Source organism: Pinus tabuliformis, chromosome X (genome assembly GCF_031772625.1).
Source record: "Pinus tabuliformis cultivar Carrire ecotype Pingquan chromosome X, CPIR1, whole genome shotgun sequence".
Taxonomy (NCBI): Eukaryota; Viridiplantae; Streptophyta; class Pinopsida; order Pinales; family Pinaceae; genus Pinus; species Pinus tabuliformis.
In genome coordinates this window covers 1,385,320,331-1,385,464,509 of record NC_142308.1, presented here as the reverse complement: position 1 = coordinate 1,385,464,509, position 144,179 = coordinate 1,385,320,331, and positions in this window count along the sequence as shown.

Genomic DNA, 144,179 nt, shown 5'->3' with positions numbered 1-144,179 from the left:
AACCTTTGCCTAAAAACCTAAAAACAGAAGGGGAAAAAGAAAAGCTAGATAAATTAACAACTCTATTATTCCGGGGGAGGGGGAAGAATATTATGACTTAAATTCATAACTTCACTATTACGGTTAATATTGTTAATATTAATGTTCTTGTTAATAGATTCCATGTCATTGTTTTGATTATTAATAATACTAGTACAATTGTGCCTATTGATATTATCGTATAGATTATTAATACTATCCAAATTACATGCATTATTACTATCGATATTATTATTATTATAAAAATTATCATTAATATTAATATCATCACTAATATTATTAAAATAACGTAAATTTTTATTAATATTATTATTTTTATAATAAGTATAAGTATTATTAATATTATTAGAATTACATTTATAATTATTATAATTAATATTACATATCTCATTATAATTATAATAATTATTAATATTAATATTATTATTAACATTACAAATATTATTATTATTAATATTAATAATATTATTACCGTTACATATATTATTATCAATAACATTTATATTGAAATCATTATTATTGTTAATACATACCGACTATTTAATACCGGATACCATAATGTCAAGTTCACACGATGAGAACTGCAGAAAACCGCGACCATGCAACGGAGAGACTGCGCCATCGCTCAGGTCAGCAACACCATCGCTGCCGGTAAAGGAACGAATCGCGCCACAGCTACGAGAAGCAGAGGGAGACGATATCTCCGGCGTAGCATCGATACTCGGGTCAGCAGCAGGTTGTGCAACCGACGGAGAAGCCACGCGAGAGCAGCTTAGGTCATCTGTTGCACTCACCGATGAGCAGACAGGTCGACACCTGAGACACGCAGGATAGCAACCCGTTATGTTTAGAGCCATCTGCCTGGAAAGATTCACGCCACAGCTACAAGAAGCGGAGGGAACTGATAACTCCAGAGCAGCGTAGATACTCCTCTTAGCAGCCATCGAGATAGGATCAGACGCAGGCAGTGCAATTAACAGAGAAGCCACGCGAGAGCAGCTTAGATCATCTGCTGCACTCACCGATGAGCAAGCAGGTCGACACCTGATAAACGCAGGAGAGCAACCCGCTACGTTTAGAGCCGTCTGCCTAGAAGGGAGGGGGGCAGGATCCGAGGAGCGCTGTGCAGAGATCCTTTGCACAGCACACGGGGGCGAAGGAATGGAAGAAATCCAGGAACGGAGGGCTGATTTTTTGGAAGTAGAAATGTAGCTTAGGGATACATCATCCACCGAATCAAACCTCGCAGATTTTCGAGCTAACAACTGAAACTTCGCAGCCTGCTTTTGTCTCCTAATCTCCTCCACACGCAAGGATTTTAATGTAGAGCAAGCATCAATATCCCGGTTGTTTCTTAAGTCCAATGATATGGTATTCTTGAGCTTATTTAATTCTATTTCTTATGGTTTTGTTAGGTAAGAAATTACATTAGAAATTTAAGTCCAATGCATAAGGGTAGAACTGTTATCAACCATCGTGACCAAAAAAATTATTTATGAATTCCCTTATGACAACCCGTGGATGGAGTTGTTATCCATATGGCATTACAAAAACACTCATTCTTATTCTATTCCTTATGGGAAATGTGGGGATATTCACTCCCATATCACACTAGTCTTGAGGACATAAGTAGTCATCGTTGGAGAAAAATCACTTCCAAACGAGGAACCCTTCAAATGTTGCCCCCTTGTGAAAAAATTAACTAAATCTATGAAGTCCAATGACTACCACTCCCATTACCACATCATTAATTTTACTTTTATGCTAAATATCCTCCAATCATTGTGTTCTAAAAAAAAATTATTCCATTCACATATTTTTTCAAATACATTGTTATGAGTGCATATCCCAATTACTCAGGAGTTTTCTTGATAATTGAGTTTAATAACTTTTAATTTCCAAATGAAAACCATGCATGCTAGCACCACTACAATAAACACACTACCAATATTTAATACCACTAGATATTTTCTTCTATTTCCCTTGATGGACCACTTTCACTTAGTGGATGCTACAGAGATACAATCACCATAAAAATTGTCTTGTAAATTAGATCAATTAGTAGTCAATCATGATGGTTCATTATTTAGTTCCCTATGGACATTGGTTCAATTTATTGTATATAATTTTGAGCGAAATGCTACACTAATTCATAGGAATTTCACTTTTACAAGAAGAAATAGAATAAACTACATAATTGGTATGTGTGTATAGCCAACCGTGACTGGACTTAGTTTTTTTTCCATAAGCCTGGTCAAAATATGTACAATCCTCTTGTTAAAATTGCTTAAATCAACAGATTTAGTGGTATTGCAAGCTCCATTGAAGTTCTCAAAATAACTTAAGTTTGAATCAATAAAGACTTAATTGGTACATCCTAGAAAATAACATACCCTTATGAATGCTTCCAAAAGTACCATTACATGATTGCGTCAGTCTATCTCTGGATTATGGGATGCATGGACAAGAAATAGAGGCATTCAGGTCCTCTCTGCACTAAACAATACCATAGATTTTATCCCCTTTCTCTTGATGGAAATGAAAAATGTAACCTTTCTATCCAACTTCTTTAACCAACAAATTTAGATGAATCGTTAGCTTCCTTTTGATAGCACTTCCACTCATGGAATTGCTATGACTACGGTTTAGATGGGGAGATGGGATTTTATGTAAAAGTAATTGAATTTAGTATGATTAAAATGTGAAAGAATATTCAATTCTCGTATCCATGTTCTCATCCCTTTAGTCAAATTCTTACTATCTCCATGAAACAAACTAGAATTTATGGAAGAATGTTGGGCTACAAAAGGCGTAGAAGCAACTGTCATTTTTTCAAATAGTTCATAGAAGTACTCTACTAATGCCACTTCTATGATATGTTTTTATCCCACTCAATCTTTTTTTTTTTAACATGAGATATGATACCACTAATAATATCCCCCACCTACCCCACTCGTGTGATGTCACTCACAAGACTACTAATGCATTAATAAGACAAAACATATATAAAATAACTTGAAAACATAACTACATGAATGATAATTGTTAAAAGAATGAATAGGTTATAATACTCATCTAATAAAACACATGAAATTGCTATAGGACTAGGCATACCACCCAACTGTAAACCATATTTTTCCAACAATCTCAACAGTTGGTCACCTCTGAGCAGGGGCTGTAACTCCACTTTGGTAATGTATTTTCAATGTAGGTACATATATATTATCAAACACAACATAGCCAAGGTATCAAACCCCAAAAACCTCCAACCAACAAGATCACATCTCCCATCAACCCCAACACCCAAGTAGTGAACCCCCTTATTTGCAGTCCCTTTGACCATGACAATACCTCCTGGATTTCTAACATGAGCCAAGAAGAGATGTATCCTAGACTTGTGGCTTCCAAGATATCCTTCTACCCTTAAGGGTCTCTAGGTACCCTCCAGGACCTCATAAAGGAACACATTTCCCTTATTGATTCCCCCCATACACTGTTCATACATTGATCGACAGTTTCAGTGTTATTATATTAAACACAATATATGTACACATCACCAGCACTAGCCTCCCTAGTCATTTACCATACAAAATCTCTAGCCTCATCAAATGGGAACTCTAATGTTAAAAGTCATAAGTACTTTGGCTCACCATCCTAAGAAACATATACAAATATAGACACAAAGGACTTAATAGAATCTAGTTCACCAATTTATTTCATATGCAATGTCTCACTAGCCTAACTATCATCTGTGCATATGATTTGAAACTCTAGGACTATCCCAAAGGTATTACAAGGCATAAGCCCTCCCATACAAGTGTTTGCAGGAACGAAAGACTAGGTGTTTTTTTTCATCCATTTTTGCTATCTTTCCACACATTTTTTTCTAAAAGTGAATTTTTGGCGCATGGTGTTATTTCTATGGTTTTGTACTTTTGATTAATGAAATATGGTTGTATTGTAATATGAGAAGAGTATCTTTGAGGATTTAAATATTATGTATGTGTATAGCATTATAGGTGACTATTATTGTTTGAAGAATCATACATACATAATATAGGCAAATATTAAATAGGAAACATGTAATTTACTATTAAAAATGGTAACTTTAAATGAATATTACCAATGCAATCATATATATATATATATATATATATATATATATATATATATATATATATCTGTGTGTGTGTGTGAAAATAGGAAGTTTTTTAACCAAATGGGAAAATAATTTTTAAAACCATTGAAGAAATAAACAAATTGTGAAAGTTCGCTCATAAAATATTTCATGAATATAAATAAATTAGTATTTCATAGATGTCGTAGGATATATATCATATTTTATTGCTGTATACATATATATATATATATATATATATATATATATATATATTGGAAAATATTTCTGATTTTCCCTTTTTTGGGTTTCCAAGATAAAATATGTGTTAATGTGTGTGTTTAACACTAAAACTTTTCTCTTTTAATTAAAAATATGTTTGCATTAATTAATTGTACAAGGTTAAGACCTACATTTGGTATCAAACATGTTTTGGCATTAAGGGGACACTTCTGTGGCTAAAGTTATTGGCTCAGGCATATGGTAGACCCTGTTATAATGGGATATCTATTGAAGTGATATTTTTTGAAAGGAAATGGTGATTAGTTCAAAGGTAGAGACCAAGAAATTCCACACCCATAGTTTTCAGTTGTGGAAGCTCGAAATAGAATATTTGTTTGTGGATAGAGATCAATGGATCATAATGGATCCAGATACTACATCAAGAAGGATCTAAACAGAATATTGGACTAATTTGGATTGAAAATAAAATAACACAATATGATTATGTCTTTTAGATTCAATATTACCAAATGTTTGATGGGAAGCTACAACAAAAGTTTCGAGGAACAAGCTAGGGGATTTGTATCAACCTCAAACCTTGGTGAACAAATTATTTCCATAGAATAAGTTGTATAAACTAACGATGAAGGATGTAAAGTTAATGATAGAGCATCATAATGCCTTCAATACAGTGCTAATTCAACTATTATATGTTGTTATTACAATTTTAGATGAATATAAATCAATCAGTTTTTTTTTATTATTTTTTATGTTCTATACTAGACTCGTTTAATATCTTAGTTGTTTCTCAAGTAGTGATGCAATCCATTCTTGAAAGCCAACTATACATTTGGTATCCTATCAACCAATCTCCCCTAAATCAAATTCAAATTATTACCGCTTTTAATCTAACATCATAAGCCCTCTTCCCCCTCCTATTTTTTCTACCGTTTCTTTCTTTCATTGTCATTCGTCCTCTTCACTTATATGTTTCATTTCTATTTAATAAATTTTGGTTAACCAAATTTCTTATATTCTTTCTATTTCATTCTTTATATCTTACTCAATCTTCCAATGGGGATTTGTATTGATGGTAAATGGTACACTGTTAAGACACTCCTTGTGATAGGTCACTCGTCCAAATCTCTCATGGGTGCTTACCTAAAAAAAAAACAAATTATTCTAGACAATTATTTGACATATTAAAAATTATTTTCAATTAAATATTAAAATTTTTTATCCAACCAATTTAATTATTACTCAAAACTTGTGCCCCTTATTATAATTATGTTTTCCTATTCTTAGTACTTATTTAATTAATTAACCTACTAAAAATGAAAGCAAATTCATTTTTTACTTGGTTTTAAATATTTATATAATTTTAAATTTATCTTTTTTATTTATTTGACCTCGAATTACTAATCTAATTAATTTTCCCTTTTAAGTAATTCCAAATCAAATCTATCTCTTTTATTTTATAATTCAATTCCCTTAATTCCTTAATTATTCAGTAATCATTTACTTTAATAACATCAATTGTCACATCTTACCCCTTATGCTAATGGCTAAATTCCAACTCTTTCCTCTATTTATATTCGCCTAACACTCTTCACACCATTAGTTGTTTTAAGTCTCTGAATATGGGTGAAGTGTTCACCTGAAAAGTTATGAACATTAGCAAATAATACACATACTTCACTAGAAGATTACATCAACATCAAGTAATGCAACTAATTTAAAGTTCAATAAAATAGTGTCATCCTTATTACTAGTGGATATAAGATAGAAGAACATAGAAATACAAAATGGAGATTCCTTGTATGTAAGAGGATGCTGCCAGAATAGAACTAAAATTAAGTTGTAAAGTGGGAGTATAAATCTAGAGGAAGATATAAATTTCCATGAAAACTTTTGAATTTATGTTGGAGATGTGGTAAAGAAGGACACTACAGGAAATATTATAAATAAAATTCTTGAGAAAGTGAAGGGTTAGAAGATTCTCCTTCTACAAAATAAGAAAACTCTTAGATGAAGCAGGGGATATGTACAAGGCTTATTTAAGTACACATGTACATCATGAGGCATGGCTAGTTGACTCAGGTGCATCAATTCATATGACTCCTTACAAGGAAATGGTTCTATGATTATGAAAAATTCGATGCTCATGATTTTCTTAATAGATGAATTTATATCCATACTTATAGGATGGGGAAAAGTGAAGTTGAATCTCATGGGGGGAAGGATTAGAACATTCCCTAATGTTCTACACATTATAGAATTAGTCAATGAGTGACGTATGTGTAAAAACAAAAATTGAGAACGTTACTTGCAGGTTGGTTAGAGGATACATCTCTAACTAATAGTGGAAATAATAAAATAATATTAGATTATCTCAGCATGTTTTAGAAGGAAAAAGTAAAAAAGTACTTTTTCAACTCATATTTTCAACTATCTCCTAATGATTTTACTTAAATTTTGAGTGCAAGAACTCGTTGGATGTAGAATTTATTTTTTCATACAAGGAGTACCCATGTTGTATACTTTCGATGGATCCTACTACATAAAAAATGTGAAATAAATGAAATACATGAAAATATATGATCACAATGACATTTTTCATGTATTTAACATTTTTTATGTAGTAGGGTTCATCAAAAGTATTCAACATGGGTACTCCTTGGATGAAAAGTTAAATTATGCATCACACTAGTGCTCACGCTCAAAATTTGATTAAATTTGTAGGAAAATAAGTTGAAAATACAAGTTGAAAAAGTAGTTTTATTTTTTTATCTTTTTACCATTTTACTCCAATAATGGAGAATCATCCCCCATCGTTGGCACCATCATATTGAATCCTATTGGTTCTTATAAAGTTTATTTTTTTCATACATTTTTAGGCCCAATTTAGACCTCAAAATTTCTTGAATGACGGTGTTACCCCTTCCGAGATTGGGCAAAGGTCACTCCAAAGAGTTATTGGCCCTTTGACATTCCCTATATTCGAATAGGGAATTTCCTATCATTAAGGTGTAGGCGCTTCTGCAGTATCTCTCTGTTGAGGACCTGTAGTGATCTCCTATAGGACTCCACCTCTCATACCACATGCCTAGAGCTCTAGACTCCAATGCATGCCTTTAAGTAGCTCCACGGTGCTATGGAGGGGCTTCCTAGGCCTAACCAGCTACGCCATGAGGCTACTGGGATACATCCAAGATGATAATAATGAGAGGATGACTAAGCCTTCACACATGGTTTCTAGTTATCCCTGTCCTTAAAAGAGAAAATAACTCTTTTAGGACTTGTACAAGGCCACCTCAGTGGGTTAATGGGTTTGTCACTAAGTGCATAAATCTATATAAATCTAAATATGTATACTCAAACCCTGCTAAATAGGCACTCTCTTATGTAGTCATTCTAGACTAATAAAACGTATCTTTATTCCCAAATGTTTCTAGTTTTTAATCAAGATCCTTATAGATCCTTCCACTGCTTGTAGCATTTCATAATGTCCTTGTATTATTTCGGCATGAAAACTTAACAACACAAATAAGCAGTGCATACAGATTCTACTTTGAGTAGAAATATACATCTCTAGTTAGCTATCATGTAAGTATTATTCAGATTATTGCTTACACTATGTTTTGAACCCACCAACAAGCATCTAACAAAACATTCCATTCCAATTCAGAAGCATACACTTGCTCTACTTTGTTTATGAGCATCATTATATTTGAAGATGCAACATATATTTATATATTTGGTTATTCAGTCATAACTATGGGTTTGATTTCCACACAAAGGTGTATACACGTACTCATTACATTAATAACACTATTATTTTTGAGAAAATCGGGGCCATCTGAACCAGAATCACATCATATGTTCATTAACAATTGAACAAGTACATAAGGATAGTTATATTAAATTGTAGGGAAACTGAGTTTGGGACAAAGACTCTCTACTAAACGTTAGACAGTTGTAGCCAAGCTCACTTGCAGCTGTCACCCCCGATCCAAGTTCTTCAGGCTAAGGTGGGGGGCTTTCTTAGAGGACTATAACATGAATCTACCAACTAAAATAGGGACAACAAAGGATTTCTCTCCTCAATCCCACCAACTTCCTACCGCAATAAACAATGCACAGGGAATCCATAGGTTCACCACCTCCACCCTCAATAATAATGACAGGGATTCACCTCCCTTCTAGGAATTCCAAATCCACTATAGATGTAAACTCAATATTAGTCCCTTCTGATGTTGTACAATGCTCTAACGATTACTATATAAACCCACATCCTCCACGGGACCCAAGCTATTACAAGGATCCAAGGATACCTATCTTAGCCCATATCTTCTAGGGACCCCAAGGTGTTACAGGTTTATAGAGACTAGTATCCCAATCCATAGCCTCGAGGGAATGAAAAGACCAATCCCTTCAATTCTTGTCTCTTAAGCCAATCGTTACTTTGTTTTATACTACTTGCTAATTACTACTCCTAATCGTTCCTCTGCATGCATCCATGAATCCCCCCTCCTCTTAGTTCGATTCACTATTTTTTCTCTATTATTTATTTTCCTTATTCTTCAGGGATTTTCCATCCTCATACTTTCTGCTTTGCCCAGTCTTGTCCTCCCTAAATTTTCTTGTCCTCTTTCCTTCTTAAGGTTCCCTAGCACATAGGCTTGCGTACATTATTTTGTAGCTCATTTAATTTAAGAAACAACCCATTAAAATAATGCACCAACCAAACTTTAATGATTTTTTAATTAATTCAAATTTTTGCAAAAGAAAACCTTAATATCCCAAGCAATAAATCCTCCTCCTCAACTCTAAAAATAGTGCCCCTTTGACTCTATCACCTTTTTTATAAATTCTTATATATGTAAAAGTATATTTACAATGCATTTTATAAGAGAACCAGAGGTGGGGTTGTCACATGTTTCTTGGGTCTGATTTGTTATAAACTTAGATAATTTCATTAGAGTGATTATTAAGAGTGTTTGAAGTTGTTATTTTGACTTTGAAAAGGAAAAGACTCGCATCCCTCTTGTAGCTAGTTTTCGTAGAATTGAAAAGCAATTTTTTGCTTGTCATATAGTTTCATTAGGGTTTTACTTAAAAGAGTCCATTCACACCATATGATTTCCATGCCATTACCCTCTTGATTAGACAACAAACCTCAAAATTAATGCTTAGTAAAACATATTGGAGACTTTTTCTTTTTCACTGGTAACACACCAACATTAGCTTAGGCTAGGGTCTTAGAATAGGAGTGTGAGGTTAACTGCTTTAAGACCACAAATAAAAACTAAGGATATTGAGGTAGGAGGGAAAATCTGCTTGCTATTGCACATTTCCTGGAAAGCCCTTCTAAGGGTCAAGCACGAGGTCAAGTTTAAGGCCAACAAAGTAACGTGTCCTACTTCAATGGTCTTGGTGGCATGGTTTTCATGTTTAACAAATGATTGTATTAGATTTTTTTTGTAGCAGTTGAGGACCAATTGGGAGGAGTACAACTTGATTTGAGGGATATCTCAAGGGGCTTTTGGGCTTTTCTTCCCTGCCCTTGCATATGAATATGACTTACAACTTTCCCCCTGGGGCCTATTCTATAGGCGGTAGCCTTAGTGGCCTTTCCTAGGGAGCTAACATAGGGTGACAGTGAGGGATTCATCCTCACTGTACCTGGAGTAGATTTCATCCAAACTAGCTTAGTCCTCCCAAAGTGTGCCCCACAAAAATAAAATTACTTGAAATAGGTATAAAGGGATCGTCAAGTAGGTCGTTGTTATTATTTTCCCAAGAATATACTCACTATTGACATATGCCTTAATCAAGAAGCCATTGGTGGTGGGAATATACTTTCTTTATCTCTCAAGTTTGTGTGTGTGGTTATCTTATAGGTATTTTTGAGGGAGTGTTGTTTGGTCTAATTCATAGTTTGTCCCATGGGGACTTCGCTCAGTGAACTTCTGACATTGCACATGCGTTCATGGCATACTAAACAATACCATTAATTTGACTACATATTGGAAAATGCCTCTAAAAATCACTTTGTTTAACCTGCTACAAATACGAGTCGAATACATCTTCCCAATTTTAAAAAAGCCTACTTTCTCTAGATATTGTAGGTATCCATTTTTTTATTAACATTTTTTATACCCCTTTATATTTTTTCATTAACTTTGAGCTCCATTTTTTAAGAACATTATTTAAAACCCTTAATTCCCTATTATATGCTCAATATATTATGTCATTTTTTTCTCAATATATATCCTGAATATGAACACATTTGTTATGTTATTACTCCCACAATGAGGCCCCCATGGTTTGGCCATAGGTGTGTCTTAATTTCATAATAAACATATATTCGTCGTGGCTAAAAAAGTAATCAACATTATTGTAGACATAGGTTAATTATGATAATGGAAATCTTAGACCATACTCAATTTTAGTGGGATAATATTGACCCTAGGGAGGAATATCATATCGTTTTTGAGGTAATTGATGAAACTTCTTTTCCACACTATAGCCCACCTTTGACTTACCCTCTTAACAAAGTTCTAATGCAGTTGAATCGTGATAGTAGTGAACCCTTTTATGTGTGTGTCTTCCTTATATGCCTAGTGAAAGTACTTCTTCTTCTATGGAGGAGATAGGTCCCACTCTACCTTTTTTATTAGTAGTCTCTGCTACCATTTCATCTTTACCACCAATCAGTGTGGTTGAATCCATACCTCCTTCCACACTTCTCACATCTTCTTGGGGAATTCCACCAATTACATTTTCTACCCCATCACATTTTCCACCTTTGTATGTGTCTATGCCTTCTTCTAGCTTTGTGTTTAGAGTGGGGAGGACCTCTAGTCAATCCACGGTAGTTGAGATATTTACTCCAAGATCATATCAGCCTACAATTCCTATATTTATCATGAAGAATTTTACTTCAAGGAACATCATGGGGGGATCATTAATTCCTTCTAGTGAGGCTAGTGGAAACATTATTTTTGGTATTATTTTTCAACCTTGTTCTATCTCTCTGTTGGAGGGGTTCCCTATTCTAGAGGTTCATTTTCCTTTGAGGGGGCTAGTATACCTAGGGGCACTATTCCCATCATTACCACTATGCCTACGAGCTCACATTCTTATGGTGGTTCTTTTGCATAGGGAGGTATTTTCTCTAGTGTTGGGTACAACCCTATTGGAAGTTATACCTATAAGAGTCATATGTTCTTTGGGGGAACTTAAGCAAGGGGCCATAACCATTGCACCTCATTTTTTGGACCAACATATCAACATACTAGGATTAATTATAACCTTGGTCCAAATCCTTCTACCATTAACTATGGAATGGGGGGATTCTATTGTTTGTTTAGGGGTTATCACCCTTATGATTTATTTTGTCAATTACAAATTCTTTTTCAAATGCCTCTGAATTTACTGGACCTAGATAAGCTCACAAATGACCCCTTCTATCATGATCCTAGGTTGACACATATGCCAACCAAGTTACATTGTCATATTCTTATGCTTGAAGGGAAACTAGGAGAGGATCCTTCTACACATATCGCCAAATTTCATTTATGGTATTCATCTAACTCTTTCGTGGGATATTCTATGAAGTTGAGGCTCTTTCAACGAACCCTAATGGGGAATTTTTCCAAATGGTATATAAAACTCGATTAAAAATCCTATAGCGGCTTTTCTTTCTTGGTTCATACTTTCCTAAACCACATTTAGTTACCTCAGCTAGGTAGGATATTCAAATTGACCTTTTGTTAAACTTCAAGAAATATGATGCCACTGATATTCTTGATCATATTCATGAGTGGCCTAGATGAAAAATGTTAGTATGAGCTAGGCTTCTTGATGATTTCCTTAAACACTATGTCACCTAATCCCTACACTCACAAATTTCCAGGGATGTCACTATGATTGGGGTAGTTACCGAGGAGCAAGGCATATTATGTGCTTAGCATCTTTATCTCATTTATTCTCAATCACACACAATATAAAATAGCATTCCCACTGCTCAAACTTCTATAAACACACAACTACCCAAGTCGAGACCACATTTTGATGGTGTGATTGGTTCCCTTTCGTTTGATACTATGAGCTAGCTAGTTTCCCAGTTAAGAAAAATGATGGTCAATTCTCAAGCCCTAGCAAGTACTCATGGATCTCAGCAAGAACCCTCTTATTTTTACTAGTATCACAATTTTCTTACGTTTAAGTCCACATCGCATAAGAATACTCAAAAAATTGACAATAAAAATCATAAAACAAATAAAATTAATAACAAACCTACCAAGGAGAACATCCAAAAAAAAACTAGTTAGGGTGGGGTCACTATTGGACATCGTCGAATGATTAATTTTCCTTGAAAGTATTTTTAGGGAGAGGACTTAAATCACATGTTCCCATGTAATGATGAAGTTCATCATCTTCTTTCACCACTGGAAGCCACCCAACAACCGACTATTTTAACTCATCCATTCCCTACTCATCCACAAGAACAAATGGTCGTGCAATCTCCTCCAACTCCTCCTGGGGCTAATGTGTGGAAACACTATTATTATCCTAATAAAAAGGCACCTCTCCTTATGTTACATTCTCATGTTAATTTGGATATGAGAGAAAAATCTTGTGACCCTCTTGAGTCAATTTCTACTTATAAGAACACGACCACCCCTGTCATTTCCACAAGACCTCTCACATTAGATAAACATGTGAAATGAATATATCGCGCACCCATGGATGCAGTAAGAAATTCAACACACAACCCCAATGCATAGGTTGGCCAACATTATAATTATTTTTGAAGACTTATCCAAAGCAAAAAATTCCATGTCTACCTTGGGGTTTTTGTAGTCATCTTCCATGTAGTGCAAAGTATTGTTGACTATGATTGGAGGGGTGGACCGCTTAGAGTCTAGTTTGATTATGTTTGATGTTACTCCTCCTTTCTATAGACTCTCCCATTCGGTATCCTTTCATATTTATATGCACATATTTAATCATGACATATATGACACTTTTGTGGTTGAAGGATCTTCTACCGATGTGATGTCAGTGTCATACTGGAAATCTATCAGTTCTCTAGAAAAATCTATGTCAAGCACCACTTTACAAGCCTTTGATGGAAACCAATTTGTACCTGAGGGAATTATTCCAAAGTTTTCCATAGATCCAGATGGAAAGACTGCTTATGTTCATGTCGAAGTTTTATATTCTCCCTTTGAATATAATATGCTCCTTAGACATAACTAGTTTTATGCCATATTTGTTGCCATGTATTTGGTGTTTTTTAGTGTTCAGCTCCCCATGAAGGAAATCCTATCACAATATATAAGTTATATTGTTGTATATCATTAACCAAGTCAGATGCTACATGAAATATTGTGTCATATGATAGAGATAGCCCCTCAACTTATGAGATTATTGGTGTAGGATTATTTAAAATCCAATCTCTTATCAATGTCTTTCCTTCACCCCCACCCAAAATTCCTTCTTCTTATACCACTACTCCAATGCACATGATCTCATCTAAAAAAGGTGGACCCCATCTGTCTCCTAATGCTTGGGAGGTTTCTTCTCCTTTAAATGTTGATTAGTATGGCAAGCATACACTACCTTTAGTGGAAGCTATTTCCTCTCAATTTTTCCTATTAGCACCTATTGACTTTGGTCAGTAACTCCATCCCAATATGGAATATGACTAAATTAGTTTCCCCAAATAGTATGTCAATCCCACTCTTCCATGTGACTCCCTTAGTTATGAGTTTTCTTCTCGAAAACTCATATTGGAGGTCATTGATTCACCTATTGACAATACTAGGGAGATTTTGCATCTCCATGGCTCTATTCTCTCAAACTTGGAAAAGGTATATATTGGAAAAAAAAAATCTTAAATTGACCTGGGGAGATCTTTTTCTTCCATCCCTCAAAGTGCCACTCTGAGGCTGATTCAAATATTGAGTTTCTAATTTCAAACTTGTCAATGAATTGTGCAACTCATATCCACCTGTCGATGAGTTCCTTGTACCCCCTTTATGTCTTGATAGTCCTTGTCAACGATATGAAATAGCTCATGAGACAAGTCACCTTTTATGTCCTTGCATCATTCCTGATAATGCTTTGGTTCTAGGTTTTCCCTAGTATCATCAACCTTTAGGAATTAGGTAGTTTAAAATTCAATTACATGATGCAATCATGGTGCACCATATGCTACCTCCACTCCTCCATGAGTTCATGTATGGGAATCCATAATCTGTGTCCAATAGTGGGAATACCTTGATGTGACCTATTATATTGATTTGCACTTGTGCACATTACATAGGAGGGCATGTGATATTCTTATCTTTTTTTGGTTTTCCATGTGATTTTATATCTTTTACAGGACATTGTATATGCCAAAAAACCAAAATAAAATATGAAACCCAAAAAATTAATCAAAAATATATGGTCATGGTTGGACCTCCTCTATGTTATATTTCTTTGACTATGAGATTTAACCATGGATCTAGTATTTTTGGATGGATTTTATAGAATAGGGTAGCATTTTTATTGTGACATATGTTGGGCCTTAGGTGTGTTTGTCTTTGAACTTCACATATAGTGGTAAATCCCATATCATCATCTACATTCAATTATTGACATTCTTGGCCATCTTCATTGTGCCTTAGGTCTGACCCTATCATGTTGTGATATTAGCCCCTACCTCTTGTGCACATCGTAACTTAGTCGTAGAGCATAAATATATTTGGATTCCATAGATTATCACCTTTTTTCCTTCTTGATATATTTGGAATATTTATTTATTTCATTTTCAAAATTCCTCCTTTGATCCACCATGACATAGAATTTAAGCCTCATTTTTCTTTTCTCATCATCTTCTTGCTTTATCCTAGGAGAATTCCACACTTTATACACCTCATGAAAGTTACTTTTGGCATTTACTTAATGATTTTTGAACAACGAAAATCCCAAGCTCATTTTTCTATATTTTCATGCTCGTTAAATATACATGAGAAAGTTGAGTCTATTTTGGTCTTATTTTCATGACTCGTTAAACCTATGAAAATATTGAGCTTCTTCTGCTCATGCTTTCATGCTCATAAAACATATATGAAAATGTCGATTTATTTGAATTTTCTTGCACGTTAATTAATTTTAAAGTCAAGGAGCAAGTTCTTTTCGATTCTCAAGCTCGTTAAGTAGTGAGAAGGACATGAGTGTAATTTTATTTCTTTTTCAACCTTGCTATAAAACATACAAGATAGGAACCTATTGATCATACTTGTCTTCTCTTTCACACTCATTAAACCATGTAAGACACTAAAAAGGGAAAAGGGAAGGGAATCATTTACTTCTATTCTTAGTCAAAATTGTAGCATCAGTCACATCTCCCTTAAATATAGCACCTATTTTGGTCATTATCTCATAATTGGGTTTTAGATTTCTTAGGAGTTGTAGCATACATATGACTCAGTCTACTACTCCGATTGGTTACTCTTCTAGTCATTGTGGATCCTGCTTCAATTCCTCCTACATAGTTGCACAATATCACTTGGTTATCATTAGTCATGTTTCCAAGCCACTTTTCTGACATGCCATTATGCATTCAAGGGAAGTCTTAGCCTATCTTGTCCATCTGTAGTCCTTGTTGACATTCATTTCAGCCATGTCTCTATGTAAGTTGTAATTCATCTCCCCATGAATCCATCCATTCATATCATCTGTTAGTTTTTTCCATGTCTATTGATGGGGGATACATCAAGGACCTCCTTTGATGTAACTTCTCTTATCCACTTCAGCTCATTATCTAAGAGCTTGATCTAGGAACCGATATTACCATGGAGATTTTAGTCCTTAATGGAAGGATTCCTTGTGATTGATAGTGGGTCATTGACTCATAAACGATCAATTTTGTGAATGTTAAATGCCATCTCATTCCTCCACGATTATTAGAATATACTAGGTACATTTGGGTGCATTTTCATTATTGTTGGGTCCGCTCATGTTTGTTTAAAGTACACGTCATTGATTGGTAATCAAATAGCTTATATCGTGCTCTACATCAATGCATCTATTCACATGTTGTAGATTCATACCATCAAGGTTGTGTAGAAGACCTAAGGTTAGGGAAATATCACTCTTATATGACACCCTTCCCAATTTGTAGAGTCAGTTGCAGTTATCATTATGCTATTGACCCTTTTTCATAGCCCAAGCCCTTCATTTTTATCCTTTTGAAGCATGGATGCTAGTTCAACACTAAGATTTTTTCACCTTTAATGGTTCCTAGTATATTATCTTGGTTTGGAGTGTCATATTATACTTCTATAGTTAGTGTTCATACATTTTTTCTAAAAATTTTGATTCCCTAACAAATATGATCAATGATTTATCTTCATGACTTGGAGAGGGGTGAATTATTAGATAATTTTCCTAACTTCTATTCACCCTAAGAATCAATATTTGTTCCCTTAGGGAGACCACAAAGCATATATATTCTTATTTCAACTAAGGGAGATTATTGTCCCTATTATAGTCATAGAAGGAAGTTGAAGGAGACCAAGATGTTGATCTAGAGGAGAGGTCATCTCATTTGCAGATGGCATATCACATTATTTATTTTCCATTGTTGATTAATGAAATTTCATCATTCCTTTCTTTTATATTCTATTTACATTATGTGTTCATGTACTTTTATTTTATGTTAATCTATCCAATTTGGAAGGAATTTTTTCTTTGATTGTTCATGCATGTGTGCAGATATAGTGGATCTCGATAGCTAAGAGCAAGTTCTTCAACTAGAAGCGAGGTATTTGGCATCGAACCCAACACCCTACACCAACCTCTGATGGATCATGTGTATCTTCTAAAACTTGTTATTCAAAATATTATACAAGAATTTTATGTGTGCTTACAAATATGATATATTTTCTCTCATTAATCTTTGTACATTTACACACAAACCTTCTTCTGTGTAGATTCTAAGCTATTCTACTGGGATAAAAGTAGCCTACCTCTAGTAGGTGAAATTTTCCTATAATAATGTGAATGGAGATTGTGTAAATATTATCCATTGTGTGTGTGTACCTGATCTCTATTGATTTGATTTCATCTATGTTAATCCATTATGTATTTTCATATGTTAATTATCTTTATAACGAGCATTTGGAACTGTTATGAATGAATAATTGGATTCCTACATAAGCATGTTGTAACGAGATACATTTGTGTAGGATGTGTTAATGAATTATGTTGTCTTTATTATGGGATTGATATTGACCTCAAGTTTATGGGTGTCGTTAGTAGTGTAATTCGAGATTAAGTTGAAAGAAATCAACAAAGAAAAATAACGATAAAGGATTGGTTGTTGCATAACAACCAACAAACATATTTTAGAGATAAATCCCTAACAATCATGGAGGAATAAAGTTGCAACATATTCTCTATCAACAATGGTTAAATCCAGAGTTTGGCCTTTGACAAAGCCAATCACATTATAATGCGCAGACTTAACCAAAACCTAAGGCTTTTTAAATATATGTCAATAAGTGACATAAATATTTCCATCATAATTTCGAATCTCTCTCGTTCTCATCCTTCAAGATTATGTGTTGTCGATTCCAAAATCAAAACCACTTGATCCAATAAATACCCACTAACATAGGTTTTAAAAGTTGAAAATAGTGGAATGCTTTTTCTTCAGCATCTATGTCTATTGGCCATTGGCCACTGGAGCTAATAAGTCATAGCACGAATAATTTTTTTCTCAGTCGATCCAACAAGTATCTAGTGGTACCATCGACTAATGGTAGTGACAAATGAAAATATTCCCATGAGTTGTAGTTCTGTCAAACTGCCACATCGTTATTGGGAAGTTTCAAAGTTGTGAGCATTGGGCAGTCTCATTATTGAATGGACTTGACTATTAGGATATTTCACAACAATTCATATATGTTATCTCCATCATCATCCATTCATAACATTGTCATCGAGTTCCACAAAGAAATGGAAATTATCATAGGGGCTTGATAGGCTTTAGAATTTTTTGTGTTAAGTTGAGGTTATGGCTCACAGTCACTTGTGTTAATTTTATTTATCCCATGGTGCCGAGGGATAAATAAAATTTGGGACCACACATAGTTATGCATGTCGAGGCTCCTGTAATAAGTTGGGAAATCAATTAACAATGTTATGCATTGATAAAATCACAATCCACTATCTTGATTAAGGAAAGATAGGTGGTATTCTCCCACAAAAATATTAGAGTGATCCAAGTTGATAAATGGAAAATTTTACTGGGGCCACCACACTTGGGAAAAAATGGATGCATTTTGCATAAACATGGTATCAAAGTTTTGAAGTTAAACTACTTATTTAAAATGTTATAAAGAAATGATGGCAGCCCTAGAAGGATATTAGCGTAGGAGATTAGAGTTGAATAAAATACATTAGAAGAGACACTAAAGCATTGATGTGGGCACTAGTACAAAATGGCTAATTAGTTACTAAAACAATTACTAAAATTTGGATATAAATGACCATTTTTCAGTCGGTGACCAATAGTGGATAATTTACAGTATCTTATAATGAGAGAAAAGTTTAGACGTATTTATATTAGTCATTAATTGATTGTCTCAAATTTATCATCTAGTAGTATATTTAGTCAGAATTTTCGTCATTAATTTATTCATTAATTGCCACAATTAATGACCAAATGCACAACAAAATATACTACTATATGATTACTCAATAAAACCAATTAATGACCAAAATGCTGGTAATGTCATAAGATACTGTAAATTACCTTCTAATAGTCATATATATGCAAATTTTAGTCATCGTTTGAAACCAATTAATGAACAAAGAAATATGACTAAATTTTTATCGTGTTATAAGATATTGTAAATAAGCTACTAATAGTTGCATATATGCAAAATTTAGTCGTCATTTGTAATCACAAATTTATCATTTATAGTAGTCATTTATCCTTTTTTTTTGCAATTTCATATTCATTATTTAAATGACTTATTTAGTAGTTTATATTCATTTCATATACATTCATTAATAATCATTATAAATGACTAATTTAGTCGTTGTATATTCATTATATTTTTGCTCATATTTAATTAATATAGACTACTAATTTAATTTTTTTTTATTTTTTCATGTGTTCATTACTAATTAACATCAATTAATTAATATGATTTTTCAACTCAATTAAAAAATCATGGTGGGAAGGAGCACAAAAAGAACACTACATTGTCGTCAAGGAAGAATACTCTAGGGAAAACTCTGAATCACAAGAAATTGGGCAAGAAAGAAACAACTCTCAAGACAAGCAGGGAGAAAGCCCCGCCCAACAACAAAAAGGAGAACTCGACGACCCCTCAAGCATCAACAGTTATGAGGATTCGAATATGACATACAATAAATCTTCATTTAACAGCAAAGCAAATCTCCTAGACCAAACTTCTTCTCGACTATCTTCAAAAGGACGAACATAATAGACCACAAAGCTAAGACACTAATGTCCCAAGAACTAGAAGAGATGAAGGGGATGCAAGATAAAGGAAGTTGGAAGAACGTAGAGAAAAAAAGAAAGCTACAACACCAATCTGGCCAAGAAATATGAGGAGATACACAATTAAAAGCTAAAGAAATTATAGGTCCAATAGACCAATTTGGTCTCAGTGGATGTTAACCACTATCATTATCATTATCAAAAAAATGTCATACAATGTGCATGTTCATCTAATATGAAAATGAAAAGTTACATATGCTAATGACAATACTAAATAATATCAGGTATAACTATAAATAATTTCAACCACATAAATTATATTATATGAAATGTCAAGTATTACAATATGAGTTTCCAATTGAATATTGGTTGGACTACAATTTACACATGAAATATTGTTTCATCACTTCAAAACATTAACATTGTGTTTCCAAGGCATTGCAAGTGAATTCCCCAAATCTAAAGACTTGACCATCAGTTTGGATCTCATGCGGGATATTGGTTTTAAGGGTATCACTAGACCAGTTCGCTTCTCTCTTTCTCTTTCTACATCCACCGCTCCAATGTTATTTTTCTCCTCTTTCTTAAATTCCTACCTTTTACCATCAATATTGAGTTTCTCTTCTAGAAATGAAATAAGGTATAGTTCAACTTTTAAGGATAATTACTTATTGATTCCTCTCTTTTCCACCTTCTCCAATAGTAAACAATGTAGGAGTGTAAGCCTTTCCTCAACTCCAGCTAAATAATGATATTATGATAGCATATAAGGAAAAAAACCTGAATATATGGAAAGTAGATGCCTTTCAACATACACTTAAGTTGATCTTCATTTAAATGATTTGACTTTAACTTGGACATATGCACTTGTTAGCATTCCAAAAAAGAACATTATTCATCAAAATTCATTATATTGAAGACATGTGCATAAAATCCTACATATCGTTGCATTTGATTATGATATTATTAATTACCATAAGTTGCACATTCTCCTTCAATATCATCATAGATATTTATATATTACCCTTTCTAGATTAATATGCCAATTGTTAGTAATTATGACCTCAATTTGAACTTCTAAAAGCCATCACCTTGAACAAGGATTTTACTGTAACAGTTACACATTGTATTTCAAACTCAAATATCTATTTACACATGATTTTCCAATGACCACGATATTAAATATGTGAAAAAGAAAATTCAAAAACCGCTATTAGCATTAAAAAATTCTAACAGTTAAAAAACTTTCTAACAATGTTCACCTAGAAGCTGTAAATTTGTACTCAAATCTTCTTCGAATCTTGATATTTCAACAATAATATAAGCTCATGAGATTCATTTTTTTCTAGAACAATAAAATAATACCTTGACTACGTAGAATATATCATGGTGCCTAATGAAATAACAAGTTTTCTCCATATATTACAAACAAAAATTGTCAATAAGGTTTAGTAGCTTGGGTTATTGGTAGGAAGAATTGTTTTTTTCCCAATTTGGGTTTAAATTCCACTTGTGATACATTCATAATGTTCATTATTCCTCAGATAATTTTTGAATGAGGCTTTTCATGATCCAAGAGGAATATCTTCCTCTTTCTTAGGGTTAGAGAGTGAGGAAATTGGCTACATGTTTGAGAAGAAAAAAGAAAATTACAAACAAGAATTTTTTCCACACCATCAGAAGAATTTCCAAGGAAATATATAATCTAGGTGCCCACTATACCAATAAAATTATTTAATTTAGTCATTGAAACCACTAGTTACGTTTACTAATCTCATCTAACTTCTTTTGAACGTAATAAAAAACTCAATGTAAATGCATTATCACTGAACCTTTGGGAAATGAATCTCAATTACATCAAATCATCATCAAAAACATTTAAATAAACTAAAGGGCAAAGAGAAGTTTCTATCAAATTTTTTACAACTTACCAAACTAACTTGGATACTTTATAATGATTAGACTAAGGATTCCCTTGATGTTTCACTATCTCTTAGTTGTTTTCACATTTGATTCAAATGTTTCATAATTTTTATAGATCAATATACAATTTTGGCATGAACGAAATTTCTCAAAATTATTTCTTCAATCATCATTTTTTTCATTCCAGTACTTTAGAACCTTAGAAATGATATTATCATACATAACCACTTGGCTTATGTGAGAGTCTTTGATGGTGAACCTTGAAAAATTGTGAATAAGTAGAACTCATTGCAAGTGAATTTATATATAGCAGAAAATATCTTACTCTTTTTTTCCATTCTTAGTACATATTTATAAACAAAATATTTTTCAAAAATATGGACAAACAAATATAGAACTGACAATTAGGCTACAATTAAATCACTACAACAAAACAAAATACATGCATAATCAAGCCAACAACCACTTCCATAGAATCTTACACAATAGAGCATGACTCCAAATACATATTACTTGTACAAAATAAAACATAGAAGCCATTAAAACATTAACATACAAACACTTCAAAGCACATTCCTTTGTAAAAATCTAATGAGCAGACATTCCAAGTTCTTCCTATGAGTCCTCCCTGATGTCTCATGTTTTTTGTAAACAAACCATTGGGGAACATATAAATACTTCAGTCACATTGATCTAGCTAACTTCAAGACATTTCGAAAGGGAGAAAATAATCCATTTTTTTTATTTATCTAAGAAACACATGCATATAATGTTTTAAATTTTCATCCACTATTGGTAGAATGAGAGATAAAAAATACACACCCTCCAGATCCAATTGTTTTTGGATTTTTGTACAAGCATGTCCTTTTCTAGTTTCAACATAACAACTTTATTTGAAATTTTTGTCTTTGATGATACCATAACTAGCGTGACAAACAATTTCTTAAGAAGAATGAAATAATATTGTAACTCAAGTCTTGAGTCTATAGATAATATTCATAATTTCATACAGGAAACTTTCCAATTACAATAATTATAAATGATGTGACATGCCCTCTCTCATGCATGGGTGTAGCAAGGCCTCCCAAGCCATACATTCCACAACATGTCTTTAACGAGAATATTTTATTAAAGGAAACCTCAAGCAACAAGACACACATAAAAAAGAGTAAAAACATTTTTTTGAAACCAAGTAATGTACTTATAAAGAAAATAGACTAAGAAAACCAAAATACTTAAACCTTGGCACAAATTCTTGAAAGAAAATTACATTTATAGTTTGATCCTAATATATTATCTTAAGTTAGAAGAGATAATACTCTAATTCAAAATTCATACTAACATTCCTATGTTTGTCAACTCTTTAGCGAACTTTTACCTATGAATGTCCAATGATGGTAATAATGCCTTACCAAGCAGCTCCACAAAAGGTAATTAGTTTATTTTAATATAAGCTAAATACTTCCATATTTCCTTAACATGCATAGTCATATGCAAATGTGACTTTTACATGCACCTACTTAACTATTAAATATTGTGAATATAAAAATTTGGCTGCGAAATTCACATGATTTTGTTAAAGGCCAACCAATATATGCCAAATTCGTAATCAAAATGGAAAATAAAATTAAAAATATAGGAGCAATGTGAAAAAAATAGCCTTAAATTTTTCCCAAGTACCAATAGAAACTAATGAGGAAAAATAGCAATTAGAAACAAATTATTAGAAACCCAAATTTAATTTCAAGATAAGTGGCAAACAAAAAAAATTCGCACAAATGAGATATCAAAGAATCAAAAGAGCTTAGTTTTCTTAACTATCAATGGATTCTAATATTTCACTTCCTAATTCTTTCATCTTCTACTTTCCCTTGATGGAGGATATCTTCCTCGTTTAACCAAAAATGGAACTAGGAAGGCAATAAAATATTCTGACAAACACCAAGTATAATTTTTAGTGATATTTTTAGTCCAACCACTAAATTATATAGTTTATGCTTTAGTGGTCATACAATTTCTTATATGTAGTACTGAGGACCAACGGAGCTTAGTTTTCTCAACTATGAATAGGTTCCAACTCTTTTACTCCATAGTTATTTCAACTTCTAATTTTCCTCAATGAAGGACATGTTCCTTATTGTACCAAAACTAGATTTCATAAGGTTAGAGAATGTTCTAACATAAACTAGATACAATTGTTTGTGATATTTCCCGTTCAACCCTTAAATGAAGGTTAATGCTTTAAAGATCATGTTGTGTATTATACTTGGTACTTTGTTCCTCTCATTAGGGGGAAACACATCCAACACCATATTGCAAATAAATTTGATATCCAAAGACAACCCCAAATTCCCAAGTAGTGAGAGAAAACCATGGACCCCTAGTCACGAGGAATAGTTGCATGCCAAAGAATTTGTACTTGAAGCAACACAAAATATCAGTCTTGCACCATCAACCAACATGCTCTAGCAAAACTGCACTCGCAGATACTTAGTGCATTTTTATTATGAGCATTTAAACAAGTAAAGTCATTTCAACATTTAATAAAGTCACATGTCCTTTTCTCATGGTTGCAGTACCCAGCATTGCTTCTGTAGCATACATCTCTCTCTCATAGATATATCATTCAGTATGGATAAATTACACACATTGAATAATACATCAAATGTCTCTCCTCTCTCTACAAGTGTTCTGCATATGTGCAAGTGCAAGTTTGATATGGAAATGGTTCTAAGCTACATAGTTAGCATCTAGGAGGCCAAAGCCCTAACTAAGAATTGAGATAAAAACAAGGACCCCAAGTCACCAAGAAGAGTTGCACACTAATGAAATTGTCCTTGAAGAAGCACATAATGTAAGTCTAATACCAACCACCAATATGACCTATCAAAATTACACTGGAAGATACTGAGTAATTTTGAGTTACGAGCATTTATGAAGTGATCTAAGCATTTAATTCACATTTATTTTTTTATGGCTGCATTTTTCAATGGAACTAGCCTACCTTACATATCTATCTCTCATGGACATATCAGTGTGTATTGATAATTAAAAATTAAATACTATATCAAATGTCCCTCCTCTCATTACATGTGTTCTGCATAAGTGCATGTGCAACTTTAATATGGTATTGATGCCAAGCTACAAAATCAACATCTGTCACATATCTCCTTTATCAAGTGTTGATCATAAATTTTTAATACAAGCCTCTCTTGTCTACCACATTCATTTAAGTGGTATTTTGTAACATTTGTTTTACAACAACACCCTTTATATATTCCAAATTTAATTGGAGGTAGACTTTCGAGTGCGCGAGGTCGTGGAGGCACAATTCCAATGCTTGGAAGAAGCCAAAGTTAGTATCAGATCACTTAGATTATATTTTTTTGGGCTTATCTAGAAAGACAATTGTTCTATTATACAATAAGAAAATTATTTTATCAATTAGTAAAAATGCCAAATTAAGTCAGTTCCATGGCTTGAGATGTTGTGGGGGCTTGTTGCATTCATTTCAACCATATCGCATTAGGGAGTCTTAATCTAAAATAGTTGAACATGACCTTTGTAGTGTAGCATGACATTTGTGTCCCAGTGTTAATTGTGAAGTATCCAAACAAGAATTTCGTTGTGTGGCAAGATGTTTCACTTTCAGTATTAAATACTCCTGTTAACTGGAAGTTTGAGTCCAAAAAAAAAAAAACAGAGATTAGAAAGCATGTTTCTGTTCAAGATATTGTTATCCTTAATAAAAAACTATAAAAAAAACTTTCAATAAAATATCACTCCTTATATCTGACAAGAAATATGTTATTATTGCTTCATAAACATGAAGATTTATTCAGAATGAGGTAGTTAGTTTTGAAAGGTATTTATACCTTCAAATTCAATGCCAACTACACAAGGACATATAATTTTCTTCTCCCATGTATCATATGCCACAAATCCAAATAACATGGTTTCTCTTTCCTAAGAATTCTTTAGATCACCATGGTTATTTTTTTTAAAGGAAATCCATGATAGTAGTTATAGTTATCAATTCCTTGTATAAATAGGAAATGGGTATTCATTTTGTAATTTTACAATCTATACCACTATCAATGGATCTGGGAAACTCACTAGTCATTATTCACCCTTGCTAAATCTTATTGAAAAGGTTCTCTTATTATATCCTTCTAGGAAGCTCTGATGTATGTATAATGAAGCTATGCTTTCAAGAGATTGAAGAAAATAACAAAAATCGTCATCTAAATATGTTCTCTGAAAGGCAAGCATGACTCTTTTTCCCCTTATGGAAAGTAAAAGTCTCACTAATATTTATCCTGGTCGTGAAAAGGTTAGATGATTATGCTGCAATGTTGGGGTGTGCTTGGGTTTTTCTACATTTGTTTTCATATAGAAGTTTCTATTCATATTTCATACTTCCCAACTATTATAGAATAAGATTCAGTCTTGTATGTTTCTTCACAACCATGCCAGAACTTTAGAAAATTGGTTGACATTGATTTCTATCAACCAAGAATCTTGCTTTCGATGTTTTCAAGCATCATTATTGAAATTTAGAAGACACAGAGGTGAATTTTATGCAAACTTGGGTAGCGACTATGTTATTCTTCAAAATTCTAGGGATCCTCATCCAACTGAAAAGAATGACAAATTTCTCTTTTAAACAGTGAAGTTTCATCCTTGACAAGAATTGGCTCATGTTGGTGTGTATGTATTGTTAACTCGATGTGTAGAATTTCTGGCCATTTGGGCTTCTCTTGAATTACAAGCTGGTGCATCTATTTCTGTTTTAAGTCTCTCAGTTAGAAATTTTCATGGATAATAAAGTTTGTGCATATCTTATAAACTTGTTATATTTAACCATATCATGAAGTAAAATGACCACTAACAAATTTGCTTTAGATCATGTTCTAGTCTGAGACAACCAATCCATTTTAGAAGGACCAAACATGAAAGTTTCTCAAGACCTCATGTGCCCACAATCTAGTCACTTAGATAAGGTTTACATTTGTAAAATGAGTTCAAAACACATCATAGATGTTGAAGGTGAAAAAATGATCAAAGTTGACATTTATGACTTAAAAATTTTACTCTAATTGCAAGAAAAATACTATTACCTACAAACCGTCAAAAACAATATTGTACATGTCCATTGATACCCTTGTTAAATTTGCAGTAACACGACACAAAGGAGAGATATTCCTTCGAAAGAAAAATAAAGTTTTCCTAAAAATCAACAATTATATCAAGTATTAACATAGGAAATCAAATAACTTGTTACATATTATAAACCTTGAAAAATACAGAACAAATTATGGGATTATGTTACTAACCATATCAGCTAGTTCCTGACTGGAGAGAAACAAAAATACTCCATCAGTTGCAATAACATAGAATGGATGCATAGGTGTAAGTTGCATCATAAGAACCTTGGGAACTTAAGTAACCCCTATGTTTTCATAAATAGTATCTCCAACACTACTAGTAAAGACAGTGCGAGAGGATACATCCCATTTTTAACCCAAAGGCAAGGAGGATCTCCATAGTCATCTTCTTCACCTCCCCAACACTATACATTTTTTTTCAACCCTTCAAGTTTGTCGAGAGTAAGCACCCTGGCTCCACATTTTCTCACATGACTACACTCGTCAACTCGGAAAGGTGCTTGATCACTGAGAGGTCTATTGTGACAAGGTCATTTCCCCTTTTGTTTGTGATAATCACCTCTCACTAGCACAATTATTGTAGTCATGCCACTCATGGAATCATCTATGTTGTGGCAATGTAGCTAGGAATTCTTGCCTTGAAAGGCTGAATGGTATCCCTTCATAGCATCGGTATGGAAATTTGGGTCTCTCTACAAGTTTTGGCATAAATATTTATTTACAAACTATGAGCATTGTGGTCCAAATTATGCGTGCTTTTCAAACACCTTGAAAAAATGATTTTTTATGTTATTATGAGACTACATATGAATGCATAGGATATCTTTGTCAAGAGATTATGGATAGTATCCCCTTTGTCAAATGTAAGAATTTCAAAATTAAAGGTCGAAACCTATGCAACTCCTGATGTGCTTGAAGGTAGAAACTGGGCTGACATCCTCGAGAGATGGGGACTTTGGCATCCAAGTCTAAGGATCCTACCCTGTCAACTCCAATACCTCCTTCAACTTCACCCTCCATAGAATTATCTTTAATGTGAGTGACGACATACTCATCTTTGTCATTTTCCTTCTGCTTAGCATTTTTTTAATGTATGCAACCCATTGAAGCTTGTACTCACTTCCTATCTCATATACAACCCATCGAAGATTGTACTCACTTCCTACTCCCTCGATTCACACATTTTTAGGCTTTTACATGCACGATCATACCCTGCCTTAGATTTTTTTTAAATGATACACTTCTTGTGATCTTAAAGAATTTAATTCATTTATTGCTTACAAAAAAAAATCCCTTTATGTAATAGAACATATTTAAAAGAACTAAAATCCTTTCCATTTTATTCAAATACGGTTTTTACCTGCCTATCTAAATTCAACATTTTCTCAACCTACTATCTTTCCAAGTGTCTATCCGAGGAAAGCTTGTTATTAACCTACAAATCTTGGGAAAGCTAACATATTCACTTAGGCATCTAAAAGTTACAGATAATAGACATCAATTTGAGCTTACAAATACATGTGGATTTAACATGGATAAGCCCTCCCTGTGGAGCTCTGGAAGTAGTACACTGATTGATAAACAACTAGGAGCTCTTCTTCAAGATGATTCTCCTCTTCCTTCTAGAAGATATTTGCTTCCATCTTCAAAGCACTGCACACAAAGAATAATCCTAATAAATAATCGTTTTTGCATTCCTCTAAAGCATTATCCAGTGAAATGGCTTCAAACCTCAATAATGCATGTACACAAAAAAATTGGAAAAACAACAAGTGTAGGGACAAACGGATGAATCTAACAGAAATTCTTATGATTATTGACTTCTTGTTAGGAAAATTTGTACGTGTTGCATGGCGTCATGCTTCCCTCTAGGAAGTATATATTGATTTTTGGTCCTTTGTAATGTTTTTCATCGTAGATTGTTGCTCTCCAAATCCCTTATGCCTGTTGGGTCCGTAGGGAAGACTAGCTCAATGGAGAAAATGTGGAACCAATAGATATATCTTTCTGGAAAAACCTGGATAAATTTTATAAAGGTAGTGGGAAATGGTGTAGAAGTAGAGTTTTGGTCACAACTTCTTGTTAAACAATAAAGAGAGTGAGGAATAACACAGGCAACGACTCTTTTACTTTGCTTCTTAAAAGGAAATGTGGTGTTTCCACACTCTATGCAACCAATAGTGTTGAGACGAGTAAGACATTGACTAAGTCCTTAATGGAACAGAGGGAAAGGAAATTTCAATAAAAATATCATTCATAATATTATTTTATTAGTTTTGAAACTTCTTAGATTCATTCATAATATTATTTTATTAGTTTTCTAATTTCTTAGGTTTTAATTTATTGGGAGAAATTTAGCTCCTCCACTTTTAATTGTAGCTAGAGGCTTTCTAACATTTATGGTAGAGATATTTCCATGTCTAGTTAAAAGTGTAATGTCTAGTTAAACATTTTGACTAGGTAAAAATAAACAAAATGAAATAACAACCTAGCATAATAGAGATGTTGTAATGTTCTATTAAACATTTGACCCAACAAAAATTAAATTAATTTACAATTAATTATAATTAATAATTAAACTACCCTAGATCCATCTTAACTCCAAATTTCCCAAGCACCTAGAGGGATCAAATATACTAAGATGAAAATCTCTTTTAGAGTGAAAATAAATTTGATCCCTCTAACTGTTTGGTATATCTATAATTGAGATGGATCTAGGTTGCTATAAAAGTAATATATGGTTATTAAAAAAAAAAGAGTAAGAGAGAGGTGTCACAATGTTAAAGTTTTTATTTTATTTTAAAACATTCCTAAATAATTATAAAAAATTAGTCATTATTTAAGCATTTTATATCATTATAAAACTTTAGTCATAACATTCATAGACTTTTCTAGTTAGGCATAATGATCTATGTGTAACTAACATGTTTTAATTAAACCCAAGGGAAGCACCTTAAATTATAAAATTGCTGAAGTGTCAATTTAGTGCTAAGTAATGCTACATCATCACCACCAAACCATAGACAATACTCTACCACCTCCTCTAAGCTAAGCACTCTAGAACAAGTAACTACAAAATATGGAATTTTGTTGTCTCCATCAAGGCCAACCCATTGTAGTCCTCAACGATCATGTACCTAATGGAAACAATTTTCCACTTACATTTTAGTCATCAATAATGTTTCCTTTCCATGGCTCACACATTATTCAACACATTGCCAATTTACATCATCCTCCCCTAAGCTTGTGTTACAATGCTTTGTCAATGACCAACCCTTCTTAAGGGGATCTCCTAGTCCACACCAAACTCGTACACCATCTAGTTGTCTAATGAAACAACCTGAGTCACTCATAAAGTATACCAAACATATAAGTTCATTGTTCACTCTTATTCGTGTTTACCTAACATGTCATCCATTGTGCCATTGCTAATGGCTCCTCAAGTAATATCCTTGCATTCTCCCCCAACTTTAATTGTTGGAATCTTGTCTTTCAGGTTTCTGCAAGATTCATTATTGTTCAGATTATCTTCCGGATACATCGCATAATGATTCTTCTCCATCGACATTTCGAACCAGCAACGGTGGTTCATCTTCAGGATGTGAAATAATATTGAAAGACTGGTCTTATTTTACACTTATATATATAGAGATGCTTAGCTGACAGATTTAATTACTCTTTTCCTTTTAGGTTTATGGTTAATGGTTATATTAATTTTATTTTTTTTAATTATATAATTATTTTAATTTAATTTTTATTAATTATTTTTATTTTAATTAATTTAATTTACTTTTAATTAATAATTTCTATTTTAATTATTCTAATTATAATTCTTTTAATTAATTTTATATTATATGATTCTTTAATTATATTTATATTAATTATTTATTTATTTTTATTTTTTATTTTTAATTAACTATTTATTTTAACTATTTTGATTATAATTAATTATAAATTTTAATTGTTGTAATTATATTGATTATATAATTGCTTTTAATTGTATATATTTTAATTATTTGTTTATTTTAATTAATTATTACTTTTAATTTTAATTGTTTTAGTTATATTTATTTTAATTATTTAATTACTTTAATTATTGTTTTGATTTTTTATTGTTATAATTATATTTATTTCAATTTATATTAATGAGTTATTTTTACTTTGTATTTGTATTGGTTTTAATAATAATCAAAACAAATACAAATATTAGTTTTAGTTTGTATTAATTTATTAGTTTATTAATTTTAATTCTTATGATTATATTTATTTCAATTTATTTATTAATGAGTTATTTTTACTTTGTATTTATGTTAGTTTTTATTATAAGTCGTGATTATTTATTAAGGCTCCCTACATATTATCCTATGTTGAGGAGTTTATTATTGTTAAAGTACAAATACAAATACAAAGTAAAAATAACTCATTAATAAACAATTTAATAAATAAATTGAAATAAATATAACTATAAGAATTAAAAATCAAAATGATAATTAAAATAAATATAATTAAAACAATTAAAATTAAAAGTAATAATTAATTAAAATAATAATTAAAATATATACAATTAAAAACAATTATATAATCAATATAATTACAACAATTAAAATTAATAATTAATTATAATCAAAATAATTAAAATAAATAATTAATTAAAATTAAATGATTAAAATAAATAAATAATTAAAACTAATTATCAATAATTAAATATAATTAAAACAATTGAAATTGAATTTAATAATTAAAAGAATTATAATTAGAATAATTAAAATAGAAATTATTAATTAAAAAAAATAATTAATAAATATTAAATTAAAATAATTATATAATTAAAAGAAATAAAATTAATATAACCATTAACCATAAACCTAAAAGGAAAAAGAATAATTAAATCTGTCAGGTAAGCATCTCTCTATATATACGTGTAAAATAGTACCAGTCTTTCAATAATATTTCACATCTTGAAGATGAACCACCGTTGCTGGTTCGAAACGTCAATGAAGAAGAATTGTTGGAATCATCATGGACATGGCCCGTGGGCTTCTCTAATGAACACGACATTGATAGTGAAGACAATTTTTGTATTTTTTTCATTTAAACATAGTGTTGATAACAATTTTCGTGAGGGTAAACTTTTCAATCCACTTAAGCATCTAATACCACTCAAGAAGCCTACTTGTTTTATGATATGACGTGACATTACTAGTTGTACATGACCATCAACCTCTTGACTCGAACTATGCTTATCCAACATGTCCTGACCGAACCCAAGTTAGGCAGCTTAAAATATAGGAAATATTGTAGTGATTGCCTCATTATAGGAAATGTTTTGTTATCACCGCCCACACATAAACAATTTTTCACTGCCTCCCTCAAGCCAGCACACTTCAATAACTAACCACCTAGTGTAAGACTATGTTGTCTCCATCTAGACCAACTTCTTGTAATTCTCTAAAGGTCATGTACCTAGTGGAAACATGCTTCCACTTACCTTCAATACACATGTCAATGATGTTTCCTTGACATGGCTAACACACTATCAAAAACATTGTCAAATTGTGTTATCCTTCGGTAAAAAAATAAATTCAACACTTCATTGATCATGCATCCTTGTTAGGTTAGACATCCTTCATCCTCCTAGTCCACACAAAACTAGTACATCATTTTAAATGTCTTAGAGATAGTTTTGAGTCAGTCATGAGGTTTATGAAACATATAAAATAGTCATGTACCCTTTATGATGTTTTCTTAGCATGTTATATAGGATATTATTTCCAGTGGCACCTCGACGAAGGTCCTTACATTCTTACCAACATGAATTGTTAACATCCTCATCAACACATGCCTATCAACTTCTCCAATGAAATGGGTGTGGATAGTGAAGAAAAATTTCACAATTTTGCATTCAAACTTGGATTTAATACTATTTGTCACAGGGCTAGAACTTTTATTACACTTAACTGTCCAATACCACTCAAGAAACATGATCGCCAAGCATCTTCAACATGACCTTAGTAGTTAAGCATGACCACCAATCACATGCATTGCATGTGTTTCACTTAACTTCCATGTCCTAACCAAAACTAGTATAGGTACCTCAAACTGTGTGAAACGTTGTAGTTTTCATCTCACTCTAGGTACCTCAAACATGAAGTAACTCTAAAACAACCACATAGATACTCTTTAAGGGATATTTATATTTCAAATTGGATATGTGAGCCATGCCATGTTATTCTACATAAAGAGCCACAAGAATTTTTAGTATATATGGTTTTCTAATAATAATGTGTGCACATTCTAAGAATGTGAATGCGCTATTAGAATTTGTGCATATTTTTGTAATGCATGTATATGTAGAATTATTTATAGAATAATATGGATTTAGAATATTAATCTAGATTTATATTAAGTGACCAATTTTAAATCAACATACTTTGAATTCAAATTAATAAAATCATTGCACCTATGAATTTAACACAATAATCAACCATGGTATGTAACAACACCACAAAAAACCCACAACAAATAGTTTGTTGTCTATCTAAGATGTGAGGAATAAACTCTTATTAACCCTTAAAACCCTTATATAGTAGTTCCAAATTCTCTTCTTGTTCCTCCTTCCAAAGTGTAAATAAAAATATTATTTATTGTAAAATTATAATGCATATTGTATAAAATTGTTATAATATTAGAATTACAGATGGATTGATAGAACCCTTTAAGGGGGTCATTGAATGCATATACCTAAATAATTTTAACATTGCACACGGATTTAGATACCCCCTTAAATGTGTCTGTAAATTTTAACATTGTAGATGGATTCAGAGACCCCTTTGTCTCTAAACTTTAACATTGTAGATGGATTCAGAGACCCCTTAAAGGGGGAGTCTCTAAATCCATATACAGTGTTAAAATTTAGTGAAAGATAACACTTCAGTATCAAAATTAAAATTTTTCATTTCTTAAGAGACACAATTATAAATGACTAATTCATATACTTTTTGTACTTATCAGTTGGTCATATTTTTGTTCTTGGACTATAGTAGTCATTTATGTTAATCATTTTTAATTTCATCACTTATTATCTAGTCATATATTTTAGTCATGGACTAAATCAGTCATTTGAATTAGTCATTTAAGTTAGTTGCTTTCAGTTGGGTCACTTATTATCTAGTCATATTTTTTATCCCTAGACAAAATTAGTCATTTAAGTTAGTTTTTTTTAGTTGGGTAACTTAAAATTTCTCAAATTTAGTAGTAATTCACTTCATAATTGTGGTGACTAACTTTGTTAGTCACATAGTCACTAATCTCTCATTCTGTACTGGTGGGATATGAGGTAATATTTATTTTTTTAATTATAATATAAGTATGTGTTGACAACTAATGAGCTAAGAGACAAAGTACAAGGCATTTGGTATGCGAGATAACACAATTGTAGCCAAGGAGAAACTTGGGAAAATTACCAATAGCAGTTTGCAGAAAGTTTGGAAAACACTTATATAAAAAGATTATTGCAAAAATATGAAGCAAGGAACATGTAAATCTCTTCAAGGGATAGGTTTATTGAGATTTGATAGGTAAATAAATGGTCTTTATGATTTATAATTGAAAGTTGGATAAATTATTTATCATGTAGGTAGCACTAGATATGAAAGTGAAATTTTGGGTAACCCTTGCAACAGAGGTTGCATAACAAAAAGAGGAGAAAAACATCCAACTAAGCTTTGGTAGAAGTTTCTATGAGAGATCCATAGTTGCAAATGTGCATAGATTCATCTAAAGAAAAGAGGACGTGAATCTCTTGAGAGTGAGTATAGTGCAATAGTATGAAAGAAGTAGAGGAGATTCAGTAGGTTCCAAAGGAGAGGAACAATGTTGCCAAAAGGTGAAGTTAAGAGAAGAGAATCCTGGTGATGTAATTGGAGTGTGAAACAAGCCTTTTGTTGCAATGGCTTAGTGTAGCTCACAAGTAGAAAAGAAAATATCAGAAAGTATGAGTAAATATGACTACTAATGATCATGACAAGGGTTCCAGTGTAAGCCACAACAAAATTAATGATATTTTGAAGTGAATGGAATAAAAGAAGCAGGATGATTGAAGAAGAATTTGACGAAGAAATGGTTTAGATGAAGGAATATCTCAGTATATTGATGATTTTGCTACAAGAAAGTGAAAAATACCAGAGATGTGGATAGAGAATGATGAAGCAGGTTAGATGGCATGTTATGAAACTATTTCCCGTAAAGTTGAGGAAGAATTTGAGGCACGTGATGAGTGGATGGCTTAAGGAAGAAGATCTTAGAGTGGCTAGGTATGAGGAAGAACTTCATTATTGTGAATTAGAGAAAGGAGAAATCCTTTGAGAGGTTGATGGTGATGATATTGATAAGAGTCCTATTACAAGTGTTATAGATCATTTGGAGAGTGAACATCAACTGGAAAATTTGTTAACAGAGACATCAAATGAGGAATAATTTTTGTGCGATCGCATGTTTTGCAAGTATTGAAGACGATGTACAATTCTTCGGATTTGTCGTAATAATTGAGGAAGAACATAATTAGTGTTCCATTACAAGAAAGGGAGAGACATAATTGTCTTTTGGAAATCATACACAATGGAAAAATATAACTATGGGAGAAAACTCACAACAACCTATTGTTACAGTGTGTAGGAAAAAGTGGTCTTATGAAAATAGATAAAAGAAGGATCAAGTAAATGATCAAGAGAAACATTCATATACAATTCTCATGAAATGTCATGAAGTGATTGATTTGTTGGAGGAGTTGTTGAAAGAACTTGAGAATCAATTTTTATTTTGATTCCACACAAAAGGATGATGAAAGAAACAATAAAATTCTAGCATGTGGAGCAAGGGATGACAACCATAGAAATGCATGAATGTAGAATTGAGGATGTCAATGGAATGGCTAGTTAATACAAAGATGGATGAGGATTGGATAGTAATTACAGACATGAAGTAGGATGAGGAAGAGATGTATGAGGCATTTAATAATATTTTTGAATCTTAGTTTTGTGAATATGTAAATTAGTAATATCGAGACATTAATTTGAAATCAAAGAATGGAATGATGGGGCAACCATATGTCTCATTGGGTGATGAGAGTAAATGTCACGAGGAGGTTGCAAAAAAAGAAGCTAGAGGTTGAAGGGAAGTCTAATTCATTGGAAGAAGAAACAGAATATACGTCTTTAGGAGTCTTGGAAACAAGCAATGAATACATGATAGATATGTTCTTTTTTATTAATGATAGTCTTTCGAAGTTAGAAAGACAAAATATTTGTTGTAATAAATTGATTTAATGCATAGATGTGGGTAATGATGAAATTTAATCTTCCCATGGAGGCCATGGAGGAGGAAATAGAATACCCTCCATTTGTGAAGCAATTGTTGGTGATGAAGAATAGAAGACGATATCTAATGAGGAAAATGAAATGACAAGCGAGGCAACAAAAGTTTTAAATTAAAAAAAAAAAAAAATTGTGATGGAGCAATGTTGATTATATGTGTCAATAAGGGAGTAAGTTGGAAATGGAGATTTCAGAGATGATTAAGCTTATCATTAAAATTCGTAACAAAATGAATACTAAAGTGGAAAGTATTGTCAATAATAGAAATCTGTTGACCATGAGTGAGTACAACAACGAAGCAAGTGGAGCAATACAGTGTAAAGTTTGAAATCTTAGAGAATTGATACTGGTAGCAAAACAAAAATGCATTCATGCTTGAGGGTAGTGATGAAACAAAGTTTGGGATCCAAGTGGAGAATAAATTGTATTAGATGAACCTGAAATTTCTAAATGTATGACAACAAAGGAAAAATAAGATGGGAGACTCATGAAGATGAGTCCATGAAATATTTTCACCTTGGGAGGAGCATTTCTACAAATCAATAAGACCTAGGAGGTATTACCACATTTAATAAAGGTATTACTTCCCTTAATTTTGTATAAGTCAAACTAATATAATCAAATATAGGGATTTTGTTTTCTACTCTAAATAGATATTTATTTAGGAAATGAGGAATACTTTTCTCATCGACATGTAATGCATTGGTTGAAGAGATTCATTTAGGATTTAGATGGTTTCTAAGATCTGAGGGATTTTAGGGATGATTCAATAGAGACATTACAAGCTAGTTTAGGATCCCAAACCAATTCTTGTATCATACATACGGGCATAACATGTTTTTAATCCCATGGGCATATAAATGGCTAGAACAAAGAAATCCCATCAATTGAGTGTAATTAGACTAGATTGTAAAGTTGTGTAAATGAAGATTATGTAAATACTCTCCATCCTATGTGTACCTAATATTTCAGGTATTGAGTTAATTTTTATGAATTATGTAATTTCCTTTGTTAAGAATATATGTAACGAGTCATTGGCATCACTATCAACAAATAAATAGATTCCTTTATAAGTAACCTATGATGAGATACATTTAGATAGGATGCATAAATGAGGCAAGTGATCATGATTGCGGGATACATATCGGCCTCGTAGTTGTGGGTATCATTAACATTTTAGTTTAGGAGTAAGTAAGATGGACATAGTGAACAAAATAGGGAAAAAGGATTATTTTTTATAGATCAATCAAGAAACAAAGTTCATAGAGAAATCCCTGTCAACCAAGGAGGAACAAAGTTGCAGCATCATCTCTATTAACAGTGGTGAAATATAGAGTTTTCCCTTCAATACATCATTAAACATTATAACATGGATACGTTACCAAAACCCAAGGCTTTTTAAACCTCTGTTACTGAACGGTGGTGTAAATATTCCCATCAAATTTCTTGTCTCTCAAGTTCTTACCCTTTGGACTTGTATTGTTTGTTTCCAAGTGAAACCACTTGATCCATATCATCAGATAGAGGTTTTATAATTAAAATAGTGACAAAAGCCCTTTTATTCAACATTTTTTTTCTTTTGACCATCATCCACTAGAGATAACAAGGCACAATGCAGACGAAACTTTGCTCAAGCGATCTTATAAGTATCGAGCAATCTTGTTAGCTAGAAAGAGTTAAAAAAGGAAACATTATCATTAGTTGTAGTTTTTCACACCACCATTCCCCTATTGGGAAGTTCCAAAGTTGTGAGCATTAGGAAACAAGCGTAGGATTATCCCATTAGTCAACGAACCTTTCTAACATGACATTTCATCGAAATTGATGTTTTTTATGATTATCACCCCTCATCCAGAGATTTTTTTTCAATTTGAAAAAATAAATACTAGCGGTCATGAGGGCCTGATAAGCCTTAGGGCCCTTTGTGTTAAGCCAAGGTTCTAGGTCATAGTGAATTGTCTTAATTATTTTAAGCCCTTGGAGCTAAGGACTAGACACAATTGGGGATCATGCATAGTTGTGCTTTGTTATTGCAACTCCTATAAGGAGTTGAGTAAGTGCTTAACAATTTTATGAATTGATAAAATCTTGATCCATAGTCTTGGTTAAGGAAATTGATGTGGCCAATTTTTCCACAATACGATTGGAGCATTCCAAATAGTTAAAGGGAAATTTTTATTGGGGTACCATGTTTAGGATAAAGTGGATGCATTTTGTAACATATTTTATGATTACTGAGAGTAAATAACTAATTTTTAATTCAAATAACATAAATTACTACCTTTATAATTCAAATGAATGAAAGAATAATTACTTTACTATTGGTCAGCAATCATTTTACAACAAACAATTATTTTTTGAAGTGATATCAAAATTTGTAATCCTTTTTTTATCTCATCAGAAAACAAAGATTACCACCTCTCAAATTGTTCGGTGTTTGAATTAGTGGAATGACGAAGAAAGAGAGTCTACAAAATAGTATGTAACCCTCTTAGAATTGCCCAACTTGGATATTTTCATCATTAAGATCCTTTGGATATAATCATCACTCACAACTGATGTGTGTAAGGGATTTTCAAAATAAGCTCATTTGTTTTTGGAGAATCAAACATATAAAGCTATGTAACATTATATTGACACCCTTTCTTGATAATTTGAACTAAATTAACTTTTAATAATCTTGAATACATAAATGGATTCATTTTACTAGAAAACCTTTAGGGAACTAGGATTGTGGAAAGTATTTAAGTGAAACCTACAATTCCAACAATTCATACCTAATTTCAGACAAAACTATGATACTATTGATTGAGAAATCCTACCTTTCTAGTTTATCTATCATATAGAGAACCATGTTTAAGTTTACTCTCTCCATTTTATCTACCTACAAATTAAGCGATGTCACTATGTGAAAGGAGTGTTCCTATTCAAACATTTCCACTTCTTTTACTTATCACACATGATATATTATTGTGATTCTATTGTGTTTTGAAACAAATTCTTGTGCATTGACTTTATTATTAGATCAAGTGCAAGAATGGAAATTACTCATCTATAGCACTTGTCATATACAATCCACAAACTTTACATATTGTTAGAGCATCCTTCATTTTACATATACAAATGGGTTTTACATTTTCCCTCAATGAATAATAATATCTCCATCTCAATCACCATAAGCCTATAGAAACCTAGTGACATCTAAGTTGTTAAAATCACTTGAGGATCACACTCAACATAGGGCACACCAACCCTTAGCATGACCATATTTTTACCCATGAAATTTGAAACCAATGATCCTTAAGAGAACACCCTCTCATCATCTATTATATACCTACAACCATTTTACTACTTTAGTTTTAAATTAAAATTTGATAGTGTTTTTATTTTAATATTATCTAGAGATTTTTTTTAATTTTTTGTTTGCTTGTTAATATTCATAAGATATAGTCTAATTTATATACAAAATGGCCTTTTTCATGACCATTTTTATGGTTAATTTAATAAAGATATGGCAAATATTTTTAGAAACTTGAGTTTAAATTGTTTAATCTCCATAATTCGAGAGCTATAGGGGTTTTCAAGGGTGCTTAATCCATTTATGCATTCAAAAATCTATTTTAAACCTGAAAATAATTGAAATTGTATAGCCTGATTTTAGTGAATTTAGGTGAAAAAGGTCATTTCTTCTACAAGTTAGTCTACCCATATTCATAATTAACATGTTTACATCATAAGGTGTTCCCCTCTGAAAATAAATTCCCTCTTGTCCACCTATCATCGTCGTGCCTCATTAGATTATACGTTACACAATCGGAAGGTGTTTAGTCATTCAATCATGCAAAGGTAGTTTGGAAAGAAGAGATATTAAACCTTAACCCATCACCCCCAAGCGATTTTGACTTCACATCATCAATTACAGGCAATGGGGGCTCACATGGGCCTACTAGGAAACAATCTTCCATCCCTCCCAAACAGTTTCGACTTCGCGTCATGACACATGTAGAAGAAGGAAGCACCGAAGATCAAGACGGATGGTTTATCATGACTCCACATAGATCCAGAATAATTGCAAGGGAAGATGTTGTTATTGTGTTTCCATGGAGTCCTATTACTCCACAGATCTCGAGGGTGATTAAGGAAGAGAACATGAGATTCATGAAGTTTTTTAACAACATAGTTAGGGAGGCGTCTTCCCAGCAAACAATTCGAAGAACCAACATGAATATAAGTCATGTGGGAAAATCTTAGAAATTGCTATCTTCATCTAGGATTGTCGTTAATAACAGTGGAGGGGAATTTAATGTAGAAAGGGCAGTTTCTATAGGTAAAACTAGTATATTGAATTTAGGCTCATTCAAGTAGGTTTCCCAAGATAGGAATTATGGTGTGGGAGATAGAAAATCGAATGAGCCCCTTTTGGGATCGGATAATGGGAATTAGATCACTAGATCTGAAGTCTTTTATTTTGACCTTGTGTGGGGATCCATTGTGGGCTTCGATCTCTGAGAGCTTAATATTGATGATGCTTTCTTTAGTTTTTTGGATCAGTCCCCCATTCTATTGAGAAGATGTGCATTTTATCATATGTTGTTGGGTAAGGTTAGGTGTAATTTTAAACATGTTCTTTTGATAGAAGTTAAGGGAATTTTGGTTTTAGGTGATGCAATGGTTAAAGTTAGGAAGAATAATGGGCTTTATCTTACTATACAGGACATGTCCTGGAGTGATCATATGCCTGAGAATGGCACATACATGGTTGATTCTAGATTGAACAGTAAAGGAAGTAATGGTGTAAGGGTGTAGGTTATATTTGAGAGAATTTAAGGGAACCAACTATGGACTTTGCTGGAAAAAAGGGAGAAGGAGATGAAATTGGTGAACAATGGGGTAACACATGGTGGAAGCCAACCCGTTAGGCATTTGGCCAACACTATGATGACAAAGATAGTTAGAGTTGCATTCCAGAGAAAGAGTAGGAATCCATTTCCATTCAGTGTGTTGCTTACAAATATTATTCAAAAGAGTTATGTGCTTGGGAAGAAGGTAATGGAGAATGTTCACACGATTAAGAATTTGGATTTTTTTGTGCATTCCTTGGAATAGAATAAGCAGAGATATTTTTTTTTCAAAAAGAAATCTTGTCCTTACATAATACTTCAAGTTTATGAAAAATTGGATGGAAAATCCAATATTAGTGTTATAATTTTCGATGAAATTTTCTCACCACAAGCAAATGTGGTGGCTTATGAGGACTCTGTTTGCAGATGACAGATATCAAAAAACAAGATAAAAAAATCATTTATTCGGCATTGATTTTAAGGTGGAGCATGTTATCAGTTTAGTATTGGAATTTTTTGATGATTAACTTGGCTTTGCCATTGTGCAGTGTATAGTGGAAATGACAGAATCTCCATATATGTAGAGCCAATTCTAGTCCCTCTATCTTGTATTTTTCTTGAACTCATGAACACGATTGGATTATAATATCACTATAAAGAATAATAACACTCTTCCTAGAGTTGATGGGAACCTTCTGTCTAGATGCATTTTCTTCTATTGTCGTTGTTGTGTTTTTTTCTGGTTGACTTCTTTCCCTATTTTTATGTTTCTGTGGTTGGGGATAGCTTGATGATCTTGTTTCATTTTTTAATGAATGATTGGTACTTAACTTCCAATATGCATCCTCAAAATAAAGTTTATCCCCATTTGAAAACACACTTGATTTTTATTATTACTATCAAAATATTACACTACAATGTCGGGCACCCAAACCTTATGTTAATTTTGCAGACTACACTGGTAAAATTTTAGCAGTATGTAAGATGTCAACTATGAAATCAGATGTTTTATTTTTTAAGAATCATCTGTTCTAAAGGTTCTATATGTTCCAAATGTCAGGGCATCACTTTTCTTGCTCAGAGTATTCAAATTATTAATGGGTCTGGAGATTTAACACGCGACCTCAAAGTGAGCTTCCTATTAATCTTAGCATAAGTCTTTTAAGTTAGGAGGGACAAATGAAGCCTAGTTACTTGATATGAACTTAAATAGGAATACAAAAACTTACAGATATAACCATAAACACAAAGATGCAACAAAAAAACACTTCATTTCATTAATAAAAAAATATTGAACTATGCTTACAAACAGAATGGAAATAAGATAGCTCGAGAGAAGGTATCTTATCTCTGAGAAGCAATGTGGCGGTTACATACCTCTTTGTTGTGCTGCAATGAGTCTCAATGGCCTATTTATTATTGGAAAAAATGAGTAAAACCTAAAAAACCAAAACCCTAACCTCAGGAGATGTAATCCCAAGAGTTTGTGGGCTCCGCTAGGGTTAGTTGGGCAACCAACTTCCCAGGGGTCATAACTTTCTCATATAATCTTTGTTTGGCATGTACAATACCTTGTTGGAAAGGTCTCACCGAGTACTACAAGTTTCACCCCAATCCCCTAAATATATCTAGGGGTCTGTCACAAATCCCAAAAAAACACCATTTAGGGTGTCAAAAGTGCTCCAGAAGTTTAGGACCCAAAAAACTGCTAAAAATAGTAAATGCTAAAATGAACAATGAACCAAATGAAACTAAATGGGGGGTATAGGTTGAATAGGCATGTGGCCACTAGTATCCACCAGGATCCTTTCTCCCCTCTTTGGAAGAAATGGTCCCCATTGCGTGCAGAGCCTCCATGAGGTGAGAAAATTTCGGTTGAACCTCGTCCCTCCTGAACAACATGCCCTGTTGAAGGAGTTGACCTGCTTTGACAACTCGATATAAATGTATGCTCTGTTGGTGAGTGTTCTTAATATGTGCGTCCATGATTTGATCTGTTGTGGCTTGTTCCATGTAGTCTGGGTTGAGCTCGGTTGTAGTTGTGTTGGACATAGGGGAGTCTTTCATCCCACTTGCGTGGATGCGTTTATTTGTACATGCGCATAATGTGTATGATCATCCTGTTTACAACCTCTATTTGGTCATCAGTTTGGGGATGGAAAGTTGTGGACTTAGTAAGTATCCATCATCAACTAGGGAGTTGACCAAAATTCACTGAGGAATCTATTGTCCTGATCTAAGACAATGGACTGTGGGATCCCAAAGTGTACCCATACTTGCTCAACGAAGAGATTAGTAGTGGCCTCTGCTGTGATACTCTTCTTGTAGGCCACCATGATGGTCCTCTTAGAGAATCTGTCCACATCCATGAAAACACAATCGTTGTCATGCTTAGTAGAAGGAATGTCCAACATGTAATCCATGGAGAAAAGCTCCCAAGGTTGGCTAGGAGTAGGTAGACTAGTATACAAGCCTTGCTTCTTGATGATTAGTTTTGAAATGGCATAGGTGGTGCAGGATCTAATGTACTTCCCAACATCCTGAAGATGTTTCAGCCAATAAACTTACTTTTGCAATACTTGCATTATTTTCTACACTCCAAAATTTCTAGTGACCCGACTGTTGTGCGCCTCCCAAATCATCTTGGCAGACTCATTTGAAGGAACACAGATGTGTCTTAAGTGGCACAAAAGTGCATCCTAAAGGTGAAATTTTGGAACTTGCTTCCCTTCCAGGAGTGTCTAGTATATGCCTCTAAATTCTCGATCACTCTTGTAAATATGTAGCCACCACGATGTCTTGTGCCCACAGTAGTCGACCACAGTTATTAGCGCCAAGACTAGTGGTTGGATGAGGAAACTGGTGATGTTATTGGTGCTACCCGCCTTATACTTACTGTTCAAATGAAACTGTTGAAGGTAGGTGGAAAATTTCCAATGGTGATCGTTCTGCAGCTTCCCTTATGTCTGTATGAACTGTAAAGGTTGGTGGTTTGTTTGGATGATTGTTTCCTTCCCTAGAATGTAATTCTTCCATTAATGGCATGACTACACAATGGAATACATTTCTTTGTCGTAAGTGGGGTACTTTCGAACTATGTTTGAAAGTGTCTCACTGTGGTAAGTCGCTGGATGCCCATGCTAAGTAAGAATCACACCAATAGCATAGTTGGAGGGATATGTCTCAATCTCAAATGCTTGTTGCAGGTATCGTAATGTGAGCACTGGTGCAGAACATATGTGATTCCTTAACTCGAAGAATGTTTTTTTTTGGGTTATTGAACAAAAAATCTTTTATTTCACTCTACCCTTAGTGACTTGACTTAAAGGCCAAGTGATATGAGAGAACCCTGACATGAACCTATGGTAGGAATTGGCAAGACCCAAAATGTTGCAGAGCCCTGTTAAAGTCATTGGGGCTGGAAAATCCTAAATTAATTGTATCATGGATGGTTCCACATGTACACCTTGCTTATCATTGATGTATCCCAAATATTGAACCTTGGTTAGGCCAAAAGTTCATTTCTCTAAGTTCAGACACAGTTTATTTTGGTGCAGGGTTTGAAGGACCTGACGAGTATGGTGGAGGCGCTCTTCCCGACTCTGGCTGAAGATCAAGATGTCATCTAAATACACCATCACAAAGGCATTGGTGAAGGGTCACAAGATGTCGTCCATCAGTCTCATTAAAAAAGGCCATCCTTGGATTTGAAGGTAGTCTTCCACACATCGGAGGGTTTGATAAGAACATGGCGATAACTTGACTTCAAGTCAATATTCCTGAAATATTTGGCCCCTTTGAGCTAGTCCGGAAGGTCATCAATCCAAAGGACTGGGTACCTATTCTAGATAGTGATCTTGTTCAACGCGTGATAGTAAATACATATCCTCTAGGTCCCATCCTTCTTTTGTACCAATAAAATTGGGGTCCCACAAGGTGATAAGATTGGCCTGATGTGACCTTTTTGCAATATTTCCTAAATTTTCCTCTTGATCTCATAATTTTATAGAACAGAGAATAAATAGATCAGTCCATTGGGAAGTGGTGTCCCCAGGGTCAGATCGATGGAGTGCTTGACCTAACACTGCAGAGATACACCTGTGGGTGAGGTGAAAATATCCCTGTACTCCTCCACGACCTTGTCCATTTGTTGTTACTATGTAGAGGATCCCCCCCTAGAAGTTGTGGCCACAATATTCTCCTTGCCCTACAGGCGAATCTTAAGGAAAACCAATATCCTGGTCTAGGAAATGATCTTACTGCATTGCTTTGCAGTGATCAAAGAGATAGTGGTAGGTTAGGCTACCTTCGATATCCTATACAAATTATTAGCCAAAGTAATAATCACAGAGCCAGGTTTATACTCATATACAACATGTCGCTCCCACAAGTATGGTTTCCCTAACAATATATCACAAACTTTAAGAGGATCAACATCACACAATACCTCATCTGTGAAAGGTTTGATCTTGTAGGGAAGGTGGCACTACTGGCTGACGTGAAGATGTAATCCTTGCTGAAGCCACCTGATGGTGTATAAATACGGATGTGATAATAGTATTTAGGCCCAATTGCTTAACGTCCTCTACTGAAATGAGGTTCTTTTGGATCCCGCTATTGACAATGAATTGCAGTGGAGAACCCTTCACCCACATCTGTGAGTAGAAGAGGCATTCCCCCCTCCTTTAGATCTTTACGCTCAATCTTCTGGATCTTGGTGGTGGCCATGGAGGCCTAGGCTCTGCATCAATGATCTCCTTCACTTTGTCAGTTCCCTTACTGGGTTTTGATTTAGAGTCGTAACCTGCATCTAATTCAGACGCCTTCAGCTCAATATTGTGAGTGGAGCTCTTATGGAACTCACACCATTTTCCTATGTCCTTCTTCGTCTTTGTCATGTTGTTATTTTCTTGTGGCTTCGCCAAGCTATCCTGGGTAGCTCCGCCTTGGCTTGGTCCTTTTTGCTGTGGTTTGGGGGTTCCTTTTCCTTACTTTGGATTTGTAAATCCAAATTCATGTTTCTTCTATTTAAACTTCTACTTAATCTTGACAACATATCGATATGCTGTGCCAAGCGAGGAAATGTCTAGGAACTCCATATCATTTTAGATGTACTTGTGTATACATCTGCGGTACTTGAGAACAAAATGCTGCTTAGTACCCTTGATACCCAGCTTCGTGCGAAGGGTATGGAAAATATTTGTGAACTCTGTCACATTTTGGTCCCTTCCCTACCATAGCATGGTCCACTTTATGCATTCGTCTTTATAGCTCTCGACAGGGTAATATTGTTCCTTAATGGCATCTCAGAAAAAATTTCAAGTGGGTGTGGTTGAAAAAAATGAGGATTTAGTCTTGTCCTTGTCTTCATAATAGGTTTTCCAGCACTCCTTGATGTGTGGGGTGGCTTTGCGAAGTGAAAAACTGATATTTTCCTGATTGGAAAAGTCATGAACTGAAAAATATCCTTCCAACAAATTTAACCATTTATCTACAGTGTATGCATCTATTAAGCCTTCAAATATGAGAATATCGAAGTTAACTTGTAACTTAAAAGGAGTGGCACCTCTAGAGTGGTTGCAGGATGAAGATGTATCACATGTGGGTAGTCGACGAAGGATTTGGGAAAATTTATCAATCATTGTGTCCTTGTGTCACTTGAGGGCTTCCTCAAGCAACATTTTGAAAGGATCTCCTACCTCCGTATCTTTATTTTCTTCCACCACGAGAGGTTCTTTGGTTTTGTGAGTCTGATATTACAATGGTTCAACTACATCTAGCCCTAACTCCTTATACCCTGACCTTGTTGAAGACATGCAAAGAAAAATAGAGAAAGAGCAGGCCCCTCTGATACCACTAATCTGAAATTAAAGAGGAATGTAACAAATTACATATATAATCATAAACAAAGAGATGCAAAAGAAAAAACACTTCACTTCATTAATTGAAAAATATTGAACTATGCTTACAAACATAATGGAAACAAGATAGCTCAGGTGATGGTAGCTTATCTCTGAGAAGATATGTGGCAACTACATGCCTCTAAATTGTGCTACAATGAGGATCAAGGGTCTGTTTATTATTAGAAAACATGAGAAACCCATAAACAACCAAATCCTAACCCTAGAAGATGTAACACCAAGAGTTTGTGTGCCCCGTTGGGGTTAGTTGGGCAGCCAACATTCTGGGATTGTAACTTGGTCACATTATCTATGTTTTCCATGTACAATACCTTGTTTGAAAGGTCTCTCTGAGTACTACAAATTTCGCCACAAGCCCCTCCATATGGCCATGGGCTTGCTGCGGACACCAAAAAAATGTCGTTTAGGGGGTCAAAACAATGCTAGAAGTTTAGGACCCAAAAAACTGCTAAAAATAGTAAATGTTGAAATGAACAAGGAAACAGATGAAACTGATTGGGGGTTCTAGGTGGAATAGGCGGGTGGCCACCAATATCCACCTAGATCATTACTTCAGTAGCCTAAAAGACATCTAGGTACATGCTACAAGTTGCAGATATAAACTTTGGGATGTTAGGTTAAGGAAGATGTCACTCATAGATAGCTTCTTCGAATGGAGGTATGCTTTGTTTTGCAGCTGAGTAGTTTTAATTAATCCTAGCTTTTGTGTTTAACTCGTTAAAAAAAATTATGTGCAAAGGTGTAAAATAAAATGTGAAACAACTATGGGTACAAGAAGTTTTTATATGAAACATCCCAGCTTCACTGTTGCCGCTTCAAGGTTTAGAATATGAGCCCTCTTGAAATATTCAATAGTCTACTATAGATTTGAATCCGTTGTTGGTAATCTGAAAGTTCTATCAGCGGCTACTTTTCAGTCAGTGTGCAAACTTTTCCCATTTTATTCCTAATACACTTTTGAAACCCCATGTCACTAGAATGGTAGAACAGGTAGTGTTTCCAATAAATGGTCAAGAAACATAAACTTGACAAAAACAATAATTCTTTGCAATTTATCTTCATCCAGTTTTGGTTACAAAGTCTCCTTTGAATCCCAAGGAAAATAGAGATAGGATGACTCAAATCACGTTTGAAGGCATTAACACACCTACTATGTATATTGGTATCGAATCTATGATTTCTCTTTATGACGGTGGAAGAACTACATATTTGCAACCTCTAATCCTATTTCCTTCTAATTCCTTGAATATTAAAGTAGATTTGTAATAAAAAAAATTGAAATCTTCACATTTCAATCATTTTAAAAATGCAAATCCAATCACCTAAGAGAAGGTGGTAAAAGAATGTAACCTTTAATTTAATTTTTGTGTTATAAATTGTAGCATTTTGTTAGTTGACATTATACTAATTACGAATTTTAGTTTTTGTGAAGTTGAGTTGTTATTAGCTATGAGTTCATTGAGAAAGTAACATGGAACGAGGATAATTGGTTAATGTTAAGTTTTTTATCTTTTGTGGATGGGATTCAATGAAGTAGATTAAAGTAGGTGCAAACTAATGATGGCTTATCTTTTGGGGTTTGTTTCATCTCAAAGGTTGAATCCAGCCCGTGAAAATGAAGGATCTTCACCAATATAGTGCATTTTTCATGGAAGGCCTTCATTTTCCATTCAAAAGCAGTGATCTAGATTATGGCATAGACAATGTTATTAAACTATCCATATCTATTGCAGGGATTTGATTCATTACAACTTTTCAAGTCCCATGGGAGAGATTGAAAATTGATTTTAGCGATGCACATTTTTGTAAAGAGTAACCTTTAAGTGATTGGCTCAATTCAAATGGTAGAGTTGTTGGTAGTAGCTACTTTAAAGTTAGTTGACCAGTCTTGTGTTGTGAGTAAATACTTCACTGTGACACATCCAAAGTATTTATGAAGCTAAAATTTAAACTTTTACCATACTTTGGAAGCCAACCAGTGGGATGCTTGCAAGGGAATCATTGTACCAGTGAGTATACATCTCAATAACTTCCATGGGTTGACACAAAGTGGTAGAAAGCATTTTAACTACCTGAGTTTTTTCTGCTACTAGTGTCTTTTGCACTTTGTAGGTCAACTCCAGCTTTACTTTCAATTTGGAGTGAACTTGTTCTATCTAAAGACAACCTCAAATTGTATTTACTCATGAGGGAGACCTATGCACCATTGTTGGGGTTAATGTACCCTAGAGAGGATCAACTAGAGCCTAGAAACATTTTTCAGGGGCCATTGGGTTGTAGAAACTCAATAGAGATCGACAAAGAGGGTGATAAAGGTCATGCCAGTACAACTGTACCATATGACTAAATGAAGAAAGAAACAAAGAACAAGATGGAGGAAAGTACATGCAAGAATTCAGTCAACGTTGGGTGCCCACTAAGTTCAAGCCTTACAGTTCAGTTCATTTGACAATTGAATGCATGCACTTACACACATGTTTCCTGGAGTTGTGACATCCCAACTTCACTGCTACCACTTTGAGGTTTGGAATATGAGCCCTCTTGAAATATCAACAGTCTACTATAGAGTTGAATCCATTGTTGGTAATCTGAAAGTTCTGTCAGCGACTACTTTTCAGTTAGTGTGCAAACATTTCCCATTTTATTCCTAATACACTTTTGAAACCCCATGTCACTGGAATGGTAGAACAGTTAGTGTTTCCAATAAATGGTCAAGAAATAGAAACTTGATAGAAACACTGTTTCTTGGCCATTTATCTTCATCCAGTTTTGATTACAAAGTCTCCTCTGAATCCCAAGGAAAATAGATAGAGGATGACTCAAATCATGTTTCAAGGCTTTAACACACCTACTATGTATATTTCTATTGAAGTTGTGCTTTCTCTTTATGCCAGTGGAAGAACTACAAGTTTGCAGCCTCTAATATTATTTCCTCCTAATTCCTTCAATATTAAAGTAGCTCTATAATAAACTGTTTTGAAATCTTCACATTTCAATCATTTTAAAAATGCAAATCCAATCACCTTAAGAGCAAGTGGTAAAAGACTGTAACCTTTCGATCGACTAAGACAGTTCAATATTGAAAAAAAAGATATTTTTGATCAAATAGTTGCTATTGGAACTTGGAAGAGCATCTTTGAACATTCAGAGACAATCTATATTGAAAAGGTTATAGAACTTGTAATTTTGGCATAATATAAGTGATTTCTCTTTATGTTCTAGCTTTGAATGACATTTTGTTTACTAATTTTTATATTCATTGATTTTCTATATGTAATTTTTTAACTGATTTTCTATATGTAATTTTTTAATTTATGCTTTGTGGTGTTTCTTTTGCTAGTTATACCACAAGTTTTTTTTAATATTTAACCAAAAAAAATTATATTTTAATCGGTAAAAAAACTTTGAGCTCTTAAAATTTTCAAACCATTTATAAAAGTTTGAAAAAATTAAATATTATTTTTTTGGGAAATTAAAAATTATTTTTAAAATTTAAATTTCCATCTAATATTAATAAAATAACTAATTTATGAGTTTTCTAAAAAAAATTTCAAAATAAATTTTATTTAAAAAATAAAAAATAACAAAAACAAAGCCCATTTTTGCCAAATATTCTCATTAATTACCTCATGATAACAATTCAATGCTTATGCATTATCTCCCCGTATAAATTAACAAAATATTAAGCCATCATATTAAACCCCACCAGATCATCCGATTTCATATTTCAGACCACCGTAAGTTCTTTTCCTAACGTCTATCACTAACCTTTTACGGGACGACCAAATCTATCTTTATCATTATTCTAGCTCGAATTTCGAGGATGAGACTTGTACGAACATTCTTGGCCACATTTAGTATGCTGAAAGCACGCAATTTGTGACAGTAACCCGTCAAAATAAAGTTAAAAGCACCCAATTTGTCAAAATAAAGTTACAAAATCAAATGCGTGAATGACTTCAACTACTCATTCACATAAATGAAATGATTGGACACCCCTTTCTTGATTTATGATATAAATAGTTATAGTAAACTCAATTTTGTTAGTTAGTTTATTATTTTATTATTATTATTTTTTAATGACTTTAAATAGGTTAATTTGGATAAAATTTTAATGTCAGAATTTGCCATTATCAAAGACTAACAGGGACGACATGTAGGCGAGGAGTACTTGCTAGCGCAGAATGCAAAAAAATGTGACTATATAATGTTAATAAGAAAACACCGCTTGCAACAAGTGGTTGCTACTCAAGAGTAAAGAAGTTTTAACTTACCATCTTCTTCATTTTACATGATTACATGAAATGACAGTGACATGCGAATGGATATCGAGTTGCATAAAAAACCGTCAAAACAGCTAGAGATGGGGAATGCTTCCTTCTATTATATTAGAGAGAAACCATGGTAAGATCCAACAGTATCACGAGAACAATCTGGAGTGGGAACAACAACATTAGAAGCATTATCTAGGTCGAACTTCTGCAATGGAGAATTCTGGTTTATGTTCAAATAAGAGAGTTATACTACTACACTATAACAATATTTTGTATTTAACCAAATATAATTTTGTATTTTTTACTTAACCAAATATAAATCTGGGAAAGATATCATGCCCGAATGAAGCAGTTGGTTGGCATGGGGCAACTGTTAATAAAGAAGTTCGATGCAAGAGATGGTTGACAGTTGCTAGTTACTGCAAGTTGTCGTAAGCCAGAGCATGAATTACCAAATGCTAAGAGAGCTAAGAGAAGTCCATGTCAAATGATTTCAGTCGCATATACCGAAATACATCACATAGAGCTATTGTAAATCTTTATTTTAAAGATTAATGTAAACATTTTTCCATATCTCATATGCGCTACATTCAATGCTATCAATTAAGGTGGGTAGAGGACCCTCACGAGATATAATGTTTAGCTAATTAAAAATTTTAAATCGAAGAACATATACGAGATGTCAAGAAGGTAATGGTCTCCTTCTTGAAATCAATAATATCGTAGTTGTTTGTCAAGAAGGTAATGGTCATCTTCTTGAAATCAATAATATCATTGTTGTTAAAGCCCTATTCAAGAATGAGCTAGTATGTACCAAATGGAAACAAGCGGAATAGGTCACTTTTTCTTTTTTTAACTACTCGTTTTATAAATTTTCATTCAAGAGATATTACAGATAAAGTTTTTCATTCAAGAGATATTGAAGAGATAAAGTTTGAAGAGATAGAATCAATATATCGATTAAGAAAATGACTTCAAGGTTTGAGCAGAAATATGAATTCAACTGAGTTTAACAACACAACATTTTTACTAAAGGATAAGCAACAGAACAAAATTACAGAAGAACACAATACTAGTCGTTTCTAAAAACCACGTAGTCTTTAAGAAACCAATAGACTTCAAATTTTGCATTAATGGCAGTTGTGAACACTTGCATAAAGCAAACCACATGTTGTCTTCATGAACGCTTTTGCATAAAGTGAAGAAAAAAGAAACCATGTGTTATCATCAATTCCATGCCTCGGACATTGTCTCGTGCAACTTCCAGATAGAGTGAAAATACTAGTGACCCTTAGCATTTCATGCACTTAGCTGGAAAGCCTTATAGTTTCATGCCCTTAATTGGAAAGCTGAAAGCTACCATGAATACAATTCTGATGAACACAATTCTCAAAAATTCCAGTGCTAAAAAATGTCTCCATGCTTGGAAGCTCGTAGAAATGTTCATGGAAGCTCGCAGAAATGTTCCCATTCTTAGAATTTTGTAGCGTCCGCTTGGAAATGTAAGTTCCTCTAATCTTTCACCAAACTCCTTCCTACCACGTGTGACACCTCTAATATCAAAAATTATTTCCTACAAACATATTACACATATTTTTTTTGGGGGGTTAAACCGAGCTTTTGTCCAATTTCTGAATGGAACTCATTTATAGTTTCGAATTTCATCGTTTCATGTCCAGGGAAGCATTTATTAGCACACAAATCAAGAACCTTCCTGACTATGAATATCATTTGAAACGCAAGACGTTGATTGCTACTTACCTACATCATTGTGGCGATATAAGAATAAATTATACTACGACTCCTGGTTTCTTTGAGGATATTTTCCTACAATATTCAAAAGAAAAAAAGCGTAAGCATACACTATATAGACTATACAAGCTTGAGAGAAACATTTTAATCAACTATTAATTGTATTTTTGCAATTATTTTTGTTAATCTAACTTACTATGCATGCTATGGTTTTCTGTTTCCTTCAGACAGAGAACATGAATATTCGCTACTAGTTTTCTTTATTTAGGTACCAGTGTTTCCCTCATGCTTTTCATGCTTGAGCTTCTCTCAGGAAAACCAGCAGTTTTGCACCGCAGCCCGCTATTCAAATGTTGTCCATGTTTATTCTCAATCCTTTGCAGAAGCACCATCAATGAAGCTTGCTTGAGTTTTGCTTCAATTCATTCCTTTCAGCTTCCTTAAGTTTAAGGAAGTTTAATGGCAAATATGTAATTAATCAACAATGCAAGTATCTAAATTTTTACATCAACGCATGGCTGAGATGTCCACTAACATAGATCTTTCTTCTTTCTTCAGGTACAGGCAAGGCATCATTTATGACCTGCTCAACAACAAGCTCTCTCTTTGCATACCAATGAGTTCGTCCCTGAAGCAGCAAGCTAGTTGGATATCATGTGATTATGTATGGATATCATGTGAGTATAGGAGATGGAATGATGCCTACACCATAACCCAGGCTCAAAAGCAGCCTTGCATGGTAGCAAGAGGTGGTGGCCCACACCATAACCCAGCCTCGACAGCAACCTTGCATGGTAGCAATAGGTGGCGACCTTGCATGGTAGCAATAGGTGGCGAGGCAAAAATGTTTAATTTATTCCAATGCACAGCCAATTGTAAAACTAACGATAAGGCTATATGTAGTGTCAAATTTATATGCAGAGACAAACTTTGAAATATACAAGACGGAGGATATATGCAGTTTGAAATTTTGGATAAAGGGGTAGATAGGTTTTTGCAAACTTTGGATAAAACCTTTGCAGTTTCAAACTTTTGATAACTTTCGATAAAAAGTTGGATGGGTATTCTCAAACTTTCGATAAAACATTTTTTGGAGGAACAAAATCCATGTCTAAAAAGGTGCATGGGTATTCTCAAACTTTGGATAAAACATTTTTCAGAGGAACAAAATCCATAGTCTCACAATAAGACCTCAAACCGGAAACTTTAGATAAAAGGATTTTTTGGTGAAATGGTTTTTTAAAAGATTGGTTAAATGAGTTGGTCAACCCAACTTAATATGGATTCAACACTCAATTGAACCCTATAGTCCCTGCTATGCTGGAGGCAGGGACTAATAAGTTTTAATACAAAAATTTCCATCAATTATTAAAATTTGAATAACTGTTTTTTTCTTTCACTAGCTGGTTTTATTTATCAAGGTTTTTTTTTTCATTCACTCACTTAAAAATTCCACTGGCTAGTTTCACCTGTCATTTTTTTGCCTTTTTTCCTTTCACTTATTTAAAAGTTTCATAAATTAAAGATTAATAAGGATTTAGTCAGAAAATTTTATGTAAAAATAAAGTTCCATCCATCAAATTTTTTTCATTTTTTCCTTTCACTTATTGAAAAATTTAAACTAATAAAGGTTTAGTGTGCAAAATTTGTATCCATCAAAATTGGAAATAATATGGTTGAGTTTATTTTTGTATGAAGTAACTCAATTATATATTTTTCTGAAGTTTTTAAGAATATTTTAATACTATTTTGCTTATGAGAAGGTTGTATTTTACTAATAAAACAACTCAAATATCTTATTTAATATCATAAAATATTTTTGTCTTTATCATGTAATTTGATCATTTTCTTTATTGCATGTTTTGCTAATTGATGGGTTTTTATTCATAGTGAGTCTTCATTATTTTTAATCACAAGTCTTTTAAGAAGTGGTATGTAATTCTTTAGCCTTTGCACTATATGATCACATTGATGGTCATTAATTGATATAAATGGACATGTCGGAAGGTTGATGGCTAGAAGAGCCAATGTACAATGTACAAGAGTCACATGTTGAGGGAGACATGGAAGCTTGAGTAGGCAGGGCTTTGTCAGTGGAGTGATCATTTATAAGGTGTCAAGAAGTATGATATTGATAGTAGAAATAGGAGATTAACACCTATCCAATGCACATCTCATCGATCATGTCTATCGGGTATGATTTATATTGAAAACTATTGTGATTACGTGTTCTTTATATTCTCTAAATTGTGTGAATCGTTAACTTGAAATTACTTGCATTTGAATGGAGTTTTTTATCTTTTGAATATGATTCTTTTCATGAAGGAAGGGGCTATCTTGTCCAAAGTGGAATCTAACTGTGGTGCGGGAATATCACCACCCCCACATTACCAACTAACTACACCACCATTCATAATGGTAGAAGATTTTGTTAGAATTGGTCATGTTTTTTTATAACTTTTTGGTTTGCAAAAAGTGTGGTAAATAAATTTGATTCAAGAGAAGAAAATATTGACTATCTCAATTACTTTTTGAGGAGAAAAAGGAAGAAGCTTAGCAATATACTTCCAGGAGATGATTCAACATGTGTCAAGATGATTCTCTTAGGATCTTATCAGTGTAAGTTACAAGTATAGTTGTGTTTTCTAATATTTTAACAAATATTTCATCATATGTCTAGGTTATTTGTTTCATTATTATTTAGCTCTTTGTGCGTGTAGTCAAACTTAAAGCTCTATCATGGTTGCAATCGGCTATGCATGGTTGTTAGAGCATTCAACAACCCAGAAAATGTGGAATCCAGTGCTTGTCATCAATGCTATTTAGCAAAGGATGTGGGAGAATAAGGAAGAAACATGGCTATTCTACTACTATGGCTTGGATGATCGAACCCTCTTATTATGCGATGAGGTAGACCATAAACGTGACATTCCTTAGGAGACTAGATTGTGAGAGCCCAATTGATGATTTTATACTACATTGTTTTTCTCCTATAGATAAAAATTCTAGGCATAAATAACTCCATATTAAGAACTTGGAAACACAACCAAGTAGTTATATTTGTTCCATGGGACTTGTTAGCCTTGTTGGCAAATGGCCCAAAAATGGATCCAAATATGCTCTTTAACAATCCTGAAGTCTACAAAATTTGCTTAAGGATCATTCAAAAATCACAACAATCACATGCCAAGAGCCCTTGGAAGGGCGGAAAATCACTATCGGGAGGCAAAAACCAGAGAAAACCATGAGAAAATAGAGTATTGGAGGCATACATAGTCAAACGCACAATAGCCGTCAGATCTGGCTGATCAACGGCCCAAATCTAAGCAACAAATCACAATCGGCCAACACAGAGGACTTAAGGTTCGATAGAAGACACCCCCGATCAACGATCTCCGATGATCGGATAGGCGAGTCACAATCAGCAGAGGCAATCTGGCAGAGTAAGTGCATAGAGCGATGGTGATCAGCGATGCAATGTGGACCATCGATCAAGCATGCAGATCGACGACCCACATCACATCGCAGGATCGCAATCGGTGGGGATATACACCATGTTATATGGAAAGACCTCTAGCTTGGGCGATATGCGATTGTGATAAGATCGCATCTCTATGTCACATCAGAGAAACATTAAGGGGTGGGGCCTATGCACATGTATGTGTGTGATTTGGTGAACCAGACTCGACGTAATTCTAAATATTATTTCATAATACTTGAGGTCTGCGGGAAAGACATTTTCAGTGCATTATTCGTTGTTTTGACGTATTTATAAAATACAAAGGGAGCCTTGGAGCAGTGCTGATGCAATAAGACCCAAATCCTAAAGGGTTCGGGAATGAAAATTTATAATATTTTCAGGTTTTCCAAAGCCATTTTTCATGTATTTTCAGTGTTTTTTACGTATTCTAGAATACAAATAAAGTACACAAGGACAAGTTGTCTACGACATGTGATAACAACACTAAGGGCAGACCCAATAGATGAATAGGCCATGTTTAAGGACATTTTAAGTTCGAAATGAACAGAGTTGGGCGGGAGTTTACAGTACTCCATCATTTCTCTATTTATTACAGAAAAGGGGTCGTTGCAGGGATTTCATAGGCCTAATAGCCCTTCCATCACAAAGCAGAGGCCAGGAAATAATTGCCAGGATACAGAGACCGGAAAGTGATGATGGAGAATCACAGCACGATGGGTATCGAACGCATCATTATCGGCAACTCGATACGGAAACATCATGGGCATCGATAGCATAGCTCAGTCAAAAACAACAGAATCTATTGCGGGGCATCTCTAGCATGAGAGATCTCCCTGATAGCACACCGGCATACCAGAATGCGGTTACTCTTCCGTTGGAAGAAGAAACCTCCGAACCCATGCATGCCCAGTCATGGCATCAAGTTGTTGAAAAAACAGAGAGGATAGATTAATACCCTTCGAGCCTTTGAGAGCTCAGGAGAATTGTAAAGGGCCTATAAAGGGCTAAGAGTTAAATGTAACAAGGGTTCAACTTCTCGAGCCTGTGGAACTTTGCTACTCAAGGTTCTCATCTTCATTTTAGCAATATAATCTTGTTTCGTTGTTATATGTTAAATTTCTATTTTCTCTTCTATTCTAAGCTTGCACTTGAACAGATTGTTCAAGTTTTTTCTGTGTCTAATGCCAGATAACTGTCATCTTATCTCTGCATTGATAAATTAGATTTGCAAGCTTGTTTTACTTCTTGTAGCTGGCCATTCATATGTGTTTATATATGCTTCTACTGGTACAGTCAGTATTCTCCATCTATTCATTGAATCTACAAACTATAGAGCATTAGTGGACTAAAGCCTTGTAAAGCTAAGGGTGTTCATGCATGTCTTAAGTAAAAACAGAGTTGAAATGGTTATCTGGCTTGATCCAAACAATCATTCATTCCAATAGCTCTGAGAAAAATATTGAAGATTATATCATATCAGGCATCTCCGAGTTGCAACCTAGGAGAGTTTACTGGAGTGATAACATAACTGGTGTCATTGCCGGGGAGAGGAAACTGAAGCTCAGCTTCCTTGGGAGACGACACAGGTCCAACATTGATGATAGACAAATTCTGGCACTTTTTTGGTTGTAATCATCTATTTGGTGACTGTACTGGAGGTCGAACCTCTTGGCGACTCCACTTCATAGTTTTGGCTCAGTTTGTGAGGCATACTCGGAGAAATCCTTAGAAGCCACAAGCTTGCCTAGTATCTGATGTTGAAAATGTCATCAAAGAAATATAGGTACTACAAAAAGGAGCATCAGGTTCAGGTAAATCTAAACAATCTTCTGTATCTCTTCGAGAAAATCTTGCAATAGAACAAATACATGTTGAGAGTATAGCATCTAATACTAGCAATGAAGAAAAACTCTTAGAGATTCATAAAGCTCCCTATTATTTAGGTTCTCCCTTTTTTATAAGCCCCAAGGAAACCTCACCTCGTATCCATCATACTCTTTTAGTCTTATCAGTCAATCCTCAACCATCTATCATTCAGACTGCCACTACCCTTATAGCCACCATAGTTATGGTAAGCCCACATGAACCTACCAAAATGGAAAGAATCATAGCTACTAGATATGGACCTCTAATACTGCCCACTCCTTTGAATGCCATGCCTACTAGAGAATAGCAGAAATATAGGCCCAAGTTCACTCAGACTAGAGGTATTACAGTAGAGGAAAATTTTGAATCATTATATAGCTATGCTGATAACCTAGACATTAGTGAATATGATGTTTGGATGAGATTCTTTGTCCAAAGCCTATATAGAGAGGCTATAAAATGTTTCAGAGAAATAACCCCAAGATCTATAGCAGATATTGAGGCTTTATATGACACATTTCTAAATCATTGGGGGGATAAGAAGGATCTCCTCTACTACCACACTAAGTTTGGGAACTTAAAGAGGTAAAATGGTGAGTTTCTATTTGATTTCAATAAGAGATTTAACCGCATGTATAGCAAAATACCAGCTGATGTAAAACCCACAACTACCACTACTAAACTCACCTATGCTAGTGCTTTTGACTCTGACCTCTATCTACTATTGAGGGAGAGATGATGTGCTACTTTGGCTGATATGCAAGATGTAGCCTTGGAAGTAGAATCAAACATCATGGCTGCAGAAAAGCTCAAGGGAAGTGTTAATAGAAGGAGACAGAGAAGCGAATCTTCATCATCTTCAGATCTGAAGATAGATAAAATGACCAAGATGAAAGAGTCATTAGCCTCTGAGATATCCAAATTAAAGGTTGAGCAGCATCCCACGAAAGGAAGGGTTCCTAAGACCTTTGTTCCTAGAAATCCAAATCCATATACAAGAGCTAATGAGCAATTGTAGATTTTGCAAAGAAGAAAAGATGCTAATGAAGACCAAAGGGTGAAGACCCCTTTTCAAAATGCAGTCATGGAAGAAGAGCAGTTTGAAGAAGTTGATGAGATCCATTGTATGGAATACAAAGGTAGTGCCCCCTTTTTGACCTTAGCTGCCTATGAAAAGTCATTATTCAATGACTAGATCAGCCAAGAGTGGGATGGTGAAGCTCTTCTACAAACTGAAGATTAGCACAGATATAATCTGAGGTCAAAGATGAATAATGCCAAGAAAACTCCTATTCAAAGACCTATTGTCCCTACAGTATAGCAAGCTAATAAGTAGAATTGACTAGCAATTGACCCTACCATCCTCAAAGCTCCAGCCCATGAGGTAAGAGGCCGTGATAGGTCTCCTTCTCCTTTTAGTTTTGAATCAGAAATCCAGAAGCCAAGAATACCTATACCTCTAATTGAACTAGTGAAGAATGATCCCTTCAATAAATATATCCTTGAGGCCCTTGAGCTTAAAGCCATCCAAGCCTCCACCGACTATGTAAATCTACAAGACGACAAACCAGCTATTATTCTCAGCCCAATGATTGAAAATTGTGAGGACAAATCCCCATCATTCTATGTCTCTCTGACTATTCATGATAAAATCCTTCACAATTGTCCTCTAGACACTAGAGCCAACGATAATCTAATGCCGAACGCTATCATGGATAAGCTGAGTCTTAACATTACCAAACCTTATCATGGCATGTTTTCTTTTGACTCTAGAAAAGTGAAATTCCTGGGATTAATCAAAGACCTAGCCATCACTTTGTCTCAGCTACGCATGAAGAGCATGATGATGGATATTGTGGTAGGAGATGTACCCCCAAGTTTTCCATGTTGCTTTCTAGAGGCTGGATCAAGAGATTAGGTGTGTTGGGTGTGGAGCCTAAATATCTTCTATATTCAAAGGTTTCAGTCGGATGTATAGCCCAGGAATACTATACACCCCCCCACACGGGGGGGTAAATCCCGCCCAGCTAGAGGGTTTGGGGGCCAGCGGTCCCCCGGGGGGGGTTCCAGGGCAGTGCCCTGGAAGCTAAAAATAGATGTAAAATTGCCTTGTAAAAGTGTAGTAATTTCTAGTCAATCTGGTCTGTTCATTAGGCAAATGATCTCAGGGTAGAAGTTATGTTAAATTTAGGGTTTTTTTCCCTAGAAGGCAACCCTTCACTATATATGAGGGAATTGTATTGTGTCTATATATATCTGTACTTCTGAGTGAGGAAGAGAGAGGAGATTGAGAGCAAAGAGGGTGTTACAGCAGATCTGCTGTGGGTTGTATCTCTTCAGTTTGGTGGATAATATAATAAAAGAAGGACTAGTTTTTTCTCTGTGGATGTAGCCCAAACTGGGTGAACCATGTATATCTTTGTCTCTCTTGTTTTATGCGTTTTCTGTGTTTATATTTCTGCAATATTTTATGTGTTCCATTGCTCCATAACATATAATTTTCTAACAAGGTGGAACATTGCAAAATGATCTGTCCTATGCCACTGTCCCAGTTTTTGGAGGTGAAAATAGGAGATTTTACAAAGAGGCCCAGTTGACTTATATTATCAGTGCTGAAAGGAATCCCACTAATCATCCCATCTATGGTGTCGACACTGATTTTGGAGCTTGTTTTCTTTAGATCAAGAATCTTAGTTGGCTTCCATGCAACTTTAAAAACCAGTTTGCCAGATCGCAGAGGAAGAAAGCCCATAGATTTGGGATATGTTCTTTGATGGGGCTTGCTCTAAGGAAGCTGCAGGGACAAGTGTAGTCCTTGTGTCCCCCACACAGGAATGCATTCATTTATCTTTCATATTAACTTTGCAGGTCAACAAAACTTTCCAAGAAAAGCATCCAAGGCTGAAAGCATACAGAGATGAAGTAAAAAACATACCATATTTGCTTGACAATGTCAAATACTAGAAAGATTTTGAAGAGGATGATCAAACTAATAGGTTTTTACAAGCCTTTGATGATTTTGCTAAAAGTCATCAGAAGAAGATCATAAACCTTTGATAGAAAGGTAAAATGGGACAATTTTGAGTTTGGGAACTGCGTTCTCAAATGGGATGCATTGAATGAAAAGAAGGGAAACCAATATAAATTTGATCCCTTATGGACAGGTCCGTTTGTCATCACTCAAGTTTAGATGAGCAACATTTTCATTCTACACAATTTAGAGGGGGAAGGTGTTTTTGGCAGCCCAGTAAATAGGTGGTTCTTCAAACTTTATTTCATTTAAGGCTTCAAAGCCTTGGTATTGTAAATATGTTTTTACCAATTTTTGTTTCATTGCAAATAAACTACATGCCCAATGAAACACTAGGAGGAATATTTGATTTTCGTTTTATAGGAAAGGCATTGTTCTGCAGTTCTTGAAACCTCACAAGGAGGCTTTCATCCCTAGAAAGTGCCATTGTTAGCCTTGTTGGCAAATGGCCCAAAAATGGATCGAAATTTTCTCTTTAACAGTGCCGAAGTCTTCAAAATTTGCCTAAGGATCATTCAAAAATCACAACAATCGCATGCCAAGAACCCTTGGAAGTGCGGAAAAGCACTATCGGGAGGCAAAAAATAGAGAAAACCATGAAAAAATGGAGTATTGGAGGCATGCACAGTTAAACGCACAACAGCTGTCAGATCTGGCGAATCAATGGCCTAGATCCAAGCGGAAAATCCCAAGCGACTAGCACAAAGTACTTAAGGTTGGGCGGAAGACACCCCCGATCAACAATCTCCGATGATCGAATCAGCGCATCGCAATCGGTGGAGGCAAGTCGGTGGAGTAAGCACGCAAAGCGATGACAATTAACGATGCAATGTGTACCATCGATCGAGCGCATAGATTGGCGACCCACATCACGTTCCAAGATCATAATCAGTGGGGACATACACCATGTTATATGGAAAGACATCTGGCTTGGGCGATATGCGATCAAATTAGATCACATTGTTATGTCACATCAGAGAAACATTAAGGGGTGGGGCCTATGCACATGTATGTGTGCGACCTGATGAACCAGACTCGACATAATTCTAAATGTTATTTCATAGTATTTGAGGTTTGCGGGAAAGCCATTTTCAATGCATTATTCACCATTTTAATGTATTTATAAAATACAAAGGGAACCTTGGAGCAACGCTGATGTGATAAGACCCAGACCCAAAAGGGTTCAAGAATGAAAATTTATAATATTTTCAGGGCTGCAAAAGCCATTTTTAATGTATTTTCAGTGTTTTTTACATATTCCAGAATACAAAGAAAATACACAGGGACAAGCCATCTCTGACATGTGATACCAACCCTAAGGGCGGACTTGATAGATGAATAAGCCATGTTTAAGGACTTTTAAAGTCTAAAATGAATAGATCTGGGCGGGAGTTTACAATATTGCATCATTTCTCTATTTATTACAGAAAAGGGGGTGTTGGAGGGATTTCATAGGCCTAATAGCCCTTCCATAATAAAATAGAGGCCGGGTAACAATTGCCAGGAAACTGAGTCGGGAAAGCGATCATGGAGCATCACAACATGATGGGTATCGAATGCTTCATTTTCTGCAACCCGAAATGGAAACATCATGGGCATCGACAGCATAGCTCAGCCAAAAACAACAGAATCGATTGTGGGGCATCTCTAGCATGAGAGATCTCTCTGCCAGTGTAGAAACATACCAGAATGTGGTTACTCTTCCATTGGAAGAAGAAACCTTTGATCCCCTGCGTGCCTAGTCATGGCATCAAGTTGTTGAAAAAATAGAGAGGATAGATTAAGACCCTCCGAGCCTTTGAGAGCTCAAGAGCATTGTCAAGGGCCTATAAAGGGCTGACAGTTAAATGTAACAAGGGTTCAACTTATGGAGACTATGGAGACTTTTATACTCAACCTTCTCATCTTCATTCTAGCAATATAAGCTTCTTTTGTTGTTATATGTTCAATTTCCATTTTCTCTTTTGTTCTAAGTTTGCACTTGAACAAGTTTTTCATGTTTCTTTTGTGTCTAATGCCAGATAACTATCATCTCATCTTTGCGTTGATAAATTAGATTTGCAATATTCTTTTACTTCCTATAGCTGGCCATTCATATGTGTTTATGTGTGCTATTGGACACCTAATCCTAAATGGGTTAGTGTGGAAGCCGAATAGACTAAGCAGTCCAAGAGACCATGGGATCTGAAACCCAAGAGTCACATAATGTACTATAAATGTAAATCTCTTGTTAATAAAAAAAATGAATTGCATGTTTTATCTTTCATATTTATTTCTTGTTGTCCATGTGAGTTTAACATGGTATCAGAGCAGGCGTATTCCTGCCCTGCATAATTAATTTGAGCCATTTGTTGTATGGCCTTTTTTGTGCAAGTCATTTATGCCATCAATTCTGCATCTCAGGAATATTTTCTCATAAATATTTCTTCAGCTAAATTTTAGTTGCTCCTGACACTATTTTCTCATAAATATTTCTTCAGCCAAATTTTAGCTACTCCTGACACTGCGAGGGCTGTCCAAGCGGTTTTGAGATGTCTCTCTTCCATATTTTTTACCTGCGCTCTGTGTCCATAAGCATTTCATGGTAATTTTAGTGTTGTTCTGTCTGTCATTTTTATAGACTGGCCCTGTCTGTCATATGCGTTTTATTTCTAAACGCTGGCCTGCTCCACCTAACCTCAACGCTGCTAGCCTGCCCCTCTGTCTGACTGTTCAGCTCTCTCAATGATTCATAAACATCTCTGACCTGGTAATTCGCTCTCACCTGATATAATTCCAGATTTTTCATTCGGGCTTCTGAAGGCCGCCTTCCACTGACGTCGACATCAGTGTCATTTCTTCTTTGACAATAACATGCCGTGGCCTCGCCAGATCCACCAGTGGTGTAGTTCTGTGATTGCCGGGTCGTTGTGCGGCTTCTTATCAAGGATCTCCTTCTGACTGAGAACGAATGGTGAGTAATTGGGATTCTGTAACGTCGCGGTTGGATGCACTATGCTATTAACCACCCTGAACCACAGATTTGGCTATCATTATAGCAATACCAGTGAGAATTTGCATCCTTCACATATGCGTAATAATGACCAGAGTCCTGTGAGTAGCCTGAATGGACAATGGTACCAAAGAGACTCTGGCCGCACATCCTGACTGTCTCTGCACATATGGCTAGAAAGTGCTAAGCGCTCCTCAAAAATAATGTTGCGATCTATTTTGCCACCATATATGTCCTCAAATCTCTTCAGCTGAATGACTAGAACATTAGGAGCTTGAAAGATTGACATTTGCTTGCGTGCTGTGGACAACATTTTGCACTTTTCACAGCAGCTCCGACTGAAAATAACGAAAAAAAAAAAGGCTTCTTTCAACGAGATTGCATGCAATATATCAAGGTTGATATCCATAATTTCATCCATCTTGTTCGACTCTGCTTCGCAGGAAAGGCGCTTGACTTGGCTTTGCAATCTAAGGTTGATGGGCTTCATCATTGGAATCTAATATTGCAGCATGCTTCTTTGATTTCTAGTGCCAATTTCAGGTTGTTCAGTGGCCTGACATATGCGTGGTTGTTCATTAACATGTAATACCACACCTGTCCCAGTCATCCATGTTGTGGTGGCTCTGAGTCACACTTTGGAAGTCTGTAAGTTGTGGCGATGACTGTTAGTTTATTCTGTGGCGTCTATTTAGTTTATGATTCATTGCCCGCTGATTCATATGCTGTTCATCTTAACACTGCACTGCCTATGTTATTCTATCCATTGTAGTAATACATACCGCTCAATCCATATTCCATGCCATATGCTGCCATAAGCTCCATATCCTCCATACGCTTTGATAATCAGATTCCACACACTCCTTGCAATTCGATTTCTTCGGCGCCCAAATTTGCCAAATGTGTTGACACTGGGGCGTATTACTGCAGTTCCTCTTTTAATTGCCATGATAGATATGAACAGAGAGAGTGATATTATCGCCGTTGAAGCTGAAGGCGCAGTGTAAGTCCTTCATACAGTCGTAGAAGCCGGAGTAGAGATGATAAGAGAAGGAAAAGATCTCGGAGTCGTTCTGTAGACAGTGGTTCCCCAGTTCGGCACAGTTGGTCTTGCCATAGTCGCGAGGTGCAGATCAGTCTAGTCCTCCTGCTAGGTCTCCTCCACGTGCAAAATTATCACCCAGTGCTCGAATTCTGTCTCCAAAACTTCAGAGTGTGTCACCTAGTAATTCAATAGAATAAAATCTACTTTAGAAATCTGCCGGAGATGCTAATGCAGATAATGCTGCTAGTCTCTGCCGTTCTGGCACTGATTTGAAAGAGAGTCTGAAATCAAGTCCACAACTGTGCTTACCATGATGTTTCTCTTAAGCGGACGGAAACGAAGGGTTTGTTGCAGAGTGGAGCTGCACTGTCACTTGTAGTTCTAGAGATAGATGCTGGAGAAGAAAAAGAAAAGCACTGTATTATAAATACAACGCTGATTGAAGAATACGTCTATGGGTAACACCTCTACATTGTATGCATGAGTCATATATGTACACTGGTCAAAGGAACCTTTTTGGTTACCAAAGAAATTTCACGGGACGCCAGAGATCGAACTAATCTAGAGGTGTCATGATGCAGCAACTGCCTGTACTAATAACATCACTTCGAATGAAGTAGATACTAAATTGGTTTCGTAGTGCTCCTGATTCATGGTGGAGCATATGCTAGCAAAATATAAGAAGGTGATGTGTTAAGTAACACAAAATGATAGCTGCGAAGTTACGAGCCTTCCAAGATTAAGCATATGGCATTTTTAGATTTTGGTTGTTCAGAAGTCCATTTGTTTTCCAGGTATTTTCTAGACAGATATTTTTTGACGAAAGTATTTTTCTTCAGTGAAGAATTGTCAAAAGCTTGTGTCATTTTTTGTATTGTGGCACTGGCTAGTAAAGCATTCATTATGGGAAACCTAAACTTGCACCAACAAATTGTTGGTGATTTATATACCATCACTGTTTAACACTGTACAAAGGATCAATACAAAACTGTAGGTTAAAAAAAAAAAAATTATAAGTTGCTGGCTATCTGCCCTTACAAGTAAATTTGTGGTCACTTTTTGAGGTCTTGAGTTGGTTGAATAATGGTGAAAATTCATGGCTTATTAGAGTTACTGAAAACTCTAATCAGTTCTACTACTGACAACACAGTTAAAATTAGAAAAGGCTCTCTTTTAGACATTCAGGTCTGTCTACAAAATGCACAGGAAAAGATCGATTTTTTGCAGCTTGAATCACAGCTACAGCAAGAAGAGCTACATCAAAATAGACACCATTCTGAACCTATTTTTGTTCAGAACATTGAGACAACCACCCATCAACAACATGTTAATAATGTTATAGTTCATTCAAATAAAGCAGCAGTTGTATATGCAGATGCAGAAACTCAGTCTGCACTTCCCAAGCCCATCATCAGACCTTGGGAACAACTTGTCCACAACAAGCACAGAACTGGTCTTGGATATGACAAGGACTTGTCCTTTCATATTCCAGACTACGCCAAGCCCATTCAATTTCAGAGTGCCGGATTTGTTCATGACAGTTCACCTGCTCCTCATGACAGTTCAGCTTCAGCTGTTGCAGATTCTGCCCCTCTTCCACAGCAACAACAACAACAAAAACAACAGATCGTGAAATGCCAACACTGTGACCGAGTTGGCCATTTGAAATATCACTGTTTTGATCTTCATCCATGTAAGCACTGTCATAAAACCAGCCATTCTTCACACAGATGCTTCAGAAACAAACATCCTACAAGAACAAAGATTCATCTTGGATGGATCGCTTCTTGGCAATGGGCATCAACAGTCAAGAAGATATTCCAAACACATGTCAGAACTTGTTCCAGAATATTGAACAGTCTTGCAGTTGATTTTTCTCCATCATCTCACCTTGTATCTGACAGGGGGAAATGATGGTCATCTACAAGCTTCAAAGTCACATCAAGCGAGCATGAGCCACAACCTGCCACACCAGTTTCAGAGTTGTAGCCAGAGACAAAGATGCCCGTGAACATGCCTTCAGTTGGCAATCTGGGACACTTCCTCTAGCAGAAGACTTCAGCTTCTTGCCAGTTTTGGAAGAGTTCCAGGAACAAAATTGAGAACACTTCCTCTAGCAGAAGACACCAGCTTCTTGCCAGCTTTGGAAGAGTTCCAGGAATTGCATTAAGCATTCCAGAGTTGTTGGTCATCCTTAAACCATCACAGGTTGAGACTTCCCTTTTCAGGTTGAAGTTTTACCTTTTATGCGGGGTGAGACCTCCCTTTTATGGTTGAAGGTTTCCCTCTTTAAAACAATAGGATCACTTCCTCTAGCAGAAAACTTCAGTTTCTTGCCAGTTTTGGAAGAGTTCCAGGAACTGCACTAAGCGTTCCAGTGTTGGTGGTCATCCATAAACCACTGCCCTTTATATCAACATTTCATAGAGCACATTCAGCCTAGTCCTGCCATGCATTTTTTGCACATTTTGTATTACAGCTCTCTTCTTGGACTCATACATAACCCTTCGGATTAAGGGGGGAATGTTGGACACCTAATCCTAAATGGGTTAGTGTGGAAGCCGAATAGACTAAGTAGTCCAAGAGACCTTGGGATCTGAAACCCAAGAGTCACATAATGTACTATAAATGTAAATCTCTTGTTAATAAAAAAAAATGAATTGCATGTTTTATCTTTCATATTTATTTCTTGCTGTCCATGTGAGTTTAACATGTGCATCTGCTAGTACAATCAATATTCTCCATCTATCCATTAAATCTACAAAATATTTAGCATTAGTGGTCTAAAGCCTTGTAAAGCTGAGGGTGTTCATGCATGTCTTGAGTAAAGAACAAAGCTGAAACGGTTATCTGGATTGATCCAAACCTTCATCCATTCCAGTAGTTTAGAGAATAATATTGAAGATTATATGTTACCAGGCATCTCCGAGTTGCAACCTAGGAGAGTTTCCTGGAGTGATAACAGGACTATCCAAGCCAAGGTTAGAATATCAAAAGTCATCTTAGAAGCTCAGAACAAAATTGCAATTAAGTGTATGATTTTAACATATTTTGATTTCTATTTATCTTGAATACCGTCCATTGGCTCATGATAGTTTCAAGATTGTCCTTATGTTATAAATATCTTCCTATTACCTCACTTGAATGATGAATCCTCATTCACAAATTGATTTCCTTTCTATCATATTTGAATTTGACTTTGTAAATATTTTGAGTCACCTATTGCAGTCGTTGCGTACATTTCATACTATTTCCTGAACAGGCTCTCAAGTAACCATAATTACCATTAACTCTCCTGCATAGTAGCCATGATACTTCTATACTAACTTCTGCATTATATTTGATGTCAATTGTGAATAAAGAAAACTTGGTATCTAGTCACAAAATGTTGAGAATGAGAGTATAATGATTCTAACCCTAAGATAACTCAATCTACTTGAAAGTTATAGGCATAACTTCTCTAATATGGGTGGTGCTCAACGTTGTGCACATTTTAGTTCTCACATGATTTAACTTATTTATTGCTCTAAATTGTCATGCCTATGTGGAACATTCTAAAATCTATTGAAAATTATCTTGATTTACTTATTCTTAGTCAGGATTACTATTGAAGTACTTATGCTTACAAAACCATAATAGGGATAAGTAATTCATCCACATAACAAATGTTTCTTTCCAGAATGCTTCCAAAATGAAAAATTGACATATCATGCTCTCTTGTAGACCATTCCACTGGGAAAGAAACCATACCATTTCCATCCTAATTGAAATAGTTTTCTTCCTGTACTTAAATATGTATAAAAAAATTCTTCTATATTTATATTTGAAATAGGTTTATTTAAAATGCCATTATTTTTTCTAATTATGAAATGATGCTTACACAAAATAATATCCCCTACAACTGATACCCTAACCAAAAGGAACTAAGAAGTGATGATGCATCAGGCATGCAATATTATTAAGAGTATGATATGCTAAAGTGACTTGGCATAGTTGTTTCTCATACTCTACCTAGTTGTTTACCTTGTTAGTGGAATCATAGATCTATTCAAGTGCTTTCAAGGAGGATTCAAGACGTAGTGGTGAATGATTAATTCTTCTATATTCTTTAATTCACTTGTGATTGCTTCCTCTCAAGTATGTTTTGTCCTCATGGTTTATCCATCAGGAAATGATGTTGTACATGAGTTTGTGAGCGTAATGTCAGTGAAGGAAGACAATTAATTGAACATATTTATGCCCTTTAATGACATGCTATGTTCCACCAACTACCAGGAAAGGAAGGAGAGGGTTTGGGGATGACTTGAAGATACATTTAATTCATAGGGAATGAGGAGGAAGGGAAGGAAAAAAAGTATGAAAAATTAAAATATAAAAAATAATTTTAAAAGATATAAAAATATAAAATTTCTTTTTAAAGATACAAATTTTAAACAATAAAACTAAATTGCATGATCATCAAAATAGATTATTAAGAGATTAGAAATGGAGCTCATCCATTTGTACTTTCCTTTTCCTTGTGGATCTCATCCTATTGTACTTTTCCTTGTGCTCCATCTATTCCATGTCCATAGGAAGTCCAAGAGATTCTAAGATTCAGTTACATGAAGCTATAATTGCTTTGCCTTCATGGAGTTCACATGGACATTGTGGGGGGTCTCGATTAACAATGAGATTGGAGCCAACTTTTAAAATCCTAATGCAACAACCTTTTGGCTCCTATCTTCCCCCATAATGTGGCAACGATGGACTGGCTCACCTCTCTGATTCCCTATAAGTGGTAAGAGTTTTGGTGACTTGGATGTTGGGGTATTGTAGTTGAGGGGTTCATTGACATGGATCAAGAGGCAATAAATCTTCCTAATATTTGTTCTTCTAATGCTAGGCAAGTCACTATTGATCTATGAACCTAATAACCTATGTGGTAGGCCATTACATGGTTAGTTTTGCACACAATTCTCCCATGACTCAAGTCCCGCTTCTCCATGGTACCCATCATGTTCTTATTAATGTGGGGTTGGAAGGGGTGTGGGATCTTGATAAGAGCCTCATGACCCCATGTGGATGTGATCCATATAATCTATCTAGACTAAACAATCTACACACTCCCATGGTCTGACAACACCCAAACAGAATGGGATGCACACACCCTCAATGGAATCTAATCTAATGGTGAGAGTGAGATAGTCATATACCTTTTGTATGTCCACTCCCTATGATCTGGCCTCTTCCATATCCAATGCCTTATTCGACATACAACATCAAGCCTCTAGTTGTAACATGGGTGTAGTTATAACTACTAGTTTGTGTGAGATATGCATTCCACATAGGATCCACCTCATAACTATCTAGCCTATGGATTATTGTCACATATTCTCTGTGACAAATCTCTACAATTGTATTCAATCAACTTGTTGGCACCCTAGTTGGGACTCATTTTTAGCACATGTTGATGGGACCCATCAATACTTTTGATTGTTAGTGCAACTCACTACTTGTCCTCGATATCTTTATTAAGGATTTGCCTTGATATTGTCTTGGATTCAATCCTTAGACTCAATTGATTTAACATCCACTTCATGGATCCATTTTAGATCTAGTTCTTTTTGTAGCACTAAAATTATATCAAAAGGTGTTGTAGAGCTTTATATAAAATTTTGTAGTCTTCTATGATAGCTTATAGTCCAAGGGTTGGCATATGATATTAATGGACATTACTTACTAGGCAATGAAGCATATACTATACACCACAAGAAAAGATAATATTCAAAGGAATAGAATAATAACACGAAGCATATAACTATACAAGACAAGTGAGATATAATATTCAAACAAATAGAATAATGACAGAGACATGATATATCTTTTTACCGGGATACTGTTATAAACCTACACCCATTTTTTGTACAAGTGGACATAAAATTTAATTGAGACTATTTATTTTTGTGCAACGTTTTAATTTAAATTCACTTTCAAATGTACGGCTACATAGATGATATTTGGTGCCTTCTATGTTTATTAGTATAATAATGGGGGTAGAGAATGAAATTTGAGGGGGTTATTGTTCCTCCTAACATTAACTCTGCTAAAAAGAATTAGTCTAAGAGCCTTTTTCATGGAAACTTTTGCATTACTTTCTACTATTACTATGTTTAAACGTTTCTCCTGTTTCTCTCAAGTCTCTACATACATGCCATTTTTAATTTTGTTTGTATTAAAGTGTTGGGAAAACACTTTGATTCTAGAGTTGTCCCTATTGAAAGACATAATGTTGTAATTTTTTATGCTTTCTACAAAAGTTTCGTACTTAAGGGATAGGATGTAATGGATAATCAAGTATTGTTTGATTAAGATGATCATCATTGTCTCAATGATTTGGTGACAGGTGGACCTTGAGATTCTTGTTCATGCTTAAACAACTTAGCATTATGGTTATTGGACAATATGCCTTGAAGGCTGAGGACAAGGTGAATTCCTTTTTACTTGTAAATTTTTAGCCTCTTGATTCAATCGAAGAAAAAAATTCCTAATCACGGGAATTAGTAAGTTATTTATAATAAATATTTCTTTAACTGGAAGAAACTTGTTATAACTGTATTCTTTAGTGGATACTTTTTCCTCATTAAAAAATTTAATTTTTATTGTTGGATCGGGTTGCTTCACTATGCACTAGGCAGTTTCCTTAAGCGACACACACTTCCCACTAAGATTCCTCCAATTAGTGATGCATTGAAGTCGGTCTAAACCTCCACCTTCCATCTTTGAACAAATCTATTTTGGGTGCATTAGGAGCTTGAGGGGAGGGAATGAGGAGAGCAGGGAGGCTACCTCTATAACGAACTCAAAGATCTAAGTGATAAAAACCAACGAATACTAAAACACCTACAAAGACCACAAACCAACAAACATAAAACCATAACCCAACTTGAATTTTGTTATTGCAAAGAACCCTTGAATGAATCTCCCTGATCTACCATTCCCAAGGTGTTTGGATAGCTTGTCTGCATTGAATACTTCATATTGATTTTCGTGCACATTAATATCCACTTTATTTTTAATCTAGTGGATCAATCTAAAGTCCATCACCCTACCTTTACATAATGTTTTAGGGCCTTGTGAATAGAGCTCATTGAACTTCCATTCCTAAGGTGTTTAGCTCACCTATTTGCATTGAAGACTTGAAATTGATTATTGTGCACATTAATATCCACTATATTTTGAATTTAAGGGATCAATCTAAAGTCCATCACCTCAACTTTTAATATTGTTCCAAGGCTAAATCTTAGAAGATACCATAGCCCAATGATCTGCCTCCTCATTCATTTCTCATTTGAAAGAATCATATTCTTTCGAAAATAGAGAAAACGTTGTTCAATTACGCAAAGGAGAGTCTTTATCTATATTTTTCTTAATTGGATTGGTCAATTGTTTCTTTCATGACCAGATTATTCAAAATATTTTAAATACCCCATGCGTAATAGGTGTTGTCTATTAGACACTTTGGGTTTTTTGGCCGAAATTTGGTGAAACAATTGTTGGTCAAATCTTGATTTTTGTTGTTTAAACTGCGTTTTCAACCACATATATGGATTAAACACCCTAAAAATCCCCTTGGGCACTTGGATTGTGGATAGTTCACAACTCAAAGTTGTGATTCCAACAAATCCCTACTATGTTTATGGGAGTAGTCTTCAGTGAAAATCACTAAGTAATAATTTTTATTAACTTATATATATATATATATATATATATATATATATATATATATATATATATATATATATATATATATATATATATATATATATATATATATATATATATATATATATATATATATATATATATTAGTTATAGAATATATTTATTATTAAGTAGCTATAAATTATTAATGGAGCAATGTAGTGAAATTCCATTTAGTTAGTTTGGGGTCTTTATTTAAAATTTTTTATAGGTTATCTATTTAAAGATATTTCTTATTATTTTCAATTAAATATTATATAATATCCATTATATTAACTTACTAACTATTAATCGATTTAATTAAAAGACCTATTAATAGATTATTTGGTAAAATAATAATAATAATAATAATACTTAATCTTCCTCTCCCTATTTCTTGGTCTTGGTGCCCAGTCAAACTTATCCTTTCGTAGTAGCTATTAGTAAAACCTAGTTTTCGAGTCAAATATAGTCGTTTCCCAGTCAAATTTAACCGTTTGAGGTTCTGCTCTCTCTATTTAACATGCAGCTATGATCTGGTTCTTCAACTCGTCCTGACAATGAACCACACTCATGGGTTCGAAATGGATCAACAAATAAAATATGATGTGATTTTTGCTAAAGACTACTCTCATAAGCCTGATATCGATCATAGAAGCCTCAATTTAACAAATCCCTACTAGACTCTAGCCTCCAAATGAGACTCGAAAGTAGGTTAGAAAAACCTCCACAATGTCTAACAGGGAGACTACGACTGCATTATAAGCCATATTATTTCCTTTGGGATAGTGAATACTTGGTGTATTAAGCTTTCAAACTCGTCCATATCTTTGTTTTGCTTTTGGTCTTTTAATTTATGTTTGTGTGGTGGAAGTTATATGATTATTTAACATGCATTATATTTTGTACCAGTTGAAGCAATTGTCTATTACGAAATAAATTTGATTTAATCACAAATCAATGCTTTGGGTTATACTCATTAGCTAAAACAAAAGATGTTAATGTAACATATAAAAAAATATGTTAATGAAACAACTAATTTCTAGATACAAAATACTTGGTCCACCTAAAGTCACATTCCCCAGTTATTCAATACCATAGTCTTAGTTCTCTAGTCTAATAAACTTTTGAGTTATGTTGTTTGGTATTTTTATTTATGTTCTTGTGGTAGAAATTCTTTGATTATGTGATATGCATTATATGCACAGTTATCTATTTTTCATTTTGTAATTCAATTTTATTCCTCAGAGGAAAAAATTACCTAAGCTTTTGGGGCCTTTTTTTAGAAAAGAAGGAAATTTTTTTTATGGATGGTAAAGCTAGAAATAATCCCATCTCCCTCCACACACTTAAGCAAAGAATAGGTTTTGCTGGTACTTGGCAGGGTCATTCAACAATCTGACTATAGGGTACATCGACAATATTCAATATAGTAAATAGCCAAATCATAGAAACCCCATTTATGGTCAGAGCATGCCAACCACGGTTTGGAAACCATGATATATTGGATGAATGATTTCATTAAAGCCTTATAATATATGGGTGTTGAGAATTTTAACACGACACTATGTCATAGTGTACATGTTTTCTGATAAAGGGAACATTGTTAGCATGGGGTATTGTCACACATGTAAATGTTGGTAGGGCAGCCTATAAAAATGTTCTTTAGTCTATGTTCATGTATTTATATCTTTTTTATGTTCAAGTTTCATGTGAAGGCTCGTTAAAAAGAAAACAATGGAAAATGAAAGGAAAAAAGTTTCTATGGTCATTTGGTTATAATGATTTTATTTGTGGTGCAAAAAGGAGGAATGCCAATTAAATTAAGGCACTTTATATACAAGCCTTTCACAACATATGTTCCTGATCCCTCCAATCTTTTATGTTGTGAGTCTTTGTAATTACATTTAAAACACATCTAGATAATTCTTTAATTTACTCTCTTAGAGTCTTTGGCCATTGAGGACTAGTTTTTGTATTTGTATTACAAGGTTTTGAAAATTTGTAGCAATTAATATCTCAAGATTTTGCATATCTTAGTTGTATTTTTTCAATATCTCTATTTGTTGTTTTCTACAAGTAGTATACATAGTATTGTGTTTACTAAAAATATTATACTTTTGTTCTTGGAAACTTACCATTCTTAATTACATGATATCTTGATTTTAGACCATTTAGCATTTTACGTTGTTGCCAAAGCACATGATCAACATAGAGATATGTGATTAAATGTGGATAACATGGCCGATGAGATAAACCATTTCATTTTAGTAGGATTCCCACCCCTTGCATTAAGATGTTTTAACTGACATGTTTTGTGATTTCCTTTTATGTCCTAAAACACTGACCTAGAAAAATCATTTTGTCCATGATGACATAAATTGTTGGATTTGAAGGAATGTATAGGTTATGTGAGTATAGGATTAAGTGAAGAAATTTTTAAGTGTTTGAAGAAAAGTGCATATTACTCTGGCATGTGGTCCAGTGAAGATGAAGCCTCCAAGAAGTAACCAGAGGATGAACTTTGCAGTATATGTTTTTTATATAATATTTTCTCAAGCTTTGCTATAATGCTTCAGAGTTAGCAACATTAAGGACATACAAGTTGTGTTTAATTACAATTGACATGTTCTATGAAGGAATTATATCTTTGTATTTGGTGTTAAGTATGTCATAAATAATTACCTTTGTTGTAGGTGAGACCACCCTAGGGTCTTGGGTTGAGAAACCCAACAAAGCAGAGGGAAAACCACAACAAGAAATGCTCAAGAAATCAACCTAAATTCTTATTCTACTTAACAACGTAAGATTGGCCTTACTCGGAAGTCCTAAATTTGAATCGATCCAAAAGGCTGCAAACCCTCAGCTTCTCTTGATATCTTCGAAACCTAAAAATTATTCAAATGAAACATATACAACATTAGAAACATAAAGCATTTTCATGGTATTAACTTTAAACCATAGAAATGAATGAACAATTACGCATCAATGTAAGAATCATAAAAAAATTACAATATAAATGGATGCATAAACACATTTAATATCAGAAACAGAACATCATTCCTTTATTGAAGTTAGCTACAAGTAAAGTGGAGAAATACGACCTAAGTCATTCTCCAGCTCCAAGCCAAACCGTCCTCCGGATCCGTCCTTTCTGGCCTCAGCAATTTTCCTCCATCACCAATACAAGGATATCTTCAAGAAAGATGAAGGATATCTCCAACAAGGGAACAAGGGTTTCCTGAAGCTTTGGGGAGTGTAGGAGGCACAGGGATTTTTTCAGACTCGATCAGGGATGATCTCACTATAGTATCAATATCTCATATCTTCCCCATTAAGGCCTTCCCATGGAGGTTTATTTATACTTCTCCAAATTAGTTTTTTCAGTTGGGAAACAATTGGGCCACAGGCAATAGGAGGTGAGTAATAGGTAAAACCCATGAACTTGGCCTAAAATTAAGGAAATTTAATTATTTTAAGTGTTTTAACATATGTATGAGGGTTGGGTATATGCTGACCCTCTTGTACATGCTTTTATCACAGGGGAAAGTAGCATATAGGGAATAGAACACTATTTCTTAGATCTTGTACCAAGTCTAGAATGAAGTGTTGCGCTGGGCCATAATCAGAGCATCAGATCTACTAAGAGTGGTAAATGGTGCTATAACAGATGCCCCCTAATATATGAGGTCAGAAGGGGTACATGTTGGCCAAAATGTATTAAGTGTATAGAAGGAATCATGCTGAGACCAAGGAGGAGTTCACCACAATTCAACCTACCAAGCCAGTGAAAGAGATCACAAAGAAACTCTTGTCTGAGGTAGGCATACCCATGCTTAGAAATAGTAAAGCATGTCCGCATGTCAAGTACAAAAGAGGATCCAATATGCATACAAGTATAAAGGAACTGAAAATACATAGCGGATCATCTCATCGTAATCCAAAAAGTACATGTCTGAATATCACACATAAAGTGTTGATCAATGATGCTGAAGTATGAAGCTGATCACTGAAGTCAAGAAACTTATCCAAATAGTACCAAGTGAACATTATGGAATAAATGGTACTACACTGGAACTCTAGTGCCAACAATATAAGATATCGTTGTAATGAACTACAATATATAAGGTGGATGGTGTCAATTAGCAGAAACAAGAGTAATTGACAAGTGAACCAAGACATACTAATGCAAACCTAAGGTCTTCACTGACCATTGTGGTACATTTCTACACAATGGGAATAAATGATCTGAAGTCGATGATGTGAGAAATCGTTTAATTACTGGTCATTACTATATACCGGTAACAAATGTGAGGCTACTCACTCATAATGATGATGAGAGTCAAGGTACCCAGTAAAATCTGACAAGTGTGAATAAATGAGTTGTAGTCGAACACTTGGAAGAATATATCAATCAGGAGACAATGGTGTTTTCCCACTGTTGATAGTGAAGGAATATGCAACTGATGACTGCAAACCCTAAGGTACTGCCAAATGGACTCTTGATCTCTTTCCCAGAGAAATGAGTTGAAGTCGATGGGAAAACATCTTCCAGAAGCAAGGCATTAAAGAATCCTTCATGAATCTAACGCGAGTGTAACCCGTAGGCCAATAATGTGGAAGGAATTGGACGAACAAATATGTAGTAACCCTACCGAAGCACATTTCCGACAAACACAAGATGTGGCTAGTGCACAATAGAAACCATTTTAACCAACCAATAATGAAAGCTGACATAGAGGCGAGGAATCCACCAATAGGGTCAAAAGGAAACCAAGGCATTGCACAAATCCTGATGTGTGATAATGAAAGTTGATGCTGAACACAAGGGAAACCACTTAGTCAAAGATGCATGATACTGATCAATGCTGAGCACAAGGTGACCTATCAAAAATGAAAATAGGGTTAGGGTGCGGCTCTAGATCTATCCTCAGAGCAATTTGTTGTAGTTGATAAGAGCAAGATCCACCAACAAGAAGTCAATGGAGACCCTCTCAAACTAGCATGAGCAAAGACCAATATAGCTGAAGCGATAATGAACATGACGTTAACAATTAAGGATGGCCAACTAAAAAATAGGTCAAGAGACACCACAGAGAGGCCGACTCAAGTTTACTTCCCTAGAACAAAAGCACGACTCAATTTTGACTCCATTGCACCATACGATAACTTTGTATAAGTTCGTCATGTAGGAGGCATAAGCAAACTCTCCATGTTATTGGAAGAGGTAACCAATCAGAGGAGTACTGACTCAGTAACAAGTTTAAGACTCTCCTAGGTCAAACTAAATCCCATACCAGTGGAGGAAAGACTTACTTTTGATTGTTTTGTTCAAGGGAAACACATCTGACTCTAGCTGCCATCAAATATGAAAATAATGTCTCATTCTCACTCTTTTTGTAATATATATATATATATATATATATATATATATATATATATATATATATATATATATATATATATATATTTCCTTTTCTTTCATATGAAGCTTTAAAAATAATAAAAGAATGCTATAGTACAATGGAAAGAACAAGTGTAAAAAAAACAGATGCTCTAGTTCCTGGGACAGGAACATTCCTATGCTAAATGCAAGGTGGCGAAACTGGCCAACGACACTCGAAGGAATTCTCTTTCCACAAGTAAAAGGGCATGTCAAGTCACATAAGCTAAGTGATTGAAAGGTTGATTTTGTAGAAGACATGGTTGAAAAGTGGCTTAAACACGAGTCCAAGTGAAGTCAGCTCAAGGCGAAAAGGTGAAAATATTAGATATGCAATGGAGTGGTACAACTCAACACAAGGAAGCCTCTCGGGTATAAGGCCAGAAGACAGCATAGAGGAACAAGAATGAGTTTTCAACACAAAAGTCATGCTGCGACTAAAAAGGACTCTTGAGCCTAAGAACAAAAATTTAACATGGGTGCCAAGTGACAATAAGCTACTATCTAGGGTGCCAATGAGAAGGTATGCTCCACCACACAAGTCATGATACTTGTAAGCAATGAGAAGGTTCTGCATCATATCTTGGTGGAGTCAATCCTAAGGACAAAATGTAAAAGGAAACTGATAAATGCACAACGGAGGTGAAAAACCTAACCTATATACCAATTTCGAGAACAAATACCTATCAAAATGGATCAACCATAGAAGTGTCGAAAGGCGAAATATTCCAAGTTCTTTAGACATAAGAAGGAACACTAGACAAGAAGTTAAAACATCCCACATATAAACTTTAGATAAAATATTGTGCTATAGAATACAAAACTTGAAAATACTTACCCTATATGTAAAATATGGTATAGAGAACCACACAGCCTTACGACTTATGCATAATATCTCTTTAGGACAAGCCCATTGCGAGGCTCGGGCCAAGACTCCTTTGGTAGTTAAAACTCATGGCTTCCAAAAGTTCCTCTTGTGAAGGAAAATTAAATTCCAAGAAATCATGAGAACTACAAGGATCAAAAGAGGGAATTAAGGGGTCCCATGTCCCCAGAGGAGGAATCACTCATTCAACTACCAAGACCATGTCCCAAGAAGGAAAATAATAGCTCAATGGATCCTTCTCAGAAGAAATTGAACATTGAGGATTAAATACCATATAGTTCACCCATGGCAGGGTAGAGTCTATTTGAACACTTGGAACAAACCAAGGTGTACTCTGTAGTAAATTCGATTTAGGATGGTGATTATCATATGCAAGATGATCAATAGTGACAATATTCTCGTTGTGAGGAAAACACATCAGTCAAAAGAGTGAAGACACCACAGCATTCATAGCATAGACATAATCACTCTCAAGTAGCATATTAAAGTCTAAAGGGAAATCAACCACCATCAAATCGATAAAAATAATCTTCCCACCTAAATTAATAGGCAATTGACGAAGAACACCAATAGATTCACCAGGTCTTCTATCATAGGCTAACAACTGATTATCAACTATCAACAACTTTGGAGAACCCAAAGCTTTCCAAGTAATGGGGGATATAATACTTCTAGAGGATCCTTCATCCACCATACATAGATAGATGTTTGTGGAATTAACTCTAACCATTATCTGGAAAGGTGTAGCTGAAGGAAGATGAGGCTCGACAAGACTATCCCAATCAAACGAGACATTCCTAGAACTTCAAAGGGGAACATTCGAAGAAGTTGGAATGCCCCCTATACTAGAAGACTCTATACTAGAAATTAAACAGACTCTGTTGTTAGGAACTTCACCTCCCAAAAGAGGAGTGTAATCAGCCGAAGATTACACTGGTTCGACCACATTATCAACTAACGGTTGATGAGGTTGTTGAGAAACCATATCTGATTTAGGAGTAGAGGAACTTTCAGACTTGGACCATATCCTTTATACCTTTGGAATACTATTGCACAAATGAGTAAGATTTTCTGCCTTGCATATCTTACATGGATACTTAGGTTTAAAACTTCCACACCTAGGTCTCTTATCAACATCCATTCTGCCAACATGACTAGCAGTGGTTTTTGAAAAGTCCCCATCATGACCTACAGAGGCCAGTGACTCTTTCCCAAGAGAGATAGGACTTGTGCCCCTATCCCTAGTCATAGAGGCAGGTGAGTCAATAGAAATATGACTCATAGAGTTAGGTGACCCATTGCTAGTATGACTCGCAGTGACTACACTTATGTCCCCAGCATGACTTACAACGACTGAAAGCTCATTTCCAACATGACTAATAGAGGTTGATGATGAATTTCTAGTATGACTTGCAGTGACTATACTTGTGCCCCCAACATGACTTGTAGCAACTGAAGGCTCATCTCCAACATGACTAGCAAAGATTGATGATGAATTGATAGAATTATTATTCTTCTTCGTCTTCCACTTTCTCCTATTTTTAGATCTCTTATTGCAAGAGGGAGGAGGAAGAGGAATCCAATATTTCACTTTCAAAGAAGATGAAAAATTAACACCCATTTGATGCCCTTGAAATAAATCATTCATCTAAGAAGCTTCAAGAACACTAGGAATATTCGGAGTGGACCATAGCCAAACTAGTAGTCCAACATTTAATCCAAGAATATTCAAAGTGGCCATCAAGGGGGCACCAACGTTTCCAAAGAAAGGAAAAGCACAATAATCCCCTTTTGGAAGGGTACCTCGGTTGGCTTCCATAGGAATATTGGCCATACCAAAATTATTCACAGATCCTTCCCTTGTGGGAATGTACAAATGACTTTCCAAGGAAGAGAGATGCACAATCAAAACCTTTGGCCTTAAGGAGGAAACTCCACAACTTTCAAGAGAAAGATACAAATCCTTTCAAGATCGACAGAGTGGTAGGTCAGTCACTTAGAATCTAAGGTCCAAAAGTGACAAAACAAATCCACCTAAAGCGAACTAAATCCAAAGAGAAAAAGAGCACTCGACTATAAAGTCGCTAAAGATGCAACCAATCAAGCAACTTCCAAGTATTTCAGGTGATGAGGACCGGACACCAAAATACAAGAAAGCACAAATCAAGGGCATTTCGAAAATAGTAGGGGGTAATTACATGCCAGGCCTACTAGCGCAGGTGTCAGAAGCAGTTATGCTGACCTCTAGAAAACAGCCTTTTCTAATGCAAGCACCCAAGCTTCGCAAGGGTACCCTCGTGAATTATTGTTGAACGTGATGCAACGTCAACCTCAGGTGCCATGAGATTCCCCTCTATAGCCACCTATGAGATCCCTAGGAAAGGCAACTATAGGCACCAACTCTTATCAAAATCCAGTTGGAATAGTCGTGAGGCGGGTGTTAGTGTCAGTCTTTCCATCCTTCCTCCAGTGATCAAATATGCTCTTACAAAGTGAGTTTAAGGTGTCAAGGTCAAATTTTATCATTTCAGTGAGTCTTCAAGTAAAATTTGGTCACCAGGCATTAGGTCTAGGGTTTGCTTTCACTCTTTTCAAAGTTGCCCAAATTTTAGTCTATGTTACTATTCAGCTGAGTGTACCATCATTCAGATGGTTTTCATCATCATGTCAAGTTCCATAGGGTCATTTTACAGCTTATCCATGCTTCAGTTGTGCCTTGGTAAGGTCCATTTCCCTCTCCTAGGGTTTTGGAGGTAATTTCTCTTGGATGGCCAAATCATCGAAAACATTTGTATCCTAATTTTCATACACCTTCCCCTATCCTTAATGTACCTTATTAAACACTTCCCATCGTTGATATTCCCCAAATTCCTCATTTTTGCACAAACCCTAGTTTCTTGCCACAACTTGGCAATTTTCTAGGCTAGGCCTGTGTTTTGCCCTTTTGGACCCCTTCCCTTCACTCAATCTCTCAGATTCAACTTTCCCCTACTTCCTAACATCCCTCCCTACTTCCAAAATTTTCCCCATGAATTTAGAAGCCCCTTATCCCCTTCATTTCGCTTCATTTCGTCAAAATCCCTTGTTCCACACATCGGGATAAGTTGCACTAAAAAGATGTTTCAGAGCAATCAAAGATGAATTTTGAAACACTGAGAGATATTTTTATCCAAAACATTCCAAAGAAGAAAACCCTCCCTCACGTTTTACACAGGTGTCATGGTTTTAGAGAAATGTCAAAAATACAATCGCCTCGGGAGAATTGATGCACCTCTGAAGTGACCTTGGGAAAATCAATGTTTCTCCTAGCTTGGTTGGTCAAATAAATTTCTCTATAAGTAAAAGGATAACTAGACAAAAATATTTTTCCAATGAGCTATCATGCGCTCAATTTGGAGTTGAGGAAGGCATTCAAATGTTGACTGCAACAACACTCTCCCTTGAGGCAGCCTCATTTGGCACATTTTGACCAGTCTTGGGAGATTTGATTTTTGACTGGGAAAATGAACTCCAAATTGCAAAATTCGAGTTTTTTTTGGAAATTAGACTCAAAGACCTTTCCAACACGCTATCCTGCACCCAATTTGGACATCGGGAAGGCCTCAAAAAGTCCCATGTAAAAAACGCTATGTACAGGCTATATGCGCGACGCATTGAACAGGGCACGCGGTGCATCAGGGGCGCGCAGCGCATCAGGCACAAAATCACAGTGTTAAAATACAAGCACATGGCACATCAGTGGCGCGCGGCACATTGGGTGAGGCGCGTGGCACACCGGGGTTTAAGCCCAAAATTTGCTTGGAAGCACATGAACTCGCCTCCTCTCCGCACAAATTTGTAGGCAGGCTCTCATCCATTGCAAATGCTTTGTGTTTGATGGTGAAATGTGAATGGTTCATGGCTCATGCCCGTCGCAACAAAACTTTGAAAAATTTCCTTGGCCAATAAAACTTGCTTAGGGTTTTGAGAACAGTTTGTCACCAAGGTTTCCTTCCTCCTCATTTCCCTATGTCCCTCATTCCCAAAGTTTCTCATCACACTCCCTCATTCATTCCCTCATTAATCCTACACTACAATCCCTTATCCCTATCAAACACCTTAAATGCCATGCAATATCCCCCAAACCCAAAAAACCCCATTTCCATATATATTTCCTTCCCCTTCCCTTAACAAGACCCCACTATCCACCTTGCCCTATTTCCCACAGTCCCTCCCACATTTGGAAATTGCACCAAACTCTCATTCTTCATCTCATTGAAAGCCAAACAGACTTTGAAACACCATGAAGGCGAACAGACAGTAACTTTACAACTAAAACTGCATGCGTCAAGAGGGCACTAAAGTGGCGAAAAAAGCCAATCCACTCCGAATCTTGGCCGAAGCTTCTTCGGCTGAGCATGGCACTTGATGAGGCACCTTCAGCCTAAATTTCAAGAAATTTGGTGAAAATTTTGTCAATTTTGAAATTTTTGGTTAAAAAACAGGTTTTTTGGCTCAACGCATAGCGCGCCGCGCGCGACCCATAAGATTGGGAAGTCCAAATCACAAATGGTTTGCATTTTTGGATTTTTCATGATGAAATATACATGCTCAGCTATTTCCAAGGCATTTCATCAAGGTTTGGGTCCCCAAAAGGTCAAAACACATGCAAAAAATGACCTCACTGCCCCTTTTTGGACACACAGGAAGAAGTCCCGAAGAATGAACTTTTTGAGGGGCAAATGGACACCAAATTGTAAAATTCTACATGGGTTGGAAAGTAGACATCCATACCTTTCCAACGAGCTATCGTGAGCTCAATTTGGATGCCAGGAAGTGCCCCAACAGCAGGTGGAAAGGCGTGCGGCGCATCATGATTTTTTGCAAAATTTTCATCTTCAGCTCAGGAAACGAAGAAAGTTTGACCAGTTTTGGCTTGTGATGGGTTTTTTCACCCTCCTTGATGTAATTAATGGAACTTTGTGTTGACTTGACATTTATTTAATTATTCTAGATGATTCATTCATAAAATAGCAAAAATTTAATGAGTGAATTGGTTTCCTAGCTTATAGAGGCAAGTTGTTTTGACTGCCTAGATTGTAGTTCTTTGTTTAGAATTGGTTGAAACAGCTCCTAGGATGATGAGCTCGACCCCTAGAGGCAAGGGAATCTGTTAGCTTGCCTATATTATGTATTTTCTTAGTCATTTTCAGGGTTGGACTCTTGGGAATAACTTGATACACTATTATACATATTTTATCTGTAATTTTGGTAAAGGATAGACCAGGGTTTTGCAGCACTATTTGGGATTCATGTGGCCTTATGTGTTGATGGTGTGTTTCTCACAGTACTTGTAAGTTGTGTATGTGTACCACTTTCCTTATTTAATCTTCTGCAATTAAACAAATGAAGTGTTAAGGTAGAATCCATAAATTTGCTATGCTTTGCTTTTAAATTTGTTTAATTTTCCATGTTTTCTTCAGTTTAAGGAGAATTCTTGAGACTTCCTTGCTCTCCTAAGCTCCTCACTTATCAGGTATATTCATTCAATCACTTTAAAGGCATCAAAACAATCTCCTATCTTGCCCCAAGTAGACCTCTGCAAAAGCTGTGCCTCATCCCCGCACCCAAAATTGCCTTTCCCTTGAATTCAACAAAACTTCAAAAAATAAATTCCATAGTCCTTGTACTTCATACCTAGCCTAAAATTAGTCATCAATTCAGTCATCTCGAGCCCCTTTGATTAGCTCTTGTCGAGATTGACCGGAGAGAGCCCTCTCCTGTCCTCGTAGGGCTAGTTACAAGGCTGAGCGTGGTTTGATGTTGCCTCGAGTTTTGCCTTCCTCAGCCTGAGGCCAATTCGAGTGTTAACATAATGGCGACCATACTGGGGAAAAATAGTTCGCTGGTTGATGTGTTTGTTTCATGAGTCTTACACGGACTCTGAAGTTATGTCAGGTAGCCTTCGAAACACTTTTGCTATGCATAAGCGAAAGTAGATAAACGCTGCTTTAGTCGATCTTCGGTGAGCTTGTGAATGTAGCAGTCCATTTGTATTTACCCCAGTACACTTATTTGTTCTAGACCTTGGATGGTTGAGTCTAGCAAATTGATAGGCTGAAATTTACTGTGTCCTTTTGATTGTTCCGAACAATTCCACACTTGCTTCTAGAAGATACACGAGATTAAATCTTGATCTAGATCCACCTCCTATTTACGAAAATCCAAACTTGATTCGAAAAATCCTCCGTCAAGAAAGCTCGGCGACTCCCCTAGTTAAATCTCATTCATGTCCTGCAATTTTTGAGTATCTTGAAGAACTTGACTTTGACGAGAAATTTCAATTGTCACTGTTTAAAACTCAATCCGAAAGTGCACTTGATTCTCTCGTTCTGAATCCTGACTTTGCTACAACTCTTAAAGTTGAAAAACATAATAAATTAATTGAAAATTTTATCTTGAGGCACCTTCAGAGTCACATTCAGGCTGCAAATCTTGCTGATTTCCTAGAAGCTACATCTGAGAATATTGGATCTGCTGTCACGGCTTCCGCTTCAAAAAATCCCACCGAACCGCCTTTCATTCCCACTATTCCCTTACAACCTATAATCACATATCAACAGTCCATAGTGAATTCTCCTTCCTCATCTCACGTCGCTTCTCCTCCACATACACCTCCTCATACTCCTCATACTTCGGTTATATCTACTCCACCAACTACTCCCAGACCAAATCCGCCTAGAGCAATGGCTACTCGATTTGCTCCTCTCGCTCTTCCTCAAGATTTGCATGATATGCCGGCGGATTATAAGAGTAAGATTCCTTTATTTGATGGCACTCTTCATAGTGTGTCCGCTCAGCAACACATAGACAAAATGGCAAATTTTTGTGATTTATATGATATTGATGAAGAAGATGTAACTATGCGATTGCTTGTGCAAACATTCGGAGGAGAGGTAAGAAAATGGTTCAGAGGCTTGGGAGCCAGAAGTATACCTACGTTGGCTGAACTTCAGAGACAGTTTCTAGATCGTTGGGAACTCAGAAAGGATCCACTTCAGATCAATGCTGAGTACAATAATATCAAACGCAATCATGGTGAGTCTGTCCAAGACTACATTATCAGGTTCAATACAGTTTGTAATGCTATTCCGGATGATTTAAGACCATCTAGAAAATCAGCTCTTCTCAAATTCTCGGATGGTTTTGATCTGGAGATGGCTTATTCATTACGGGATAGAGATCCGCCTACTTTAGAAGATATGAAAAAGATTGTTGTTAATGTTGAGGCGAATCTGAATGACAAGAGAGCACGGTTGAAGGTAGAGAAAAGAGTGACTATAAAGGAAGAATCTACATCAGAACCGCCTTGGCTTCTTGAGATGGAAAAAATGTTCAAAAGAATGAACCTTGATAAATCAGAACCGCAGATTCGTAATCCAAATTACCGTGGTCAGCAACAACCTCAATTCAGAATTAAGCAGCGTGAACAAAGAGTACAAGAGACGGAAGCCCAGCAACCGATCAAGACTCCTCTTATGCAGAATTTTGTGAGTCAAGATTCAGATGAAGATGCTGATGTAGTAGGGGACCAAAATCACTTCTTTACTCCTGATGATCTGCCCATTTACATCACTGAAGAAGAAGAGTATGGGAAAGTTCAGGCGCCCAGCAAGATGAAGATTTTATCTTAGCTAATGATGCAGATTTAGATGATTACCAAAGAGGATATTTGAATGCCTTGTCCACTTAACAGAAGCAGTATTCATTGAGAAACCGAGATGTGCCTATCAATCCGATTCAGAAAAGAAAAGAAGCTACAACACCAAAAACGGATTCACTAATACCTCAGAAGAAAGGAAAGGAGACAATTGATCCCACAACTAGCAAGATATCAGCATTAGAAAGGACAAATCAGGCAAATATAATCAAAGATAGGAGAGAAGTTCCGGTCAAAGAAGTTGACAAAGTTTCAACATTTAGTTTGGAAAATGAAATTTCCAAATTAAAAGTATCTATTCCTTTGACTGAAATCATGAAAAACAGCAGCTACCGAGGTCAAGTCTCTAAAATTCTGAATTTTGATCCCATGTTTGACACGGTGAACGTTGAAGATGATAAGCCAGAATTGATATTTGGGCCAACATTCGATGGTGAGTCCCCTGATAGTGATGTTCCTCACTTTTATATCAGTTTGAGATTGCATGAATATGTTTTGCAGAATGCTATGTTTGATTCGGGTGCTTCGCACAATTTGATGCCAAAGGCGATCATCGAGAAGTTGGGGATATACATTACAAGGAAATATCATGATTTGTATTCATTTGATTCCAGCTGTGTAAGATGTATCGGGCTCATCAAAGATTTGGTTGTTAGCTTAGACCAAATCCCAGCAAAGAATGTGTTGATGGATGTGGTTGTGGCGGACATTCCTCCACGTTTTGGTATGCTACTTTCAAGATCAACAATGTAAACTTTGAAACGGGAACTGATATTGTTACCCGTTTTGTAGAGGTGGCAAAAAAATGACCCAATTTTCAAAAGTGTTGATGCAGAATGCACATGTTTTTTTAAGAACATGGTTTTTGGAACTTTAATTTTTTTCATGTGCATTAAGTTTTAGAATGGTAGTGAATGGTAGTGATTTTCATCCTGATTTTAAAAAGTGAGTATTTTGCATCACACCCTTTTTTTAAAAGACCTATTTTTTGACTTTAAATTTTCTAGTGTGTGAAATGTAAAAAAATATTTTCTAAATTTGATAGTTTTTTAAGTCGTCATTGTATTCATATTTTCTTGTTCTCTATCTTAATTTTTTTTTTTAGTGGGGTTTTTATTGTTTTGCGTTTTTAAATTAGAAAGTCGATAGTTTGAATTTTAGATCATCTACATATTTAGACATCCTTAATTAATTTTTCAATCCACATGAAATAATTGTTTCTAAAAAACAACATTTTTTAACAATGGACATAAAAAATAACCATTTTTAACATAAATATAACAAAAAAACTAAACATTTTGATAATTTTTTGCTAGAATTAACATGTCAAAATCACAATTTTTATACAAAAATATTAACTAAAAATGGTCAAATAATAGCTTTTTTTATGAATTTCATGTCAAAAAGATAATAATAACTACTTTTTTTTCAAAAAAAAATGATTAACTTAAAAATCAATGCAAAAATCACATATTACCAATATTGAACTTATAACAACCCTAATTGAGTGTTTATTCTTCTCATAAAATGTCAAAGTCAAAACATTGCAAAGCTTGAGTTACAAGCATAACTTAAATTTAATCAAGAATGTCACGTAATCCAAACTCTTCGTCCTCTAGAGTTTCATCATTGTCCTCTTCCACAATATTTTCTGTTTCATTTTGCTCATTTTCCTCATTTTCCTCTTCTAATGGGTCTTTCATGTCTGCAAATCCCCCAATATGTGTCTTTCCATACATTCCATGTAATGGTGGTTGGGGTTCCTTTGCCTTTTTTGCCACACGTGATTCACTAAAGTCCCCTTTCTTCAACCCAATTTCTTGCATTGCATCTGGAAGAAATTGAAGAGCATTAATTCTTTGCTGAATGAAATTACATTGTAATGGATCTTTCTCAATTGCAATGCAATTTCTTCCTTTTTGAAGGCAGCATGCTAGTGTTGTACCTAATTATCAAGCACAAAAAAATAATGAAGTAAATTAGTACAATGACATATTAATTAAAAAAAGAACATATTGAAATTCAATTCCATGTGGCAAGACGTACCTGAGCCAGAAAATAAATCCAGAACCCAATCTCCTTCATTTGAAAATATGTCTATAAGATAGTTAATCAATAATTGTGGTTTCTGATAAATGTTAACTATCTCTCCTTTCATTTCTTTGTCTTCATATGTTAGTTTTCTCACAACAACATCATAAGTCAGTATTTGGCTATGACACTTTTTGTCCACCCGATTAAAAATCATAGACATATGGCTATCATCTTTTGCCCAACTATCAATATGAATGAAATCACAGTCATTTATAAATTGTTGATCTTCATTGTCAAGAAGATTTGACTTTTTCCTGTAACATAAAATAGTAAAAGTTCAATTAACTTGTACATAAATTAATTTTTCAACATTAATCAAATATACCGTTAAACATCTTACCATGTAAGCTGCATCCTTGAATTTGTTTTCCCCTTGAAGCTTGACAATAACATTGCCAATTGTGTGTCTAAATGAAATGTCACAAATCTCCATAATGGTGATGACGTCACTTCCTTAAATCCCACCACCACTTTATTAAAAGCTTGATAAGTATAAGGGTCAATATCATAGCTAATGTTTGGAACATTGAAACCATGGGGAATATCTGCAATAACCAGGGCATAATCCCTTTTTGGTACGAGTTTCGCAATGTCTTCACAGTCGCCTTGTATTACTTGATATTGAATAGTGTCTAGCCCATTCCAAATGAAATGATTAAGAGTTGGATCAAGTTCAACATTCCTAATACGTTGCTTTCTCAGTCTTTCAATCTTTATTTTTTCAATAAAAGTCTTGAAACTGTCTGGTGCTCCATTATCTTCTTTCTTCATCTTTTACCAAACAAACAAATGTATGTGTAAGTTTTAAATTAAAAATAGTACACAGATGATTAAAACTGAATGTATAAATCAAGTTACCTTTTTAAATCCAAGATAAAAAGCTTTCAATGTTGATGTAGAACTTGAATCTGGATAGTTGTGTACAACATCATCCCAACTATCTTCATTCAACAATTTAACCATTTGTTCCTGAATTTTCATGTAAACTTTGTGACTGCATAGATAAAGTAAGAAAAAGTTAATATACTGATATGTATAACAAATACTACCAATAACAACATGCTTTATTTAAAAGATAACTATAATCCTGGAAATAAGTAAAAATAATTCAGCAAACTTACTTTTGAAATTCTTTAGACATTTCTTCCAATGATAATTCCCCCGACTTCACACGAGATAATATTGTTTTGACAATTTTTTCATCTTTCACTCCTTGCACCGCCCTCCAAGGTGTGATGGTCATATCGTCTGGAAGTTGCTTCAGTTCAGGCGCTCATTTATTGTTGCTACATATCAATGGCTTAGACTTTCTGACCCTCTGGTTTTTAATGCGAATGTCTTCCCACATGCTAAAAATGTCATCAATCAAATTCCAAATATCTCCAGTTCTAAATGCCAATTGGAAAATCTTATCAACACCTCTGAATAAATTGCTAGATCTGTTGTCTTTTCCATTTTTTGAATTGCCTCTATCTTCAATTTGATAGCCTATTTCCATACAACAATCCTTTCAGAAATCTGTAGTAATATTGATCTTATCCCCACCACATTTTTCTAGGAATTCACTATGAATAAATCTAACCTTTTGGATCAAAGTCATAGACATCCTATATTCATTATCTGAATTATGATCCGATGCCACTAACTTTTCTTCTGTTTCATTTAAACCAGCATAAATGATACATTTCATTGTTTCAAAACGTGGGTTATTAGGATATTCCTCCATCAATTGTCTTTGAGCTTCAACAGAATGGTTCCCCCCAAGCACATAATAATTGTATTCAAAACATTTTGACTTATCAAATGCTTCTTTGTTGGGAACTTGAAGTGGATCAACAAGAAGCACATAACTAACCACATGAGCATATCGATTCTACCTCATCAATGTCTTCAAGTTGTGAACATGCAGATGATGTGGCTTTCTGACTTGATATTGGCATTGTCCTTCACTTGCCTTATAGGTTTGTGTGACATTTAACTGAAATGTACGACCACCATCAACTAAGTTTCTCTTTGTCAAATTCTGTCGAATGGCATTTTGTTTTGTTTTGATAATGCCATCACCTAAACCAGCTCCTGGTGCAATGATTTCTCTGCTTTCTTTTGAAGTTTCACTAGGTTCTTGACTGCTGGTAATGACTACTTCAAGATCTTCAACTCTACTTTTTTTCGTCTTAACATTCTCAAGAGATCTATTCTTGCGCATTGTTACTTTTGGTCTTTTACGACCTTCCACAATTTCAATGTCATCTTCAGTAATGGCAACATATGCTTCATTGTCAATTTCAACTTCATCGTCCTCAAAAGTAACTTGTTTACCCTTGCTAGATTTATCCACCAGAGACCTTTTTTTTTTATTCTTTGGATGTAGTTTTGTAGCATCATCAATTACTACATTTTCCATGTTTTGCATATCTTCTTCTGACACTGAGTAAAAATGGCTGACAACTTTCATGATATCATGCTCTATGTAATGAATGCCTCCCAACATAATTGAACAGCTTTCAACAAAATTCTGCCAAACAAAATATCATATGTTAATTTAATCAAAGTTAAAAAATATAGCGAGACATTTTCAAAACGCAAAATAAAAATACAAATAACAGTACTTACCGTGTTTTGTGTCATATCATTTACGACTTGTTTACACAACTTTGTAGATACCTCTCTCCTGTCATATAATGAATATGATAGTCGGTATTTAATCCTTTCATGTGACTTGGCAGCTTTTGTAAGTACGTAAACAACTTCAGTGTTTGGTACCGAACACATATCTATGACTTTTCCCATCACCTCCAAATTTTCATTATTATTGTGTGTATCAATGTATAGATATATATTCACAGTTGTGCTCTCTCTTTCTTTCACATACCAGGCTCTTGATGGAAATTTCACCTCTTTTGAACTTTTCCAATCTGAGATTAGCTTCTTATCACTTAAAGCAGTTGACATATTTGTAGGTATGAGCTCAGGTGGAGTTCATTCACCAATGTTTTTTGAAGATACACCTTTAAGACTCCTTGCAACCGAAAGATTCACTGAAATTTTCCTTGTTGCCATTTTCCTAAAAAAAACACATAAATTAGTAAATAAAAAAACATATTAACTTAAATTAACAACAAAAATATACCATAAATTTTTTATTTGTATAATCAAAATTGCCCTCCCACTCCCCCTCCGGCCCTCCGGGCCGCCCATGGCCCCCTGCCCCTCCGGCCCCCCGGGCCGCCCAACCCCCTCCCCGTCCCTCCCACCCCTCGGGCCGCCCCCTCCCACCCCCCCCTCCACCCCCTTCCCCTCCCTCCCCCGGCAAGGCCGCCCCAACCCCCCCCGGCCACCCCCGCCCGGGCCGCCCCACCCCCCTCCCCCTCCCTCCCCCGGCCGGGCCGACCCCCCCACGCCCACCTCCCCACGACCACCCCTGCCCGGGCCGCCCCACCCCCCTCCCCCTCCCTCCCCCAGCCGGGCCGGCCCCCCCCAACCGGGCCGCCCCCTCCACCCCCCGACCCCCGGCCCGGGCCGCCGCACCCCCCTCCCCCTCCCCCTCCCCCTCCCTCCCCCGCCCGGCCACCCCCGCCCGGGCCGCCCCTCCCCCCACCCCCGCCCCGGCCACCCCCGCCCGGGCTGCCCCTCCCCCCTCCCCCTCCCCCTCCCTCCCCCGCCTGGCCACCCCCGCCCGGGTCGCCCCACCCCCCTCCCCCTCCCCCTCCCTTCCCCACCCGACCACCCCCGCCCGGGCTGCCCCCTCGCCCCCCGGGCCCCCCCGCTCGGGCCGCCCCACCCCCCTCCACCTCCCCCTCCCACCCCCGCCCGAGCTGCCCCTCCCCCTCCCCCTCCCTCCCCCGCCTGGCCACCCCTGCCCGGGCCGCCCCAGCCCCCTCCCCCTCCCCCTCCCTCCCCCACCCGGCCACCCCCGCCCGGGCTGCCCCCTCCCCCCCGGCCCCCCCCCGCTCGGGCCGCCCCACCCCCCTCCATCTCCCCCTCCCTCCCCCGCCCGAGCCGCCGCCTCCCCCCCCCCCCCCCCCGCCCGGGCCGCCCCACCCCCCTCCCCCTCCCTCCCCCGCTCGGCCACCCCCGCCCGGGCCACCCCACCCGTCCCGCCCCTCCCCCTCTCGCGCCCCCTCCCCGGCCCCGCCGCCCACCCCGCCCGCCCGTCCCCCTCCCCCGCCCCCTCCCCGGCCCCGCTGCCCGCCCCCTCCGCCCGCGCAGCGCCACCCCCGGGCTGCCCCACCGGGCGGGGCGGCCCGGTGGTGGCGCTGCGTGGGGCCGTGGGGGGGGAAGGGGGCGGCCCGGCAGGGGTGGCGCGGGGCGGGGCGGCCCGGGGGTGGCGCTGCGCGGGGCCGTGGGGGGGGGAAGGGGGCGGCCCGGGCAGGGGTGGCCGGGCGGGGGAGGGAGGGGGAGGGGGAGGGGGGTGGGGCGGCCCAGGCGGGGGGGGGGGGGGGGGGGGGGGGGGGGGATGGAGGGGGAGGGGGAGGGTGGTGGGGCGGCCCGGGCGGGGGTGGGAATGGGCGGGGGTTGGGGTGGCCTGGTGGGCCGGGGCGGGGGTGGGCGTCGGGTGGGTCGTGCGCCAGGTGGAGGATGGGCGGGCAGGGGTGCCGGGGAGGGGGCGGGCGCCGGCGGGGTTGGGCCGTGCGCCGGGTGGGGGAGGGGGGGGCGGGGGTGCCGGGGAGGGGGAGCGGCGGGCAGGGTTGGGCTGTGTGCCGGGTGGGGGCGGGGTAGGCGGGGGTGCTGGGGAGGGAGGAGGTGCGGGTGGCGGGTGGGATGGGCAGGGGGGCCAGGTGGGCCCGGGGTGGGTTGTGGGATGGGCAGGGGGCCCGAGGTGGGGGCAGGTGCCGGGTGGGCCGGGGTGGGGTGGGCTTGGAAAATTTTTTAATTTAAAAAAAAAATATGGGGGGCGGGGAGGGAGTTAGTGGGGTAGGGGTTGGAGAAGGGGGGAGGTGTGGCGGGTGGGGTGGGGTAAATAGCAATATTAAAATTTGGCTTGGAAAATTTTTTAATTTAAAAAAAAAAATTATTTTTCATTAAAGTAATTTAATATGAAAATTTCGAAAAAATAATTGTACTTACCTTTCAATTGCGACAATTCTTCGTTGTATATATTGTTGATAGCAATATCGCTGCTCCACAAATTCACGAGTCTTTCAAGGGACTTCAGAAAACCTAGATGTGAGGCGAGTAATAGTGATAGCGAAATTTATTATATAAGTGAAATTACGAAGATGTTTTTCCATACGATTAATGTGGGATAGTTTGTTTTACATTATTATAGAGAGAATATTGTAGAGTTGTTTTACAACGAATTGAATGTGGGATTAATTTGTTTGAGAATATGTTATAAAAATTAGAAAAAAATAATTGTTAAGTAAATATTATATACTTTAACTATTAGAATACTTAATGTACAAGTTGTGATTTACAATTTGAATTTTAGTGATTTATTTCATAAAAATAAATTAGTTTACGTTTTTCAATCAATTGTAGAATAAAATAATAAAGGTAAATAAATCTAACAAACTTTTGGAGGGAAATATTTTCGCGAAAATTTTTGGAGGGAAATATTTTCGCGAAAATTTTTGGAGGGAAATATTTTCGCGAAAATTTTTGGAGGGAATATTTCATTCTTTAAGCTATATAATATTCTTAGGAGACTCCATTTGTATCATTCAACATTTTCTATTTGAAAGTGATGGATTGCTCTGATGGTGAAGTTTCGGTTTATACACCATCAACATCTTCATCGCGTAACAACTCTATTCATATTTATGAATATAGCGGGAATTCTTCCACTATGAATAGAAAGTCAATTCTTCCACTTAGTCCCGATTCTAAAGACTACGAGAGCAACACTGATGAAAGAGGGGATGGAGAATTTCAAATTAATAAAGAGTCACAGATTCCACTTAGTCCAAATTCTAAGTTCTATGAAAGCAGCGGTGATGAGGAGCATGATGGTGAAGTTCAAAAGAATGGGGTGTCACAATGTCCACTTAGTCCTAATTCTGAGGACTATGAGAGTAGCAGTTTTGAAGAATGTGATGGTGAAGTTCAAAAGAATGGAGGGTCACGATGTCCACTTAGTCCTAATTCTGAAGACTATGAGAGCAGCAGTTTTGACGTGCATGATGGCGAATTTCAAAATAATGGAGTGTCAAAGTGTCCACTTAGTCCTAATTCTAAGGACTATGAGAGCAGTAGTGATGATGAATGTGATAATGAATTTCAAAAAAATGGAGTGTCAAAGTGTCCACTTAGTCCTAATTCTAAGGACTATGAGAGCAACAGTGATGAAGAGCATGATGATGAATTTCAAAAGTATGGAGTGTCACAGTGTCTAGTTAGTCCTGATTCTAAGGACTATGAGAGCAGCGGTGATGAAGCGCGGGATGATGATTTTCAAAAGATTGGAGTATCACAATGTCCTCTTAGTCCTAATTCTAAGGACTATGAGAGCAGCGGTGATGAAGCGCGGGATGATGATTTTCAAAAGATTGGAGTATCACAATGTCCTCTTAGTCCCAATTCTAAGGACTATGAGAGCAGCGGTGATGAAGCACGGGATGATGATTTTCAAAGGATTGGAGTATCACAATGTCTCTTAGTCCTGATTCTAAGGACTATGAGAGCAGCGATGATGAAGCGCGAGATGATGATTTTCAAAACATTGGAGTATCACAATGTCCTCTTAGTCCTGATTCTAAGGACTATGAGAGCAACAGTGATGAAGAACAGGATGATGTAGTTAGTCCTAATTCTAATCAGTATAAAGGTAGCAGTGACAAAGGACAGGATGTAGCATCTTCAATAAGTAAACAGCCACATTTTCAACATAGTCCTAATTCTATGGACTATGAGAGTAGCACTGACAATGTACATGAGGAAGAATATCCATTAAACATTGAGTCAGATTTTCCATTTAGTATGAATTCTAAGGACAATGATAGTAGCACTGAAGAAGGGGAAGATGAAGGGTATCCTCTCAGTCAAAATTTTAAAATCAGAGCAGATCATAGTGTGGATAACGTTCCTCTTAATGATGATGAAATTCCTTATAAAAATGATGATCCAATGCTGGAGATGTTGCCAAGAAATATTGTATCGAGGAGTAGGAGCAGACCTTTTCGTATCGATGCAAGCTATTCTAGTTATACAAGGGGTAGAGCAGAATATCTGACGAGAAGAAGTTCTATCAGCGCTCTCATTTCAAGTGAATGTTGCCAAAAAAATTGCTTGAAACGTATGGATTTCACATTTGCATTAGAAAGCAGGAAGAGATATTTGTCAATGAATAAAAGCATGCAAAACTCATATTTAGTTGGCTGCATGCAATCTACATTGTCAGGTTATGATTATCATATTAGGAATTTTTTATTGTGTAGAAAAGCTTTCAAAATGTTTCATTCAATTGGGAATTTTCGTCTCTCGAGAATTCAAGAAAATTTGGAAAAGGATCCCACATTTTATTCAGAAGTACGTTATAAAAGACAGTTTGGGCCATTATCAAATACTGCAATGTCATGGATGAAAGATTTCTTTTCAAAGCATGGAGAGTGTATGCCAAATAGAGAGAGAATACATATTCCAGATAATTTTTCAAGACGAGAAATGGACAACTTATACAAAGAATATGCAGAAAGTGCTGAGGGACAGGGCCACTTTATTACATATCAATATTTTGTGAAGATATGGAAGAAAGAATTCAATAATGTTCGTATTCCTAAGAAGACAAGGATGGGGATTTGCAGTACATGTGCTTCTCTTAAGTCAAAAAGGGACAAATGTGAAGGCTCAGAAAGAGGTAAGTGTTCATAACTTTTACTTTTAAAATTGTATAGTCATCAACTATGAAAACATATTTCTTAATGAATTTCTTTTATGTTGTGTAGATTTAATTGTCAAAGAACTTCAGGAGAATCGCAAACAACAAACAAATGAAAGGAAGAAGTTGTACAAGCATCGAAAGAAGTGTTATGATAATCCAAATAAATATTTGGGTTTGATAATTGATGGTATGGACCAGAAGAAAACACTTTTACCACATTTTGTTCGCACACCCAAAAATCTACAAGAGGAAAATTTTATTCAGTTTCACTTGGTCAGTTGTATGGTCTTCAATGGGAAAATGTTGCCAAGGGTGTACTTCACAGCTCTAAATATTCATAATGATGCAAATCTGACCATAACCATAATTCATGATGTGATTTCTCATTGGTATGGTAATCTTCCTGAAGTTTTGTATCTACAATTGGACAACACTTGCCGTGAAAACAAAAATCAGATTGTTTTTCGGTATCTGAACATGCTTGTTGAATTGAGAATTTTTCAAAAGGTAAATGTTGGTTTCCTTCTTGTTGGGCACACTCATGACCATATTGATCAGATGTTCAGTCGTTTTTCAGTCACATTGAGGAGGAAGGAAGTTGGGAGCTTGCCATCACTAATTGAATGTATTAAGAAATCATACATGCCAGAGCCTGCTTTTGAAGTGTTGTAAGAAACTGTTGACATGCGAAGGTTTATTCTGGGATCATATGGTGAGGGGAAATGCATTGAACAACTTAATGACATTAGCTTCCAACATCAATTTCGTATCAAAAAAATTGATGGGAAAACACTAATATGGGGCAAGAAGTATTCAACTACTACAAAGTGGGCACCGTCATCAGGATTGCAATTTTTGAAGTTCATTCCAGATCATCCAATATTTGCATCAAAAATATTGTCATTACAATCAGTTGGTGAAGTTCAGAATGCACGTAGACAGAACAGGGCTATAAATTATTCTGATTGCCTGGAAGAAATTAAAAAATGTATTAGATATACATATGAGTACTTTGACATTGCTGATTCAGTTTGGTGGGAGTCGTTTTTCAATAATCAAAGTGATCGCATTTCGACAACAATAAATGAAGATATACCTTTGAAAAATCCATTTATTTGGCCACAAAATGTGTCGAATGAACATGAGGAAGTAAACATTGTTGAAGAACAACAATCTCAAGGTATTATTAATTCTTCACAGGCAGAGGAAAGAGAGATGTATATAGGTTCCAGAAGATCTCGTGCACAACGTGAAGCCATGGAAGACCTTTATAGGGGTTCAGTACAGGATATTAAGGAGGGTTGCATGATTGCAGTGCTAGCAGATGGAGATCCCAATGGCTATCCATTTTGGGTTGCTAAAGTTATAAAGGTCTTTACAAAAAATGAGGATGTTACAGGTGTTGAAGTACATTGGTATGCCACAAATATACACCCATTCAATGGTGTGTATAAGCCAGAGATGGTAGTTGACAAAAAAAATGGTGGAAAAAGAAAAAGAAAGGGTACAAATATAAATCGTCGCCGCACAGACATATTACAATTGAAGGATGTTGACATACTTGTTTATGACTTCAATTTAACAAAGAGAGGAACTCTTCGCTTCAAGATGACAGAGATTCTGAAAAGGTTGTTACGAGAAGGAACAGTGTTGACATGGGACTCTGCTGAAACCAGTCGTACATCTAGAAGACTTTTGAAACCTGGAACCTTGGGCATGCATGTGGACTCAGATGGGGCACTAGTTGATGACAGAGAAGAATATGGAACATCTTCGTCAGCATCCAGTCACTGATCTGAAGATGTGAATTCTGATGGTGTGCAAGAAAATATGAGTGATTTTGAATAATTGTTTAAGACAGTTTATATAACTGATGTATGCATCGTATCTTCAAATAAAACTAATGTTTTCCATATTTTGTTAAATGAGAAGTTATGAAGCATTTTTATGTTGTTGGATTATGTCTTAAGTATGATAAATTTTATTGTTTAAATATCTACAATGCAATATCAAATTAGAGATATAATGTCTGTTTTATTCAGTGTACAAATAAAGACTTTTGAATTCATTCAGTGATATAATTTGTTCATAATGTCATGTTTTTTTAGTTTTTTGGTTGAAAACATGTTGAATTTATACTTAGGAAAGAAAAATGATATTCTACCAGAAACATTAATGTGTTTTTCCTTAAAATTTAACTTTGTTTGAGACATAAAAAATTGGTTTTATTAGCATTGTTTAAAAAGTATGAAAATTGACCCTAAAAAAAAAAATCATTATTCCAGTATCAACACTTTCATTCTGAAGCTATATTTTGCAGGAAAATTTCGTAGAAAATTTCGTAGTCACTGCCATTTTTAAAACAACCGCAAAATTGACACCTAAAAAAAAAAACATTGTTCCAGTATACACACTTTTCGTTTTGAGCACTGTTTTTGTGGTTTTTTTGGGGTTTTTGGGCCAGAGTTCCCGTTTTGAGTTTATAGTTCCCGTTTCAAAGTTTACATTGTTGATCTTGGGGGGCTAAGTTGAAAGGTACTCTATAGTTAGACTTTTCTTATGCTACAATTCCAGTCTTCGGTCAAATGAGAAAGCTATATCGAGAGCAAAAGATGAAATACATGATAACCAGCAAAAAGAAGCCAATCAATCATCCTGTAAATTATGTACATATAGATTTGGAGTCATTTGTTTTATTTGCTGATAGTTTTAATGATCTAGATAGTCAGTTAGTTCAGGCGAAGATATACCAGAGATCACTGAAAATTTCAGAGAAGTTCTGCAAAAGGAAAGAGGAGAAAAGTCAGGTACTATGGAGAAATCAGCTGAAGATAAGGGGCAGCAAACAGAAAAAACAGAACTAACACAATTTCAACACTTGGAAGAAGATGAAGATGATCTTCAGACCATGGATTTTGATGGCACAGTAGGTTGTGATGGTGCTGGTATTGGTGTGTGGATTCAAAGTCCCTTTTCTACTCAAGACAAAGTTCCATGCAAGGTGAGAGTGTGTTCCTATAAACTAGCATTTGACTGTTCAAATAATGAGGCAAGATATGAGGCTCTCATTGCTGGCCTTAAGATTCTTAGAAAGCTGAAAGCGAAGAAGATTGCAGTCTATGGTGATTCCGAGTTGGTGATAAAGTAAGTTAAGGGTAAGCTTCAGGCCAAGCATCCTCGTATGAGGGAATATCGAAATGCAGTCTTAGATATTTTGAAGTTATTTCCTGATCATACCTTGACATGTGTGCCTCGCATACAAAATGGTGTTGCTGATGGACTTGCTAAAGCAGCAAGCAATTTAAAAATTCTGATGAATTCTAGCAACAAGTTTGAGATTCATGTGAAACATCGTCCCACCATCCCAGACAATCAGCGATGTTGGCAAGTCTTTCAAGATGATGAAGAGATCAATCAGTTTCTGCAAAATAAGGGTACGTTCAAAGATACCTCAATAGATACTGAACATGATGATGGTAGTGATAATATACAAGTAAATCAAATGGACGTGCTGCAACTTAAAGACAACATTATTCCTAAGGTATTGATTCCTTTAGAGGAGCTGTTTGACCGAGATGATGTGGCCCGCAAACCGACATTAAGACCGACTGAAAAAGGTGTTGAAGAGGTAAACATTGGGACAGCTGAGAATCCCAAGCGAGTAAAGCTATCAAAGTCATTGTTACCAAAGGTGAAAGCAGACTATGTGAAATTGTTATCTTTATTTTCTGATGTTTTTGCATCGGATTACTCAGATCTAAAAACATATGACACAAATATCATTCAACATACTATTCCTATTAAGCCAAATCAGAAGCCTTTTCGTCAAAAGTTGAGAAGAATCAATCCGAAGCTGCTGCCATCAATTGAAAAAGAGGTAAACAGATTGTATAAGTCAGGAATCATTGTGCCTATCCGATTTTCAGATTGGATATCAAACTTGGTACTAGTAAGGAAGAAAACAGGTGAGATCCGTTTATGTATTGACTTCAGAAATTTGAATAAGGTGTCCTTAAAAGACAATTATCCACTGCCCAAAATGGACCATATATTGCAGCGAGTAGTTGGAGCATCAAGGATGTCAGTACTCGACGACTATTCAGGTTACAATCAGATTTTAGTACATGAAGATGACTGTGACAAGACAGCATTCACCACTCCATGGGGAACATTTCATTATGCAAAGATGCCGTTTGGTTTGAAAATGGAGGAGCCACCTTACAACGCGCAATGGACATGGCTTTCACCAATGAGAAAGATGTATTTTTAGTTGTTTATCTTGATGACTTAATCGTGTTTTCAAATTCTGACGAGGAACATTTGTATCATTTGAAAATTGTTTTCCAAAAGTGCAGAAAATATGGCATTTCGCTGAATCCGAAAAACAGTCTTTTCGCCCTGGATGAGGGCAAACTTCTTGGCCACATCATATCTAAAGACGGCATTCGTATTGTCCTTGCACATGTTGAAGCCATTCATCAAATTGAACAGCCCTGGAACAAGAAAGAAATACAGTCCTTCAATGGTAAACTGAATTTTCTGCGTCGCTTCATTCCAAATCTAGCAGAGCATCTTAGAGAAATCACGAGCATGCTAAAAAAGGACAGTCAGGTAAAGTGGACCGAAGAGGCATTGAAATCATTTAATTTAGTGAAGTTAGCTCTTTCTTCAGCTCGTATTTTGATCAGCCCAGACTACACTCAGGATTTTATTTTATTCTCATTTGCTTCTGAGCACACTTTGGCAGCTGTGTTAATGCAGAAGAGGGAAGGTGTTGAAAAACCCATTGCTTTTTCAGTCAGATTATAAGAGATGGAGCATTGAAATATAACATCATTGAGAAGCATGCACTTGCGCTTGTAAAGGCCTTGAAAGATTTCCGTGTGTATATATTGCATTCCCATATTCTAGCTTATGTTCCTAATGCAGCAGTCAAAGATATTTTAGTACAGGCAGATCCAGAAGGCAAGTGGGGTAAGTGGATTGCTGTGTTATTAGAGTATGATGTGGAGATTAAACCAACCTAGCTGATCAAAGTTCAAGGACTTGCCAAGTTAATGGCTGAAACGAATTTGCAAGTTCTAGACATAAATTTGATTGCTACTATGTCTCATGAAGATGAGGAGAATTCATCCGTTCAGGTATCTGAAATGTTTCTTTCTTCTCCTTGGTATGCTGACATTTTATATGTACTTCAGCATTTGTCTTCACCTCCCAGAATGCCTAGAAACAAAAGTAGAACATTGAAATTGAAAGCTGCAAAATTCTGCATACTAAATTCTGCATTGTATTGGAAAGATCCTGGTGGAATGTTATTGAATTGTTTGGTAGAGGAGGAAGCCAAACGAGTTGTGGAAGACTTTCATAGAGGTGACTGTGGAGGCCATCTATTTTGGAAAACCACAACGAACAAGATTCTAAGGGCAGGTTATTATTGGCCTTCATTATTTTCAGACGTACATATACGGCTGTTAAGAATTGTCATGAATGCCAAATTTTCGAAGGGAAGCAGAAACTACAGCCTTTGCCTCTCAAACCAATTGAAATCAGCACCCCTTTTCAGCAGTGGGGATTGGATTTCATCGGGGAAATTCATCCAGCATCATGAGGACAGCATCGATGGATATTGACAGCCATAGACTACTTCACAAAATGGATTGAAGCAATTCCTACTCGACAAGCCACAGATGCGGTAATTATCTCTTTTCTTGAAACCAATATTTTGTCACGTTTTGGATGCCAAAGTAAGTTAATCATAGATAATGCAGCAGCATTTAAGCCGAAAAGGATGGTTGAGTTTTGTTATAAGTACAATATCAGTTTGGGACATTCAACCGCATACCATCCTCAAGGAAATGGATTGGCGGAGTCATCTAATAAATCTTTGGTCAATATCATTAAGAAATTGTTGGAAATCAGTAAAAAGGGCTGGCACAAGAAGTTGATAAATGCATTATGGGCTGATAGGGTGAGTCAGAAAAAGTCTATCGGCATGTCTCCTTTCGAGTTGGTGTACGGAACATACACGGTTTTTCCAACTTTGCTTGCTGTCCCGGTAGTCAAATTGCTTCAGGAAGAGGGTACTGAGGAAGATCCTATGGAGAGAAGGATTAATCAGATGATTCATTTATAGCAGACACGTGAGGAGGTATTTCAAAACACTTGCAAGTCACAGGAGTGCATCAAAAAGATTTATGACCGGAAAGCAAAGGCAGACACATTTCAGCTAGATGAAGTAGTTTTGAGATGGGATGCTCGACATGAAGATAAGGGAAAGCATGGAAAATTTGAAAATTTATGGAAGGGTCCTTACAAGATTGCAGCATATCGCGGCCAAAACGCTTTCCTCCTCAAAGAAATGAATGGAGATGAATGTCTTGGAGGGCCGATTAATGGTCGGCTGTTAAAGAGATACTATTTCTGAGTATTTTCTGCTCATTTCATCATCATTGTACATATCATTTTACTTTTATTCTATTGCACATGTAAACTAACTTATCATCTTCAGTCTGGGGCTTCAGGTGAAGGCTATAATTCTGAAAATGAAGGTTTAGTCTAAGTTTGTCAAGTCAGTGTCTAAATCTTTTAATTTTGAGTCTAGTTTGGTCAAAGCGGTTTTTGGCTTTTCAGTCAAATTCTCAAGATTTTGTGTCAGAATAATGAATCCATCGCCTAATGGATGAAGGCACTGTCTAGCTCTTAGAGAGATCTGTGGTTCTTGGCATCTCCAAGGAGCTACCATCCCCATTGGAGCCAATGTTAGAGTCGGTCTAGTTATCCCTCCGTCAGAGATCAAAGCTCTTTTTCATTTCATGATTAGGTGTCCCATCAGTTTTGATCAGTTGCATTTCGTTAGGCATGCCAGAACTCTGATGGAGTGGGTTGTGTCACTCATTCCCCTTGTGCTTGGCACTGCTGGTTCAGGCCTGTTTATTAAAATTAGTCATCAATTTAGTCATCTCGAGCCTCTTTGATTACCTTTTGCTGAGATTGACCGGAGAGAGCCCTCTCCTGTCCTCATAGGGCTAGCTACGAGGCTGAGCGTGGTTTGATATTGCCTCGAGTTTTACCTTCCTCAGCCTGAGGCCAATTCAAGCGTTAACGACCATACTGGGGAGAACAAATGGTTTGCTTGTTGATGTCATTTGTTTTATAGCTACAGACGGAGCCTGAAGTTATGCCAGGTAGCCTTCGAAACGCTTTTGCTTTGCATTAGTGGAAGTAGATAAATGCTTCTTCAGTCAATCTCCGGTCTAGCTTGTAAACGTGACATCTAACTTGTTAATTACCCCACTACATGTATCAAGTTCAGATCTGATTGTTGATGGTGGACAACGATCAGACACCACAAGGCTGAAATCATTCACCTGGCGACTTCATTCACTGAAAAATCCAGATATCAATGCTTCATGGTGACTTCACTGCAGGAATATTAGTAGCTTTGAGCTTTTGAAAATGGATCGGGTTGAAAGAAGTTATGCTCCCATGAGCCGAGATCACATCCCTGGTTTTCCAAATAAAATTCCAAAGGTAGATTGGTCAAGGAATTTTCCTACATTTAAAGATGATGGTAGGAAGGACGCTACTCTACATCTGGTTAGATTTCACATGCATATTCGCAAGTTGAAGGTCGATTTTCCTGAAGATTGCTTGATGAAGATATTCTTGGCCACTCTGGAAGGTAAAGCCCAATCATGGTATGAAAGTTTGCTGCCTGCTTGTATTTACTGTTTAAAGGATTTTCATGCTATGTTCATTGAAAGATATAAAGACTCTTATCCATCATTAAATTTAGTTCAAGACTGTTGCAAGCATGCTTATATTTTTATTGAAAGCCTTGAGAAGTTTTATGAAGATGATAATTTCATGGATGAAGAGATCATGGAAGCCCTATATCAAAATCTATTTCAGCAGCACACATAAATCTTAGAGGATATTTGCTAAGATCAGCAGACTGAAGATTTCCATATGGTTGAAAATGATGAAAGAGAAAATATTGTTTCAGATCTGTCCATAGAAGAAGACAGCATGCATGTAACGCAGGAAAGTAATGTTCCAATCTCAGAAAGTGATGATGATAAATCAGATCGAGATATAAATTATGATGAGGAAAAGCATGTTGTTCTAGATCTCATAAAAGAGATTTGTATTGTCGCGGCTGCCTCCAATGAAGAAAATAGAGTAGCAGACCTAAATGCTCTCATCTCACCAGCACTAGATCTTCATGATGAGGTAGTTCATTTCCTCTGTGAAAAACAAGACAACATCTTCGTTCAAGTAAGTGAAAAGGTTTCTCTGGATGAATCTATGGTAGTTGATAGAAATGTTAGTGTTGGGTTTCACGAAACATCTGAAATTTCTTTTCTCATGATTGATGAATGTAATGAGAATCTGGCTGTCATATCATATGAGGATGACCTACCATATATTCAAACTATAAAATATCAGACCATTCAGGATTTCATTTCAGATTCTTCCTCATATGTCTCATGTTTTGAAATGTTATTTCAAGAGGAGCTCTGCTCATCTACTTGTTCAGAATTTTTTGAGGACCAGGAACATACTCTTCCTGGAGTACATGATGAAGGAAGATCAGAATCAAGAGAAAAAGACACCTTGCTCTTCTGGCAGGAGGAAAGACTTCATGTTTTTCAAGATCCAATGGCAGATCTGTTGCAGTCAGCAGTGAAGGTGATTATTGCAATATTCAGTGATGAAGGAGATTATGGTCGACTATATTTTTGGATGCCCAATTACCAGTATTCATTGTTGACCAGAAGATCTGATAAGGAGAATCAATCAAGAAGGCATCTACTTCACTGGTTGCATTGGCATTTTGATATAGTTTGATGGTATATTGTCTTGTAAGAAAACAGGTGGTTGTCATCATGATTTCAAATCTTGATGGACTGCTGCCCTTCAATAAGCTTTGTAAGTTCTTGTTTTAGTTAAGTCAGTCATGAGTCATTTGTCAGTCAGTTTTCAGTCTTTTTGTTAAGTTAGTTTGTGTCGGTTTTTATTCATGCATTTTAGCTTGAGTTTTGACTCCATAGCCCAATGGACGAAGGCACTGTCTAGCTCTCCCAAAGATCTGCCATTCTTGGCACCTCCAAGGAGCTACCATCCCCATTGGAGCCAATGTTAGTGTCAGTCTTTCCAGCCTTCCTCTAGTGATCAAATATGCTCTTACAAAGTGAGTTTAAGGTGTCAAGGTCAAATTTTATCATTTCAATGAGTCTTCAAGTAAAATTTGGTCACTAGGCATTAGGTCTAGGGTTTTCTTTCACTCTTTTCAAAGTTGCCCAAATGTCAGTCTATGTTACTATTAAGCTATGTGTACCATCATTCAGATTGTTTTCATCATCATGTCAAGTTCCATAGGGTCATTTTAAAGCTTATCCATGCTTCAATTGTGCCTTGGTAAGGTCCATTTCCCTCTCCTAGGGTTTTGGAGATAATTTCTCTAGGATTTCCAAATCATCGAAAAAAATTGTATCGTGATGTTCATACACCTTCCCCTATCCTTAATGTACCTCATTAAACACTTCCCATCACTGAGATTCCCCAAATTCCTCATTTTTGCACAAACCCTAGTTTCTTGCCACAAGTTGGCAATTTTCTAGGCTAGGCCTGTGTTTTGCCCTTTTGGACCCCTTCCCCTCGCTCGATCTCTAAGATTCAACTTTCCCCTGCTTCCTAACATCCCTCCCTACTTCCAAAAATTTCCCCAAGAATTTAGAAGCCCCTTATCCCCTTCATTTCGCTTCATTTCGACAAAATCCCTTGTTCCACACACCGGGATAAGTTTCACTCAAAAGATGTTTCAGAGAAATCAAAGATGAATTTTGAAAACCTGAGAGAGGTTTTTTTCCACAACATGCCAAAGAAGAAAAACCTCCCTCACTTTTTACACAGGGGTCATGGTTTTAGAGAAATGTCAAAAATACAATCGCCTCGGGAGAATTGATGCACCTCTAAAGTGACCTTGGGAAAATCAATTTTTCTCCTAGCTTGGTTGGTCAAATAACTTTCTTGATACGTCAAAGGATAACTAGACAAACAGCTCTTTCCAATGAGCTATCATAAGCTCAATTTGGAGTCTAGGAAGGTATTCAAATGTTGACTGTAACAACACTTTGCCTTGAGGCAGCCTCATTTGGCACATTTTGACCAGTCTTGGGAGATTTGATTTTTGAGAGAAAAATGAACTCCAAATTGAAAAATGCCAGTTGTGTTGGAAATTAAACTCAAATACATTTCCAGCGAGCTATCCTGCACCCAATTTTGACATCGGGAAGGCCTCCAAAAGTCCCCTGCAAAAAACGCTATGTACAGGTTATATGCGCGACGCATTGAACAAGGCGCGTAGCGCATCAGGGGTGTGCGGCGAATCAGGCACAAAATCACAGTGTTAAAATACAAGCACGCGGCGCATCAGAGGCACACGGCGCATTGGGTGAGGCGCGCGGCGCACTGGGGTTTAAGCCCAAAATTTGCTTAGAAATGCATGAACTCGCCTCCTCTCGGAACAAATTTGCAGGTAGGCTCTCATCCACTGCAAATGCTTTGTGTTTGATGGTGAAATGTGAATGGTTCATGGCTCATGCCCGTCGCAACAAAACTTTGAAAATTTTCCTTGGCCAATAAAACTTGCTTAGTGTTTTGAGAAGAATTTGTCACCAAGGTTTCCTTCTTCCTGATTTCCCTATGTCCCTCATTCCCAAAGTTGCTCATCACACTCCCTCATTCATTCCCTCATTAATCTTACACTATAATCCCTAAAACCCTAAATCCCTTATCCCTATCAAACTCCTTAAATGCCATGCAATATCCCCCAAGCCCAAAAAATCCCATTTCCATATATATTTCCTTCCCCTTCCCTTGACAAGACCCCACTATCCACCTTGCCCTATTTCCTACAGTCCCTCCCACATTTGGCAATTGCACCAAACTCTCATTCTTCATCTCATTGAAAGCCAAACAAACTTTGAAACACCATGAAGGCAAACAGACAGTAACTTTACAACTGAAACTACATGCATCAGGAGGGCACTAAAATGGCGAAAAAAGCCTGATCCACTCCGAATCTTGGCCGAAGCTTCTTTGTCTAAGCATGGAACTTGATGAGGCACCTTCAGCCTAAATTTCAAGAAATTTGGAGAAAATTTTGTCAATTTTGAAATTTTTGGTTAAAAAACAGGTTTTTTGGCTCAATGCGTAGCGCGCCACGCGCGACCCATAAGATTGGGAGGTCCAAATCACAAATGGTTTGCATTTTTGGATTTTCAATGATGAAATATACATTCTCAGCTATTTCCAAGGCATTTCATCAAGGTTTGGGTCCCCAAAAGGTCAAAAAACATGCAAAAAATGACCTCACTGCCCCTTTTTGGACACAAAGGAAGCAGTCTTGGAAGAATGAACTTTTGGAGGGGAAAATGGACACCGAATTGGAAAATTCTACTTGTGTTGGAAAGTAGACATCCAGTCCTTTCCAACGAGCTATCGTGAGCTCAATTTAGATGCCGGGAAGTTACCCAAAAGCAGGTGGAAAGGCACGCGGCGCATCAGGATTTTTTGCAAAACTTTCATCTTCAGCTCAGGAAACGAAGCCAGTTTGACCAGTTTTGACTTGTGATGGGATTTTTCGCCCTCCTTGATGTAATTAATGGAAATTTATGTTGACTTGACATTTATTTAATTATTCTAGATGATTCATTCATAGAATAGCAAAAATTTAATGAATGAATTGGTTTCCTAGCTTATAGAGGCAAGTTGTTTTGACTGCCTAGATTGTAGTGCTTTGTTTAGAATTGGTTGAAACAGCTCCTAGGATGATGAGATCGACCCCTAGAGGCAAGGGAATGTGTTAGCTTGCCTATATTATGTATTTTCTTAGTCATTTTCAGGGTTGGACTCTTGGGAATAGCTTGATACACTATTGTACATATTTTATCTGCAAATTTGGCAAAGGATAGACCAGGGTTTTGCAGCACTATTTGGGATTCATGTGGCCTTATGTGTTGATGGTGTGTTTCTCTCAGTACTTGTAAGTTGTGTATGTGTACCAATTTCCTTATTTAATCTTCTGCAATTAAACAAATGAAGTGTTAAGGTAGAATCCATAAATTTGCTATGCTCTGCCTTTAAATTTGTTTAATTTTCCATGTTTTCTTCATTTTAAGGAGAATCCTTGAGACTTCCTTGCTCTCATTAGCTCCTAATTTGTCAGTTCTATTCATTCAATCACTTTAAAGGCATCAAAACAATCACCTATCTTGCCCCAAGTAGACCTCTGCAAAAGTTTTGCCTCATCCCCGCACCCAAAATTGCCTTTCCCTTGAATTCAACAAAACTTCAAAAAATAAATTCCATAGTCCTTGTACTTCATACCTAGCCTAAAATTAGTCATCAATTCAGTCATCTCAAGCCTCTTTGATTACCTTTTTCCGAGACTGACCGGAGAGAGCCCTCTCCTGTCCTCGTAGGGCTAGCTACGAGGCTGAGCGTGGTTTGATGTTGCCTCGAGTTTTGCCTTCCTCAGCCTGAGGCCAATTCGAGCGTTAACAACGAGATCCAACAAGAAGGAGAGGAGGTATCTCTCTTCCTTGCCTTCACTCTCCCTCATGCTTAACTCCTAGTAACGGAGCTTTCCCATTCATTCTAACGTTATTGGGTTTTGCTATTTAATTACAATATAAATAGATGCATAAAAACATTTAATATTGGAAACAGAACATCATTCCTTTATTGAAGTTAGCTACAAGTAAAGTGGAGTAATAAGACCTGAGTCCTTCTCTGCTTCCAACCGGAACCATCCTCTGGATCCGTCCTTTCTGGTCCTCAACAATCTTCCTCCATCACCAATATAAATATATCTTCAAGAAGGATGAAGGATATCTCCAAGAAGGATGAAGGATATCTCCAAGAAGGAAACAAGGGTTTCATAAAGCTTTGGGGAGTGCAGGAGGCACAGGTATTTCATTAAACTCGATGAGGGATAATCTCACTATAGTATCAATATCTCATATCTTCCCCATTAAGGCCTTCCCATGGAGGTTTATTTATACTTCTTCAAATTAGTTTTTTTTTGTTTTTTTTTTTTTTTTCTCATTTGGGAAACAGTTGGGCCACGTGCAATAGGAGGTGAGTAATAGGTAAAAGCCACGAACTCGGCCCGAACTAAGTAAATTTATTTTTTTTAAGTGTTTTAACATATGCACGTGGGTTGGGTATACACTGACCCGCGTGTACATGCTTATCATAGGGAAAAGTAGCGTATAGGGAAAAAAACATTGTTTTTTAGATTTTGGACCAAGTTTGGAAAGAATGGTTTCCCTAGGCCATAATCAGAGCATCAGATCTACAATGAGTGGTAAATGGTGCTATAACAACCTTGATTTTGTAGGAGGAATTGAAGGATAGTGAAAAACTAGGTATTCTAGGCCGTCGCCATATTCACCACTTGGATTGCATTAGAAAATGGCTATTACTGGAAAAAATAATTGGCCTACTTGCAAGAAAACAACTTTGAGTGTATAAATCCTAGAAGATAGTGAAAGTACATATTCAATACATAATTTCTTGGAAGACAATTGCCTTCAAATAGGCCAATCTTTTTTTCACAATGATGACTCCCCAAATATTTATTTAGTAATTCATTGTCATTTGTTGCAAATATATTGAAGATGACCCAAGAATCTAACTAAATTATTTAATAGACAATTTAAATATTTGTTGTTTTGGTCCATGTGCTATTTTGTTAGTGTTCTTGAACTTGCACTTATTTAGCTTAACCTTTCTTGTCCTTTCCTTTTAGAACATGTGGAAGGCCTTCCAACATATTGCTTGCTTCATTTTATTTGAAGGAAATTTGACTTCAATCTCAAGGTCACCTTAGTCCTTCAAGTATTTTCAGATTTTATGAAATATTATTATTGTTCGATTGGATATTTATTATTTCCCTATTCGAAATATTGTAATGTGGTTATGTTTTATTATTTGGAGGATAATTTTATCGTTTGAGGTTATTTTGATTTCTACAAGTTATTTACAAACTGAGATTTTTAACATACTTAGTTTGCATGATTATGCCTAATTTTTTTCGTGACGGTTGAATACTAAGTTTCTAAGGTGTCCCTTTAAACAATAACCAAATCTTGAAGACAAAATTAGTATTACACTTAATTGATTGAAATAGTTTTAGTTATTTTGTGTTAAAATATTTTTATGGCTATGACTACGAAATGTTATTGTGAATAAAACAAGAATGAATAGACATTACACGTTAGATTATTTGTTATCACAAGTTATATACAGCTTGAACTTTCTAGCATGTAACTTAGTTGACATGATTGTCCCTAAGCTTTCCTTGAAGGTTGAATACTAAGTTACTAAGGTGTTCTTTTCTATGGTGATGTTTTATTTTCTTTGTTTATATAGGTCATCTAGCCACATAGTGGCCATTATCACCCAACTAAAGAAAACTTGTTTGATTTTCTTACTTTAATGGGGGAAAATGGCTTTGACAATGCTGATGTTGAGGTAAATGACGTAAAATTCCTTTATAAGCTACTTTAGTTTTATTCTAGTGTTTATCCTCTTTCATGTCTTATAATCTACATTGTATCTCCTTTTGTTTTCAGAAAAGGAACTCAATATTAATGGTAATAAGAAGGAATTTAGGAAAGAAGAGAACAATAAAACTGGAGCGACAAATGCAAGATAGAGAGAGAAGAGAATTCATATAGTGATACCCTTAGAGCCAATATCCCGCATAAGACACACATATAGAGAGTGATGATCAACTCTGCAGAGTTGGTGAATTCACCTGCAATGCCTTGGTAGCACAATGATAATGTTTTGAAGTGATGAAAGAATATTTCATGTGTAAATTGTAGTCCAACCAATACTAAGTTGGAAACTCATGTTGTAATAATTGACATTTCATATAATATAATTTGTGGTTGAAATTATTTATATTTTCACTTGATATTGTTTAGTATTGTAATTAACATATGTAGGTTTGCATTTTCATATTAGATGAACATGCACATTGTATGAATTTTCTTTAGTTTAGTTGCAAAATCATATTAATTAGTTTATGTTGATTAGTAATGAGCACATAAAATAAATCAAAAACTACTAAATTAGTAGTTTATATTGATTAATGATGAAGACAAGTAAAAGTAATATACGACTAAATTAGTCATTTATAATGATTATTAATGAAAGTAAATGAAATGAATACAAAGTATTGAATTAGTTTTTTATATAATGAACATGGAACTACCAAGAAAAGATAAATTACTACTGAAAATGATAAATTGGTGCTTACAAATAACGACTAAATTTTACATATGTATGACTATTAGTAACTAATTTATAGTATCTTATAACACGATCAAAATTCAGTGATATTTCTTTGGTCATTAATAAATTTCAAGGGATGGCTAAATTTTGCATATATATGATTGTTAGTAGCAAATTTACAGTATCTTATAACACAACGAACATTTTGGTCATATTTTTATGGTCATTAATTGGTTTTCTAGGGTGGTCTTATAGTAATATATTTTGTTGTATGTTTGGCCATTAATTGTTGCAATTAACGACTAAATTAATGACCAAATTTATGACTAAATATACTACTAGACGATAAATGGAGACAACCAATTAATGACTAACCTAAAAAGTACTAAAAGTTGGTCACATTATAAGATATTGTAAATTAGCTACTACTGGCGACTGATTGAAAAATGGTCTTTTATATGCAAATTTTGGTTATTTTTTAGTAACTAGTTATCCATTTTGTACTAGTGAGTGAAGTACTGATCCAAGATCTTTTGCTTATAGATGTATTAAAAAATTACATGCATAAATTGTATCTTAAACATAGAAATTGAATGTGCACATGAGAGAAGAGGAGAAACACATAAAATCATGAAAAAAGACAAAAGACTTCATAACAGAGTTCGTCCAATTTGGACTACGTCTCTAGTCCCTACTCAATCAATGGGGAGGCCTTCATTCATTAAGTGGCACGAGAAAGAAGAGTACAATCGTTGTTTACAAAAAGGAGTCTTATACCTCCATTCTAGAAAATGGCCAAAAAATGGAGAACTTTGTTGGAGAAATGGACAGCACTAATGAGTTCGTGGCATCGAGAAATGTGGAAACCATATAAAATTTGTTGAAATCTGACAAAGTGAAAATTTGGCCCCCTAAAGAAATTGCTCAAGTCATGGTTCCGCCCCTCTCTGCACTGCTCATGATTCCGCCACCTACAAATTGACCTGCCTCAAACTACGTGTGTGGTCGTCCTCCCTAGCACACTATGCAAAAAGGTTTAAGTATAAGTTTGATGGGTAAACTTAACAAGAAGTGGTTTGGTCTAATGGCAAAGATTAGAAATTAGTTGAGGAGGGGTTGGGGGATCAAATCCTGCCCCTCCCATTTTAACACCATATCTTAACTTGTTTGACTGTTTAGGTGGCAGGTCCACTATTCTCGCGGCCTGTGCCTCTTTTTCCTCACCGACATTTTGTGGTAGTGGATAGGTGGAGGGGTGACAGGGTTGACATCCTGCGGCCTCCACTATGTTTAAACGGATGTGGTTGTGTGCTCCCGCGGTGGCGGGCTCATGGCCACCCAACCCACATTGTTTGGTTTTGATGGTTAGGTGGTTTTTGGGGCGGTAGGGTCATGGCCGTCTGCCCCACTATATTGTTATGTGTTCATTCCGGGGGCGGCAGGGTCATGGGCGCCCACCCCATTAATAGTTTTTTTCTATTTTTTTTACAAATTAATAACCACTACCACTTTGGGGATTTTCCATCACTTTAGGCATTAGAAGACAAATTAACAAACCCACAAATTTTCCCAAAAAACTGGCCTAATTTCGGTGCTTAATTCTTGCCAAATTGTGCCCTCCTTAAGCTTGCCACATGGGTAAGTCAACCCACAACTTTGACTGCTTCTATCTTCTTCATACGAACTCAGATTGGAGTGTCGTTCCCACCATTGGGATCAGCAAGACGGGCACTTCTATATGATTCCAAGTTAATCAAATTTCTATCACTTTGAGTTTCGAGCCTTTTTCATGGCCTTGGTGTGTAGAGATCCACTTGGATCAATCCTCCCCATTGAGGAGCTTTTGGACTACCAAAAGATTTATCAGTCAATTGGAAAGTGAGGGAATTGTTCCCTCACTCTTTGTTTTTCCAGCCATTTTTCCTTGCTAGGGTACATCCCTATGAAACCAACTCGAAGGTATTCCACATCTCCCCGTCATGAAGTTTTGGTTCTTTTGTCAAGGATAATATCTTTACGTAACTCATTGAGATACTCTGGTGCAAAGTCATCAACTGTAGGAATTTTTCCCACCTCTTTAGTGTCGGTAATCAATGGTGGCTCATATAGCTTTAAGTTTTCCACATTCACTATGGAGTACATTTTCATATCTGTCGAAAAATCGAGACAGAAGGCATTGTTTCCAATCTTCTCCAAGATGGTGAATGGACTGTACCTGATTGATCATAACTTCTTCCCTTCTCCCTTCATCTTGTCCTTGTTGATATGGAACCACACTTTGTCAGCCACTTGAAATTGATGGTCGAATCGGTGTTTTTCATGTCAAGCCTTGTACCCAGCTTGACTTTTCTCCAACTGCTCCTGTACTACTTGGTGAATCAACTTGATCCGTTGAATGAACCATTGTGGTTTGTCCCTATCATTGTTGGGTCCCTATAATACTAGTGATTACCCCATTACTATTGTAGTTATACCCCTTATTTATATTTTTGTGCCCCTATTACCCCCATATTGTTATTTCTGTGCCCCATAGAATCCCTCTATTGTTATTTTTGTGGCTTTATATTATTATTGTTAGGTCGACTGGATTATATTGTGACACCTTAGACTCCTATATATAGAAAGGAGGTTTTGTCATTTGTATCATCAAATAATTGTTCATTTATGTAATTTAAAGGAGGTTGCCCCCTCGAAGAGGCTGAATTCTAAGGCACTGATCTATCTTTTCTATCTTTTCTTGAGCTGGTTTCATAACATTTGGTATCAGAGCTTTGGGATTCTAGGGTTTCACTGCTCCAAACAGGTCATCGTGACATTTTCACTATAACTTTTTTCTGTGACGTTTCAGAAGTCACAAAAAAGAACCCATTTGAGAAGAAATCACGCTGAACCTTGGGTATGAATTTCAGAGCTTTTCACGCGATATTTGCGAAGATAAGATCTGAGGAAGTTGGTCTTTTTGCAGACTCCTGAATTACATTCAAAATAGGTGACCTGGGGAAAATCGTCATAACTTTCTCTCTGGGAATTAGATTGAAATTTCATAAGAAGGTACAGAAAGTGAACGAACTTTAGTTTCTTTTATATCTTTTTCAAAACCAAAGATAAAAAATTGTACACGTGGCACTTCATACAAGTTCGCTCTTCTGGAAAGGTCTATAATTAGGTCATCTTGGGAGATTGTGCATAAATCTTTCTTGGAGAATCCAATTTGGATTAGATTGGTGGCATTGGAAAGAGGACACAGAGAGCTACTATAGATCACAAATTCAGAACTAGATGATTGGAAAGTACAGAGATACATCAGAGGCAATATCAAGCTCCTACAAAGTGAAAAAAGGTGTGTAGATTTTTTAAATTTTGCTTAAGCTTGGTTTGAAAATTTATTTTAAAGGAATTCAAAGGGCATAGTAGAGAATTATTATCGGTAACTGATGCCCCGAGGAAAGAAAATGCAAACACCTAGTAAGGAACCTGAAAGCTCTAGCATGACTCATGATGAAGAGGAAGAAATGCTACATGATATATCAAAATTACAAGAACAAGTGCAACAAATGTCATGCTTACAAAAGTTAACAGAAGCTAAGATAAATGGCATGGAAGCTAAGATGAACGGCATGGAAGCTAAGATGGACAATTTGAAGATAGATTTGAACACAATTTTGAAGACAAGCATGGAAAATTTGAAGACAGATTTGACAAATTTTCTACAAGAAATACTTACTAATGGTGAAAAGGTAGTAAAGGGAACTCATGATGAGAACAAAAGAAATGTTAATCATGATTCCATAGATGCTAATGTTGGATCGAAGAATCACCATATTCCAAAAATTGATATGAGGAAGTTTGATGGCAAGGATCCCGCCACATGGATATTACAGATGGAGCAATTCTTCGATCTCAATAATGTGCAAAACGCACAAAAGGTACGTATGGAAACTGTATATTTGGAACCAAATCAGTTTGTATGGTATCAATGGCTTTGTTCTCATAAACAATTTATCGCTTGGGCAATTTTTACAGAAGAATTGATAGCACATTATGAGGATACAAAAAGCAACGCTTTTTTTAGCCAATTGATAAGTCTCAAACAAAAGGGTTCAATAATGGAGCACATTGAGGAGTTCCAAAAATTGAACATAAGGGTAAAAGATATTCTAGAGGAGCATAGGATTGATGTGTTCATAGGGTCTTTAAAGGATAATATCCAACATGATGTTCGCCTTTGGGAACCTGATTCATTAGAGAAGGCATTTAGGTTAGCAACAAAAATGGAAAGCGAAATTATGGCAACTAGGAAGCATACCACTCACAACTATAAGACGGAAGTGTTGTTTCCCCTACTCTTCCACAACCTACAAGGTTGAAACCACAACAATTGGAAGAAAAAAGAGCAAAAGGGCTTTCTTACAGTTGTGATAGCAAATACACAAAAGGTCATAAGTGTGCTGAGAAGAAATTATTCTACATAGATTGTGAAGAGGAAGAGGAAAAGGAGCAAGAAATGTCAAAAGAAGAGGATATACTCTAGGAACAAAGCCTAGATGAAGAATGAATAAATTCAACCATATCTTGTAATTCATTGGCGGGAATTACCACTCCTCAAACCATCAAGATAGAAGGACAAATCAAGAAGAAAAAGATAATAGTGTTGATTGATTCGGGAAGCACCCACAAATTTATTCATTGTAGGGTAGCAAAAGAATTGAATTGCTTCCTATATCCAACACTAGAGTGTCAAGTGATGATTGAAAATGGAGGAACAATAAATTGCTCTGGAAAGTGCCATAATATCAAGCTATCCATGGGAGAATATGTATTGACTAGCCCAATGCTTTCCATTCCAATGGGAGGTGCTGATGTTGTACTAGGAGTCCAATGGCTACAATCCTTGGGTACAATAGCTTTTAATTTTCAAGAAATTTTCATCAAATTTTCTACAGAAGGAAAGGAAGTTGAATTAAGGGGTATTGCAGGGAAACCAGGAAAGATAATCAGCTCTAATGGCATGACAAAGCTTCTAAAAAAGGAGCAAAGAGGTGTAATTGCACAATTATGTTCGGTAGATGTTTCCACATTGGAATCATCTATTTCTTCAGATCTCCAAAAAGTCGTGGACAATCATTCCAAGGTATTTGAGACTCCCAAAGGTCTCCCACCTATGCGTGATCATGATCATGCTATTCATCTGATTCCAGGAATTGTTCCTCCAAACATCAAGCCGTACAAATATCCCTATGTCCAAAAAAGTGAAATTGAACATATGGTTGTAGAAATGCTAGAGGCTGGTATAACTCAACCGAGTCAAAGTTCTTTCTCAGCTCCAGTAGTATTGGTGCACAAGAAGGATGGATCATGGCGCATGTGTCCAGATTATAGGGAGCTCAACAAGCTCACTATTAAAGATAAGTTCCCTATTCTTGTCATTGATGAATTACTAGATGAATTGCATGGATCAATTTACTTCACCAAGTTGGATCTTCGTTCAGGATATTATCAAAGCAGAATGAAGATTGAAGACATTCCAAAAATGACATTTAGAACTCATGAGGGTCATTATGAATTTTTGGTCATGCCTTTTGGCCTTACCAATGTACCTTCAACATTTCAAGCTTTGATGAATTCAATTTTCAAACCATTCATTAGAAAATTTGTGTTAGTATTTTTTGATGATATACTAATCTACAACAAGTCTTGGAAGGATCATGTTGAACATGTTGACAGGGTGCTACAACTATTGTAAGAAAAACAATTATATGCAAAAAGATCCAAATGTTTATTTGGAGTCCAGGAGGTGGAATATTTGGGTCATATTGTATCTCATGAAGGAGTTAAGGTAGACCCTAGCAAAATTAAAGCCATTAAGGAATGGAAAATCCCCACATCCATAAAGCATCTGTGAGGATTTCTTGGGTTGACAGGGTATTATCGCAAGTTTGTTAATAATTATGGGAGAATAGCAGCACCTCTAACAATATTATTGAAGAAAGATTCATTTTCATGGACTCCAAAAGCAGCAAAGGCCTTTGAACATCTTAAAGAGGCAATGTGCCAAGCACCGGTCTTAGCTACACCGGACTTCACAAAAACCTTTATTGTGGAATGTGATGCTTCAGGAAATGGAATTGGTGTTGTTCTAATGCAAGATGAAAGACCCATTGCTTTTGAAAGTCATCCAATCAAGGGAAAGTTTTTAAGCAAAGCTATTTATGAGAAGGAAATGTTGGCAATAGTCCATGCACTTAAGAAATGGCGACCCTACCTAATGGGGAGACACTTGAAGGTAAAAACGGATCATGATAGCCTTAAATACTTTTTAGAACAAAGATTATCCTCTGAAGAGCAACAAAAGTGGGTCACAAAGATGTTGGGTTATGACTTTGAAATCATCTACAAAAAAGTGAAGAAAAATGTGGTGGCAGATGCACTCTCAAGAAAGGATGAGGATGTGGAAGCATTGTTGTGTGCCATTTCTATTATCCAACCAGATTAGATAAACGAAGCGAGGGAGGAATGGAAGAATGACGAAGAAGTGTGGGCACTTATTCGAAAGCTACAACAAGATTCCAGTACTTTTGATACATTTAGCTGGAAAAATGATTCGTTATGGTACAAAGATCGCTTATACCTCTGTAAGAATTCCCAGCTAAACCAAAAGATTCTTATGGAATTGCACACTTCTCCCTTAGGAGGGCACTCGGGATTTTTAAAAACTTACCACAGGGTTAAGAAGGAATTTTTTTGTGATGGCCTTAAATCATATATTCAAAAGTTTGTGGCGGAATGTTTGGTTTGTCAACAAAATAAAGTTGAAACAATTAAGACACCGGGTCTATTACAACCTTTATCCATTCCAAGCCAAAGTTGGGAGGAGGTTTCAATGGATTTTATCACTGGTTTACCCAAGTTTGAGGGAAAGAGTGTCATCATGGTGGTAGTTGACAGATTTACCTAGTATGCACACTTTTGTGCATTATCACATCCATTTAAAGCTAGTACAGTTTCTACTGCATTTATGGAAACAGTTCAAAAGCTACATGGAAACCCAAATATTATTGTAAGTGACAGAGATCCCATTTTCACTGGAAATTTTTGGACAGAATTATTTTCTTGTCTTAGTACTCAGTTAGCTCATAGCTCATCTTATCATCCTCAATCTGATGGGCAAACTGAGATAGTAAACAAATGTTTGGAAGGATATTTTTGTTGCTTTGTATCTGATAAACAGACACAATGGGTCAAATGGTTGCCTCTGGCTGAATGGTGGTATAACACTTCCTTCCATACAGCAAGAAAAATGACCCCATTTATGGCACTTTATGGGTATCAAACACCATCCATCACATCATATTTAAGAGAAAATTCTAAGGTTCAGGCAGTGGAACATCACATTGAACATCAACAACAAGTCCTCCAACTCTTAAAGGATAACCTCATGTTGGTACAAAATAGAATGAAACAACAGGCAGATCAACATCGCAGTGAAAGAAGTTTTGATGTAGGTGATTGGGTATTCCTACGGCTACAACCATATAAGAAAATGTCCCTAAAGCAAGCTAAGAAGGATAATAAATTATCACCAAAGTATTATGGTCCGTACAAGGTGTTGCAAAAGATTGCTACTATGGCATACAAATTGGAGCTTCCTGCAGGTTCTCGATTTCACCCAGTTTTCCATATTTCATGTTTAAAGAAGGTTATAGGTGACAAGCTCCCAATTCAAACAATATTTCCAGAACTTGACGAGGAAGGAAAAATTATATTGGAATCGGAAGTAGTCACAGAAACAAGAACTCGACAGCTACGAAATCGATCAATTTGAGAGTATCTTATCAAGTGGAAGAGCTTATCCGCTGAAGATTTCACATGGGAGGATGAGAATTTTATGCAGAAGTATCCATAACTACTCATGATCCGGATCTTGGGAGGAGGCCCCCAAGATCTAAAAGATTGAAATGGATCTTGGGGTAGAGAGACCCCCAAGATTTGAAAACTTGAAACGCTAGAAGAAAAAGAGGAGAATGCCCAAAAAGCAACACCACAAAGAAACTTTTTATTAAAACCGACTGATCTGGATTTAAACATGAATGCAACAAAATCCAGAGGTAACCATAGAGACAGATATGTAGCGGAAATAATACTTCTTTTCATTAATGGAAAATACTAAAATATGCTTACAACTAGAAATGGAAATAAACCAGCTAGGGCAATGGTAGCTTATCTCTGAGAAGAGATGTGTGGCTACATGCCTCTAAACTGTAAAGTCTACATTGTGGTGGACAATCTGTCCTTTTACAAAATGTGACTTGTTACTTATAGTATTTTTCAGTTACAATACCACGGGTCAATTCCATGGGTGAATGAATACCATGGGTGGATTTTACAATACCACGGGCGGATTCCATTTACAATACCATGGGTAAATTCCATGGGTCAATGAATAATATGGGTGGATGAGTACCATGGGTTGATGCCATTTTCCATTCGTATCATTCCTCCCTCCTTAAGAAGCAATGGTCCCCATTGCGTAAAGTTCCCTCCTGCGAAGCCTTTGTGGAATACGAAGAGCCACTAAAGATGTGGTTAACCCAAAACCCTGATAAACGAAGATCCGAGGATAGAGATACCCTGTAATTCTTGTGACCAACTGTGTTCTGACAGTGTGCGGCCTAACAAATGGACTTTGATGACAAGGATTTTATGCGGTTGACCCATAACCATGATGTTGGTTGCTGATGAAGTAGCAGGTGCCTACATAGCCTAGGGTGGCAGGGCACATCTCCAAATAACCCAAGCTGAATGTTGCTATGTTGAAACTGATGAATGTGAAGCAGGTGCCTACTAAAGTGGGGTGGGAGGGCACGTCTCCAATGGAAACCCACTCCGAATGCTGCTCCAAAGTTAAAATGGACATAAATCGGCCAATATAACTCAGAATATTTATTATAACCTGTTTTTAGAATCAGAAGGATTATGTTGCATATTCCCATGTGTTGGAAATCCCTATCTGGACACTTTGAGATCTCAGATTTGCGCTGCAACAGTTCCACCGTCACAAAAATTCTGATAAAATCGTTGATTTTAAATCAGCAATATCTTCCACATCCGAACTCCGATTCGACCCATTTTTTTTTTGAAATTGGGTGATTTTTCAAGAGTAATCCAGATATGGTATTTTTTTTTTGTAAATGTTGTACCAAATGTTTCATATCTGATCTACAAAGTCGCCACCCAAAAAAATACCTGCAAAAAAATTGAGACTGAAATATGCATGAAACCCTCATTCCCATGGAATCATAACCTGCTCTGATACCACTGATCTAGATATTGGGAGGAGGCCCCAAGATCTAAAATATTGAAATGGATCTTGGGGTAGAGAGACCCCCAAGATCTGAAAACTTGAAACGCTAGAAGAAAAAGAGGAGAATGCCCAAAAAGCAACACCACAAAGAAACTTTTTATTAAAAGTGACTGATCTGGATTTAAAAATGAATGCAACAAAATCCAGAGGTAACCATAGAGATAGATATGTAGCGGAAATAATACTTCTTTTCATTAATGGAAAATACTAAAATATGCTTACAACCAGAAATGGAAATAAACCAGCTAGGGCGATGGTAGCTTATCTCTGAGAAGAGATGTGTGGCTACATGCCTCTAAACTGTAAAGGCTACATTGTGGCGGACAATCTGTCCTTTTACAAAATGTGACTTGTTACTTATAGTATTTTTCAGTTACAATACCACGGGTCAATTCCATGGGTGAATGAATACCATGGGTGGATTTTACAATACCACGGGCGGATGCCATTTACAATACCATGGGTAAATTCCATGGGTTGATGAATAATATGGGTGGATGAGTACCATGGGTTGATGCCATTTTCCATTCGGATCAACTCAAGCATTGAGGACAACACTTTTTTGAAGGAGAGGGGCATGTTGGGTCCCTATAATACTAGTGATTACCCCATTACTGTTGTAGTTATACCCCTTATTTATATTGTTGTGCCCCTATTACCCCCATATTGTTATTTCTGTGCCCCATAGAATCCCTCTATTGTTATTTTGTGGCTTTATATTATTATTGTTAGGTCAGATGGATTATATTGTGACTCCTTAGACTCCTATATATAGAAAGGAGGTTTTTTCATTTGTATCATCAAATAATTGTTCATTTATGTAATGTAAAGGAGGTTGCCCCCTCGAAGAGGCTGAATTCTAAGGCGCTGATCTATCTTTTCTATCTTTTCTTGAGCTAGTTTCATAACAATCATCACATCCAATAGAGTCATCTTCCCTTCCAATGACCATATCAAAATGATCTTTTGGTAGGTAGCCAAAACATGTCTCAAATGGTGAACGATGCGTAGATGAGTGCACTACTCGATTGTAGGAATGTTGCACATATGGAAAATGCTCATCCCACAAATTAGGATTTTTCCAGCAATAGCCTCACAAAAAGTGTGCCACGGTGTGGCTGACAACCTTTGTCTGTCCATCATTCTATGGATGAAATGTCGTTCTTCTTTTCAACTTGGTGTCCATCATCTTCCACAAGCTAGTCCAAAACTCTCTGAGAAAGCGAGAGTCCCGATATGACACAATCGATATGGGCAACCCAAAATGAACCCAAACATGTTGAAAGAAAAGATAAGAAGTCTGCTCTGTAGTGATCTACTTTTTACAAGGCATTAAAATACACATCTTACTAAAACGGTCAATGACGGCATACAAATAGTTGTGACTTTTTCTAGATAAAGGCAAACCTCCTACAAAATCCATCGACGCACTTTCCCATGGACGACTCGAAATAGGGAGTGGTGTGTACAACCCGAGTTTTCTATTAGAGGGCTTTGAAACAGAATACGTCACACATCCCTTTACATAGTGAGTCACAATGTTCTTCATATGAGGCCAAAAACAAAATCTTTGTACATGGAGCAAAGTTTTTTCAACACCAAAATGACCAGACACAAGGGAGGTGTGGGCCTCCCAGATTTCATGTACCCTTTCCCTTGTGGGTATGCACAATTTTCCAAGGTGATACAATAGTTTCCCCTACAATTGATAATTGTCCACCTGTGAACCATGGGTTAGTTTTGCATAAATCTCCTTACAGTCATCATCGTTAGCATATTGTTCAGCATAGATTTCAAAATATAATGAAGCACTATGCAAAATAACAGAAGACGAAACAAGAGGGTGAGATTGCATATTGAACACTTTATTGCTAGTTCCCTTCTTATACCTTATTACTAGATGGAATTCTACAACTTTGGAATATTTGATGCTATATGTTCGAGTTCTTTTCAAATACTTCAACACTCACTCTACTACATTCCAATGACCTTCACATGAATGATTCATGAACCTAGAAAGTATCCCTATAGAAAAATGTATGTCAGGTTTAGTGGTAGTTAGAAAATTCAAATTTCCAAAAAATTTCCTGTACTTTGTTAGATCTTCAAATGCACTTCCTTCAGATGAAGTAAGTTTCAAATTTTGTTCCATAGGAGTAGCAAAAGGATTACAATCATGCATCTCAAATCTATTAAATGACTTTCCAATATATTTTTTTGGAGAACTGAAAATGTATTTGGGTTTATGATCAGCTTCAATCCCTAAGTAATAATGTAATAAACCAAATCTGTCATGTCAAAAATTTTCATCAACTCTCTTTTGATGAATTCTATATAGTCATCATTATTTCTTGTAATCATCAAATCATATACATACAAAACCATATGTACAACTTACTTTCCAATCTTTTGAACAAAAAGAGTTGCATCATCTAGATCAAATAACTTATAATACAACTTGAGAATTTTTTCAGTTAATTTTTCATACCATGCACAAGATTCTTGTTTCGGTCCATACAAAGCCTTCACTAACTTACATTCATTTTTCTCTTTGCCTTTGTCAACAAAACCTTTAGGCCGAAACATATAAACATCCTCCTTCAAATTTCCATTCAAAAATGTTGTTTTAACATACATATGGTGCATCTTCTAGCTATTCTAAGCTGCAAGAGAAAACAAAGAATTAATTGTGTCCCATTTTGTTGTAGGAGAAAATGTGTCTATGTAGTCAACACCTTCCTTTTCAGTGTAGCCTTTTGCTACAAGGCTTGCCTTGTATTTATCAAGCGAACCATATTTCTTGTACTTGAACTTATACACCCATTTTCAAACAATATGTTTGACACCAGCGAAAGGACCCAGTAACCTTCAAGTTCCATTCTCAATAAGTGCATCATACTCCTTTTCCATCTCATCCTTCCATTCATCACAATTTGCATCTTCTTCAAAACAACTTGGTTTGCTAATTGTACAACGATTGAATTCAAAGTCATGAGAAACATTACCATAATCACCTTTAGAGGACTTTCCTATTTCAAAATAATCATACTTTCTTGTAACTTTTTGAGAACGCGTATACCTTTGTAAATTTTGCTAAAATGGTTGTGATGGTTGCTCATCCTGAAGATCAGTTTCTTTAGGAACACTTTCTGACCCTGCAGAAACAATACTATCCTCCAAATTTTCTTCACCAGTAACATCTTGATCATTATCATGAGTCAAAGATGGGAAAATGACAGACTAATCCAAAATGGGAACCTCACCTTCAGTATGTGGAACATCAGTATAAGATTCAAAATAGAAATTTGTAGATGCAAATTTCTCGAAATGATCCAATTTCCTATCAACAATGGAATTATATTTATTTGATTCAAGAAAAATAACCGAAAAATATACAATTTTGACTTCTTGCTCCTAATTTATTTCGTTGTTTTTAAGGAATAAAAGCATAGCATTTTGGTTTGAATACTCTGAAATTCTGAACAGGTTGGGAGTTTATCATACTAAAGTTCATAAGGATTTCTATTGTTAATAATAGAATAAGGACACTGATTTCTAATATAATCTGCATAAAGAATTGCTTCTCCCTAAAACATTAACTTCACATTCTTAAAAACCATCATAGATCTATTCATATTAAGAAAAGTTATATTCATATGTTCTGAATGCCATTCTGTTGTGGATTGTAAGTTATAGTAGTTTGATGTGTGATTCCATTGTCCTTCAAATATTGTTCAAAGGCATGAGAAGTATACTTTCCACTGTTACCAGTTCTGAAAATCCCTATATTCTATTGAGTTTAATTTTTATTCATCAAATTAAAAGTTTTAAAAAATTCAAACACTTGTGACTTATCTTTCAACAAATACACCCAATACATTATCTACTAATCATCAGTAAATTTTAGCACATATTTATTTCCATTTGCAGTTGCAACATGCATAGGTGCACATAAATCTCAATGCATGAGACCTAATTTTCACGAAGATCTGAAAGGAAAACTATGGCAAGGTTATTTACAATGTTTTCGCAAAATACAATCATCACAGGGTGTAGTTTTTCTTGGAACTATAGGAAGTCCTTTAATACCTTTCTTTCTCATAAGTCTGATGTTGCCATAATTTATGTTACCAAATTGAGCATGCCACAACCAGCTGGGAGTCTGGATATCACTTTTCTCCGTGAAAAGAGTAAAACATTCACGAGAATTAGTAGATGAAGTACCATTTAATTTTAAAAGCGTATATTCTTCCACACTTGTCATAATAATTGCATGATTAGATGCTCTTTGTACCTTGATGATGCCATCAGATATATGAATAGAATCCCCCACTTTCAGTATATGGATAAGAGACATCAAGTTTTGTTGAAGCTGTGGAATATAAAGTACATCTTGTAGAACATAATCTATAATATTTAGTAAGTTCAAACGAATAAACCCAATTTGAGATAAGTGAGGAATAACTTGTTTTAGAGATTTTTTTTAACACAACGTTTCAGAGTTCTAAGTGAGTCCATCATCAAGGGAACACCATTTGTTTTATGAGAAGATCAATGATATATCATAGAGCTAATTATCATGTGTGTATATATATAATTCATGACATGTGCATTTGTAAAAGAAATTAGTTGGCTAGGATTTTTTAGTTTGAAATAGTATTAAATTGGTTTATTAAATTGTTTTAACCTTGAAGATTGTTATGGGTTGAAATTTTATGAACCTATTAATTGAATTGTGTAGTTAATCAAATTGTTGGTTTTATTTTAAAAATAGGATTATCAAATTGTTAGAGGTATTTTATTTTTGTATTTATTATTAATGTTATATATGTATTTGGATTGTTAGTATAGATTTATCTAAATTTTAAATCTATAAATTATGAATTTTGGGTTTATTTCATTGTATTTACTATTTGATTTATTTATATATGCAATTCTTAAGGTAGGTAAAATAACCTAGTATTAGAATGGATTTATCTAAAAATTGGATTTATATAAGTCATGAGATACAAACATTTTATAAGAGCAAAATTTTTAAGAGCCTTGGTTTGGATATTCTTAATAGTAATTATTATAGGATGAAGATTATGAATTGTAGGTAGAATAATTATTGTTTATTTATATTTTTCAGTAATGGTTTCCATGTGTTGCTTAGTTTTAATCCAGAATCACAATTCATGTTGTTTTCTCTCTTTTTTTCTATTTCTATGGCTTCTTTAATTTTCCCTTTTAATAGTGTGAGGAAGAGTGAACATGTTCCACTAGGGCGGATTTTGTGGTTCTTTCTTTTAGTAAATAAGCATTATGTTCTTTAATTCTAATGTTAAAGGATCTACCAGTTTCTCCTATACATTCTTTACCACAGGAAAAAGGTACAATATAAACTCATTTTTGTTGGTTAGGGTTTATTGAGTCTTTATGAGAGTTTGTTAATTGCTTGATGTTGTTTCGGGGGGTGAAATCTACATTGATAATATCTTTATTTAGAATTTTTGCAATTTTGTCATTGGTGCCTTTTATATAAGGAAGGGAGATTTTGGGGGTGTTTGAAGTTTTTTGTTTACTTTCCTTGTTATTCTTGTTACTCTTACTTAGGGTTTGGTGCATGGCTTTGTTAATGGTTTTTTTATTGAAACCATTTTGTTCAAAGACCTTGTGAAGATGGTTAAGTTCAATATTTAGGTGATTAGCCTATGAAATTATGATTGCCCTAGTGGTTATGGTTTTTATGATTCCAATTTTTTGTTTAGGGTGGTGATGAGTGTTTGTGTGAAAATATCTTTCAGTAGGAGTTTTTTTATAAAGAGTTTTTGGTATGAGAATAGGCCCAATGCCAGATGGTTTAATTTGAGACATGTTAACAAAGTAAATAACACCATCAATATCATCACTAAAAGTTTAAAAAAAACCTCACCTAAATGTCATAGGACAAGTGGCTCTTGAATCTAAAAACAAACTATGTTTCCATGAAGAAAATGTAGGGTTGAAAATATCATTAATATTAAAATTGTAGTGAGAAACAATGTAATGTGCAGACTCTGACAATTTTCCTTATCTGGTAGTGGATGATCTTTCTTTTCATTCAATCGGTCTCTCCTTTCGCTGAATTTCTCCCAAGGGATGTTACAGTTGGCAGCAATATGGCCAATTTTACCACATCTAAACATTTAATAGTTGGTATATCATTAAAATTCATTTATTTTCTATCATTTTGTTGTCTGTCTCCCTGATTATTCCACCCACCCCACCTATATAATTTCTCCTACCATGGTCTCTACTACTTTTATCACCTCTATAAGTTTCAACATGATACTTGTGATCCTTTTGTGCAAGGAAAAAAGTTTCTACATTAGAGTTTGGTGGAGCCTCTTTCTTCCCGGAGAACTTTTCTCTCTTGGTTTTTTTTTACAAGTTTATCAAATGCAATTTCTTTTAACTGCCCACTAACTTAGAAAGATTCCAAATAGTGTGAATAAATAGGGTGAAGGAATTTTATAAAACCTGTAAGTTGTAAATATACATCACTTCTAGTGGCTTTTATATCATGAAAAATGGCTTTTATTTCATAATCACTCGTTAATGGATTATTATCTTTCATCTCCAAATTGAACAATTTCAACAACAACTAAATAATTTCATGTTCTGAGTGTGAATCATATAGTTCTTTAAACTTCTTTAATGCTTTGAATGCAATATCACAAGAAACAATATATCGTCTTACCTCTTCTGTCACTGATGCAATTATTAATGCACATGCCTTGTTGTCTTTTGTCTCCCAAATTTCATTTTGCTTCTCATTATCAGGCAAGTTTGGTGCAATCTATTTTCCATATTTATCTATTATGTCTTGAGAAACTTCCCACAAATCATTAAAAACAATGGAATTTTTAAGATTTCCAAACCACTCTTGATAATTATCTTTTCCACTAAGGACAACTCCAACTATGGAAACTATTGAAGTCATAATTTTTTTGCACACAAATAAATTATTCAAACAAATCCTTTTCAGTTTTTCATGTATGTGAAGTATTCCTCTAAAAGAAAATATAAATTTATTTCTCCTTTTTTTTTAAATAAAAATTGGCTTCGTGATTTGGTGGGGGGCTCCAAAAGTAATCTAGCAGAGAACTAAGTTCAAATCTCACTATTTCCATTTTTCTTTTTCTCTTCAACTTTTAAAACTTATTTCAAATCAAAATAAAAGCAAACTTGTCGTGGAACATTTCCATGACTTTTAACTCTACGTTAATTAATTATGAACCACTTTTACTTTTAATTTATTATTTCACCTTTCATTAACCATTTTCTTTTCTTAAATATAGTTGATAAAACAAATGAGAAATATTTTCTTTAATCACAATTTGATATAGTTTCCATTCACTTGATACTCACCAACTTTTTCTTCTATTAGTTTTCACGTTTCTTTGATTTTTTCTTTATTCACTTTCACCTATACTTTGCATTTTTCTCTATTCACTTTCACCAATCTAGGTATGACAGAGTTGTGTCTCGGTAACTTATTAATTGTAAAAAATAAAATATGAAAGTAATTATATATTATACAATAATAATGCCGAAGGATTAGCTAACATTTTCTAAATCTCAAATCCTAATTTCTTAATTTGGTCTACTTTCGACATGTTTTTTGTAATTCACTTTGTTGTTTGAAACCTCTAGGCAATAATTCTAATTGGACATCATTGAAACACTTCTAAGTACTATTATTTCTATTAACACTGCGATTATGGATTTTTTCTTTGCCTTGAACGACTTGCTTAAGTCTACACAATGCAACAGTGAGACAATCATTGCATTCTCATTCAACATATTTCTCGCTCTCCTTCTAATTATGAACTTGACATTTCATATAAGATAGATAGGCTTTGATAGTGATTAATAGCTTATAACAAAACACATGAATAAAAAAAGTAGAAACAAGAGCACAACTAAAAATAAACCCCAAGACAAAAATCTATTGTTATACAAACCTCTTATATTACATTTAAATTATAAATGATCCTATATAATTACATAGTTATGAGAGATTCAATTATTCAATTTTAACCAAACTCATATCTATTCATCCCTATGATTGAGATTCTAACTTCCTCCATTCCTTGTATCATAGCTAGGAGTTGCTCCAACCCACAAAACATTGTTTTTCAAAGTCTATTGTAATTGAAAAGTGATTCAAGGTGGTTTAAGGAAGAATCGATAACAAGGCCCATGACGATTAACATCTGATGGACTCACCTAATCATCCAAACAATTCAATTAAATTGGTGCCTTGTAATCTGATCACACATTTTTTTTTTACTTCAAATTGATGTTAGAATTGATTTTGATCTAAAGTTTCTTTCTTTAGTCATAAGGTACATGGTAGATCTACTGTGAAAATACATCTATATACAATTAGATTCTTAGATAATGTATAGTTAAACACTTTAATTATCCACTAATAAAGTAAAATTTCATTTTTATAAACTATTTTATTGTTTTGATAAATATTAAAAAGCATTAGCTCAACATTGAAATATTTAATGCCATATATTTCTATTCATCAAAAAAATATTAAAATAAATGTTTGATAATTATAAGAATTGATTTTTAATTTTTTAAATAATAACAAAAAACTAATTTATGATAAACAATGAAGATCAGCTCAAGGAAAATAGGACACAGTCAATTAATGCAAGGTAATAGATTCTCAAAGCGATGACAAAACTATAGTTCCCATCCTCTGGAAGGGACTCGTAAAATATGATCATGGTATTCATTTACTACAGAGCGGTGATTTTGACAGAAAGTTGCATTTACATGCCATTTCCACACACTACTACACAAAGGGTACTTCTAAGACAAAAGAAGTTTTTTGTGTTAAAAAGAAACTTTTTATTTTAGTTATTTTACATGAAAATTTAATATTAATTGAATTGTCTTAAATATAAATTTTAAGACAAAAACAGTTTGAGACAAAAATATTTTAAGACAAAACTTTATGTTTAAGACAAAACAGTTTCAGACAAAAATATTTTAGGACAAAACTTTATATTTAAGAAAAAAATTGTTTGAGACAAAAAAATTTTAACACAAAACTTTATATTTAAGAAAAAAACAATTTGAGACAAAAATATTTTAAGACAAAATTTTATATTTAAGACAAAAACAATTTAAATCAAAAATATTTTAAGACAAAACTTTATATTAAGACAAAAATAGTTTGAGACAAAAATATTTTAAGGCAAAACTTTATATTTAAGACAATGGTCATTTAAGATGATGACAATTAAGACAAAACCCATTTAAGACAGTTAACAATTAAGACAAAACCATATCAATTTAAGACAATATTATTTAACACCTGCAAAATTGACTCTGATAGTGCACCCTAAGTCTGCCACCTTGTAAGCTACTACTATCTTGCGCCTATATTGAGGCTTCTATTTCACTTACCATTCATGTTATCTTATATAAATACAACTATTTTTTGGGCTCTTCATTTTGTGGGGGTAACCAACTCTGAATAACGTGAAAGCTTTTCCTATCAACATTTCTCGAACATCAATTCCTCTCTTGACCCTTCAATCTCTGTTGATACCGTTAAAGACGACTTGTATGTTGTTGCATTCAAAAAGTTTTCATGGAGATTCCATAAATGGATAGTGGATAATTATATTTTTAATTTTGAATAGTTGCTCAAACCACATGAAATTTAATTATAACAATTTGTTTCTTTTATATTATATTTTTCTTTTTCCATTAATTATTTTTAGTTAAGTATAAAATTAGACTATGCTAGCCCCAAGGGATAGCTCAGTTGGTTTAGTTCTTGTTGCTAAGTGGCTCGCTTATCAGGAGGTCATGGAGTGAAATCTCCCAGACGCCCATGGGGTTAGGCCTTTGCTAGTTTGGCCAACGGGTAGATCACTTTGGGTTCATCTACTTGGATTTTCCCGTGGATGTAGTGGCCACTCATATTCCGTGAACCATCTTAAAAAAATTAGACTATGCTAATTATATTAAATTTTTAATTAATTATAAAAATAAAATATAAAATTTGGAAAAGTAAGAATATTTTTGTCTAATTTTTTAGTATTTAATTTAATATATATTTATTTGAAAATTATATTAAAAATTACGTAAAAGTAATAAATTAAAAATAATTTGATTTAAAAACAATTACAATATACATATCATATTCTAAAAATATAATAAATAAATAGATAAAAATTATTATTTTTTGGTTGGTGTAACTCGTGGGAATTTGAAATTTGAATCTCTTGCTTTTACATAATACTTCATAACAATGTGATTGTTAATTGAGTTACACTCGATGAGCTAAATAATTTTTTTTTTTAATATGTGAAAATTTTTAAATTACTTCAACTAAAACTTTGATATTAATTTATTGTTAGGTATTAAGATTTTGGTAAATATTTTCATCTAGTAATTAGAAAACCATGAGTGCATTATTAAGAAACCAGGTAACATTATCGATTGATATGATTTCAAACTAGGGAATATTGACTATGGGATTTATCTTTCTTACTTAATAGAGATATATAAAAATAAATTATGGAGGTTGAAAGAGTACATCTAGCATAAACTTTATTTTAACCTAAAACACCATTGTCATGCCCGTATAGCCTCCCACATTGAAGGTTGACTTAGCCCACTGAGATGACCCATCATTATAGGTTTGTGGTGCATCATGACTCATTTGATCTCATCGATTTTCTCAATCTAAAACTTTGCGATTCCATACTACACCTCACTTTTTATATTTCACAATTATTTAAATTTATAATTTAACACTTATTGAAGTATGTAGATAATCATTCCATACAATTATGCCTCAACATAACCAATATGAATGAAAGTAATATTATAGAATCAAAAATCCAATTCTTCTAACAATTGTCAAATATTCAAATGTGTTACAACCAATTGAACTCTAGTCTCATATAACAATTTAAAAATTATAAGCTAGCACACAATTCGTACAAACCTATCCCCAAATTTTGTATTTTATTTACTACCATCGATCACAACTTTGTCATAGATAAGAAAACATTTGACTTGATAGAAACAGTAAGTACTCTCGTGTGCATGCAATGTATGAAGAGTTAATTTAAGTGAAGGAAAACAGGTTGAGTCTAATATTATAAGTCAAGTGAGTCAGGGTTAAAAAGTTATTGCATTTTCAAGAAAAGTTAGGTTAAGGAAAATAAAATTGTCGATTTATGTTATCGTGAAGTTAGAAATGTTTAGTTAAAGTGTCACATCATAGTTTGCATGAGGAAGAGAATGTTAGAGTTTGTATGATTCCATATTTAGAAATTTTAGTTCTGATATACTCATGGTTGGGTCAATGTAATGTGAAGTAACTTGGTGGATGTATATGAGAGAATATTTAATGAGTATATATTCAAGCAGAAGCTTGTGTACTTATTTGTCTTGTCTTTGCATGTTTATCTATGCCTCTAAATAACAAGTGGTATCAGAGCAAGGTTTAGCAAGGTTTCAAAGAATCAAATGAGTTAACAAGGCCATGAGCTACTTCCACTAAGAGCCTTGGCTATTGCGAGTAGCCCGAATTGAAGTTTGAATCCATTTATCCATAAGTAGAAACTAGAGCTCATTAAGAGTTTGTAAACCCAACTACTAAAATATTAGGGTGAGTAGCCTACAGAACCACCACCATTGACCAATGAAGGAGTATCTGCGATACACTGTAGCCATGCGCCTCCATAAGAATTTTCATAGAAGAGCTTAGCAAAGTTGCTAGTAGTTATTGGGATCCACCATAAAGTGAAGGTTAAAATGTTTAGTTTTAAAGATAATCAATTGTATGCAACATTCATTTCTATAAAGCTGACATAATAAGTAAAGAAGACATAAGAAAAAAGAAAGATGATAGTCATGGGTCATAAAGCAAGACCAAAGGAAATCGAGAAAATAAATCGAAAGGAAGAGCCAAAGAATTTCGAAGAGCTCATAGAGGCTCTCACCACTGTGAGGGCATCTAAAATACAAGTAGAGGAAGTAGAACAATTTGAGTATGAATGGATCATGATAGATATCGTAACACTTCCAAAATTTATTGTTAAAATTTTTAATCTTTGGAAACTATCAAAATGAAAACTTTTATTTGATGCAAAGAGTTGATTCAGTAATTGTATAACAATTGTTGGGTTGTATTATATTATTTCCACAACTAGTGCAGGTAGTTAACTGGGGGGTTAGAAGGGGCGCGAAGCCACCCCTTTGTTGTGTAGATTGCATAGCTGGGGGAGTCACAGGCGGTTTGAGGGTTGCAGGTAACCCCACTCTACCGAAAAATTTGTTTTTTGACCCTATATTAGGTTGGGCGGACCTACCTATGGTTTTGTGAATGATTTTTCACACATGGTTTTGGATGTGATGGTTTTCGGTCCATGGTTTTGGACGTAATGGTTTCTGGTCCATGGTATTGGATACTTTGGAATGTATAAATATGTATTGTAAAATTGAAAGGAACATAATGAAAAGTCAAGCTGGTAGTCCTAATTTTGGGATCCAGGGGAAATCTCTGTGTATATGTGTTTTATGTGTTATTCTCTTGCATTGTTTATTTTCTGCTCTTAGAATTTGTATGCAGGTAATTTCTGTATGGGGTTAAAACATAAATTTGGCATCAGAGTTGTTTTGGCTTCAAGGGGATGGCTTTGTTGCTAAGGGGTTTCACTTGGGCCTGTGGTAAACCCCATTCAGTGGGAGATTTGCAAGATCGATTCTGGTGGTGAGAAAAGATGGCGAGCAATGGAAAGATAGAGATCGAGAAATTCAATGGTTAGAGTTTTGAGTTGTGGAAACTCAATATCTGTTGGTTGATAAAGATCAGTGGATCGTGGTAGATCCAGGTACTAAACCAACTGGAGTGTCTAACAAAGAATGGAAGAAGTTGGATCGGAAGGCAAAGAGCACAATACAATTTTGTGTCTCAGATTCAGTATTCTTGAATGTATCAGGGGAAGCTATGGTGAAGTATTTATGGGACAAGTTAGGGACTTTGTACCAATCTAAGTCTTTGGTGAATAAAATGTTCCTACGGAAAAAGTTGTATAACCTGAGGATGAAAGATGGAGACACGGTGACAAAGAATCTGAATGCATTTAATACTATGGTAAGTCAATTATCATCTGTTGATATTGAAATTTCAGATGAAGATAAGTGCATTAGTTTGTTGTGTTCTCTACCAGATTCATGGGATAGTCTAGTTATTGCAATACGTAGCAATGCACCTGCCTTGCAGTTTGATGAAATAGTCTCATCCTTGCTGACAGAGTAGATGAGAGGGAAAAATATAGAGAGCCAGAATGGCGATGCCTTGTCTGTATGAGGATGGTCCCAAAATAGAAATAAAAAATAAGTCATCGATTGGGAGATCTAAATCTCTAGGAAAGCCTATAAAGGTGGTGTACTGGAAATGCGAAAAGGAAGGGCACTACAAAAGGGACTGTAAATCTAAAGCTCCTGACAAAGGAAAGGGATCTGATGATGTTCCTTCTACAGAGGAAAAAACTACCTTAGATGAAGCTGGGGATGTGTACTTGGCTTCTTCAAGTACGCATGTAGGTCATGAAGCATGGTTGATTGACTCAGGTGCATCCTTTCACTTCACTCCGCATGGAGAGTGGTTCTGTGAGTCTGAGAGATATGATGGTGGTGATGTCTTCTTAGGGGATGATAGGAAGGCTAGAATCGTTGGTCGAGGAAAAGTAAAGTTGAAGTTGCAAGGTGGAAGGGTTAGAACACTTCCAGGTGTTCTACATGTTCCTGCATTGGCTAGAAATCTGATTTCTGTAAGCAAGTTGGATGATGCACGTGTAAAAATAGTGTCCAAGAAGGATACCTGCAAGATGGTTTGGGGAGCACTAGTATTGATGTGGGCAGTTCATATCAAAACTTTGTACAAGGTGCAAGGTAGCACTGTATTTGATGGGTGCAACAGTTCTATGGTTCCTGAAAGTGGAGCAGAAAATCTAGTGGTCTCTGGAGAGAAGACCATGATGTGGCATCAAAGGCTTAGAAATATTGCAGAGAAGGGCCTTCGAATACTTCATGGTAAAGGTATGGTAGAAGGTATGATTAATATCTCTCTGGATTTTGATTTCTCTGAAAATTGTGTATATGGGAAGTAGAATCGGGTGACTTTCCCCTATGGTGGTAAGACGACGAAACAAATATTAGAGCTTGTGCACAGTGATGTGTTTGGACCTGTGAAGGTTCCATCATTGGGTAAGTCTGTGTACTATGTATCATTTATAGATGACTTCTCAAGGAATACATGGATATATTTCCTTAAGAAGAAATCTAAAGTCTTTGACAGGTTTAAAGAATTTAAGGCTCTGGTGGAAAGCAAGAAATAGAAGAAGATAAAGGTGCTGAGGACAGATAATGGTGGAGAGTCTTGCAGTAAGGAATTTGAACAATTCTGTAAGAAGTGTGGTATAGCACGAAAGAAGACTACTCCATATACACCTCAGCAAAATGGAGTTACAGAAAAAATGAACAAGACATTGATGGAAAGGGCAAGAAGCATGCTCAGTGCTGCCGGGTTAGGACAGGAATTCTGGGCAGAGGCGGTGGAGACAACATGTTACCTGGCCACTAGATCACCTTCATCAACATTGGAGGATGAGACTCCACAAGAAGTATGGACTGGTAAGAAACCCTCTTTTTCACATATGAGGGTATTTGGATGTGATGTATATGTACATGTTCCAAAGGAGAAATGAACTAAGTTGGTTAGTAAATCTGAAAAGTGCATCTCTTTTGGGTATAAGGATGGTTTAAAGTGTTATAAGCTTTGGAACCCAGTAACAAGGAAGGTTGTGTACAGCCAAGATGCGGTGTTCAAAGAGGTGAAAGATGTTATTATACATGAAGTCCAACCAAAGGAACTTGAGAAGATAGAGTTTGAGATAAAGGAGGAAGAATCAGACTCTATAGCAGAGGAGGAATCAGAAGATGAAGAGCCACAAACTCTGGGTGTGAGAAAATCAGTTCGAGAAAGAAGGAAGCCAGAAAGGTATAGTCCATCTACTTTCCGTTCAAAATTTGCTTTATCTATTACTAATGATGATCACAAAACTGTGAAGGAAGACATAGATTCAGAGGATCAAAAACTCTAGAAAGAGGCCATGGTTGATGAAATGGAATCTTTACATAAAAATGAGGGTTGGGATCTAGTGGGGTTGTCAGCTGGAAGGAAACCCATTGGAAACAAATGGGTGTTCAAGAAGAAGACAAATGAAAAATGAAAGGTGGAGAAATACAAAGCTCAGTTGGTAGCAAAATGTTATCCCTAGGTGATAGGAATTGATTTTGGTGATATTTTTGCTCCTGTTGGCAAGGTAACTTCTATTAGATTATTTTTTTCGGTTGCTGCTACTTTTGATTTTGAGGTAGAACAGATGGATGTGAAGACAACATTCCTTCATGGGGATCTAGAAGCGGAAATATACATGAAGCAACCTGAAAGCTTTGCGGTGAAGGGTAAGAAATAAATGGCATGCAAGTTAAAGAAGTCTCTGTATGGGTTAAAACAGTCACCAAGGATGTGGTATAAAAAATTGGATACATTTATACGGGGACTTGGCTTTGCGAGAAGAAAAGCAGATCACTATGTGTATTTTAAATTAATTGGTGACCATGTTATTTATCTAGTGTTGTATGTGGATGATATGTTGCTAGTTGGGAATGACAAAGAAATTATCCAGGAGCTGAATACCTAATTGTCCTCCAAATTTGACATGAAAAATCTTGGTGCTGCAAACTATATTTTGGGCATGGAATTTAAAAGAGATCAGGCAAAGGGGAAGCTCTGGTTAAACCAGAGGAAGTATGTTGAGACAATACTACAGAGGTTTAATATACAAGATAGTAAATTGGTGAAGGTTCCTATTCCTGTAGGTATGAAGTTATCTATTGAAACATGTCCCAAGACATAAGAAGAAGAAGAGGACATGTCCTGTGTTCCATATGCAAGTGCAGTCAGTAGCTTGATATATGCAATGGTCTGTACTAGACTAGACATTGCACATGCAGTGGGAGTATTGAGCAGGCTTATGTCAAAACCAGGGAAGGAGCACTCAACAGCAGTGAAGAAAATTTCCAAGTATTTGCGTGGCACTACTGATTATGTTTTGTGCTACCAAGGAAGACTAGGATTGGACAGAATGTTGGATATTCATGGCTTTGTTGATGTAGAATGGGCTGGAGATATGGATCAGAGAAGATCTATAAGTTGGTATGTGTTTAACCTATTTGGAGGTGCAGTCAGTTGGATGAGTAAGAAACAATCCGTAGTGGCACTATCAACTACAGAGGTAGAATACATGGTAGCCACTCATGAAAGAAAGGAAGCAGTTTGATTGCAGAGATTGTGTTCAAGTATGGGGTTAGTACAAGGAGCTATAAGGATAGATTGTGACAACCAAAGTGCAATTTTCTTCACAATGAACCCTGCATATCATTCAAGGAAAAAGCACACTAATGTTCAGTATCACTTTGTGAGGGATATGATAGAAGAAAAAAATGTTTTGCTAGTAAAGGTGAACACTTTGAAGAATATTGTAGATGCATTGACAAAATCTGTGATCTCTGAGAAGTTCTCTTGGTGTAGAGAAACAACGGGTGTTGTAGGGGTGGATAAATGACTAAGCTCTCTTGTGGCCCCCTGTGGAAAGAAAACAACAAGTAGGAGAATGTTGGGTTGTGTTATATTCTTTCCATGACTAGCCCACGTAGTTAACTAGGGGGTTAGAAGGGGGGTAGAGGCCCCCGTTCATTGCGCCGATTGCGTAGTGAGGGGAGTCACAGGGGGTTTGAGGGGTGTAGGTAACCCCACTCTGTGGAGTTAGAGGTAGTGCCCCGGAAAATTTTGTTTTTGGACCCTATATTAGGTTGGGCGGACCTACCTATGGTTTTGTGCATTATTTTTCTCACATGGTTTTGGACGCGATGGTTTTCGGTCCATGGTATTGGATGCTTCGGGATGTATAAATATGTATTGTAACATTGAAAGGAACATAATGAAAAATCAAGCTGGTAGTCCCAGTTTTGGGATCCAGGAGAAGAGCTCTATGTATATGTGTTTTATGTGTTATCCTCTCACATTGTTTATTTTATATTCTTAGAATTCGTATGCAGGTAATTTCTATATGGGGTTGTAACCTACAATAACCCATATGATAAGGTATGTGATTCCTTAGTATTGGATCTTATAAAACATGCATTGAATGAGAAACCCTTATGTAAGTTAGTAGAAGCTACATCTTCATAAGAAGCATGGTAGGCCCTAGAAGTAGAATTTGGTATAAATGAAGATGACATAAAGCAGAAAATTCTATTATAGTCTGTTGATGAATCAATAGAAAATCAAGTGCATATATGAGAGTAAATGAGAAAGAATCTAGGAGGAAAACAAAGCTTGGAGAATCCCACCCAAATGTCGATGATGGTAGTAAAGACTATAAAATTTAAACCCATCATGCAGACATGCATATGGATGAAGAAGACACAGAAAATATTGCAGAGTGAGAAGTTGAATCCTCCAAGTGTGAAGTAAAGCAAGAGCATGTAGATGCTCAAGAACCCCATTGTAACATGAATGGTGAAGATGATGGTGAAACCCACTGTGACGAGACACATGTGGATGGTGAAGATGGTGGTGAATCCCACTGTGACGAGACACATGTGGATGGTGACTGCAAAGTGATTTGTGAATGATGCTGGTATTAGTACTATATTGTTCACTAAAATAACCTTTATTGGTACTATATTGTTACAATTTATTTATTTCCTCTTGCCCCAAGTTAGATACATATGTGTCAATTTTTCTTCTGAGATTTAAATTATGAGATGAAGTAACAAACATAAATATTTGTGAAAGCTAGGAAATTTATTGCATTTTGAATATTTTTTAGGTTGTAATTGTGATAGAACAATGTTGTGACCAAAATTTACATCATTTTCCCAAGATATCATATGCACTATTTAAAACTAAAAATGTATAGAGAACCTAACTATTGTATTCTAAAAATCGCTATAATCGTATATGGTGTTGAAAAATGTAACTAGCTTCTGTCTTAATAAAATCTATTTGTCAAAAGAAATTTTATTGTTGTTATAATGACTTATTAAAGCATGGGTTTCATGCTTGGGTCATCATTTTATTAGTCAAATTCCCCATTTTGGACTCCTAATATTAATAAAGAGTCATTAGGGTCATTGTATATTTTATGAGAGCCTTCTTTAGCTTTCAAACGATGTAAAAAGAATGATTTTTGACTTAAAAGTGAATTATGTAACCTCCACACCAAGTCGGCCTCAAGAGGATCAAGTCAAACTCAAGGAAGGAAATTTGATCTCATTGGAAGGCTATATATACAAGGCAATTTGAATTCATTCAAAGCATCTCACCTCTCTCACACGTAGTTTGATATTTGAAGCTGGAAGCTGGGAAAAGTGTGAAGGTGAAGAAGCATGCTAGAAGGAGTGCGAGTTTGGTTAAGGAGGAAGGGAAGAACAAAATCAATGTTTTGCTCTCTCTCTCTCTCTCTCTCTCTCTCTCTCTCTCTCTCTCTCTCTCCCAAGAAGATAAATAAATAAGATTGTGTACTACTTATTTGACCAGATCAAAAGTCAAGGGTTCTTAGCCGCACTTAGAGGGTAACTTAATGATGATAATGCATGGATCATTGCTAGTGGAGCATCAAGGCATATGACAGGGGAAAGTAAAAAACTACAAAATCTATCAAAGAAACCATCTTCCATGTAGTGGAATTAGGAGACAACAAAATATATCTTGTTAGAGGCCTCAGATAAACATCTTTGAAGCTAGAGAATGGAGCAAAACTACATCTAAACAACTTATTATATGTTCCGAGTTTGAAAAATAATTTTCTTTAAATTTCTTACTTAGAAAATAGAAGGGATATATTTTGTTTTTTTTTTATGTAAAGGTCCTGTTTTGGGGAAATGATTTAGCTATATATAAATCTAGGGTTACTGGAGTTCATGAAGGAAGTTTGTATAGAGTCATTACACCACATCTGCAAGCTCTAGTTCATATGGAAATCTCTCCTATTGAGCCATGACATAGAAGATATGGTCATATTCACTACAAGTTCATTCCCACTCTTGAACATATAGTTCATGGCATAACTAATATCAAAGAAGATCGTGAAGGGGTTTGCAATGGATTCTCTTTGGAAAAACATACGAGAAAACCATTTTCAAATATTGAAACATGGTCTAATGAAAAAGGATGAAGTATTTGAGAAATTCAAGGAGCTTAGATGTGTGGAAACCCTAACCAAAAGAAATATAAAAATTTTGAGATGCGATAATTGTGGGGAATACACTTCTAAATAATTGATTTCATATTGTAAAGAAGCAAGAATAAAGAGGGACCTTATTGTTCCCTACTATCTCAAACAAAATGGAGTGGTCGAAAGAAAGAATATGACAGTTGAAGAAGGTGTACGAACATTGCTTCTTGATCAAGACTTTCCAAACTTTCTATGGGGAGAAGAAAAAATGATAGTCGTATATATTCAAAATAGAAGTCCTCCTAGAATTCTCGATAATATGACACGCAAGGAAGCATTCACAGGAAAAAGGCCAAGTGTGGGCCATCTCTAAATCTTTGGGAGTCTTGCCTATATACATGTTCCAAAGGAGAAATGAATGAAGTGATATTCTACAAGCATAAAAGGTATCTTCATTGCTATATTCTCTCCTCAAAGGCATATAGAATATACATCAAGGAAGGGGGACACATTGAAGTAATCAGGGATGTTATATTTGATGAAAATCAAGGCTACAAAAGATCGAAGGATATTCCAATTGATTTTGATGATGAATATCTACCCATTTTTGAAGAAGAACAACAACAACCTGACAATCCTTCTACTGTTAAAGAGGAAGAAGAAGGACAAAACGATTCTATTCAAATTGTGATCATACCAAGCAGAAGGAAAATGTTATATTTGCTAAAAGCCACTCTTGAAGATGTTGAAGAGCATGGAGCTGTGAAACGAACCTTTAGGGAAAGAAAACGGCCGAAGAGATATTTTGGATATCTTGCATATATGACAAGACTAATTGAAGCAGAACCATCTACCTTCGAAGAAGTTGTTTATCAAGACATATGGAAGAAATTTATGCATGAAGAATATCAATCCATCATGAAGAATAGCGTTTTTGAAATTGTTCCTAAACCTAGTGACAATTTGGTTTTCGCCTCAAAATGGATCTACAAATATCAAACACATTGTTGATGGAAGCATAGATAAATAGAAGGCCAGATCTGTTACAAGGGTTTTCTCTCAAAAGGAAAGCATATATTATGAGAAAACCTTCGTAGACACTGCAAGTTATACTACCATTAGATCTTTGGTTTCATTGGTTTCTACAATGGGATACAACATCCATTAAATGGATGTGAAGACACCATTTTTAAATGGACCATCGATGAGGAAGTGTACATTGAGAAACTCATAGGATTTGAGGTAAATGGCAGGGATACTCATGTTTCTATAATCAAGAAGGCTCTTTGTGGTTTGAAACAAGCTCTTAGGGAATGGTATGGAAGAATCCATGCATACCTTCTAAGTTTTGGTTTTGTGAAGAGTTTCGTTGATCCTAATCTCCACATCAAGGTTGTGAATAATGAGCCAGACATTATTCTATTGTATGTGGATGATCTATTCATCACAACTGCGGAGAGAATAATAGAATGTAAGAAAATGATGGAAACTACATTTTAGATTAAGGATCTAGGACTTATGCACTATTACCTTGGTATATAAGTATGGAAAAATCAAGGGGATATATATTTGAGGCAAGGAAAGTACATCATCAAGCTGTTGTAGAAACTTGGGATGATGTATTCCAAGCCCATGACTACTCCTACGATTACCAATCTTAAGAAGTCAAGGAGATCCGACATAAGTCTTGTAGATCCTACCTCCTATCATTAGTTGGTAGGTTCTTTGATGTATCTAGTAAATACTAGGTGGGATATATTCTTTGATGTGAACATCCTTGTTGGGTTGTGTTATATCCTTTCCATGACTAGCCCACGTAGTTAACCGGGGGCTTAGAGGGGGAGCGAAGCACCCCCTTCATTGCATCGATTGCGTAGTGGGGGCCTCATGGGGGGTTTGAGTGGTCCAAGTAACCCGACTCTATGGGGTCTAGGGTAGCGCCCCAGGAAATTTTGTTTTTTGACCCTATATTAGGTTGGGCAGACCTACCTATGGTTTTGTTCATGATTTTTCGCACATGGTTTTGGATGCGATGGTTTTCAGTCCATGGTATTGGATGGTTCGTCATGTATAAATATGTATTATAACATTGAAAGGAAAATACTGAAAAATCAAGATAGCAGTCTCGGTTTTGCGATCCAGGGGAAAATCTCCATGTATATGTGTTTTATGTGTTCTGCTCTCGCATTGTTTATTTTTTGTGTTTTAGAATCTGTATGCATGTAATTTCTGTATAGGTTTAAAACCTACATTTGGTATTAGAGCCAAGTTTTGGCTTCAAGGGGACACCTTTGTTGCTGAGGGGTTTTGCTCGGGCCAGTGGTAGACCCTGTTCAGAGGGAGATCTGCGAGATCGATTCTAGTGGTGAAAGAGGATGGTGAGCAATGGAAATATATAGATCAAGAAATTTAATGGTCAGAGTTTTGAGTTGTGGAAACTCAAGATGGAGGATCTGTTAGTGGATAAAGATCAGTGGATCGCGGTAGATCCAGGTACTAAAACAACGAGAGTGTCTGATGAAGAATGGAAGAAGTTGGATCGGAAGGCAAAGTGTTAGGGTCCCACCCTAACCCCCTTATTTATGTCATGGGATCACGTCATAGTCAAGAGTCAATAAAGTCCATATTAATATTTGTAAGTGGTTAACCCGCAATTAATGACGGGACCACAATTAGTTGCAAATGGGCCGTAGTATTAGATAGATGGCATTAATAAAACCCACAGTATTGGCTCGTGGTATTGCATGTATGAGTCATATATAAAGGATAGAGACTCCCTGCGAGGAGTATCGTGGCTTATTTTGTAATCGAGCTCTGCTCTATTGGAGGTTGCCCCCTCGAAGAGGCAAGTGAACATTACTCTCTGAATAATAAAATCATTGCTATTCTATGTTATGGGTATCTTTTCTTCGCATATTCTGTGTTGGGTATCATTTTGCAGGT